Source organism: Gossypium raimondii, chromosome 11 (assembly GCF_025698545.1).
Source record: "Gossypium raimondii isolate GPD5lz chromosome 11, ASM2569854v1, whole genome shotgun sequence".
Classification (NCBI taxonomy): Eukaryota; Viridiplantae; Streptophyta; class Magnoliopsida; order Malvales; family Malvaceae; genus Gossypium; species Gossypium raimondii.
In genome coordinates, this window is record NC_068575.1 from 4,060,539 (window position 1) to 4,182,434 (window position 121,896).

The 121,896-nt window shown below is 31.2% G+C and overlaps 13 protein-coding genes, 3 long non-coding RNA genes and 2 other non-coding genes across 21 annotated transcripts in view; 10 read left to right on the plus strand and 8 right to left on the minus strand.

Moving 5' to 3' along the window:
• Positions 1 to 12,124, plus strand: part of LOC105801318 (probable disease resistance protein At1g58602) — a 17,724-nt gene extending 5,600 nt beyond the window's left edge. Inside the window, exons 3-5 of the mRNA XM_052623511.1 lie at positions 3,476 to 4,370; positions 9,390 to 9,397; positions 11,564 to 12,124. Of these exons, the coding sequence (XP_052479471.1) occupies positions 3,476 to 4,370; positions 9,390 to 9,397; positions 11,564 to 11,818 (1,158 nt within the window). The 3' untranslated portion in view covers positions 11,819 to 12,124. The remainder of the gene's footprint in view (positions 1 to 3,475; positions 4,371 to 9,389; positions 9,398 to 11,563) is intronic.
• LOC128034702 (cell wall / vacuolar inhibitor of fructosidase 2-like) lies at positions 6,796 to 7,397 on the minus strand. The gene has a single exon (XM_052623512.1). It carries the CDS (start codon positions 7,370 to 7,372, stop codon positions 6,833 to 6,835), a length of 540 nt encoding a protein of 179 aa, XP_052479472.1. The 5' UTR covers positions 7,373 to 7,397; the 3' UTR covers positions 6,796 to 6,832.
• A 3,317-nt stretch (positions 12,125 to 15,441) lies between the features above and the next one.
• On the plus strand, positions 15,442 to 17,848 carry LOC105761296 (hypothetical protein). Its single transcript, XM_012579072.2, has 4 exons — positions 15,442 to 15,975; positions 16,086 to 16,298; positions 17,312 to 17,337; positions 17,412 to 17,848. The coding sequence occupies exons 1-4, from the start codon at positions 15,622 to 15,624 to the stop codon at positions 17,635 to 17,637; spliced, it is 819 nt and encodes a 272-aa protein (XP_012434526.1). The 5' UTR covers positions 15,442 to 15,621; the 3' UTR covers positions 17,638 to 17,848.
• A 9,940-nt stretch (positions 17,849 to 27,788) lies between these two features.
• LOC105761301 (hypothetical protein) lies at positions 27,789 to 31,095 on the plus strand. 2 transcript variants are annotated; one of them, XM_012579075.2, is made up of 7 exons: positions 27,789 to 27,942; positions 28,081 to 28,137; positions 28,709 to 29,558; positions 29,738 to 30,102; positions 30,204 to 30,305; positions 30,397 to 30,564; positions 30,689 to 31,095. In XM_012579075.2, exons 3-7 carry the CDS (start codon positions 28,745 to 28,747, stop codon positions 30,833 to 30,835), a joined length of 1,596 nt encoding a protein of 531 aa, XP_012434529.1. In that variant the 5' UTR covers positions 27,789 to 27,942; positions 28,081 to 28,137; positions 28,709 to 28,744; the 3' UTR covers positions 30,836 to 31,095. The 2 variants fall into 2 exon arrangements, with proteins under 2 accessions (XP_012434529.1, XP_012434530.1); XM_012579076.2 differs by having other exon boundaries at positions 28,712 to 29,558.
• A 1,930-nt stretch (positions 31,096 to 33,025) lies between these two features.
• LOC105801639 (basic leucine zipper 34) lies at positions 33,026 to 35,893 on the plus strand. Its single transcript, XM_012632854.2, has 4 exons — positions 33,026 to 33,587; positions 33,742 to 33,832; positions 34,592 to 34,718; positions 35,613 to 35,893. Exons 1-4 carry the CDS (start codon positions 33,124 to 33,126, stop codon positions 35,771 to 35,773), a joined length of 843 nt encoding a protein of 280 aa, XP_012488308.1. The 5' UTR covers positions 33,026 to 33,123; the 3' UTR covers positions 35,774 to 35,893.
• A 4,232-nt stretch (positions 35,894 to 40,125) lies between these two features.
• LOC128034675 (uncharacterized) lies at positions 40,126 to 42,889 on the plus strand. Its single transcript, XR_008190814.1, has 2 exons — positions 40,126 to 40,592; positions 41,410 to 42,889. It is a non-coding gene; the product is annotated as an uncharacterized LOC128034675 (long non-coding RNA).
• A 4,683-nt stretch (positions 42,890 to 47,572) lies between these two features.
• On the plus strand, positions 47,573 to 51,513 carry LOC105761302 (hypothetical protein). The gene is made up of 7 exons (XM_012579079.2): positions 47,573 to 48,050; positions 48,996 to 49,181; positions 49,647 to 49,828; positions 50,010 to 50,155; positions 50,262 to 50,538; positions 50,619 to 50,927; positions 51,008 to 51,513. The coding sequence occupies exons 1-7, from the start codon at positions 47,663 to 47,665 to the stop codon at positions 51,254 to 51,256; spliced, it is 1,737 nt and encodes a 578-aa protein (XP_012434533.1). The 5' UTR covers positions 47,573 to 47,662; the 3' UTR covers positions 51,257 to 51,513.
• Positions 49,950 to 57,159, minus strand: LOC105761304 (uncharacterized). 2 transcript variants are annotated; one of them, XM_012579080.2, is made up of 8 exons: positions 57,077 to 57,159; positions 56,105 to 56,297; positions 54,508 to 55,929; positions 54,063 to 54,218; positions 53,854 to 53,922; positions 53,581 to 53,751; positions 51,860 to 51,950; positions 49,950 to 51,757 (listed from the first exon to the last, which is right to left on the minus strand). In XM_012579080.2, the coding sequence occupies exons 3-8, from the start codon at positions 55,247 to 55,249 to the stop codon at positions 51,727 to 51,729; spliced, it is 1,260 nt and encodes a 419-aa protein (XP_012434534.2). In that variant the 5' UTR covers positions 55,250 to 55,929; positions 56,105 to 56,297; positions 57,077 to 57,159; the 3' UTR covers positions 49,950 to 51,726. The 2 variants fall into 2 exon arrangements, with proteins under 2 accessions (XP_012434534.2, XP_012434536.2); XM_012579082.2 differs by lacking the exon at positions 53,854 to 53,922.
• A 2,051-nt stretch (positions 57,160 to 59,210) lies between these two features.
• Positions 59,211 to 63,243, minus strand: LOC105761305 (cold-responsive protein kinase 1). Of its 2 annotated transcripts, XM_012579085.2 has the most exons (9): positions 63,084 to 63,243; positions 62,674 to 62,740; positions 62,491 to 62,550; positions 61,681 to 61,812; positions 61,338 to 61,453; positions 60,987 to 61,197; positions 60,670 to 60,907; positions 60,365 to 60,515; positions 59,211 to 59,907 (listed from the first exon to the last, which is right to left on the minus strand). In XM_012579085.2, exons 4-9 carry the CDS (start codon positions 61,754 to 61,756, stop codon positions 59,539 to 59,541), a joined length of 1,161 nt encoding a protein of 386 aa, XP_012434539.1. In that variant the 5' UTR covers positions 61,757 to 61,812; positions 62,491 to 62,550; positions 62,674 to 62,740; positions 63,084 to 63,243; the 3' UTR covers positions 59,211 to 59,538. The 2 variants fall into 2 exon arrangements, with proteins under 2 accessions (XP_012434539.1, XP_012434537.1); XM_012579083.2 differs by lacking the exon at positions 62,674 to 62,740.
• Positions 63,244 to 75,368: 12,125 nt separating this feature from the next.
• LOC128034931 (uncharacterized) lies at positions 75,369 to 77,318 on the minus strand. Its single transcript, XR_008191258.1, has 3 exons — positions 77,141 to 77,318; positions 76,971 to 77,033; positions 75,369 to 75,613 (listed from the first exon to the last, which is right to left on the minus strand). It is a non-coding gene; the product is annotated as an uncharacterized LOC128034931 (long non-coding RNA).
• Positions 77,319 to 77,327: 9 nt separating this feature from the next.
• LOC128034932 (uncharacterized) lies at positions 77,328 to 80,479 on the minus strand. The gene is made up of 3 exons (XR_008191259.1): positions 80,444 to 80,479; positions 79,884 to 79,966; positions 77,328 to 79,072 (listed from the first exon to the last, which is right to left on the minus strand). It is a non-coding gene; the product is annotated as an uncharacterized LOC128034932 (long non-coding RNA).
• A 9,003-nt stretch (positions 80,480 to 89,482) lies between these two features.
• LOC105761306 (increased DNA methylation 1) lies at positions 89,483 to 99,247 on the plus strand. The gene is made up of 9 exons (XM_012579088.2): positions 89,483 to 89,839; positions 91,675 to 94,606; positions 95,665 to 95,788; positions 96,313 to 96,395; positions 96,603 to 96,844; positions 97,157 to 97,243; positions 97,845 to 97,944; positions 98,165 to 98,366; positions 98,444 to 99,247. The coding sequence occupies exons 2-9, from the start codon at positions 91,706 to 91,708 to the stop codon at positions 99,130 to 99,132; spliced, it is 4,428 nt and encodes a 1,475-aa protein (XP_012434542.1). The 5' UTR covers positions 89,483 to 89,839; positions 91,675 to 91,705; the 3' UTR covers positions 99,133 to 99,247.
• Positions 99,248 to 100,155: 908 nt separating this feature from the next.
• TRNAL-CAA (transfer RNA leucine (anticodon CAA)) lies at positions 100,156 to 100,239 on the plus strand. The gene has a single exon. It is a non-coding gene; the product is annotated as a tRNA-Leu (tRNA).
• A 1,897-nt stretch (positions 100,240 to 102,136) lies between these two features.
• Positions 102,137 to 102,981, minus strand: LOC105761307 (uncharacterized). The gene has a single exon (XM_012579089.2). The coding sequence runs from the start codon at positions 102,826 to 102,828 to the stop codon at positions 102,394 to 102,396; it is 435 nt and encodes a 144-aa protein (XP_012434543.1). The 5' UTR covers positions 102,829 to 102,981; the 3' UTR covers positions 102,137 to 102,393.
• A 594-nt stretch (positions 102,982 to 103,575) lies between these two features.
• Positions 103,576 to 103,659, plus strand: TRNAL-CAA (transfer RNA leucine (anticodon CAA)). Its single transcript has one exon. It is a non-coding gene; the product is annotated as a tRNA-Leu (tRNA).
• Positions 103,660 to 106,563: 2,904 nt separating this feature from the next.
• On the minus strand, positions 106,564 to 107,420 carry LOC105761308 (uncharacterized). The gene has a single exon (XM_012579090.2). It carries the CDS (start codon positions 107,258 to 107,260, stop codon positions 106,820 to 106,822), a length of 441 nt encoding a protein of 146 aa, XP_012434544.1. The 5' UTR covers positions 107,261 to 107,420; the 3' UTR covers positions 106,564 to 106,819.
• A 1,064-nt stretch (positions 107,421 to 108,484) lies between these two features.
• On the minus strand, positions 108,485 to 111,288 carry LOC105761309 (ubiquitin-conjugating enzyme E2 35). The gene is made up of 8 exons (XM_012579091.2): positions 111,120 to 111,288; positions 110,784 to 110,811; positions 110,526 to 110,612; positions 110,047 to 110,105; positions 109,540 to 109,581; positions 109,373 to 109,446; positions 108,961 to 109,058; positions 108,485 to 108,852 (listed from the first exon to the last, which is right to left on the minus strand). The coding sequence occupies exons 1-8, from the start codon at positions 111,153 to 111,155 to the stop codon at positions 108,815 to 108,817; spliced, it is 462 nt and encodes a 153-aa protein (XP_012434545.1). The 5' UTR covers positions 111,156 to 111,288; the 3' UTR covers positions 108,485 to 108,814.
• A 2,164-nt stretch (positions 111,289 to 113,452) lies between these two features.
• Positions 113,453 to 114,556, plus strand: LOC128034703 (uncharacterized). Its single transcript, XM_052623518.1, has 3 exons — positions 113,453 to 113,476; positions 113,808 to 113,899; positions 114,042 to 114,556. Exons 1-3 carry the CDS (start codon positions 113,453 to 113,455, stop codon positions 114,256 to 114,258), a joined length of 333 nt encoding a protein of 110 aa, XP_052479478.1. The 3' UTR covers positions 114,259 to 114,556.
• Positions 114,557 to 121,896: the final 7,340 nt, after the last annotated feature.

The following is a 121,896-nucleotide window of genomic DNA, read 5'->3' on the forward strand; positions in this document are numbered from 1 at the left end:
GATAGCACTCCTGGATCTTCAGATCTCCTGCTGGGTCGACCGTTCCTTAGTACAGCTAGTACTAAAATTGATGTTCAAGTGGAACTCTCACGATGGAGTTTGATGGGAAATCGTAAAGTTTAATGTCTACGACGCCATTAGCCATCCAAGCGAAATCTTGAGCGTAAATCGTATCGATATAATTGACTCTTTGGTGGAAGAAAATTTTCAGTCAATTTATGGAGATAATTCTGAACTTGATGAAATTGAATTTGTTAATGAGTTATTATCTCCAAATACTAAACTGTTACCTTCTGTTATACAGGAACCAGAGTTGGAGTTAGAACCCACAGGAAAGGCAAGGAAATTAAACATTCAAGAGTTAAAAGAAATTCGCAATGATGCCTACGAGAATGCTCGCATTTATAAAGACAAGACAAAGTTGTTTCACGATAAGAGAATAGCTCAGAAGCATTTTTCGGTAGGACAAAAAGTTTTACTTTATAACTCCGTGTTAAAGTTATTCTCGAGTAAGCTTCGGTCACGATGGCAAGGACATTTTATTGTTACTAAAGTGTTCACACATGGAGCGATTGAAATAGAGAGTGAAGAATCTGGAAAGCGGTTCGTAGTCAATGGCCAGCGGTTGAAGCCATTTTATGAGAATTTTCAAGCCCACACGGTTAAGAAAATCTATTTGGAACCACCATAGAACCAATAACGGCGTCGAGCTAACGACGTTAAACAAGCGCTTGTTGGGAGGCAACCCAATTATTATTATTATTATTTTTCTTTACTTTATTTATTACTTTATTTTATTATTTATTACATATTTGGATATTAATCAATTTTTCTTCTTTTGCTTAGAAAAAAAATGAAGCAAACCGTTAAGCAACACTTAAAGCGCATTAAGGCCTGACTTGAAACCTTTGGCCAGCAACTGACCAAGCTCATTGCCATCATTTGTGATCACATGGGGAGTTTTTCTAAACTTTTCTACCTATTTATTTCTTTTCGTCCACATTGAGGACAATGTGCTTTCGAGAGGGGAGGTACTCTTCGTTATTACTATCATTTTCTCATTGTGATTTTGGTTATTGTTGTTTATTCTTTGTGATTATTTTTGGTGGTGTTTCGCTTGAGGCTTTATTTTGTCCAAATTTATTTTTTTGGAATCTCCGCCTCTTTTCATGCCCAAGATTTTTACCAAGAATTGCCTCTTGTTTGACCTACAAGCATGATTCTTGTTTTCCGAGAAAATTACTAATTTTCATAATTGATGCCATCTCCATTGTTTTATTTTTATTAGAGTAAAAATAATTGTGATTCATAAAGTTAACTTTATCTTGCTTTTCGTAAAATTGATCAAGTTTAAATACAAAGTGGACACTTAATATGTTTGCATGCTAAAATATGTTGATGACTATTAAGGTAATTATCAAACTTATTTTGACACTTGATTATTATTATTTTTCTCTAAAGTCCTCATAAAAAAATTTATTATTAATGTCATTTAATGTTCCGTGGTTATGAGTGCAGCTTAAAAATGTGACTGACTGAGTAACCGGGGTAGGGTGCTTGGGTTGTCATCCTATTTCGCGTCAAAAGGTTGTGTGACGTGTTAGGTAAAACTCCGCTAACCGGAATTAATTTTTAAGAACATGTTGGGCTGAGTAACCGGGGAGGGGTGCTTGGCTGTCATATTTCTTCGCGTCAAAAGGTTTGATGTGTTCTTAAGAAAATTATAATAAATTAGGAGTTTGTTAATGAGTAACCGGGGTGGGGTGCTTGGCTGTCATCTCTCTTCGCGTCAAAAGGTTCAGTATATTCCTAAAGCATAACAAAAAAAACAAAAAAAAGCAAAAAAAAAAAAAAAATAATTTGGGGACTAAAGGAGGAAACAAATAGGGTGTCTTGGTAGGTTTGGTAATTTACCTAATTTTCATTAAATAATTCAAGTTGATTCTAATTTTTGCGTGTATTAATTGGAAATCTTTTTCTGTTTTACTTAAAGCAAGCTTAGGGTTCTCTTTATTTTTCATATGCATTTTTGACTGATTTTTATAAAACTTTGGAGTTGTATTTCTTTTATGGCAGAATCTAACTTTCACAGTAGATAGGAACCATACTTGAGGGCAAGCATGGGCTAAGTAGGGGGGATTTGATAACACTCTAGAATAACGTATTTTTATGTATTAATTATGTATTTATTCTGAGTATGATCCTGCTAATTTGAGCTATTTATGATCTTTTATCTCATAGGGACTAAATTTGAGGCAAAAGTGAAATTAAGGGCCAAAAGCGTGAATTTAGAGATAAAATGGGCCAATGTGCGACACAAGGAAAAGTTGGTGCCAAAAGTGCAAGCATGGAGGACACAAGGGTTGAAATGCAAAAAGAAGAGATTTTATTTTATTAAACTCTATTTTAATTATATTAGGATAATTAATATTGAGATAATTATTAAGGATTATTTTAGGATTTTATTTTATCTTTATATATCTTCAATTAAATGTATTTATCTTTTAGGAATTTAAGTAGAATTAGAATATCTCCCCTAGCACTATAAATAGGGGGTGAAGTGACTCAAAAGGGGATCTCATCTTTTTCTTTTTCTGTAAACACTCTCTCCCCAAAAGTCTAGGCTTTTGTTCTTTTCATATTTTCTTTCAATAAAATCTTTGTTTTTATTTTATTTATTTTCTTTTCTACCACAACCATGAGCCACTAAATCCATCTAGCCGAAGGTTGTCAAAAATCCCCAAAAAGGTTCTTGAGGCTAAGAATCCGTACTTAGCCTTCTCGCTGAATATTCATCGTTTCTCCGCACTACGGGGCTGACGCTTCCGTCCAAGTCCCTTAAGAAGTAAGTTTTTCAACATATGCAAAGGCGGCCGCTTTGTATGTTTTGGGAAGGTTGCACAGTCGGTTCGTTAGCTTACTGCGTCAGAGGTTGGCGAGCCCAAGAGACAAAATGGCGTGGGATTCGCCATTGAGAAGCGTTGATCTAGCATAAGACGATCCCACAGAAGCGATTGTTAGCTAGGGTCAGGTTCCACCAAATCGTAGTCTAAATCATTGGAGCTGGTGGTCGTAGGCGTCCTCTTCCACTATAACTGGCTTATTTGGTTTGGGAAGGATCATCTAAAAGCCGAGGATTGAACCCAAGGCGGAACGAGACAACTGGAGGCTGGAATCTCCCATAAGAATTTTCTTTCTCTTAACTTTATTTTTAATTTTTCGAATTTTCAATTAAATATTCTTAATTCTGTTTTTATTTTATTTTTCGTTTCTAGATCCAACAATTTAATTCTGCTATTGTTTTTATTTTTTTCAGGAACGCAGGTTGTCTTGGGCAAGACTCTGCCTGGGATATCACGGAACAAGATATTTTGCAAGTCCAGTCCCTGAGGATTTGACCCTACTTCCCTTTTACTATTCTTTTCATTATTTATTAGGGATAGGATATTTTTGGTGCTTCCAACGACCGCATCACATCCATTTAAGATTCTTGAGTCTAAGGGATCTTAGCTTCGTAAGATCAAATTTGCCATCGTCTTTGGGTAACTTGAGATGCTTGCAAACCTTGGATTTAAGACTTGACCGTGGATCATGTTCACATTCTAATTCTATTTATGTACCTAATGTGATATGGAGTATGCTGCAACTAAGACATCTATATCTCCCTTCCAAATGTAAAAGCAGAACTAAGTTGAAGTTGGGTACTTTGAGAAAACTCTTAACACTTGTGAACTTCAACACCAAGAATTGTTATCTGAAGGATCTTATCAACATGACAAATCTTAGAGAGTTGGAGATTAATGGGCCCTTCAAGATTGAAGATTTTAATGAGGAGTTGGACAAGAATCCACCCATCATCCAAGCTAACTATCTTCATTCCTTGTCTATTATCAGCAATGAAAAAGATACAAGGCATTTGACCCACCTTCTTTCGTGCTGTGGTAACCTACGTAAATTGAGTTTAGCTGTGGAGATCAGTAAGTTACCAGAGTACCACTACTTGTCTTCAAATCTCGTCTACATAAAGTTGATAAGGTGCAAGCTTGAGGAAGATCCAATGCCAACACTAGAGAAGCTGCCTGACTTAAGGATTCTTGAATTCCATGACAAAGCTTTCAAAGGAAAAGAAATGTTTTGCTCTGCACACGGTTTTCCCAAACTCGAGTCTCTAAGCCTTATGTATCTTGAAAACTTGGAGGAGTTGAAGGTGGATGAAAAAGCCATGCCTTCTCTTCGGGGATTGGAGATTGGTAACTGCCACAATTTGAACATACTTCCAAATGGACTGAGGTTCATTACAACCCTCGAAAAGTTGAAGATTGAATCAATGCCAAAGACATTCATAGCTAAAGTGTTGCAAGGACGAGAGCGTGATCCTTTTATCATAGTTCGAGACTGACATGATCCTTGCTAGGTAATTTCTTAATCTGTCATAGGAAATGTTTATATATTCATAGACATTCTTGCTTTTGTTCTTACACATAATTAAAAAAGAGTTTGTTTTATTGTTGTTTCAGAAGAAGAATGGGGTTTATTGCCTAATGGGAATGGATGGCATGGACAAGGTAATATATTACCACTGTTCTCCAACTGCTTTATATTAATTAAACATGATTCAGACTTCATAGCTGTTGACCTTTTTTTATATGGATTAGTTCTTCAAATATGCTATGTATATATATATATCATTGGGATCTATCACACAATTTCAACTACCTACTCTCTTTTTTAACTAATTAAGAAACAGTGTGGAAGTGTGCAATTTGGTGTGTTATTATATTGTAAAATTGGATATTTGGAATTATCTAATTGACATGAATTCCGTTTGCTTTATTTCCTATTTATAGTGATAATTAATGTTAATAAGATTGTTATATATTGTCATTTTTCTATTAATATATTAGATTATATAAAGGGTTTATTTCACCAGATGTTTTTAAATTATGTGTCAAATTCTAAATTAGGCTTTAAACTTCAAATTTTTTAATTTTGTTAGCCATGGCAATGAATGATAAGTGCAACTAGACTTGTTCACGGGTTTGGTTACCTGTCCAGGCTCAAAAATTTGCTTGAAATTTGGAAGATTTCGGTAAAAATATTAGGCTCAGAAAATGGGCTTGGACAAAAAATTAGACCCGTTTAAAATATGGGCTGAGCTTAGGTTTGAACATTCGAGTCTCGTGCCCAGTCCGACCTGATCCATTTTTAAGTTTATAATATTTTATATTATGTTATTTTTATATATTATGTAATTTGTAACACATTAAAAAAAACATATACTAAATATATAATACTACTCTAATATAAATATTAAATAATGTTAAAATGACTATATAAAAATTTCAATAAATAAAAAATTATTAGTATTAAAATAAAAGTAATATTTTTAAAATTTTATTTAAAATATAATATGGGTGGGCCTAAAATAGGCTTGAATTAATCTTTTGCAAATATAGGTAGGTTTGAGCAAAATTTTAGGCTCAGGATCGGGCCAAGTTTGGGCAAGCATAAAATATTTAATATCATACTAGACCTGTCCATGGGCCGGTTCGGGCCGAGCCCACAAAAAATTTCAACCGGTTTACTAGGCCCGGGCCCGGCCCGGCCCGAAATATGGGCCTGAGATTTTGCCCACCCCGGAGAAAAAAATATGGGGCCCGAGCCCGGCCCGGCACGTTTTAATTAAAATTAAAATTATTTTTTTAATAAAATTAAAACTAATTGTTATTAAAATTAATTGTTAGAAAAATTATCAAATTATTAATTGTTAATTGTATTAATTGTTGTAATAAAATCTAACATTTGATTAGTAAATTTATCAAATTATTAATTGTATTAATTGTATTAATTGTTGTAATAAAATCTAACATTTGATTAGTAAATTTATCAAATTATTAATTGTATTAATTGTATTAATTGTTGTAACAAAATCTAACATTTGATTAGTAAAACAAACTTGATGTTTTATTATTATTATTTTGTAACACTAGTCAAGGAAATGAAAGTAAATAAACTTAAAATAAAAACTATTATATTTTAAAAATAAAAATATATATTAATATTTTTGGTCGGGCAGAGCAGTTCGGGCCAAAAAAATCTTGCTTGAGGTCTGCCCATTTTTAAACGGGCCTAAATTTTTGTCCAAGCCCATATTTCGGGCCTATATTTTTACCCAAACCCTCCCATATTTCGAGCGGGCCGTCGGGCAGGGCCGGGCCGCCCGGCCCATGGACAGGTCTATATCATACTTAAACCCGGCTCAAACCCAACCCAATCTTACCCATGAACACCTCTATGTGCCACTATCTAATTGCAATATATGTTAGTATGTATTCCTTTTATTTCTAAAAATAATAATAATTTATGTTATAAGTAAAGTGGTTTTAATTATAATTTTTATAGATTTTATAAAATGGTTTTTTACTTTATATAAAAATAAATATAGAAAGTAAAACAATAATTTATATACTAAGTTTCTAATAAATAATTCATTAAAATATATTATTATATTTATGTACAATTTTTCTTTTTATGAATAAAATAATTCTGTAAAATGAATTAATTATGAAATATAAAAGTTTTATTTACATACCTAATTAAGAATATTATATTTTAAATGTATTTACTTTTCCTGTAATTACTTATTCTGATGTATTATTTGATCTTCTTCTTAATTTATATGAAATGGTGATTATAGCTTTTATTTAACACCAATTCGTGTGACTCGTCCAAAAAAGATTGGGAAAATGCAGAATCTATATTAAGTCAATATTATTTTTTTATTACAAGCACGTTCAAATCTTGTATTTTGCTGCTCTTTACGGTTTACTACCTAAAAATTACTCAAAATCCCTAATATAATCTGGCAGTCAGTACTAACAACATTCATCTCATCAGTAATATTCTTCGGCACAGCCACTGTTGGGCTCTTCTTGAAAAGGTCCGAGCAATATGTAATCATCGGCATAGCATCCCGAGTAATAGCTAGCTTCGCCGCATCCGACCCTTTATCACTAAGCATCCGTCCCGCGCTGTCAATATTATCCCGTGCCCCCAGAAATCTCCACCAGCAGTTATCGAGAAGGTTATGAAGTGCTGGATCCTTCGTGTTCGTGTACAAATTATCCGTATCGGTGTATAGTTTGTCGGCGTCACGTGTACCGCATGTAATCGATATCGTTGCCAAGCCCTTAACGTCGGCTGTTGCACTTTTCGGATCACTGTGAAGACATGTTTCGCAAAGACTAGGATTAGGTGTTTTGCTGCAGACATTGATTATCATTGCTTCATCAGACATTACATGAAATGGCTGTAATATGAAAGTTAAGGTGATGAGGGGAAGAGTGAAAAGACAAAGCCTGAAATTCGCCATTGTTGAAGTTTCTCAAGCTACAACTTTGCCGCCTTCTTTGTGTTCTGATTTTCTTGTTTGCAATAACATATTTATATTGCTAGGGTTTCCTTACGTGAATGGTTTTTTCTTTTTCTACTATATATCTTCCTTTATGCGTTTAAGTTGCCTTGACAAGCTAAGGTAAATTCTATTGGTAATTACTTAATTATTAATTTCTCTTTTTATTATTTAATCATGAAAAATTATAAAATGATGAGTTAATTATTTGATTTTTTCTTTTTTATCAACAGCCATTAAATTACTAACACAAAGATACTTGACAAGTTTTAAAATTCAAGATAAAAATGTTGATGTGGCATAAAATTATTAGAAAAAGGATAAAAATGACGTAACGTTACTGTCTCATACAATCCTATCTCAATAAATGTTGAGGATTAAAGGAGAACGGATTGTATGAAACTGTGATTCCACGTCATCCTTATCACTTTCCAATAGGAAAATGGCAAATTAGATTTTTCCTCTTGACTTTCAGTATTTTTCTCCTAAAAAAATTTAAATTCAACTAAAAATACTGAAAATCAGGAGAAAAAATCTGATTTGTCATTATCTTATTGGAAAGGGATAAGGATGACGTGGAATCACAGTTTCATACAATCCGTTCTCCTTTAATCCTCAACATTTATTGGGGTAGGATTGTATGAGACAGTAACGTTACGTAAATTGTATCCTTTAATCCTCAACATTTATTGGGGTAGGATTGTATGAGACAGTAACGTTACGTCATTTGTATCATTTTTCTAATAATTTTATGTCACATCAGCATTTTTATCTTGAATACCAACATTTTCATCCTAAAAAAAAACAAATCCAAATTAAAATACTGAAATTTAAGATAAAATTACTGATTTGGCATAAATTATTAGAAAGGGATAATATCCTTGTTTCATACAATTATTAGATGAACAAATAAAATTCTCTCACACTCCAATATACTAACCTAAACAAGTCATCCTATATGCTTGTTAAATTATAATTAATGTGAATATCTAATTTCATAATAGTCTTGAAATAAGTCTTTAATAAAGAATATACTAATATAACTTATTTATTGGCACTTTAATCACATCTTTGTTTAACTTAATTCTTGTTCGAACTATCGTGAGTAATAAAATACTAAAAATCTTCAATTTTGTTCAAAACATACCGGAACAAATCTGATAAATAATATCCAAAAAGCTTTTGAAGCACCTAAAATTGATGAACGACAAAAGGAAGGGAGAAGGGAATTAAAGCATATTATTAGTATTACAACCATGTTCAAATCTTGTATCTTGCTGCTCTCTCCACATGAACCACACTGCCTAAATTTATTCAAAATCCCCAATATAATCTGACAATCAGTACTAACAACATTCGTCTCATCAATTATATATTTCGGCACAGCCACTTCTGGGTTCTTCTTAAAATGATCCGAACAAAATGTAATCATAGGAATAACATTCCGAGTAATAGTTAACTTCGTAGCATTGGACCCTTAATCGCGAAGAACCCGTCCGGCACCGTTTATACCATCTCGTGCGCCTATAAATCTCGTCCAGCAGTTATCGAGAAGGTTATGAAGTGCAGTGTCACTCGTGCTTGTGTACAGGTTATACGTATCGCTGTATAGTTTATCGGCATCGCGTGTACCGCATGTGATCGAAATCATTGCCAAGCCCCTAACGTCGTCTGTTTTACTTTTCGGATCACTATTAAGACATGTCTGGCAAAGACTAGGGTCGGGTGTTTTGTCGCAGACATTGATTATCATTGCTTCATCTGACAGTACATGAAATGGTTGCAATGTGAAGGTTAAGGTAATGGAGGAAATAGTGAAAAGACAAAGCCTGAAATTCACCATTGTTGAAGTTTCCCAAGCTACAACTTTGCCTTTTTCTGTGTGTTCTGATTGAGTGAATGGTGATTTTCTTGGTTGCAACAACTTATATATATTGCTAGGGTTTATTGATTTATATTTTATGCCCTGATAGTGTAGAATTTTATATATTTTCAGTGAATTAAACGCTTGATTTTATTTTTACATAGATAATGTATTATTATTTGATTTACTCACAATATATTAAATATAGTTAATTACATCATACGTCCCTAAATTATAACATTCATTTTAAATTGAGCTCGAGATTGTAAAATATTAAAATTACATATTAAATTATCGATGTTATATCAATAAAAATTTTTATTTCTAAAATTGTTAATTTAATCATTAAATAATATATAAATCTTATTTAAAATGAAAATTATAAAAAAATATTATAAAAATAGATGTTATAAAGAAATTTATGCGATTAAAGTTGCCTTATAACCACAGACATGAACATTAATAGAAATAGCTGTAGATTACTGCCTTAAGTAATAGTACAACTCATATTTTCTAATAATTAACCAAATATATACTATTTACTTTATCTATAATAAGTAGATGACACGTACAATGAATGCATATTTTCAAAATAATAAATATATTTAAACAATAAAATATATAATAACTAGTTTGCAGGGTTTTTACTGGAATAGGTTAAAAAATTATATCTTGAAATAGATTGTCAGATAGATTAATTATCGAAATGGTTTTTTTTTAATGGAGCCAATCTGAAAAGCCCAATGAATATTTTATATTATTTTTTTTGGTTTAAATAAAATATTTTTTTATTTTTATTAAAAATATTTAAATATAAATACTGGTCAAAATACGGTCAACGAGTCAAAATACAAGTAAAAAATGAGTTTTCGGGTGGCGCCTGTCAGATAGGCGCCACTAATTGCGCCTCAGAGGGAGGCGCCAATGACCAATTTTAAAATTTTCATATACTTAATATATTAAATTTTTTAAACATATTAAAAAAATTTTAAGAATAACCAATTTTAAAATTTTAATATATTTTTAATAGGTAAAGACAAAAAAAAGATTTTTTAATATATTTAAAATTTTACAAAGAAAATTTTAAAATTTTAAAATATATTTTAAAAATATATTGAATATATTAAAATTAAAATTGGTTATACTTAACATTTTTAGGGGTTTTGTAATATAAATAACTTCATATTTTAGGGGTTTTGTAATATAAATAACTTCATATTTATGTAATGAATTTTTTGGCATTTTATTTATCAATTTAATTTTTTTGCCTTTGCAATTTAAATAGTCAACTGTGTATTTATATAATGACTTTTTTGCCTTTTTCGTAAATAAAATTTTATGGTTTTTTTTTTATTTTGCAATTTCAAATTAGATTAACTGCAACAAATTGTAAACAAATTTGTGATTCAATTCTCTCAACATGCAACGAACTACATCTCAATTTCTACCCGATTGAGACGATTGTCCAACATGGTAGTTTCGGAGCGGGCATTTACTCCGATTATGACCGGCTAATCTGCATATACCAAACTACCTTATCCTTCTTCTTGTTTTTCTTTCTTTTTTTCTTCTCCCTATCTTCTTACTTCCGTTCTTCTGCTAAAATTTATGTCTGTGTTTCGGGGGTATATATAGGGAAAAAATAAGTAGTTGTGGGCCCCACCATTGGCGTCTCTCAACATGGCACAACTAGTGGCGTCTCTCAAATAGGCTCCACCATTGGCGCCTCTGAGATAGGCGCCACTACTCTTGTATCTATACCCAGGTCATATACTGACTCGGGAAAAAAATTAATGATATTTTATTAAAAGAAAAAAATTAATATAAAAAATTCATTGGCGCCTATCAGATAGGCGCCATTAAAAAAAATTAATATAAAATATTCATTGGCGCCTTTCAGATAGGCTCCATTAAAAAAAATATCATTTCTGTAATTAATCTATCTGACAACCTATTTCAGTATATAATTTTTTTTAATTTATTCCAATAAAAACCCTAGTTTGCATATCCGTACATTGCACGGGTTTATAGTGTTTATTGATATAATTGTTTTAAAAATAATATTTTATTTTAAATTTATTTACTTTTCCTGTAATTACTTATTCTGATGTAATATTTTTTCTTAATTTATATGAAATGGTGATTATAGCTTTTATTTAACACCAATTCGTGTGACTCGTCCAAAAAAAATTGGGAAAATGCAGAATCTATATTGAGTCAATATTATTTATTTATTACAACCACGTTCAAATCTTGTATTTTGCTGCTCTCTACGGTTCACTACCTAAAAATTACTCAAAATCCCTAATATAATCTGGCAATCAGTACTAACAACATTCATCTCATCAATAATATTCTTCGGCACAGCCACTGTTGGGCTCCTCTTGAAAAGGTCCGAGCAATATGTAATCATCGGCATAGCATCCCGACTAATAGCTAGCTTCGCCGCATCCGACCCTTTATCACTAAGCATCCGTCCCGCGCTGTCAATATTATCCCGTGCCCCCAGAAATCTCCACCAGCAGTTATCGAGAAGGTTATGAAGTGCTGGATCCTTCGTGTTCAGGTACAAATTATCCGTATCGGTGTATAGTTTGTCGGCGTCACGTGTACCGCATGTAATCGATATCGTTGCCAAGCCCTTAACGTCGGCTGTTGCACTTTTCGGATCACTGTGAAGACATGTTTCGCAAAGACTAGGATTAGGTGTTTTGCTGCAGACATTGATTATCATTGCTTCATCAGACATTACATGAAATGGCTGTAATATGAAAGTTAAGGTGATGAGGGGAAGAGTGAAAAGACAAAGCCTGAAATTCGCCATTGTTGAAGTTTCTCAAGCTACAACTTTGCCGCCTTCTTTGTGTTCTGATTTTCTTGTTTGCAATAACATATTTATATTGCTAGGGTTTCCTTACGTGAATGGTTTTTTCTTTTTCTACTATATATCTTCTTTTATGCGTTTAAGTTGCCTTGACAAGCTAAGGTAAATTCTATTGGTAATTACTTAATTATTAATTTCTCTTTTTGTTATTTAACCATGAAAAATTATAAAATAATTACTTAATTATTTGATTTTTTTTATCAACAACCATTAAATTACACAAAGATACTTGACAAGTTTTAAAATTGATATAACTGCAACTTTAACTCGAGAATGGATTATATGAAACTGTGATTCCACGTTATCCTATCCCTTTCTAATAAGATAATGACAAATCAAATTTTTCCACCTGATTTTCAGTATCTTTAGTTGGATTTAAATTTTTTCCGGAGAAAAATGCTGAAAATCAGGAGGAAAAATCTAATTTTTCATTATCCTATTGGAAATGGATAGAGATGACGTGGAATCATAGCTTCATACCATCCCTTCTCCTTTAATCCACAACATTTATTAGGATAAGATTGTAGACAGTGACGATACGTCATCTGTATCCTTTTTTCAATAATTTTATGTCACATTAGCATTTTTATCTTGAATACCAGTATTTTCATCCTAAAAAAAAATCAAATCCAAATTAAAATACTAAAATTCAGGCTAAAACTACTGACGTTGCATAAAACTATTAGAAAGGGATAATATCTCTGTTTCATATAATTATTGGTTGAATATCTAATTCTTTAATAAAGAATATACTAATATAACTTATTTATTGGAACTTTAATAACATCTTTGTTTAACTTAATTCTTGTTGGAATTATCCCGAGTAATAAACTACAAAAGGAACAAATCTGATCAATAATATCCAAAAAGCTTTTGAAGCACCTAAAATTGATGAACGACAAAAGGAAGGGAGAAGGGAATTAAAGCATATTATTAGTATTACAACCATGTTCAAATCTTGTATCTTGCTGCTCTCTCCACATGAACCACACTGCCTAAAAGTTATTCAAAATCCCCAATATAATCTGACAATCAGTACTAACAACATTCGTCTCATCAATTATATATTTCGGCACAGCCACTTCTGGGTTCTTCTTAAAAGATCCGAACAAAATGTAATCATCGGAAAAACATTCCGAGTAATAGTTAACTTCGTAGCATTGGACCCTTAATCGCGAAGAACCCGTCCGGCACCGTCTATACCATTTCGTGCGCCTATAAATCTCGTCCAGCAGTTATCGATTAGGTTATGAAGTGCAGTATCATTCCTGCTCGTGTACAGGTTATACGTATCGTTGTATAGTTTATCGGCATCGCGTGTACCGCATGTGATCGAAATCATTGCCAAGCCCCTAAAGTCGGCTGTTTTACTTTTCGGATCACTATTAAGACATGTCTGGCAAAGACTAGGGTCGGGTGTTTTGTTGCAGACATTGATTATCATTGCTTCATCTGACAGTACATGAAATGGTTGCAATGTGAAGGTTAAGGTAATGAAGGAAATAGTGAAAAGACAAAGCCTGAAATTCACCATTGTTGAAGTTTCCCAAGCTACAACTTTGCCTTTTTCTTTGTGTTCTGATTGAGTGAATGGTGATTTTCTTGTTTGCAACAACTTATATATATTGCTATAGGCCTGATAGTGTAGAATTTTATATATTTTCAGTGAATTAAACGCTTGATTTTATTTTTACAAAGATAGTGTATTATTATTTGATTTACTCACAATATATTAAATATCGTTAATTACATTATAACATTCATTTTAAATTGAGCTTGAGATTGTAAAATATTAAAATTACATATTAAATTATCGATGTTATATCAATAAAATTTTTCTATTTTAAAATTGTTAATTTAATCATTAAATAATATATTAAATCTTATTTAAAATGAAAATTATAAAGAAAAGTAAATATTATAAAATAGATGTTGTAAAAAATTTATGCGATTAAAGTTGCCTTATAACCACAGACATGAACATTAATAGAAATAGCTGTAGATTACTGCCTTAAGTAATAGTACAGCTCATATTTTATAATAATTAACCAAATATATACTATTTACTTTATCTATAATAAGTAGATGACACGTACAATGAATGCATATTTTCAAAATAATAAATATATTTTAACAATAAAATATATAATAACTAGTTTGCATATACGTACATTGCACGGGTTAATAGTGTTAATTGATATAATTGTTTTAAAAATAATATAAATTTAATCCTAACATAAAAAATTTAATAATACATATTAATTATATATAATTAATATTTTTATTATGAAATTTGAAATATAATATTAAATAGAGATGCTAATTTTAAATAAATTGAAAATTTTGGATTCTGAATATTATATTAAAATGTTTATAATAAATAGATAGGTCCATGTTTTATTATATAAAATTTGTACTAAAATAAATTAAATTATAAAAATAAATATTTTTTGGTAAAAACAATTATACTTATTAGTAAAATGAATTTTATTATAAAACAATAAAATAAGATTATTTTTTTAAAATATTATAAATTACAATAATATTGTCACATTTAGTACATATACTTTCATAAAATGTTCAATGTGATTAATAAAAAGAAATAAATATTAAATTTACATAAATAAAATGTCATCTTCTCCATTTAAATAAACAATTCTCTTCTTAAAAGAGCTTTCCATTTTAATAATTTTTATTGTTTTAAATATTATTTTGTTATTATCATGAGAGTACACTTAAGTTCACTAAACTATTAATAAATTTATATTTTAATTGTTTAATTTTAAAATTTTACAAAATAGTCACTAAATTATTCAAAAATTTTATTTAAGTCATTGAACTATTCAAAAGTTTTTTATTTAAGTCACTAAGCTATTAAATTTAAAAAATAAAAGTTTAGCTAGCGGCCTTCAAGCGACAATTCAACAATCCGTACGTTGGATTAATACCCATCAATAAGTAGATTCGAGATATTTAAAATTATTTCATGAAATAAAACTAAATTGTTAAAGAGAATGGGAAGGAAAGTTTTTTATTGGTACAAGTGGTGTGAATAGAGAAAACGATACAAGAGAGATTTAATAGCCCAGTGACCATTTTTAAACTTTTTAAAATTAATTAACCAAAACATAAACTCACTAATAATTTAGTGACTTCCGTGGAGTTTACCCTGTTTTTAATATGTAAAATAGATATTTTCTAAAAAAATGCATGTCTGAGAACAGAACACCTTCAAGCTGTTGGGACCTAACAGTGACAACAACCATAACATCCAACAGATATTTTGCAAACTTCAAACCATTCAGATTCATTTCACTTTCAATGCAGTAGAAGAAGGGGGAAATATCCATGAAAGATTTTTGATGACAAACAACTCAAATCAAAACCCATCGAAAAATAAGGAAAAAAGATTCATCCTTTTTCCCTCCTCCTTCTCTGAAACTAAAAAACACTTTCCTGCAAATGCTTCAATCTCTCCTTTCCCTTTCTTCTCCTTCCCCTCTCTCTCTCCCTCCCTTCCATAACCCATCTTGCTCCCCACTCCTCCAAAAACCCACTTTTTTCTCCCCTTTATTTCCCCATTCCAATGTCCATCTTCGCCCATTATTAGCTCTACCTCGAGAAGAACCTTTCACTACCCCCCTAGCTGAAGAAAAAGAACAAGAAGAAGAGGTTCCAATTGAGTTACCACCATCTTATTCTTCCTTTTCTTCTTCTTCTCCTCTCCAAACTGCCACCACCGTTTTGCTCTCCGGTGCCATTGCCGCCTTCTTGTTTCGATCCATTAGACGCCGTGCTAAGCGTGCTAAAGAGTTTGTGAGTATCCTATTTAGCTTGTGTTAAATTGGGGGTTTTTTTTCCCCTTATCTGCTATATTTCAATTTGGTTTCTCTGTTTGTTTTTTTTTTTTTTTTTGGTGTATGTAGAGATTGAGGTCGAAATCATTGAAGGAAAAGTCATTGAATAGGTTGAAAGCAATGGGGTCTGCTTCGATTAAAAACAAAAAATTATCCACACCATCACCTGTTGATGCATTGTTGGGAAGCTTAATTGCTGGTGTTATTGCTGTTTTTCTGTATAAGTTCACTACTACTATTGAGGCTGCTCTTAATCGCCAAACAGTCTCTGATAATTTCTCGGTTTGTTCTTTTTAATTGCCCTGCTTTTAATCATTTCTTGTTACTTTTAGTTGCTTAATTATTTCAGTGATTCATTTGTATTGAACACTCCATGTGTCTATGTTGGTATGTTGATAGAAAAGGGTTTTGGTTGTCCATAGGCATTATGTGGTGTTGTCCCACAACATTCTTTATTGAATGGAAAAGCTATTGGTAAAAGCTACTCAAAAAAGTTCAAATTAGTTATTGTAAGATAGATTAAAGAGTAAATTGGTCTTTCTATTAATGATTTCATCCCGTTTTGCTATTAAAAACTGGTCATTGTACATTAACATAAGGTACACATGACACAAGCATATCTGATTTCTAGTATAAATGCCTCCATGATACTAAAAGACATAGACTTCATGTGGGACAATAAGAATATCTTTAACGTGTAGGGACTAATTTGCCCAATTTTTTAGTAGAGGAAATAAAATGCAATCTAACTTCTAGTATAAACGCCTCCATGATACTAAAAGACGTGGACTTCATGTGGGACAATAAGAATATCTTTAAATCTGTTTGATGTACCTTGTGATCATTGGGAGAAGAGGAAAGGGATGTCAGATTTGAACCTCTGTTAGTTAGGTGCTAAACAAGAGCTTTAACTAATACTCCAAGTTAGTCTTGGCCTTTACAGATGACTATCAGTACCATATATTTACTATATATTTTATATGATAAAGTAAGGTCAAATCATTCACTTTGCCAATTGAGCCTTAACTCGGTTGGCATCATTATTATTACAGCAGTTAAGAAAATGTGGGTTCGAATGTGCTTAAACGTATTTACAATGATATATACAATGGAATGAGCTTATGCTTATCAAATTGTGGAGTGTAAGTTCATAACCATAGCCTATTACCATTTTGATTTTTGACAAAAAAAACCAGAATGGACAATAGAAGACCTCATGTAGTACAGGATGCCATTGTTATTTACTTAAAGCATTGTCATTCTTCTCAAACATTTTTCATCTCCATGCTTTGCAGGTTCGTCAGATAACAATAACTATCAGGTAATTCCTTATTATTACTTCTCTTGTCCGTAAATGAATGTTGTTCTTATCCCTTAAACATGTTTTGTTTGTAGGACAATTGTGAATGGATTGTGCTACCTTGCAACATTTGTTTATGGCTTCAATTCTATTGGCTTATTCCTTTATTCTGGTCAACTTGCCTTAAATCCAATCATGGAAGGTTCCATGATTAGTGCAAATAAGAATAAAGATGAAGAGAATGTAGGGTCAGTAAGTTCAGTGAAACAAAATGCTATAGAAGGGAGTGAATTGAGCAGTAGCAGGGAGAGGGAGGATTAGAGTCGAAATGGTGAGCAAGAATGACTATGTATATTTTCACATATGGTTTATTCGTATTTTACTAGTTTTCTATAGTGTTCAAATTACTAGATCTAAATATAATCAATTGTAAAGTACAGGACATAGGCCTTTGTACCGTAAATCCATTTACACAGCAGAAAATATTCACAATATTTATTGTAATTATGCAATTGACGGTCCATTGTTACAATTTGATTCTCTTCTTAAGGCTTATAAACTATAGTTTTAGTTAATCTCAGAAAGGCAAATGATATAATCCATGTAACGACACTTTTAACTGTTCATGGGTTGAGCAGGTAGGCTCAGTTTGATTTGGACCGGATTTGTATTAAGATTTTTATGTTTCGAATTGGTTCAATCCCAACTCGGCCAAATTTATTTTAAATGATAAAAAAAATATTAATTTTTAAATAGTGAAAGTGAGCCTTTGGGCCGGTTGACCCAAAAAAGGACTTGGGCTTGAAACTTATTAGAATCGAGCAACGGTTCAACCTATGAATAACTTTAACTGAAACTTTTGTTTATAATTTTTAGGGTGTTTTTGGACATCATAAAACAATCGTGAATTTATGTTTGAACGAAAAAAGGGAATATATCATTTGTAATTTTTCCAAATTTCACCCTCTTTTGAGAAATGTCTCAATTGTCCCAATTACAATCACTTCAATGAGAGATGTCATCCTCAAAAAGAAAAATAGAATCCATTAATTACAATAATTATATAATCAATTACACTAAATTTAATCATTAAGTGATCTTCACGTAAACTTAATTTATGCGAATTTATCATTGTGTTATATTTAAATTTGAGATTTTCAAATAAATAATTTTTTAAGGATAAGTACGAGAAAGTTGGTTCTTTTAAGAGGGGGCTTCATATTGTGTCATCTCATGTTCTTGAAGTAATTATATTTTAAGTCATAAATAAAAGCTTGGAAAGGATGTTTTCAAAAAGGAAAGAAAACAAGGTTTAAAACACCAACCCACAGCACTAGGAATTACAACGTAGGTTTTATATAGAATCAAAGTCTCATCGTCTTTGTTTTTTTAAATAGTATGGGTATGTGTTTTATATAAACTCATAACTATTTTACCTTTTGTTTCTAGTCAATGTAAAACTCATTCTGTATGAAAAACATTTTAAACATCTATACGCAAGCTACATTTTATACAATATAAATCACTAACAAAATATATTTTTTTGGGAAATTGGTGTTGATATTCAACATAATGCTTACCATATTAAAGGAATATTAAATTAAATCACATATAAAAATAAATGAAAAGATAAAATATATATAAAGAAGAAGTTGAAGATAATGGTGTAGGGTAGCCTTCAAAATAGACAAAAAGACGGCATAAGCATCCAACCTTATTTTATGGAAGTATAAGAAAGTAAAAAGAAAAAGATTGAAGGGATATTGGATATAATATTGTTAAATATGTTATTCAACCTAAGACACAATATAAAAGTATAAACCCACTAATTAAACCAAAACAAATAAAGAAGGTAAGATTCTCTCAATTATTTTTTATTTTTATTTGATATATTTAGGGTGAAGTTTTTCTATACAAATAACTTTAAAAACATTTATCTTTTTTATTTTTATTTTTAAAAATACTAAGGAAATGTAACCATTTTAATTTTATTTGTGGGGTTAGAAAACACTACTATTATTATATCTAGACCTATTCATAGGCCGAGTCAAGGGCAAAGAGAGAATTTTTTGGGGAGGCCAAATTAAATTGTATATATTTATCTTTATAATTTTTAAATGATTAAATCAATTTTTTATCATTTCAGGGGATAAAGTGCAATTTTATCATTACTAATTTAAAATTTTATAAATTATAAAGAGGCCTCAACGAAAATTTTCTATTTTAAAGGGGCTACAGGGTCGAGCAGCTTATTTAGGCCAATAATTAGGTCGGGTTTAGACAAGAATTTTTGTGGGTCGGACCAACTATTCGAATTTAATTTAAATAATTTAAAATATATTTAAAATAAAAAAATTAATTATAAAATATATTTTTAATATTTTATTAATTTTTTAACAATAATATGTGCTTTGAATTTTTTAAAAAAATTAGAGCCAAACCTCAACCCGATCCAATCTATAAACAACTCTAATTATATAAAATAATTAATTTATAAACCCATGCGATTCTTGGATTTGATTGTATGTATCAATTAAAATATATTATGTGTAATGGCCCAATTCTATCTGGCCCAGAAAAAAACAAAAACAAATAAATAAAAAAAGTCCATTAACAAGAGTCCATTTACAAAACCCTAAATACCCAATACATCCAAAGCCCAAATAGCCCAACTATCCTAAACTAGCAAAAATCCTAATTTCACCCTAAGAGCTTCAACGCCGCTCCTTCACCACATCAGCAGACACATCGCCCAAGGTCTCTCCCCCTCCTTTCACCGAAATGGTAAGGCACGGCTCCCCAATGCTGTTGACCTTGCCACGAGCACCTGCAAAAGAAAGAACAAAAGTGGACAGAGAAAAGAAACAGTAGAAACAGCAAAAAAATGAATACAAAAATGAAAATTATGTAATATATTTGGGTATAAAAGCCATAATAACCACATTTATTATTTGACAACAAAGCAATTGAAACAGAATAAAAAAAAAGATTCAAAAAGGTAGTTCATTTTGTTCGTTATTTATTTTCTCTTCTCAGAAAATATAAAAGAAATATAATAAAAATAGAAAGTTTAAATCTTTTACCTAATTCGTTGTCTCGCCGCTGTAGGTGGGTAAGACCATTGTCCTTAAGGAAGAGCAACCCATTTTCGACGCAAAAGGCCCTTGAGTTCCTTTGAACTTACCTGGGCTTTGCTGGAAAAGTGGGTGCAAGGAGTGTGCATTCAAAAAAGAGCGGCCAAAAGTTTTTTTTTTTTTTTGGATTTTTTAAGTTTAGAAGGTATTGCCTTTAGATCTGGGTCCTAGGGGGCAAAACGAAAAAAAATTTTTAACTCCTACCAGCAGAGGTGACGGTCGTTGTCACCAATGACTAGTGGCCACGACGAATGTCTGCCGTCCTTTATGGTCGAACATAGAGAGAGTGTTGAGGGAAAAACAAGAGAGCAGAAAGTTTTTTTTTTTTAGAAACAAGTAAAATTGATTTATTTTTTTTAGGAATTTTGATTTTTATAGGCCCTTAAAATGGTGTAGTTTTGGGTTTGACCTCAGGCACCCAAAACGGCGTCGTTTTGACGTGACCCAAGGACCCAACCTGAATATCATTAGGATTTGCGTGTTTTCTTAAAAAAGGGTCTAATTTATGTTTTAGTCCTTCCAGTTTTTGGCTTTCTTGCAATTTCTCCCTATATTGTTTTATTTTTATCCATTTTATTTTATTTTCTTATTATTCAATCCCTTGACCTAGCGTTGACTTGACGAGGGAATGACGCATGCTGGGTTTGGGAAAATAACACATTACGTCCCTGAACTTTTTATTTTGTCCTAATTCAGTCCCTTGTCTGTTGTTCTTTATCTTTTTTTAAAAAATTTATACTTTGAATTTCATTTAGGTTTCAATTTAATCCTTTGCATATTTATTATTATTATCATTATTATTTTATTTTTATTTTATTATCATCCTTTTATTATTTCCGACACTTTCATGTCGTTCATATTTACCCTTTAAATTATGTATCTTTTATTTTATTTTTATTTTGAGTTATCATTGTCATTCTCATTATTATTCATCAATGTCATTATCATTATTATTATAGCTGTATTATTAATATTGTACTATTATTGCCATCGCTACTATTATTTTATTTCTTATTATTTATTTGTAATATTATTTTATTTGTACTCATATAGCAATTCTATTTTTGCTAAGCATTGCTCATAATCAAACAATGTTTAAATAAATTAATTGTACATCGTATTAAAAATCATATTCATTTTATTCGACATATAGGAAATAATTAAAATCAAGGCAATATTCATTATTTTTAGAATTTGAGGAGTCGTGCTTCTAACTTATAGGATATAATCTCTTTCTAAAACCGAAGTAATCAAATATCCTATTTAAAAAAATAAAAACGAGATTTAAGTAAGGACTAAATGGTGATTATTCTTGTTTTCGAGGATTCAAAGCATCATGTCCTAAAAGTGATTTTACTTAAAAAGAATATCATGCAAAAAGGGATCGTATTTTAATTTCTCTTCTAATTTTCAACTTCCGACATCAAAATATCAAGTAATCAACTAGGTACCAATTTTGGGCGTTACGAGGGTGCTAATCCTTCCTCATACGTAACTGACTCCCGAACTCATTTTCTTGATTTGTAAGACCAAATATTACCGTTTTAATAAATCTAACGCTTTATTAAAATGACTGAGCCTTGAGGTGATCCAATCGAGCCTAAATAAAAAAAATTGGTGGCGACTCTATTTTCGATTTTTAAAATAAAAGTCGAGCTCAAAAAAAGTTTCGACATTATGTATATTTATTATTGTTTTAAATGATTGAGAAAATAAAAATAATATAATATAAGTGTTTTATACTTGATAACAAAATATCAACCGATTTATTAAATGATTGCATTAAATTTTGAAATGTATGTGCCTTTTTATAGACTATATCTTTATAATTTTTAAATGATTAAATCGAATGTTTATAATTTTAGGGGGCCAAAGTGTAATTTTATATTTATTAATTTATTTTTTAAAATAATGGCCTAAATAGCAATTTTCCATTTTCGACGGGCTGGAGCGCTGCCAGCCCCCTAGATTCACCTCTGTATTTAATCAAAATAACTGTAATTTAATGTTTGGGATAAATCCTAAAATTATACATGAACTATGGTTTAATGTGCAATTATACATGAATTTTAATTTTGTGTAATTTTATATATGAAATTTTGATTTGATCCAATTCTTATAAACTATTAACACAATTATTGATATAACATCATTTTATATTTATATATTGCATACATAAATAATTATATTTATCCAATATAAAAATAAATTGATATGTTTATTTCTTTAATCGCATGATTAAATCAAAATTAAAGTTTCAAGTATACATTTGAATTACAATTAGAGTTTCACGTGTATAATTACACCAAATTAAAGTTCATATATAATTTTGAGATTTATCTCTTAATGTTTAAAGATTAAATTTAAAATTATTACATTTATAAGTATCAAATAATTAGTCATTAATCCAGAGAACCCACCAAATAGTGTGTTATAAATATTAATTAATAATAGTGGTATTTCTAATTTTAGCTTTTATATTTAATCGTTTTGAAAATATTTTATGCAATTTTACAAGTAAATTTAATAATTAATAATTTTAAAAAATATTTAATAATTTAATTAATATAGTTTTAATTTTTAAAATATTTTCACCATCGAAAAATAATTAATTGATATACTTTTAATCAAAAATAGAACCTGGAATGGGTGAGAAATCTCTTAAAAGTAAAATAATAAACATATACAATATCTTCTTGAATGTAATGTGTAGTATTTTCCTTCTTTAGTTTTTTTTATTAATATTAATATTTTGACTGTATTTTGTGAGGTGTGCCTTGTATTTCAATTAAACAGATAGCGACGTCATGACAAGAAGTTTTCCGACGTCGCAAAGATGGACGACATCGTGATGACACGAATGTGGATGTTGCGATGTGTTCCCCACATAAATTGGGTTTCTTCTCCCAATTAAATTTTGATTATTCCAGGAATATTTTTATATGATTAGAGCTCTAATCTAAGGCTATTTGAAGGGACCATTGTATCCCTGTTTTGATATGCCAATGAGCAAGGGCTTTTCTTGATGGCGGCAAGATGTAATCGCATATGAGTTTTTGTGAGAGTTTCATGGTAACTATGTAGAGAATTTTGTTTTGAGGGCGGCAAGATTTAGTCTCATATGAGTTTTTGTGAGAGTTTCATGGTAACTATGTAGAGAATTTTGTTCCCGAGCTAGGGTTTTGTTTTCAAGGTTTGGTATTGTACGTTTAGTACATTTAGGATTATTTTCTCCTTATTATACACTCCTTTGTTTACTCATTTAGTGAAAAGCCGAAGCCTCCTTTATCCGTAATTTTTATCCTCTTTAAAATAGTTCTAGACAATATATCAAAAATAAATTATTATATATAATTATCTTTATTTTGATACATTACTAACCCTCTTAGAAAAGATGAATCATAAACCCTTAAAATAATATTTAGTACATGGGAAATTGGTCAAGTTAGGTAAATATGAAATTATTGAAATTTGATAGACATCTAGGAAGAAAGGTGGAAATGAAATGATGAAGATCATGTATAAACATTTTTCACATCATGTTGAAGTTCTTACTTTCTTTTTAGGAAAGAAAAACATGGCCACTTCATCATTTGCTCAAATGGCCTAACTTTCAACCTTTAAATTAATAATTATTCAACATTCAACAAATATTGAGTAAAGGGCTTCACATAATTAATTTACCAATCTAGTTAGTGTGGTCCAATCATTTTTTCCCTTCCCCCCTCTCTTTTAATGATTTAATGTATTATGACATAAAAGATTACCTATACCATACATATAAAAATTAAGGTGGTCTTTATTGTATTGATAGAGGTAATAGTATTTTTAAAGGATTTTATATCAAGAGTCGAATTGTATTTTATTAAAAAATGATAAATTAGTTATTATATATTAGATCAAAGAGTAATTGATCATTTATGTTAAATATTTTATTCATTTTACGTGTAATATGAACTAATTTTTAACAATAAAATGGATGTAATTTTTAAATGAAGGACCAACTTACTCTTTAATCTAATGTACGGTGATCTATTTACCCATTTTTAGTAAAGAACGTAAATGCAATCCAAACTTCTAATACAAATATCTTTATGATATTTTTACAATTGATAGATGTATTGTTTTTATTGGTATTGATGTGTATTGGTATCAATATCGTTGTTTTCTAAAAATATTTAATATTTATAAAAATGAAATAAATTGTAAATATTTAATATTTAATACACTTTAATGCACTTGAATCTACATCCTCTTGTATTGATAATAATACTCATACCAATCGAGTTAACACTCAATTAGTTATATCAATGAATTTTAAATACTTTTTGTTTTCGATTTACAAATATTTTGACTAATATAAATAATATGGGTATGAAATTAACATCCATGAGAAAATAAATATCCCTTTTTAACTCTTCCTTTGATTTTTATTTTTTATTTTTTTTCTTCTTTTTGTGTGTGTTTGTGCGGCTAGGAATTTGAGGACCCACATACCAAAATCTGTTGAAAACTGCATGCTTTAAGCCCTTTGTTTTGGCATAGGAATGGATGGATAACGCATGTGAAAATTTTAATTCTATTTGAAGAATTGAAAGAGAATTTGAATTTTGAGTTAATTGAATCGAGTTTTTAAAATTTTTTGAGTCAATTCAAATAAGTAATTCGAGTCTCGAGTTCAAGTCGAGTTAAATTTTATAATTAAAATTACTCAAATGATTCAAGAACAAATTTGTGTAAATACCCATTTAATCCTTGTCATTTTGAAAATGATCAAATTAGTCTCTTTCAATTAAAAATTACAAAAAAATTAAAATGTTTATAAAAATTCTAAAATTTACATTTTAAAAAAATTATAAAACAAAAATCCTAAAGAATATATAGAAAGTTAAAAAATTAATTTTTCTAAATTAATAATTTTAGGACCTAAATAATTTCATTAACGATTCAAGCTTATCATACTAAAATACTTTTTTTCTTATTTTGCTTTGAAAAAGTATTTAAATATACATGGTTTCAAATTCATGTGCTCTAACATGAAATTAGTTATATTCTAACAAGATCTTAATTTGACATGCTTAATTTTTTTAAATTTAACTCGAACAATTTTATTGTATTTGACTCGACTCAACTTAAATTTCATTTCACTCAACTCGATACGAAATTTTTTTAAATCGAATTAAAATGATAAAATAAGACTCTTTAGCTCAATTAATTCAAACTTTTTTACTCAATTTGATCGAATACTCGTCCTTACACAATATTAACATTTGATCGCATCCAATATTAAAAACCATTTGTTAGGCCCCCAATTTCTTTGTACCTTCCCTTCACTCTACGCCAATTCTTCCCCCAAACCCAACCCCTTTGGCAGCCAAATCCTAATGGCCAATAGCTTTTGCTTAGGAGTTCGATTTTAGTTAGGTTGGTTATCAGATGTAAGAAGCTGAAAGATGTAGATTCAATCTTAATTTATTTGGCATTATTGCTATCGTAATAAGCACGTTTAAACGTATCTTTTGCTGAAAATGGTGGGGGAATACACCTATGATTACCTAAATTTCCATCACCTTATGTATTGGACGGTCACCCTTGGACATTTGATAAACACTTATTTCTATTCCAAGACTATAATGGTGATCTTAGGCCAATTGATGATACTTTAATGCTTCCTTTTGGGTGAGGGTTTATGGGATGCCGCTGAAATGGCTGACAAAAGATATGCACATCGGAGCTTTTGAGATATCTATGGGTGGCTAAACGAGGTTAGTTGCGCATACAAGTGGAAATTTAAGTCCCCAAACTGCTACTTTGGTGAAGGGGATGATCAAATACAAGCATCTCCCGATCTTTTGTTATTGTTGTGGAATACTCGGACATGCAGAAACGAAGGGCTAGTTCTTGTTGACAAGATAATACTACTTTTAAAAAATGTCGTCGAAAAGTATTGGAAAAAAGCGTGATTTATTAATTTTTAGTGTTTGTTGTTGTAAAAATGTGTGGTTTAAGGTTAAAATATATTGTTTGGACATGATAATGAAAAGTTAAAAATTAAGTAAGTTGTCGATTAAGTCTTAACTCGATTGGCATTAGCATTCTTGTCAGTGCAGGAAAATGTGAATTCGAGTGCACTGAAACGCATTATCCTTCTATTTAAAGGTTGGGGAGGGGTTATGGGTAGTTCTAACCATTGTATCAAGAAGAGCATAAATGTTAAAGATTAACTTATAATGAGATTAATGTTAAAAAAATTAATTAAATTATATGATATTTAAATAATTTAATTTAATGGTACATAAATTGTAAGCTTTAAATACTTTTGAAGTAATTAATATAAATTATTTATAAAATTAATTATACATATTTTAAAAAACTTAAAAATAATAATAAATGATATTTAAATAATTTAATATAATGATACAAAAATATAAATTAATCTAATTTTTTATATTTTTAAATAGTTAATGTAAATAAAGGTATTTTGACAATTTTTTACTTTCAAATACAAAAGTAAAAAACACTTAAATCTCAATTGTTGCGTTTGGGTGGAAAAACACTTTTGAAACCCGAAATGTAACGAAAAACAATGCCAAAATATGGTAATTGAGTGGCAATCCGATGATGAATTCCAAAATGAATTTTTTCAATATTTATTTTTAAAAAAAAAATATGTTTAGTAATCTTATTAAATTTTAATCAATAATTTTTTTTAATAAAAGTGATGAATAAGATAAGTATGTAAAAAGTGAGATATCCAAATTATTATTTTATTATATTTGATTTTTATGAAATATTATTAATAAAAATAAAATAAAATATTTATATGATTAAATTGAAGAAATAAATAATTTTGAAAAACAAATTTAATTTTATCAAATAACATAATATAATTTGTATGTTAAATAATTTTTAATATAAATTTAATATTTGTAACCAATTGAGGTTTAGCTCGTTTGATATTAATATTATTGTCTATAGAAGAAGGCGTGGGTTCAAATGTATTAAAATACATTACCTTTCTATTATTTAAGGGTTAGGATGCACCATAAGTAATTTTAATGGTTATAACAAAACAACAAATAATAAAATTATTATTCCTAACTTAAAACCGAACCAATTTACTTATATAAAAATTAACAAATTACCGCTTTAATTATACATTTTCTAATTTAATGACTTCATAGTTGATTTATTATACAATTAAAATTTCAATAAATTAAAATCATCTTTTCTTTAATCATTTCGTTTTATACCGAAAAGATAAATATATAAAATGATTAATAAAAATAAATTTATTAAAATTCAAAAAAACCATTAAACGAAATTTTATTTAAAAAAAACCGAAAAACTATGGGCTAGATAAAAGTAGGAATGTCTTTCTCTTTTTCTCTCTATTTTCAATATTTTTTCTCTTTGTTTTAAAAAATTTTCAATCTTTTTCAGATCTCTCGATCACATTTCCTCTTCTTTTCCCTAATTTCGCATCAATTAGGTTGGTCTTTCTTTATTTTTCATGAGATTTTAGCGGTTAATCTTTGAATCCTTCGATATACATTGTCTGGATTCTGATTAATCCGTTTCCAAGTAACAGGAAAAAAAAAGTTCATCTTTTTTCTTTGGGTTTTTTCAGGTTGAGAAGCAGGTGTTCTCTTTGTCTCTGGGCTGTGATTTTGTTTATGAATATAAGGTACGGCTGAGATAAAAATGAAACCAAACCATTTTTTTTTCATTTCCCATGCTTTGAATTTGCATGCCTTGATAATTGTTCTATAAATAATGGGTATTTAACAATTTTGGTGAAATTAAGATATACTTTTGAAAAGTTCTTTCCTTTTCAAACTTATTTTTTGTGGGTTCTAACCAAGCTTCATTTGTGTTGGATTCTTTAGGATTGAGGATAATTAGGAATAAAAAGTTGAAATCCTTTTTGGGGTTTTTTTTTTCAATTAAATCAGCATATTTAATATAGTATTACTGCTGGATATTGGAAATTCCCCCCATTGATGTAAGCTTGATATATTCAATTCTGTTGAAGTTTTTAATGATGGGTTTGCCAGTAAAGATGGTTCTTTTAGCTGCTTCTTTTTTCCGAGTGAAAATTAAAGGTTAAATGATGTTTATGGTGTCTTATTGTATGGTTGATGATAAGATAGGAGATGAATGACAGTAATCATATTTATGGGGAATATTAACCTTTAGAAATTTAGAATTGAGATGATCTTAGAAAGAAACTGATAACATGATTTATAATTTTGAAGTAGGGATAAATTGCAACTACAATTTATTGGAACACCATGGGCGAAAGAAATATGCTATGCCCTAGCCAAATGATTGATTTAGAAATGGATCAGCAAGGCCATGGCTATCTCCGTCATGAGCCTTGCACCTTTTTGGGCAATATCACGAACTACCCGCCACCTGATATCCCGATGACAGTGATAGCTCCTGGGAACACAACTAGTCTCGATGCTCATCCCTTGCCTGAGCATTATGAAAATGGTATGTTCTATGGGATGCCCCAGTACCCTGTCCCTGGTGTTCAACATCGTCAACATCCTCCAAACCTTGATATTGGTATCGGAAATGCTTCCAACTTTTATATTTCCTATGTGGCTACCCCTTCTTCCGGTGTTCCTATGAATCATGGACCTTTAGATCAGATGCCATCTTCTCGCAATTACGGTCCCGTTGGAGTTTCTGCTGATGAATATGCTAGGAATTTCCACTTCATGAATAATGTTATAGGCTCGTATAAGAGAAAGACTTCTGAAGGGATTCCAGGAAACTTTCAGCATTTTAATGCCTCATCAAGCTCGAGTTCCTCAGTTACACAGCTAAATACCAGGCATCCTGATGGGGTTGTCCCAGTTGATCCTGCATCCTTCACCATTCCTCAGTATAGGGGGAACGACCCTCCACCAATCAGAGATGCAGGGTCTCAAAGAAGTGTGAGGAACAGATTAGGCGCGACCGCCGTGGATCCTGTTTTGATGCATGGTGCTAACCATTTCTTGCAAGGAAATTACATGGCTCAGCCCTTTCAGCCAGCAATAACAGATGGAGGTGCCTCAGCTTGGACTCAAGCTCCCGCTGTTCCTTATATGCATGGTAGTTTCTCAAACCTTATATTATTTCCTCCAAGGTTATTATATATTTTATTAATTTTTTGTTTGTCATGGATTTCTATTTTCCATTTTTTGCGGCTTCCTTGTACTTGAGGTCTTTTGAGTCTGTTCTTACCTTGAAGCTCATTGCCATGGACACGTTATTAACTTGTATTTATCCAGGTGGTAACATTGGTGGACCTATCGAGACTAGGTATAGAAGTTCCATGAACTTTTCACATTCTTCTTCTCTTGACCTTCGGAACCATAACCACCATCACCCTGCACCACCTATTGAGGGTGTAAGAAGCCACGGATTTAATCTTCACCCACAAGTAGCAGCAGCTCCTTATCGCTTTCCAGCAAATTATGCCTCACAGAGCACCATGAATCCATCACAAGATAATTTGGAGATGGGGCGTAGGAATCGTCGGCCGGTTCCACCTACTGGCTTTATGATATATCATTCTCGCCGAGAAGGTGGGGCTGTACCTGAGACAAGTTTGAGATACCGCAATCTTCCTCATTTGAGAGTTATTCCACCAGATGTAAGTACCAAATTTTCATTTATTAAATGTTATTTCTCATTGTTTTCTGTTTATTTTCACTTCTGAAACTATAGTGATATCTTTTGGTCAATTTGATACAGGGTGTTGCTATGCTGGAGTTCCCAGAATTTTATGACGAACTCGGGAATTTGATCGATCATCATAGGGATATGCGGTTGGATATAGAAGATATGTCTTATGAGGTAAGTCGAAGCTGATTAATGTCATTCTTTTTGCATGGTTTGGTTTTATTTTTACCAACCGTTTTCTGGAAAATTTTCTAAATGGCCACAGGAGCTACTTGCTCTGGGAGAGCGGATTGGCAAAGTTAACACCGGATTATCAGAGGAAACCATTAGAAGTAAATTGAAAACAAGAACTTATTCTACATTTGTAACTAACATTAATCTGGAAGAGGTGGCACCCATCGATCAAGAACCGGATTCTTGCATTATTTGCCAGGTAATTCAGTGTGCTTATAGCTACCATACTATTCTTTCGTTCTTCAAGTTCGAAGCACACATTTTCATCACGCATCACCATTCGCTCCTAACATGTCATTTGCCATTTCTCTTGGAATTCGCAGGAGGATTACAAGAACCAAGAGAAAATTGGAACTCTAGATTGTGGTCACGAGTATCATGCAGGTTGCTTAAGTAAGTGGCTGTTTGTGAAGAACGTGTGCCCCATCTGCAAATCCGAGGCATTAACCACCAAGTCCAAGGATGTCTAAAAGTAATAAATTACATAAAAAGGGTTGATGGCGGAGAAAAACTTTCCCGGAAGTCTTATGACTAATCTGTTTGCTATGAACCAGATTGATAATTTGTCCAAGTATTTTGTACATGAACTTGCAGATATCTAACAGTCAAATCATTTATTTGTTGGCTCTGTAATTATCAAATAATTGTACGGACTCAAATTTTATGCAGTCTCTTATGTAATATTAACTTGCAGGGCTATATAATGGGTTTTCATTGTTCCCTTCTTTAATCTTTATTAATGCAGTCTCATTGTGTAATAGGGATACATGGTAATTGTACTTTCTTTTCTTTTGTACGTAAGTTTGGCTTCGAGGTTCAAATATACCTCGACACCCGAATCTCTGATCCAACTCCCCCTTGAACAAGTAATCGTAGTCGTCATCCGAAATGGGGGTTAGATTATTATGAGTAGAGCTGATAATGGGATATAGTCAACTGTACATGTTCCGAAACTCCGTCCAAAAAATAGATTTAATAAAAAATAATATCCATTATTTGCATAGGTCAATTATCAAGTAGAATTATTTGATGTATTATATTTTTAAATTTTATTTTTATATAAAAAATTATTACAGCTACATTCGAATTTAATGTTTTTAATATAAACTGAGCTTGAACAAAATCTTAAATTTATTTTTTAAATTGGACCTAGAAAACGAATCTAAAATTCTGTATTATTACTTTGAACTAGGCCGGACCTGATTCCAACCCGATTATAATTAAGCCTAATTATGGGTTGGTGGGCCAATTCGATAAAAATATACTAATAGTTAAAGAAATAGTTGGGTAAAACGATTAATTAAGGAAATTCAAACAAAATGTAGATTTGGAACACTATAACATGCAACATATGAATAAAAAAACATGACTCAAAATCAAAGTAATTAATTTCAACTTATATGAACTTTAATAAATTATATAATACAAATTTTTAATTTTTAATTATTAAATTTTATATAAATGTTTGTACCAAAAAAACTTAGCAAATTGCTAAGCACTTTCTGAATGGGCTCATCTATTTTCTTTACTGTCTTAGCAAAGAGAATAATGTCATTCGCAGAGAGGAGATGGGTCAAGTTAGAGCTTCTTTTGGAGATCTTAATCGGTTTTCAATTCTTATTATTACAAGCTCTCTCAATACTTAGAGTGAGATCTTGCATATTGTCGAGTGTTTTAGTACATGTTTAAAATGTGTTGGTGTCTCTATTTATAAGACACGGTTCCTAAATGATATGACGTCGTAGGTAAATTTCTTTACATGTCAACATATACCCTATTTTAGGATTAACAAGTGGTTTTTTCGTGTGAGTTTGTGTGCATGGTAGTTTGAACCCACCCCATGCAAGCTTATGAAAGGATGTGAACACCTTACGTACGAATCTTATATGACATGGTTCATGGATGATGTGACGTCGCAGGTAAGTCCCTATGCATGCCAACACATCATATTTTAGGATTAACATGTATTTTCTACATGTGGATTCACATGCATAGTGATGCGAACCCACCTTGTGTGAGCTCATTAAAAGATGCAAATACCTCACATGCGAACCCTAGATGTGAACCATACAAATTGGGTCAGGACCAATCAGATAATTAGATAACGGATCGAAGATGACGAGCACCATAACACATACAAAGAATGAAAATATACGGCAACAAGGGGCCCTTGTCTAATACCCCTGGAAGGAATAATACTCTCAAGCCCATTCACCAACACCGATAGGGTGGAAGAAAAAATACCATCCATAATACAAGAAATCCAATTTAAGTAAGCACTTCGTGAATGAAACCTCAAACATTGTTATATGCCTTTCCCATATCAAGTTTAATCACCATAGAATCATCTTCCTGTACAATCACAAGTTATCTGATGACCATGCACAAATCTATCCTAGCAAAGGGGAAATGAGCTTCTGAGAGGCCAAATTCTCTGGACCATGATTTTGGTGATGACCTTATAGTTGATGTTTCATAAGCTGATAGGAAGCATGGTTATTTTAATATTAAATAATTGAACAATTAATTAATTTAATATTACATTGAATAAAAGAGTTTTTTTTATAGAAAAAGTTAGTATTAAATTGAATATATGTTTTTTTTAAATATTTATTTATTATTAAAAAATTATTGATTCGACCTTTAATCTAGATATTTATCTTTAACATATACATACATAGAATGGCAAAAATGTACCTCAAAAAATACCCTATTTTATTAACCCAAAATTGGCTTTATTTTCCTCATCAAAAGAAATATGCCCACAATGGCAAACTTCATTTCCTCCTCCACCACCAGCACCATGATGAAAGACTCTAACCATCAACCGTCGTGGGCCGACGAGTTCCTCGACTTCTCGTCGATGCGTCGCGGAGCCAAGCGCCGTTCTATGAGCGACTTCATAGCATTCCTTGACCAACCATTAGAGGAAGAAAATAGGGCCGGTAATGCCATGATGATGGAACCGAACATGTTTGACCGCCTAGACGACGAGCAGCTCAAGTCAATGTTCTCCGACGATGTCTCCTTGACACTGCCGGCTACTACAATGGGTTCTTCGTCATCGACGCCGCTGATGTCTGATCAAAATAGCAACAATGACGAGAAGCCAACACCAGGAGAGGTGGAAAGCTCATATAAATTAAATGAAACACAAGCTTCGGAGCCTCCATCAACCTCCAACGGCGGCGATCCTATCACTGATCCAAAGAGGGTCAAAAGGTAAAACATTAAAAATTAAAACCCATTATAATTAAACAGCTTAAATATTAATCTTTCAACAAATGAGTTGTTTAATCTGCAGGCATTAGATAACAATTCTTTGATTATGTTAATAATAAAATAAATAAATAATTTATTTTGAGTGATAAACCAGAATTCTGGCAAACCGGCAATCAGCTCAAAGATCAAGAGTGAGAAAGCTGCAATATATTTCAGAGCTTGAAAGAAGCGTTACAACATTACAGGTATATATACGTATTAATCAATAAAAAGAGCTGTAATTTTTATTTTTATTTTTCTCCAATTTTTTCTGTTAATTTTTTTTATTGATATCCGTGGACCAAAATTTTTATCGAATACGTAAAACTCATAAAATATTTTTGACTGGACCAGCCCATCAATTGCACCAAATTTTTTAAAAAAATCATTTTATAATTTTATAATTTTTATTTAATTATTGTAGATTAAATCAATTGAATTAAAAAGTGATAATTTGAAAAATTAAACTACCAACCAGCTTATTAAAACATATTTTTCCGTGAAAATAAAAATTCCATTAAGACAAAGTTTCATTATTTAAAATACTATGTAATCCCTAGAAAATTAGAAATTTTGGGTTTATTTTAAAAATAAATTTCAATGTCAATTGTATTATTCTTCGACGAGATTAAAATAATAAGTCGATTGAGTCTTAACTCAATTGGTATGGACATTGTCCCTAATATAGCAGGACACGAGTTTGAGAGAAATTATAGGTAGTTCCAATCATTCTGTTAAAAAGAACAGATATGATCAGAACTAATAATGAGATTGGTCAAAATAATAATAATAAATTGAAGTTTTGATAACATTAATAATACATAATTAATTATATAAATTATACTAATTACTATTTGTAATCTTTAAATTTTTTGGTTACATAGTTTATTTACAACAATATTTTTGTTGTTTTAATTAGTTTTAATTTTAATTTTAATTTGCTTGTATTTGTTGGGAAAATGGAGACTGAAGTATCAACATTATCACCAAGAGTTGCATTTCTGGATCATCAAAGAGTGGTTCTTACTGTTGAAAATAGTGCTTTAAAGCAGAGGATTGCAGCTCTGGCTCAAGACAAGATTTTTAAAGATGGTACGACTCCTTCTTCCTTAATTATTCTTCATTATTATTATTAATTGATGGGTAAATTTTGTATTTAGTCCTTATTCTAATTTTAATTTATTGTACTTTACCAATTTTGAAATTTCAATATTGAAAACTATGTTGGTTAAATGAAAATAAAATATAGAAATACATCTATTATATAGTTTCTCATAATAAAAACATAATAAATAAACTAAAATAAGGCTTACATTTATATGGACTTCAACCTAAACTAGTGATTTAATATTTAAAAGTTGTTGAAAATATATATTTGTGTTTATACGAATTTCAACCAATCAATTTATCAATTAAATTTAAAACTAAAAGTCTTTTTTTAACTTTTCTAATTTTGTAAAATATTTTTAGCAAAAATAATGAATCTTCTATTTTCTATTTTAGCATATTTTTATTTTTCAAAAATCAATTTTAATTTTCCTAGAAAACATTTTTTCTAGAAAGGAATGTAAATAAAAGGTGAAAAATACCTAAGAGATATTTATGTTATAGGGATTATATCAAATTAGTCCCTATACTATTAAAAACTCAAATAATGCCAAATTGGAAAAAGTTAACATTTATTTTTAAAATATATCATTTATTGTTTAATAGAGTTAATTTTTAAAAGTTTTTATGATTTTGTAAATGAAATTTTTATTTAGAATTGAATTGCATTTAAAAAAAAGTCAAAATGTTTTTATACAACAAATTTTAACTCTGTTACAATTCTAGCATATTATTTCATTTTAACATTATAGGGACTAAATTGATATATTTAATAATAGATAGATTAATTTTGATTTAATACCTATCAAACCCACTCTTAAGTTTTTATTTCTCTAGATAGTATACGGACTAAATTGATATGTTTAAAACCTTGATCAGCTCACCAAGAAGCATTGAAGAAGGAAATTGAGAGACTAACACAAGTTTATCAACAACAACAAAGCCTCAAGAATATGAACGACAACCATCCTCCACCACCACCGCAGCAGCAGCAACCATTGCTGCCACCGCCACCGAACGAAGGACAACTTATAAGTTGATTCAAAGAAAGGAGGAGCGAGAGATCAAAGGAAACAGCAATGAAAAGTTATGGCTAAGAAAAAAAAAGGGAAATGTGAAATGCTTTGGATTTTTTTTTTTTTGAAAAAATTGATTAATTAACATTTGTGGGTGTGGTTTATTTTTTTTACAAAGATAATAAAGATCTTTTTGAATTTTGTTATTTTTTTGTAATATATTTTATATAAATTTTATTATGAAATATTAATATAATTGGGTTTAAGATATCTTTTAATATAAATTTAATGGCTTTATATAACATTTGGTACCTGAATTTGATACTTTTTCTAATTTGACACCAAATTAATTTTTATTCACCCAATTCGTGCCTGAAGTTGATACTTTTTCCTAATTTGGTATCTAAATTTTTTGTGCTCAATTTGGTACTGAACTTGACATTTTTTTCTAATTTGTTACCTAAGCTTTTTTTTAGGTTTAATTTGGTACCTAAATTTATTAAATATTATACAAATTATGCAAAACAAGAATTGTTAAAATTTTTTGTTATGCTACAAAAATATTGTCAATATTAGAGGAAACTTATGTTAAAAAATAGGTATTGAGCTATGCTTAATGAATTAATATTAAATAAGAAATTTTTAAAATTCCCAAATTAAAAAATCATTATTTTTAATTCATTAAATAAATAAAATTAAAATTAATTGAACATATAAAATAAAAAATCATATCATTTGTCATATGCGGTCATACATGATTATTTTTGCTACTTCATAAAAAATAACATTATATTAATTTATTGGAGTAATTTGTAAAACGTTTGACAGGTACCAAATCGAATAAAATATCCTTATTTTATCACTATATTTATTTCATCAATAAGTTACGAAATTCGGATCATATAAACTCTAATAAAAATTTTAATTTAAAGATCAATATATATATTGCTCCTTACAAGCTTTGTCGTCTTTGTGAGTTCTAATGTATACACTTTTATAATATTATTATTTTCAACAATTTGATATTAGAGTGAGGTTATTTTTAAAAAACTTTGATGGTAGATTCGTAAAAGTTATGTTGTCGACATAATGATGAACCTACAATCTATCGACTGAATGAAAAAGCTAAACTACTAGTAATACTACAGTAACATGATGGGAAGATACATGCAAAGACAAGATCTATGGGAGATAGTCAACGGTAGCGAGGTGACACAATCGAAAGCAGAAGATAAATTATATAAGCAACAAGGCAATTGTTTTTTTTTTAAGTCGACGGTTGAAAGAGGATGTGCTAGAGCATATTCCAGATGCCACAACCCCGAACATGGCTTGGGAGTTGGGACACACTCGCCATGCTATTTTTGAACAACAATGTTTCTACTCTTAAAAAAGTGAACTCAGTGGCAGGTTTAGTAGAATTTTTAAATTTTTTAGGAATTTAATGAATTTTTGTTAAAAAAAGTCTAATTAATTTTTTTAAATTGTTTATTAGATTAATGAGGATTTATAAAAATATTAAGAGCGCTTAATTAAAAATTAAAAAAAAGCACAATGAGAATTTTTAAAAACTTTGGGCCTTAATTAATATTTTCTAAAACATTCAAGAAAGAAATGAAAATTTTCAAAACTTTTTAGAGGGCAAGACCCTCCTGTACGCCTTTTACGATCCACCTCTAACAGTCGCACCATACTTCCATAAATGTTGAAAAAAATCAATTAAGCTCCTAATTGAAACCACACCCATTTGTCATGTCACAACTTAACAAACCATTAAGGCTTGAATGAAAAAGTTAATTTAAAAGGCTTAGTTGATTGCTAATTTTTTATTTTAAGACCCTAATTGAGTATAATTTGTTTATTAGCGGCTTAATTTTTTTACGAGGATTTCTTTTACATTTAAACATAATTTTTAATTATTATATATATATGTCACGGACTACAGATTAAAATTCATGATCAATGCGCACAAAATCGCCCAACAAGGTCAAATGATTAAATTGAGCTCAGAATTAAGCTGATTCATAGAACAAAGGAAGAAACCCATCTACTTGAAGCATTGGTTGTTCAGTGTAAACACTCCAATAATTTAAAGTGACCGTGATGAATATTTGTAATCCTAAGAGATAAGATTATATAGAGTTTAAATCCCTTAGAATTGTTCTCTTTTAGATAGGTATTAATCCTAGTGACTGATGTAATTTAAATGGTACTATTGGATCTAGGGAACTCAACTATAAATAGAGATATTCTCCTCATTTGTAATCACTGAATTGTATACTTCATTCAAAGTAATTGAATACTTTTAAGAGCATTTATCCAAATATTTTGTGTGCATTGCTTTCTTGTGATATTTTCTATCGTTCATCCGTCCCTTCTTTGCTTGAGAGTTTATTTCCATTAAGTTTCTGTGCGGCTAACTTAAGTGGATTTGAAGCAACGTAATCACCTAAGACAAAGTAATTTATCTGGCTAAAATTCTAACCCCATAACATATGCACATCAAATTATATAATACAAGTGATATTTTTTATTTCAAACTCAATATCATTATTACTTTTAAATTTAGACACATATTTGCCATTAATTTAATTTTAACATTACAATAAATAATCTCTTTAACACCATTATTTTTAATTTCATTATAATTAATTTTATTATCGGATCCTTCGATATCAAGAAACCCTGCATGGATGTGGAATATGAATGAACGATCCCTTCTAGGGTTTACTTACTCTTTTTCTTTTATATATTACTTAGTGAAGGAAACACGGTCTAATTTGCAACTATAATTGCTTCAAACAGCTAAATCTCTCGCCCTGCTCTTTTTTATATAAATTCTTAAAATTATTCATAGCCTCTCTTCAACCCTTAAATAAGAGGATAATAGGCTTCAGCACACTCGAACTCATGTCCTCTTACACTAACAATAATACCAATATCAATCGAACTAATACTCAATCGACAATCTTCATACTATTTTATTTGTTCACCTAAAAGGTTAAAAAAAATAAAAGAGTATATTCAATTTTCATAACACCTCACGTAGTATTATTCTTTGGTAAATTATCAATGAAAAATTATATTTATTCTACGGCCAAGTTTATTGTAAGATAAATAAAACTTAATAAAAAATATTACCATTGAATTTTTATTTTTATTTTTGGATTATGAAATTCCATAATATATAAGATAATCACCAAACCTTGTACTAATGATATATAATAATTAAAACATTGAATTTTAGATATTAACATTTTAGGTGAATCTACTTGAGAGGTCTCTTTATTATAAATTAGTCTCTACTATTAAATGAATCAATTTAGTCACTGTACTATTAAAAAGAATTAAATAATGTCAAATTAGAATATAATTAATATTTATTGTTTAAAAAATCATTTTTTGCTTAACAAAGTTATTTTTTTAAAGATGGTTCTGTAAATGAAATTGAACTAAAATCGAAAAAGATAATTTTCAAGATATCTTTTATATAATAAATGTTATTTTTAATAGTATAAAGATTAAATAAATTCATTTAATAATAGAAGGATTAATTTTATACTTTAACCCAACATTATATTAACATGGAATATAAATTCAGAGAAACTTCAACTTGAGAGCTACACTTGTTTTTTTTTTCTTCAATTTAGCACCAAAAACTGAGAAATTTTGCAAAAACTAGTACTTTTCTTGGTACCAAAAAAAAAATTGAAGAAAAATTAGGGAAAGAAGTTACCTGCCATTAACGTAATTGGAAAGAAGATATGTGGTCACATATAATGATGTGACACGTCAGAACAAATAATTATTTTTTAAATTTTTATAATTAAAATTTGACTTTTGAAGATATTATGTGGTGCCATGTGTCAAAAATAATTATTTTTATTTTATAATTTTAAAATAAAGTACATGTGGCAAGCTTTTATGATGGAATGTGACATTTTGTATGGTGCCATATGTCAATTAAAATAATTATTTAAAAAGAACAAGTGACTTCATAAAATGATGCCATGTGGCACCACTGTATGGTGCCACATTTCAAATAAAAAGTAATTAGTTTGAAATCATAATTTTTTTAAAACAGTTTGACACATGGCACCACAAATGATTAATTTTAAAAAAATGAAAGTGATATGTTAATGATGACATGTGTTACTCTTACTTAAAGATGTTAATAATAGATGATATTTAAGATATCAAAATAAACATTTTTAAAGAATATATATTATAGAAAGATTTGCTATTCTTTAGGGTCATTCGTGCTATTAACCCTATTTAGAATAAATTCAGATATGATCATATATAGATAAGAAGGTGTAGATATCTGACGTTAATATTTTTTTAGAAGATAATTATAGATCAAGTATAAACAAACATTAGAATCATAAATCAAATTTTGACCATCATTCTTCAATCAATCTAGTCAGAGTGTGAGCAATAGTATTTGCCTCCCTCGAGACTTACTGAATTCTCACCTTCCAATCTCTCTTACAAAGTTTTTAAATTCTCATAATCAAATCTCTATTCATCTGTCTTTTGAGCCTATCATTAAGAGCTTCAACAGCTAGAGCATAATCAATTTCGACAATTATATGAGATAGTGTTTTTATTATTGTTATTGTTGTTAGATAGTGTATTCATTATTGAAATAGGCAATCGGAAACAAGTGATAAAGATGGGGATAACTGCATATCAGAACAAGACAGTCCCTTTAAATCCAAATCAGATAGTTGCCAAAGTAATTGAAGATCCTGACACAAGTGGAGACGACTTCATCAATGGGATTTCAAAGTGGCTTAAAACATCTCAAAAAGAAATTCAGCCTCAACATGATTTCTACCAAGTAAGTCCTCATTTTCCTTTTCTAGGTCTAATTTTCTTTCCAAACAAACATAATTTCTCATACTGAGTTACTAAATTCAAGATTTTACTTTCCAATTCCAACCAAACCTTTATCCGGAGAAAATTAACAGAGTCGACATCGTAAGATAGATTTACAACCCCTACTACTTAAGGGTTGAATATACAAAAATTGAAAATTAAAAATGAGCGAGGACAAAAAGGAGTTATATATTTTCTTTCTCTATGCATCAGTAGAACTATATATTAGTCCTGACCCAATTTCAAATTTTATTGTGCACGTATTAATAAAATATTAAAATATACATTTATATTAGTATATATATAGTAATTAAATTCAAATTAAAATATTTGGTTAAAATGGGTTGTTAATCTTTACATTTCAACAAAATTTGTCAACTTAAAATTTTGATTAGGCTGTCCTCATATGATGGATGTAACATATGACCGACAGAAAATAAATATGTTAAATTAACAAATTTTGACAGATAACTATAATAGTTGAGCTAGAATTTTAAATTGGAGAAGTAAGAAGATTTATTTTGAACTATTAAAATATAGAGGCTAAATCTCAAATTCCATCTAAGTTCAAGAACTAACAGTACATTTTAACCAATTTATTTTTATTATTTGAATCGAATTTAGGCCAAGCCAAAGACTAATTAGAATCTAATTGAACCTATCGGACCAAATTGATCATCCAATTCATGGACAGATCTATATCTAAACACAAGCATAGATAACTTAGTTTCTTTTGACTTGACTAATTAAATGCTTATAATTGCTTTATGAAATGCTAGAGAACTTGAGAGGAAACAGATAAATTGGTGGAAGAAGAGAGTAATAGCAATGGAGTTGGTGAGAATGGATCAAAACAGGGATGGATTAAAGCTATAGCGTATATGGTGATTGGGATAATTATATCGGGAGTATTGGCAGAGCCATTGATATTCAGTGTTCAAACCTTCTCAAAGGCAGCAAACATACCATCCTTCTTTATATCATTCATTGTGGTGCCATTGAGGGTTGCGTCTTCAGCTATCTCTGCTGCTTGCCGTAAGAAGTCTAGAACTACTTCCTTGACTTTTTCTAAGGTCTGTTTTTCAGTTTTTCCGACTCATATCTATTCCTAAGATTGTTCTAGTCATCTTGAGAACTAGAGAGAGGTTCTGACTTTGTTAAGGCAACATAAGTTATTTTCTAAGAGAAGTAAATGTTCTTTTAGGGCCACAATAGTTGAGTATCCGAGGTATATCATCTCTAAAGGTAATGTGGCAATGGATCAGTCAAAGGTTCAGTCTATGTTGCATTGGCATACTCCCCAATCTGTCAAAGATTTAAGAGCTTCCTTGGGGTTATCAAGGTATTGCAGACGTTTTGTGAAGCTCTATGGTTTATTAGCCAAACCGCTAACTGACCTTTTGAAGAAGGATCAGTGGCAATGGTCTGATTCTGCTGGAGCAGCTTTTCAACAGTTGAAGCAGGCCTTATGTTCAGCCCCTATTCTGTCTTTACTATTTTTCACTCAAGACTTTGAGGTGGAAATTGATGTTCCTGGTCTGGGGGTGAGTGTCGTGCTGCAACAATGGGGCAGGCCATTGGCCTACTTCAGTAAGGCATCAAGCCTTATCCATCTATGATAAGGAGGTGCTAGTTGTGTTGTTTGTTGTGAAGAAATGGAATCCCTATTTAGCAGGAAAACATTTTAAAATCTACACTGATCATCAGAGTTTGAGATTTCTCACTGCTAATCAGGCTGTAACCCCTTTTCAACAACAGCGGGCTGGTAAAATGCTGGGTTATGACTTTGAGATTTGCTACATGAAAGGTGCTACCAATATGGTGGCTAATGCATTGTCCAGAAGGCCTATTAAGGGTAAGGCTATCTTATCTTCTTTGGTTGTAGTATATAGCTTCTGAATTGGTGCCTCAAATACAAGCTTTTCAGGACACTGATGATAAGCTGAAGAAACTCATTAAAGAGTTCATTAGGAATCGTAGAAGCCATGCTAAATATACATCGGATGGTCATTTTTTGAGGAGAAAGAGGAAGTTTAGTTGCGGGGGCAAATGTGAATCTCAAGAGGGCATTGTTTGGTCATTTTCATAGCAGTGCTTTAGGGGGACATTCTAGGGTTCATGCTACAAATAAGAGGTTGTCAAACCTTGTTTGTGCCCCCTTTATATTCACCTCCAATCATTTTATTGACACATAGATGATGTATTTCTATATTTCATTAATCCTTCTCCTCACAAATAAAGATATGAATTTCATGAAAATTTTAATTTGCACAGTTCTTGACATCAATAAATGTCAAAGATAATCTTAAAAGACATATTTCTTTTAATAAATAAGTTTAAGCAATTTTATAATATTTTAATAAAAACCCCACAATATTGAGAAAATAGTAAATTTAAAAGGATTTTTTTATAGATTTTCGATAAAAACAAAAGAAAATAAGTGAAATATTTAAAGTGGGGAGGTCCCTTGTATTATATGAGTTAGTTCAACCTATTGCCTATTGGGGTCAAGGTATTGTTATTGTATTTTATCGATATTTCTCTTGATAAATAAAAATAAATTTTGTGAAGAATTTAACACATACAAACTTTTTATTTAATTAAAAGAAAGCAATCGAATGCCTTTAATCAATCACTTATTATAAAAAGTATTTTTAAATTTATCGTTTAATAATAATCTCTTGACATGGGAATTAGGAAATTCAATAATTACATTAGTACAAGACAATTTCTAGCTAGCTAATCAACTACCATATTACCTTCTCTTTGTGCATTTTGGAATTTAACCATCCGAAATTGCTTTCTTACTCAATCTTTTAAATTAGGCCATAGAAGGAACGTTCATGGAGATATCCTTGATCAACTCTACAGCAGTCAAACAATCGCTTTCAACAACCACCTTGTTGAAATTCATTCACCTTACCTTCTTTAGACATGATGAATCGTCCACAATTCAGCATTAATCGTAGAACTTCTCCCAATAAATCTTCTGAACCCTACTATCCAATTCTCATGAAAGTCCCGCATAACACCTCCTATCGCAAACCAATACCCAATCCTACTTGAGGCACCATTAATATTAACTTTAATCCAGCTATAGTTGGGTGGTAGCCATTTAATTTGCACATATTATCTACTTTTGCGGAAATCAATCTCCTTATCACATTGCGGATTTTGACATTTATAAATATCAAAATAATCTTAATTTTTTTAAAACATATTTTAAAAAATAAACTTAAATAATTTTTATAAATATTGTAATAAAAAAAATCCACAATAATAGATAAGGAGTAATGAATGAGATTTGAGTTAGGTGGCGAGAAATCCCAAAATTTGATGAAATGAAAATCAAAGTCGTGATAACAACGTGTCGCCGCGTGTAACATCAGTTAGCTAAAAGGCCACGTAATATCCACACAAATAAACTTTGACCACCAGAAATAAAATATTCTAAAATCGAGGAATAAATGGAATTTAATTATTCTTTTATGATGCTAGTCATATAATAATTATTAGTTTGTGTCCTACCTGAGGGGTTTTTTTTTGTCTATTTTATTTTTATTAAATAAATTTACCCTTTACATAATTATTTTATAAAATATCTATCCCTTCAAACTTTCTGTCATTACCTTTTGTTAGTCATTGTAGTAATTATTTTTCATGACAATTATACCAACAATTTTAAGAATTAAATAATTAATTAAATTAATATTTCAATTCAAAATAATTAAAAAGAATTCACATAATCAGTATTACCAACACAATCAAAGTCTCCATCTTCAATTTTTATGGCTTTTACCTTCTTCTTTTTTTCTTTAGGCCAGTTTATGGGCAATTTCTTTAGCAACTCTTCCACTTTTCCTTATTTCATTACATGCCCTTCGAAAACTAAAATAGTTTATTACTAGTACTATTCCTCGCTTCGTGTTGAACTGATTATTCATTTGTGTTAAATTATAGGTTAAAATATTTTTTTTAAGTCTCTATACGTACATCTAGAATTTAGTCTTCTACTTTTATTTTCAAGAATTTAGTCATCTACTTGTCGAATTTAAAATTCATATTCAATTATTATCTCTATTAAAATTATTCTATTAAATTTACTAAAGTAACATTTTAAAATTAAAATAATATTCATTCGGTAGTCATGTAAGAATAAAAATAATGTTGAAATTCCTAAAACACTCGTCCAAATTTATCATAATAATTTTTTTCCGTGTTTTAAAGAAAATCGGTTTCAACGTTGTGATCGAAATAATTAACAATATTAACTATTTAGACTAACTAATGATATTATAAAGTAGAGGACCAAATTATATAAAAAAAACATTAAAGTATATAGATTAACCCTCGAGTTTCAGCATAACATAGGAACCAAAACTAAAATTTGACCATTCTCTTTTAAGTTAAAAATTAAAACATAGAGATTAAATCATAAATTAAGACATAATAAAAAGGCCAAAACTAAAATTTGGCCATGAATCTATAATAAAAGTAACACCACAGCATGAGGTGCCATGTGCCAACAGAGGGAAGGTCCTTTACACCTTCTATATAATTAATTAGTAAATGGAAACTTTTGGGGTAGGTTTATTTTTTTAATGGGATTAGGTTTATTACCATTTAATCATGTTTGCCATAATTGAAAAAAGGATTAATAATTATATTATGTTGAAATTTTAATTTTAGTTTTAATGATCAAATTTTAATTTACAATAATTTTAAATAGTAAAAAATTCTAATTAAAATTTAAAGACAATTCCAAGAAAGTAATTTTTTCTTAAAACAGTGAAAATAAATAAATAAATGGAAGTTGTAATAAATTATCATAGAAGGTATTTAAAAGTTATTAAATTTAATAAATATATAAAAATATATTTAATAAAAATTGATCAAATAAATAAATAAATTTTAGTTAAAATGATAATGTTGAGATATTGAAAATAATGTTATGTTAAGTTCAAATTCTATCATGTATTTAATTTTAGATTTTATATAAAATATAAATAGACATAAACACCCTCGTACTTATACTTTTTATTTTGTAAAAGAATACGTTTTAGTAATTTCACAAATAATTTAAACCTAAATAATGAATGAGATCAACTCAATCAAACGCTTATCATTACAAATTCGAGATAAGTGATATAAGCTCGATATTTGGCGTCCGCATTCAATATTTTTAAATATTCCATAAATCTCTATATTTTTAAATTTTAAAATTTAATTTCTATATTTTTATTTTCAAGAATTTAGTTCTATTGGCACTATTAATTTTTTTAATTACATGTCTATAAAGTGAATATTTCTTCTATTTCAAAATGTCACATTAACAAATTTAACAAAAAGAATCAACAATGTTAAAAATTAGACCTGAATTTTAAAATATGAAAAAGTATTGAATTCTTGAAAATAAAAGAAAATTACTAAGACTAAATTTCAAAATTTTGAAAGAATAGAGGACTTATGGCACAATTTTAACCTTTTAAAAGTACGTATTTCTTGCAGATCGAGAATCTTGGTGGACTAAAAAGTAATAAATTGTGAAGCAACCTAATAAATAAATACATCAGATCTGGATTTAGTTACCAAAACAATATATAAAAATAAATATATTTCCTTTTCTGTTCCCTCTACCCTTTAATTTCACACTCTCCACATGATTTAGCTTTGTTAATTTTGAAAAGAAAAGATTACCTCAAATTAAAATTAAATTTACATATTTACCAAAAAATAAATTTGCATTAATCTACGATGTAAATAAATAATATAAATATTAATTCGAATATATAATATGTTAAAAGTTATATAAAATAAATTATTAAGGAGAGATTCATGAGAATAAAACTAAAATTGTTTTATATTATTTTGGATTTATCAAGTCAATTTCAGTTTTTTTATATAAAAAAATACAATTATCTATTTATACTTTCCTAATATGCTTAATTAAGTTGGGATCTCGATTAAGAAAATTATTTAAAATTTGGTTTTTAATCAAATAATGAATATTATCGATTGAGTCTTAGCTTTGTTGGAATCGTCATTATTGTCAATGTAGGAGGACGTGAATTCGAGTACACTGAAGCGCATTATCCTCCTAGTTAAGGGTTAGAAAGGGAGTATGGATAATTCTAGGCGTTGTATCAAAAAGAACAGATAGTTCTAAAATATGTTTTTGATTAGGGGTGAACAGAGAACTCGATTCGATTCGAAAAAATCGAAAAACATTTCAAATGTCGAGTTGATCAAATCGAGTTATTCAAGTCGACTAGAATAAATAATTCGAGTTTCAAGTTCGATTCGAGTTGAATTTTATAGTTGAAATAATTTGAATAACAAATTGGTGAAAATATCCTTTTGAGCTCTGCCAATTTTGAAAATGAGCAAATTGTCTCTTAACAAAAATTACAAAAAAAAATCAAAATAATTTTAAAAATTCAAAATGTTTATTAAAATTTCCAAAATTTAGATTTAAAAAAATCTAAAAAAGTTAAAATCGTAAAATAATAATTTCGCAATAAGTTAATTAATGATTCAAGATTATCATATTAAAGTATCTTAATTTTTTTTATTTTGCTTTGAAAAAGTTTTCAAATATATATGGTTTCAAAATTATGTACTCTAACACGGAATTAGTTATACTATAATAAGATTTTAATTTAACATGTTTAATTTTTTAATTTAACTCGAATAATTTCACTCGATTCGAAAAAATTTCAAATCGAGTTAGCAATAAAATAAGACTCGTTAACTCGATTAACTCAAAAAATTTCACTCGATTTGACTTGACTCGATTAAACGCTCACCCCTTGTTTTGATAATACAATATAATTATAAAAATATGATCAATTTAATATATTACATTTAACCTGAAGTTGGACCTTTGTCAACTGTGTTAAGTAATAGTATTGGCAATAAGATTGTAACGGTGCCAAGTTGCGTAAGTGCGCGTATACATAGATAAATGCTTCAATCCTACACTTACAGGTCTCAAACTATTTCTCCCATGTCCTAGAATTCCCTCAGAAAGCCATGGCACCACAGCGTTTATTGCTCCTTTTCATCTTCCTCTTTTATTTCTCTTCTTTCCCATCTACTGCCCGTTTTATCACCGGTCCTTCATCCCCCACCGATCTCGTTTCCGATGGAATCTCCACCGTCAAAAACCCACCTTTCCTCTCACTCAAGCCCCTGTTTTCAGCGGAGGAATCGTGTGAACAAACCTATGGGTTCTTACCCTGTACCACCACAGTTCTCGGCAACTTGTTTTTGATCATTGTTTATGGATACCTTATGTTTTTAGCTGCTACTTACTTGTCTAATGGAAGTGAGCTTTTGCTTGAGATCCTCGGTCCTGGTATTGTCGGAGGATTGTTCTTGCCTATTCTTGGAGCACTTCCCGATGCAATGCTTATTCTTGGTAAGTTTGAAGTCTTTTTGTTCTTTTGTTTGAATTGTGTTTTATTCTATTTGTTTGGTTGAGGAGAAAATAGGTGTTACTGCTCTGTATCTTTAGTTTTCATTGGTTGATTGATCAGAAAATGGATCAGGAAAGTCGAAAAATTTTAGATCTTGTCTTTTCCCTAGGAAGAATCTTTGAACACCCCAGATCTTAAATATTCAGATTTTAAGATTCCCGGAACATTAGCAAATTTTGGGTTGAATTTTCTGTTTACTTGTTACCCTCTTTCCTTCTTTTTTTTTTTTTTTTACTTGAAGGGTTATTATTCTAGAAAATTTTATATATAAAATTATGCTTTTGGAACTTATGTTTAAACATTTTCATATGATTCAGAGTGCATAGAATAATTTATTGCTGCCATTGCCAAATGTCTCTTTTCAATAGACCTTTTAGCAACCCCTTTTTGACTCTTTCAAGAATTGGATTTTATCCCCACAATAATAAATAAAAATGGGTTTTTGAAGTGAAAGTAAACTCTATCCAGATTTTTTTTTTCTTTTCCCAGCAAGATTTTAGTCTTACAGAATGAAATATAATTAATAAGCTAATGATATATTATATATAAATATTTTTGTTACAAAGAAAATGGATATTATATGAAGGAGGAAAATAACTTTGTTTTACTTTCCTTTTCCCTTATCAAGCATGCCATTACTACTCACTAAAATGAGCTACAACATACTAACAATCACACTACTAATTTCTATATAAAAACAGTTAAATAAATGAAAAAAATGAAATTAAGAGATAAAAACTCAATGAGGTCCAAAGCATGTTGCTTATATTACTAGTAATTGATTCATAGAGGCAATTAGTTTTAAATGATTATCAGGCCATCATTTGGCCTCACTTACTTAGTAGTTTTACATCTAGTGTGGTTTTAATTTGGTTTGTTCTTGCCAGTATCTGGACTTTCTGGAACAGCAGAAACAGCTCAAGATCAGGTCTCCGTAGGAATGGGGTTGCTAGCAGGGTCAACTGTCATGCTTCTCACTGTGATATGGGGTTCCTGTGTTGTTGTTGGCCGGTGTGATATTCGCGACTCAGTTGCGGTTGATGGAACTATTACTAAAGGATTTCACCTAACAGGTGCACAACTCTGCTTTACATCATTCTTAGATAGTTTACTATGACTGGTTGCGAAGTTATTATCTTCTATACTTGGACTCAGGAGTACTTTAGGGAATCCTACTCCTATACCCATATTTGAATATGTCAAATACAAGTGGCAGACATGGGTACTTTAGAGAAAAAATGAGTTGAAGCAACATAGATTGTTATAGCAAGCATTATACAGTTACCAAGTCTGTTTGACTGAGTTCTATATTACTGACTTGAGTGCAAGTGTTTGGTACGAGTAAATGTCAAATGTGAGTATGCCATATCCCTATAAACATGTATTTATATGTGTCAAATACAAGTAGTTCAAGAAAAAATGAAAAATTGAAGTAACACAAGTCAAAATAACTTCAGAAAATGGGTTGGAAAACTAGGTCCGACTCTAATCTTCAATGGCAGAATATTTGCTAATCTAAAGTGTGTACAATATTGCAGAGACTGGTGTGAGTACCGATATTTGGACTTGCTATGCTGCAAGTATAATGGCTATATCAGTTATCCCCTTTGTTATTGTTCAACTACCCCAACTTCTCAATTCAACTTCAGGAAGACACCTAGCAGTTTTGATTGCACTGATCATATCAGTATCAATGTTGGTTTCTTATTGTGTTTATCAGGTAATAAAACTTTTCAAGAAGGAATTCCATCATCACATGTTTCAATATCTTATTTCGGGTATGCATTAGACACGGTTATTAAATATGAGTGCTTAAAGAAAAATGAAGAGTTAGAGCGACATACCTTCATGACACTTCTACTCTTCTAGTAGTTGTATCTTATGATATATGTAATTTGCAGGTATTTCAGCCATGGATCCAGAGAAGACGACTAGCTTTTGCGAAGCACAAACATGTTATATCGGGGATCTTAAGACACTTGAAAAAGCAAGCTTTTGGAAAGCTTCTTACCGAGGATGGTGAACCTAATACAGAGATCATAAGAAAGTTAGTTTTGAACCTTTTAACATTAAAGCAAAAGCTTCCAATTTCTCCTGGTACTTCCTTCCGGTTACTCTTAACATTTACAAACTTTCTAAACAACATTGGATAGGTTGTTCGAGACAATCGATGAGAACCGTGATGGTCATCTTTCACCTTCCGAGTTGAAAGCATTGATTATAGGGATCAGATTTGAAGAGATAGACTTCGACAAGGATGACGCTGTGATGAAAGTAATGGCAGATTTTGATACCTCCCTCGACTCTTATATTCAAGAAGAAGAGTTTGTAAAAGGAATCACAAAGTGGATTAATGAAGCAAAGCAAACTGGGGGTGCTTATCTCGAACCTAACGCCGGAACGTTTAAGTTTATTGACCAATTTCACCAGGTAAGTCGACCATTGGCAACTTCTCTAGAGATTATAATTAACACAAACTGAATTCTTCGAATTATCGTGCAAATCTGCAGCAAACCAAGAGAGAACATGCTTTGTTGGGGTCAGAGGAACAAAGTGATGAGGTTGTTGAACATGTTGAAAACCCAAGGTGGATCTCCTTCAAAGCAGTACTGATGCTCCTAGTAGGCACCTTGATTGCAGCTGCATTTGCTGATCCACTCGTAGATGCTGTCGATAACTTTTCAACCGCAACAAGTATTCCATCGTTCTTCATCTCATTTATTGCATTGCCATTGGCTACGAACTCTAGTGAAGCCGTATCAGCCATTATCTTCGCTACCCGCAAAAAGCAGAGAACTGCATCATTAACATTTTCCGAGGTTAGTTTCTTGTTACCCCACTTGTCTGATCATCAAGCTGCCGTATAAATAAATCCTAATCTTCGAATTCCTCAATGCAGCTTTACGGAGCAGTAACCATGAATAACGTTCTCTGCCTGTCGGTTTTCTTGGCACTCGTTTACGTCCGGGGATTGACATGGGACTTCTCATCCGAAGTGCTGGTGATTCTCATTGTTTGCATCGTGATGGGCGCGTTCGCTAGTTTCCGAACTACTTTCCCTCTTTGGACATGTTCAATCGCTTACATCCTTTATCCTTTCTCCTTGGCGCTCGTTTATGTTCTCGATTATGTCTTCGGCTGGTCGTAGGATCAATGAATAGAGATGGTAGTTTAGGAGGGTAAAGCCATTTGTTTGTGAGCCTTCATGGTTTTTCCCAATGTATGAACTTGTCAAACTCTTTTTCCCTTTGACATTGGTTTTCAGAGAAGACTATTCCGGATTTGTTGTTATGGTGTTTGTAATTTGGAGCAGTATATACCTCAGTTTATATTAGCTCCATTTATGTCAGTTTTCTGTTTTCTTTTTTGAGCGACAATAATAAAAAAATATTTATTTTTGTGATACTCCGAACTCTCCATTTCCATCTTCTTTAAAGCATTCATAGCTATTCGAAAAATGAATAATTTTTAAATGTTAAAAGGGAGTTTTAGATTCAACCCATCTTAAAGAAGCAAGGTAAAATGAAAACTAAACCCAACCCAGTCTTCCAAAGAGAGCAGCAATGACGGATTTCAGTTGAAAAAGAGAACAGTACCTGGAACATCAATATTGAGATGCTAAGACAGTCGAATTGAAGGCAGCCTCGGCCTGCATGTGATGTAACAAGAAAGAAATTGCAGTCAGACTCTGAGACAATTGCTGTGATGTCGAAAAAGAAGAGCATGCAAGTTTACTGTCAAAAGCTCATACACATATGGGAAGCAAAAGAGGAGTTGATGAAGGTAGCTTAGGCCTAGGGAGTTGAAATGAATTGCAGAGAGAGAAAAGAAGCTGCTGCAGCCTGCAGTGGAAAACATCTGGCTTAGTTATCATCTTAAAAAAGACAGTATAATGTTGACTTGACTTAAAATGCTAGTCTTTGTTTAATCAAACCATTTGGTATCTGATGTAATTCACTATAAATGACTTTGCACTCACTTTCTTCCATCCATTTTAGTCACTTTTCCAGCTGCAGTGTTTGGTACTTTGGTTCCCTAAAGATTTATCCGAGATGGGTTGGGCAGCCAACTCGGTCTGCTCTCATCTCAGCCCGTTTTATTGCTTAAAAATAATTAAAAAATGATTTTAGAGTAATATTAATATATTTTTTATAATTAAATTTAAATATAAATATTTTTATTAATTTGGGAGGGTTTTGAACAAAAATATTAGACTCGAAAAATAGATTAAGGCAAAAATTAGATCCAAAAGATGGACTTAGATAAGAAATTAGGCCGGTTTAAAATATAACCCGGGCTTAGACTTGAATATTCAAGGCCCAAGCCCAACGCAATCCATTTTTAAGTTTGTAATACTTTATATTATGTTATTTTTATGTATCATGTAATTTATAACACATTAGAAAAAATAACATATACTAAATATACAATACTACTCTAATGTAAATACTAAAATAATTAAAATAAAAATTTTAATAAATAAAAATATATTAAAAATTAAATTAAGATAATATAAATATTTTTAAAAATAAAAATAATATGAAGAAGCCTAAAATGAATTTAGATTGTTCTTTTACAAATATGAGTAAGCTTGGACAAGATTTTAGGCACATATTTTGAGTCAAACTTAGATAAACATAAAATATATTAATATCATACTTAAACTTAACCCGAACCTAACCCGACCCATAAACATCAATAATAAATATTAGCTTAAACATAACGATTTTTGTTAGACCTAAGGAACTCATTTTATTATTACTTGAGTTTTTTAGAGCGATTCTTTTTAAGAAAAATTAATCTTTTTTGAGAGCAACCTGACCTTTTAAGAATCCCTTTTAAGAGGGACCAATCTTTATTTTTAAGAAGAATCAATCTTTTTGAGTAAAAATAAGGTGGGATTGGGATTTATTTTTAAACTTTTTTCCTTGTTTTTCAGTTTATTTTTATTTCAAATTTTATTTTTAATAACAAAAAATTACATGATAAATTTTAAGAAGCCTCAAGTAGCAACATCCTATATTAACCAGACCCGAATGAATGCATAGTTAAAAGTGAGTTATCGAACTCATGACTAAGTCCAATTGATTCATACAATCACCCTTAAAAGAAAGTATTTAGCAAGCTCAGGTTCAAATCTCGACACAATGACCATTCCCCTCACCCCAAACTGTGGCCTTTTTGTCTCAAAAAGAGAGCTCTCAAAGCTTAATTATGAAGAAAAACTGGCTCCAGCCCTCTGAATATACATATAAGAAAAATATATACCATCAAGAGTTGAAATGTTGAGCCACTTATGGTAAGGTAAACTACTTGATGTACAAGACAGATTGATTAAACATGCTTATTCACACAAGGTGAAACTTTTGAACATGATTATTCACACTGAAACTCATTCTAATGGCAAAAGCAAAAGGTTCGAGGAAACCCGAGTTTCTTTACTTAGAGGAGTTCCCACTCGGAATCACTTACAACTTCTGTTTGTATATTGTTGCACTCTGATGTCGCCATCGTGCAAGATGGCCGTAGGGTTTGTAAACATTCGTGGTTTAATCCCGTGTCCGTGTCTCCGAACCAAATCGCTAGCTGCTCGTACTCCTTTGCCAACCTCTTTTTTGAAGTTAAAGCATCCTGGATCCTTTTCTATTGAAAGAGAACAACAAAGTAAGCAACTCGAATTAGCAAGATCAATGTTACTCAGACTCGAGATGGTTATCATTTATCAAAGACAACTGTCTGACAGACCGATGCAACAAAGTAGTAGGCAGCTTGTGTACTTGAAGTACTGTGTCTGCACCCATGTTCGACATATACCTATATTATCCGTGTTAGAAACATAGCCATATCCTACATTTCCACCTAAGTCCAACTAACTGTGTGTGTGTGTGTGTGTGTGTGTGAGAGAGAGAGAGAGAGAGAGAGAGAGAGAGAGAGAGAGAGAGTGGGAGAGAAACCTTGTATGATACTGTGCTTTCTTATTATACGAGAGGCGGCATAAAGTGCAGTGCTGTCAACGATTACACAGCTATCCTCAAGCTTCATCTCGTCACGTAATTGAATGGTATCCATGGAAGATATACTCACATCATCAATGGAATCATCTATTGATCCTGTTTATGGTTTTCAAAATTAGAGAGAAGGTAATGAACTAGATAAAGCTTTCAAGTCAGAAGTTCTTTCATTCACTCCAACGAAAAATATCAAAAGCTACTGTAAATTAGAACATTTTATTGTGAGGTTCAAATCAAGTCCTCAAAAAATGTATAACATTAAAGGAAACCATTTATCTTGGGCAAAGATTAGTGACATCAGCTTCTGCCAAATTAATAATGAGATGAAAACCAATTATATAAAGAAACAAAATAAATCTTTATCATTACATAAGAACAGGATACCAACCAAGTGATTCCATGGACAGTTCATTGCTAGACACAATGGATAATGCCCCGGTCAACTTCTTCTCATTCGATAAAAGTGGGGTCAACAAGGAAGATGATGCATCAATGGAGTCATGATAAAGATGTTTGTATGCAGGTAAGTTTTCTGGTGGATTCTGAGGCAAACAGAAGTCCTTAATTCTTGAAGCACAAGAAGAACCAACTCTGACCTCGGCCATATTTTCCTGACAACGTATGGCTGAAGAAGACATTTGCAAAGAAGTAATACCAGATGAAGCATCCGAGACACAGTCAGAGTCATTTGCAAGGTCATTCTTAACCATTCTCGTGTTTTGGTCATTGTGAACTGAAGTTGCATAAGAAACATCAGTGCAAACCACACATGCACTTTTATCATTACAGTCAACAGACTCATGAACCATCAATGCTCCAAAAGATGCTTCCTCGCTAGGAGAGATCAACTCCAAAACATCAGATGCATAGGGCTTTCTCACATTATGAACTGTAGTAGCAGGAGACACCTCAGCTTCAACCTGCCATGGTTCTTTATCATTACAATCAATGAATTCACTCAACAATGAAGCACCACAGAATTCCTTGTCAACAGGAGAGATCAACTGTGACACCTCAGATGCTGAAGACTTTTCCATTGTGGCAGCTTCCATATTCACTTCAGGTTTTGTATCTTTCAAAACATCAACTTGTTTTGAAGTTCTGTGTTCTTTCCCCAAAAGGGAACCCATAGAATTAAAATTACCTGGTTGGTCTACAAGGCAAAGCTCACCAAAAGCACAACAAAGCTGTTTTTGGACCACATCAACTGCGATGCTACCATTAACTGTTCCCTCTTCTTCAGGGGTTAGAAACTCCGTATCATGCACTGAAATAGTATGAAAAAAACTTCACCCACAACCGCACATGTATTTTTATCTTTACAATCAATACATTCATTCACCAAAGCTCCAAAGGATTCTTCCTCGCTAGGATATATCAACTCTACAACATCAGACCCAGATGTTTTTTCCATTAGGCCATTTTTTTCTATGTTTACATCGGAACATGTATTCTTCAAACCATCGCTAGTTTGTCCCGGCATCATGTCTGACTCTGCCCCATCAATAAATGTCGGAGTACAGAGTTGATCTGAAAGGCAAAGTTCATTAGAAGCATGACCAAGCTGCATTTCAATGGGATCTACTGCAACAGCCTCAACATGTGATAGCTTATCAACAGTGTATATGTGATCCTCCTCAATAGCCGCTGTGGATTTAACATGGGTATCGATTGTAGCACTTCTTTTTAAAGCCGCCCTTTCTTTTTCGTGTTTTAAAGGAGGCAATATATCATGTATGACATCAGAATAAAATCTCTTCATGCTTTTACCCACACTCTGTGTCTGATTTTCAACATACTTGACAGAGTCCTGCAGATAAGTTATTTACGAAATTATTAAAGAATTTCAAACCAAGCAATGCAAATTCTTAGGTCATAAAACACTACCAATCACCCATGATTTCATTCAGCCAAGTCAAAACGGCAAGGGTGATGAAGATGGAAGGGAAAGGGGGGAAACAGTTCCCTGGTCAAAGAATTAATACCTGATTCACAATATTATCCACCTCATGGCACAGCGTTTCAAACGTCTGATAAACGTCCCCTACCCAGCCTATGCCTTTATATTTAAAATCCATCACTGAGATATATCAAACTGGCAAAGCCAATATCACATACATCTCAGTAATAGTAAAAAGGTATATGCCATTATTCATGCTTCGGGATCTTTAATTTAGTCTGAAAAGTCCACAAAAATTATAGTGATCACTCAGAGAACTTGAAGAAAAGCAAGCAATCCTAAACAAATGATACCATCAACATCAGAGCTCAAAAAAGCTTCATAGGAGGTAAGCTCAATGCCAATTAAGAAGTGCAAATAGATTGTAAGTAATGAAAATAGCATTTCATCACTTATTCTTCAAATTGACAGTTCAAATTGTAGCATTCAAATTATAACACCTACATGGCTAACAATCTCAGAGAAACAATTTTCAAGAAAACTAATAACTTTTTTTTGGTTATATACTCAATTTATTGAGTTTTTACTTCCCAAAAAACTGTTTCCACATATTTAGCTACCCACAAACATCATCACTCCAAAACCAACAACAACAAAGAGAAAACTGTTTCCCCTTTTATATTGCTTTCAAACATTTCAAAAAAGAAGTAATTTTTCATTTTACTACATTTACTTTCCAGTGGGAAAGGGAGTGATAATGTGCATCACTTTTTCATATACATACATGCATGTATCATGCATATACATAGAATAAACAGCATGAAAATCATCCAAAAACTGAATCTTTTACAGAATTCTCAACTCTTCTTTTTTTATAAACAAAATTTGACTTTACATCAATATATAGGTATAAAAACATAGATAAGCATAGGAAGAGAACCCAAATTCATGAAGAGAAACGATCTTTAGATGAATTTTTACTCATGAAAAACAAGAAGACTGAGGAATGTAAGAAAAACCCAGATAGACAGAAGACAAAGAAGGTACGGTGACATACCGGTGGCCGGAGCAGGTGGTGGACGGCAGATGGCATTGGTTTTCTTTGGCCAACAGAGTTTGGAGTGAGAGAGAGAGAGAGAGATGGTTTTATAGAAAAAGCGGAGGGGTTTTAGTAGTAATTTATTACTTTAAAACGAGTAAAACGGCACCGTTTTTTCCTTCTTTTATTTCTAATTCTAATTTAGGGATAAATATCAAAATTATACATGAACTTTGATTCAATATGCAATTTGATACATTAACTTTAATTTGGTGTATTTATACTCGTAAAACCTTGATTGTAGTTCAAAATATATATGAAACCTTAATTTTGATTTAATCAAGCATATTTAAAGAAATAAATACATTAATTTATTTTTATGTGGAATTAATCTAATGATTTCGGATGCAATATACAAATATAAAATGATGTAATATCAACAATAGTGTTAATAATTTATAAGAATTGAATCAAATAAAAAATTCATGTATATAATTGTACATTAAACCAAAATTTGTATATAATTTTGATATTTATCCCTTTAATTTATCACTTATCAACAAAAACATTTATGTTATAGACATGAGAGTTTGGGTTCGATCCCAAATAACTACATTCTCCTCCCTCGATTATCAAAAAAACTTAATGTCTTTTTGGTATTATACAATAATGTTTTAGCAGAGTTATTTATACTGAATCATTTGCACAATACATCTTTGGCTTAATTTTCACTGCTCCACCAGATTCCATCTTCTATCTCTGGTGCTGCTTTTACCTCCCTCTCTCAGTGCTCCACATCAATTGTCCAAAAAGAAAAAGAGAAGATACCATTAAAAGTTAAGCTTAAAAACAGAGCATCTATTCCACCCACCACCATCACAAACATGTCACACTTTCAACTTTCCTACCCACCAATATTTTATATGTGTGTGTATATATATATTCCATTTAACATCTAAGAGAAGACATTTAAGATTAACAAAAGAATCGAATTGTAAAAGGGTTTCTAAACAATAAATTAAAACCATCATTTGCAACAAGAACCTTCTTTTGGAGGGGTTCTGCCAAAAGGACTTGGACAGGTGCAGATGTCGAAATTGGCGACCGAGCATGTCACACGTTGAACCTATCAAGGCAGGCACCTAAGTTACAATGCATGCAGACCGTACGATCCGTTATTCCACCTTGCACGACAATTATCTACTAACAAAGACAGTCACCAAAGACGGGCAAAGCTACTCGTTTCATGTGTTGCCAATGAAACGGTAAGAGATCACAGCAAGGGCTCATTTGGGCATTATGAAAATCAACACTCAACAACTAGCACCACCACATCAAGAAGCAACCGACCAATCACGGGCACACTAAACGAAATAGTTGCTGCTCCTATACATTGTATTATTTTGCACGAAACTACTCAAAAAATCCTATCTTATGTAGGCATCCACCAAGTTTATACACATTAAGGAAACCGGAAATACCTCCACTGTGAACAAAGGAACATTGTATCAGAAGAATACTGGTAAAACTCCTGCCAACGCAACTACTTTAACACATAATAATGCCAGGTAGAGCAACAGTTGTAACACGAATGCTATAAATAACATCAGATGGAACAATCGAAGATTGAAAAGAAGAATAAGTTTCAAGCAATCAGACAAAGAACAATATCAACAATAAAGCACACAAGCAAGCATAAACACATTCCACCGGGTGGAACTCTTGCTAAAGGGGATGCCCCAGCCCCTTGGTGATGCTGACCAAGAAAAGCAGCTGAAGAATACATGCTATAATGAGTTCTCTCCGGATACCCCATCAGATGGCATCCTGACAGAACTCGGCGGCAACCTATGCAGCACCAGCACCAGTCAACCCACTACCTACACCAGCACCACTCAACCTACCATATCGAGTTGAACCTGGTCCACCATATGGACCACCAAGTCCAGAACCATGCCCACCAGCACCCCCTACATTGCCACCCAAAACACCCACCCCAACTCCTGATGAATTCAAATGATGAGGGTGATTCATTTATAGGAATATTATTTTGTTTTCATTTTCTTTAAGATATTCGTATTAAATATTTATATTTGACGCACAAGACATGAAAAAACATTGATCAATATTTGTATAAGATGAGTCAAAATAGTAAAAGATGAAAAATTTACCAAAGCATTTTTATTCACATGAAGTAACCAAGTATAGCAATGCAATCAGGCTTTGCAGTACATTTTTCTTACTCTTACTCCTTCTAACTTAAGCGAGTTCACAAAAAAAAAATCAAAATTTTAGGGTTCAATTGATTACAATTTACATAAATTTCCAGCATTGCTAATCGAAGAAACCGAAAGGGCGAACAAGGTATGCTTTGGCCAATGATTTCCGGAGGCCTGGGCTTTTACTAAGAAAAAAAGCTAACAAGAAAAAAAAAATCAGAACATTAGCCAAAGAATACCAAAAGATTAATCACGCCAAACCTAATTGCTTCGATCGTATATCGAGTTGAATGTCATTGTAGCGAACGACATGGTAACATTTTCTGTTGATGAATATAAAATCCCTTCTTTGCTTGTGCCTTCTGAAGTCAGGTCGGCCTTCTCTTTGTGAGCTCTTAAATTCATGAATTCTGAAAGTAGGCGAGGTCTTGATATATTCTGTTCATCCACTGGTTCCTCACCGGCTAGCATCTTCACCACTTTGGACATGGATGGTCTTTGCTTTGGCATGTCTTGGGTGCAAAGTAAGCTGATCTTTAGGAACTTCTGAGCTTCTTCCTTGTTATAGTCTCCACCCATTGACAGATCGACTAATTCCGCAAGTTGTTTTTGGTCATGCAAGTCCCATGCCTGCAGTTATAAATCGACTTAGCAACCAAGAAACTGAATTCAAACCTACGAAGCTCAAAATTCACAAAAACACAACACACATTTGGGTTAATGAGGCAAGTGTTGGATATGGGTTTCACAAGTTTTTCCATATTTGAATGATCATACCAGGTACTTGTGTCCGCATATGTGTCAGACATAGGCAATGGTCTCGGATACTTCAAGGAAAATGAAGCAGAGTAACATAAGGAGACACTTCCACATTACACAATTTAACCACACACAAATGTTTCAATGTTTGTTTAAGCCAAAAACTGTAAGATCAATGGAGATTGAATACGAAAGCTCAAAGTGAGAAATTCATATGTTTCTGCATTTAAAGACTACTCGAGCTATGTGTAACGCAGACAATATATTAAGACTCGAATGACACTAGCAAGGAAGGCTACAACGATGAGAACATATGGGAAATTCATACCCTTTCGAGTAGATATTGATCTGACACAGGTAATCTCCTATTCGTGTTGCATCTACCACTCACAATCTCCAATAGCAAAACACCAAAACTGTAAATATCGGCTTTTTTCGTTAGCTGACCTCGTATTGCATACTCGGGTGCTAGATAACCTCTATATAAACCACAAAAAAGATAAAACCAAATTAATAATGCTGAATGGAAGTCCTAGATTAAAGGTACTTATGCATCTAATCTATGTTACTCTAACTCAAATCTAAGCATGAGAGATAGAATAGACAAGCATATACAGCAATTTAAGAACATACGTTGTTCCGGCAACACGTGTACTAATATGAGTCAAGTTGTCAGGGAAAAGCTTAGCCAGACCAAAATCTGAAATTTTGGGCATGAGGTTTTTATCAAGGAGGATATTGCTGGCTTTGATGTCCCTGTGAACAATATAAGGTCGAACTTCCTCGTGAAGAAAAGCAAGCCCCTTCGCAACACCGAGGCAAATGTTACGCCTCATAGACCAGCTGAACTGCATACTGCTATCGCTTCCACCTAAAACGAGAAAAAAAATGCCTTAGCTTACTATTGTTCGAGCAGCTAACAAAGACAAATCCGGAATAGAAGAAATTACCGAGAAGAGTTTGTGCAAGGCTGTTATTCTCGAGATAGCCATATACCAAAATTCTGTGGTTTCCTTCCACGCAACAACCATGCAGCTTAACCAGATTTTCGTGCTCTATGTCAGCGATCACATTTATTTCAGTCAAGAATTCTCGCACCCCTTGCCTTGAGTCTGCTGACAGAACTTTTATAGCAGCCACAGTACCATCTCTAAAAGTTCCCTATTCAAACAAAAACGATTGCTAAGAAGTTAGCATTGGATGTTAAAATAATAAAACAGGCTTAGTTTATTTAAGAATTTATTAAAAAGCCTTCGTTTGAAAAAAAAAAAAAAGGAAAAAAAAACGAACTTTGCAATCACCTTGTAGACAACACCGAAACCTCCCTCTCCGATTTTATTGGAGTAATGAAAATTTCCAGTTGCCATTTTCAGCTCCTTGTAAGGAAAGAGTTTAGTGTTCTGAATACCTGAAACCTCTGTAAAATGTGTATGAATTAGGAACATTTGCAAGCAAATAATACACATGGAAGGAACTTGGAAGCATTTTCCGGGACGGGAGGCGGGTTTCATCTTGCTCGGGGCACAATAATTCTAAAAGAAGTCAAAACCTAATATGTCGAATTCACTTAAACTTCAGTGAATTCAGTATCCTCAGCCAAGCCGGATTTTATAGTCAAGACATTAAAAAAGTTTAGCAGTATACCATCATCAATTTCTGCTGTATGTTCCGCTGAGCAAGCTGTCTTCCTTCGTGAAAATAAGAACGAGCAACAAGTCATCACCAGCTGCTGTTCAGCCTGAATGCCTAAACACAAATGGGAACTCTACCGAGCCACTGTAAAGCACCAAACAAGAGTCATCATCCTCTATGTCCATTATAAAGAGTATAGAATCGCCTTATCATATACTAAATAACTGTTATACCATTCCTATAGGAAAAGAAAAACAATAAATAAAAAGGTCAATCTATCTCTGCGAGTAATGTATGATGATGATCAACATCCTTTTAATATAAGCTCTGTGTTAAGATCAAATATAACTTTTTTCCGTAGATTACACTCGTAGAAGCATCGGGGAAGACAATTTATGCATGCGATACGACATTTTAAGTATCTTAAGCAATAAAAAGGAAAAACTACCTCTTAAAGAACTCGTAAACAAAGACAATAGCAAGAGTACAACATTAGCAAGACTTTGGTGACGGGTGAAAAGTTCGATACAAGACTTGTAAGAGTTCTTCACAATAATATGATCATTGAACAATTTCAAGATAGTATTACAAATGTGTACATCATTAGTATATGAAAGAAAATATGATGGAACTGAATGAAGGATCAAATAGTAAAGGTGTTAATTTAAGTTCAAACAAAAGGAACTCAAAAGAAATCCTGAATAACTCAACGAATAAACCGATAAAAATTCCTACTCGAAAATCGGTTCAGGCGAATCTAAAGAGGATTTTGAGCACAATTACATTAACAAAATCACTAATTGAATTATTTTAGAAACATACCAAATTTGCTTGAAAGTTGAAAGGTATATAAGACCTAAAAGAGACTCCAGGAAAGCCCCCCTGTGAGATCAAAATCCAAAAACAGGTCAAATTTTGAGCTAACAAGAAATTATAACCTGATCTAAAATCATTATAACTACAAATAAAAACATATTTTGAAAAGGCATAAAAAAGATGGCTAACCATTGTAAAATCTTCCATTACACAAACTTGAAGAACTTGTAAAAGTCCTTTTCACTAGAAATCAAAGCTAAAAACACTATAACATTAGCCCAAAATAACAAAAAAAAAAGAAAACCAACATTCATATTTTTTGTGTTTTGTTAAGAACATACAGAAAAATTGAATCTCGAATTTCTGCTTTTTGAGTAACAAAGAATCCAAGAAAGGAAAACAAAAACAAACACCCTCGAAGACCAAGCATCAGAATTTTGCCAAGTAAGCTACTTTTTTTAGCATAATCAAGTAAACCAACCAAAGATGAAGAGATTAAACTCTTAAAATGACATTTTTTTAGGATAAATGATTGTAAGAAGCATAAGCATAACCCAGATTTTCTTGGACACCAAACAAAACCCAGAAAGGAAACTCACCTTAGATACTCTTGCAAAAGCTACACCAATGATTTAGACAAGCTTAGCATCATGTAATAAACTAAACAATATAGTTTTTGCAGTCAATCCTGGTCCATTTCTCAAGTTGGCATTAATGAATAAAATTGGACGAGGCATATGATATAAGTACAAGCGCAAAATTCTGAGACAACCCCAAAAGTTTTACAGAAAAACCCAATTTCGTCCCTGAAACTTCTTGGAAACAATCAATTCTCATGATTTATGACGCTATTTTATATGATTTGTAAAAATAAAAAAATTTAAGAAAAGTAAGTTACTATCTCCATGTGAAAATCTTTTTCGTATCCGAGAAATTCTGATTTTGAAAAGTCAAATCCGCCTTATCTCTCCTTTGATAAGACTTGCTTGTAAAGATGATTTGTTATTTTATATATGAATACGTTTTTGAATGATTTGAGTACATTATACAAAATTTCACTAATACTAATAATATAAGGTATCTATAATTAATGATATATTTCTTGACGTATCATAAATATCTGTCTATAATCTATAAACAAGTTTTCACTAATCACTATCCCCCATCTTTTTTCTTTTTTCTTTCTTTTGCATTATAGGAAAGTGGTAAATTTCAGTTTTGGTCCATTTATTATGATTAAAATTAAGATTTAATATTTAATATTATGATTTGTAACAATTTTGGTTTGATATTAAGTGAAGTCAGAATTTTTTTAAGGGGTCGAAATTAAATTGTAATTTTACGATGGTAAAATATAATTTCACTATTTTAATAGCCTATATATTTATAATTTTTAAAGTATTAAATCAATTTTTTATCATTTCTAAGGTACAAAGTGTAATTTTATCTTGACAAATTTTAAATTTTTATTTTTTTTAAAAGGCCTAAATAAAAAAAAATTTATTTTAGGGGGCCGAAGCCCCTGCCAGCCCTCCTAGCTATGCCTCTAATCAGTTGTAAACCAAGTTATTTGTTTCAATAATATTTCGATTATCAGAGTTGGAACCAAGTCAAAATCAAAACTTTGTTAGTGTTGAGAAGGTGAAATGGTTCGAAACCTTTCAAATTCTTGGAAGATGAATGTGAACTTAGGGGTCATTATTTGATGCTTAAGTTAGCAAGCAATGTACATCATGAATAGTGCAAAGAGGTTGGGCTAGTAAAGACTATGAAGGTAATGAAAGAGTCTCTTGACCGAGTAATACCTATGAATATATCTTTGGTCCAACAATTACCCCCTTTTTTTTTTTTATTGGGGCCTGACAAAATAGATTGATTTTACATTAGGGGTCGATATCTCCTTTTAACAAAATAAAAATACTAAGACCCAGTTGGATAAAATGTTAAAATATTAATCAATTGAAAATTAATATTTTAATAAATTAATTTTTAAACACGTTTGATAACCTAAAATAAAATTACTAGATAGAATTTTTGTAAAAATTATAAATAGATTATAACCTACTTATCACTTAATAGAGAGTAAATTTAATTATTTTTATTTTATTTTATTTCATTTCATTTAAGATTATATTATCATTTATCAAATAATCTAATTATATTCACTATTTAATTTTAAATAATATATCAAAAATATTTTATAACTTAAATTATAATACTTAATTTTTCAATATTTTTTTCTATACTTAATTTTAACACATTGCCAAGATCCATTAATATAGCATTTAGAGCAACGCTCTAGGTATGATCTGGATTTAAGTCGCGCTAATCGCATTGCTGTTCGAGCTTTGTTCTCCTCTTATAATTCACCAAAAATATACTATTTAGAATTAACATATTCATCATTTGTAACAATATTGGGTGATATTATAATCTCATAACTAACCTTAAAATAATCCTTTTGAAGTACATGTTAACAATATTTTTAATCAATTCTCAAAAATAAAAATTAATCAAATTACAATTCTATCCTCCTTAAACTTTTTTCTTTTTGTCTTTTCAACTGAAACCTAACCTTTTGAATTGTCATAAATTTAATTTAATTATTTATTTTGTAAGAATGACTTTTCCATAAATGTTTTGTAATCAAATATTAAACAAGAAAATAAGATGCATAAAAAAATTAGAAGAATGATGATGAAATTGACTTTTAAGTTGTAATTTATTAATGTCATGGTCATTTTAAAAAAATTGAAGGACAAAATTTAGAATTAATCCTTGATACTTCTCTAAATTTTAATATTAGTACTTCATATGGTTTTTATTGCAATCAATTAAAACCTTAATTGATAAATATTGCATCCTGTGGCAGAAAAGAAGTGACAAAATTATTATCATTGGAATTTATTATGTGTTAAATAAAATATAAGTATAAATAAAATGCAATTCTCCAAGTAAATTAAATTATTTTAATCATTTTTCATTCGAACGAAGTTTAACATACATAGATAACATGCAAATATTCGATCAACAATTTCGTTAAAAGAATATGTTATTGAACCGAACTCGCCATTATGTTATTATTTACTCGAATGAATTTATGCTTTTTGATTATTATTTGGTAAATTTTAAATTATTTTTAAAATATTTCTAAAATAAATTTCCAAATAAATAAAATAATCAATAACTTATATATATTTAAATTATATAAAACTTTTAAAATATTCTTTTGTTATTTTTAATATAAAATATTTATTTTAACATCATACAAAATAAAAATAGTATTATGTTTGAGTAACCATGGTTTTGTAATTTGTACTTCACAAACTATCCAAACACTTTAATTTCGATCAATTTTAGTTTCTCGACTTTTCTTAGTCGATTTTAATATAACAACAAAAGCAATAATACAAGGTTGAAGTTGACATACATAGAAAAAGGAAGGCCAAATTGATTGAGTTTGCATAATTCGAAGACTAAATCTATATTTATACAAAAATGTGTTAAAATTATTTTTAAAATGATAATTTTTGCATCCAAAACATGTCTAGAAATACCATAAGATAAAATTGAATCTATATTTCATATAAATATTAATCTGATTATTATTATTTATATAATGTCTAAAACTATCTTAATTTCTCTCAATCCTTAAATAAGAGAATAAATATGTTTTAACGCGTTTAAGCTCACGTTTTCCTTACCAATCGAGCAAAGACTCGATCGATTTAATCTGATTAATATTTTCATTAAACTAATAATATATTTGGATAGTATGAGTATAAATAAAAATACAATAGCTTATATAATAAATTTGATTAAATTAATATTCCTATCTAAACTATATAATGTTAGGCTTAGCTTTCACATTATGCCCAACCTTAAATTTTTCTTATCGACTTCATGGGAGAAGAAAAAAAAAGGGTAGTTTACAGTGTGTGAACACATGTCGGCCCAGCGATTGGACGTCAATGACTTTGAAATTTCTAGTCAACATTATAAAAAACAAATTATTCAATTAAAATTCAAATATTAATTAATGTTTTTATAAAATAAAAAGGACAACATTATGCTCACAGTCCGTAAGTCTTAATAACCCACATGCATTCTTCACCAAAAAGAAAAGAAGACCCACAGGCATTTTTTCTTTCCTTTTTTTCTATTTTGTTTAAGATAATGGTGATATTTTTTCATTATTGAAGAGGGTGTTTTTCGAGTAGTAAAAGTGAAAACGCATTTTACAGAGTGTACTTTTAGTCACATTAGTTGAAAACGCGTTTTTTTCATTGAAATTTAACAATATAGTTCTTTTGATTAGATGGTTAAATGTTAGTATTTTTGTCTAACTTTGAGTTATGGATTCAATTTCTCTTCTACTCACATTTGTATTTTTTATTTCATATTGTTTTAAGTTTTTTATTTTTAATTAATATTTTTAATACATTAGTTTTTTTTGTCGATGGTTAGATAATTGTGATTTCATCTTTGAATCTTAGATTCAATTCTTCTTACAAACATTTTAATATGTTTTTTATTTCACATTGTTTTAAACTTTTTTATTTTTAATTAATGTTTATAATTAATAAATATATTTTTATTATTTTTAATTCATCATTTTAATTAATAACCATTTTATTTGTAAAATCAAATAATTATTGCAAATATCATTATTTTTATATGTGTAATATTTATTTTTCATCTATATTAGAAATCACCATACCCATAATATATGCGGAGAAATTAAAATTTTGACATATGAATATTATATATAAAATATATATAAGAATTTGATGATGTTTTTAAAAATAATTACATATTTGTTATTTGATTTTATAAATAAAAGAGTTATTAATTAAAATAAAATAAAATAACTTGAAAATAATATATTTATTAATTATAAACATTAATTAAAAAACAGTTTGAAACAACATGAAATAAAAATATATATTAAAAGCTTATAAAAGGAATTGAACTTGAGACTTAAAAGATGAAATCACAATTATCTAACTATCTAACCAAAAAAACAAACATGTTAAAAATATTAATTAAAAAAAACTTGAAACAACATGAAATAAAAAATACAATGTGAGTAGGAGAGGGATCGAACCCGGAACTCAAAGACAAAAATACTAACATTGAACCATCTAACCAAAAGAAATAAATTACTATTTTTTAGTGAAAACACATTCTATAGTGCGCGTTTTTAGCTGACGTGTTCACTTTCTCTATCCAAAAATGGCATATACTAATAAATTAAAAAAAACATAATTTCTTAAATTTTATAAAAAAACTACATATTTCTTCAATTTACACGTGTTTTTCACTTATAAGTTACATATTTTATTATTAAGTTTTAAATCTTATGTTGTAAACCTCTAAATCTTAAACCAAAATCATAAATTTATATATTTAAAGAATTTAAAAATATATATTTTAAAAAATGAAGGGTGCAGATTTATTCGAGTCAAAAGGAACTCATGGACTATGAGTTAACCTTTTCCAAGAAAAAGAAATAAAATTATATAAAAATCAAAGTCAAAATTAAGAAGCTTTTTCTACTTCGTTAATTATTACTTAAAATTAACCTTAAAATTGTTATTTTTCATCCAGTGAAGTTTTTGTGGATAGAAATTAGCCAATGTGCAATTTTGTCATATCAAGAGTACAAAGTTCAATTTAGTGAAATCATAAGTTTTAATGAAATTTGCTCATTTTTTTATATTTATTTAGAATATCATCTATTTTGCGCAATTGGATCAAATTAATTTGTTTTATTTGAGAAAAGAATTTTGTGAGTAAATAACAAACTTAAAAGATAAATAGAATATGGAGCCAGAACCAAAAGTAATTAATTTCAAATTTAAATTATGAAGATCCATTTGAATGGGAAGATGCTAATTAAATTGTATTTTATTGACTAATAATAGATATTTCTATAAGAAAAGTAAAAGTCCAATCTATACTAATTTACTCATGCAGTACCAGTAAATGGTTGAATACAATCGTAAAAAAATTATATTTTTGAAAAAGTACATAAATTTAAATTTTAAAAATGACATTATTAAAAGAAATAATCACAAAATTTAAATATCTCTGTAAAGTCGTAAAGACCATGTATGGGGGTTGACACCTACCCAGTGCCGGAAGGTCAAGAAAGTTGGTGACTTGATGGCAGAGGAGTCGGCGACCGAAGCCCCGGTGAACGGCGGCCGTAACTATAACGGTCCTAAGGTAGCAAAATTTCTTGTCAAGTAAGTTCTGACCCGCACAAAAGGCGTAACGATCTGGGCACTGTCTCGGAGAGAGGCTCAGTGAAATAGACATGTATGTGAAGATGTGGACTACTCGTACCTGGACATTAAGACCTTATGAAGCTTCACTGTTCCTTGGGATTGGCTTTGGGCTTTTCCTGGGCAGCTTAGGTGGAAGGCGAAGAAGGCCTCCTTTCGGGGGCCCCAAGCCATCAGTGGGATACCACTCTGGAAGAGCTAGAATTCTAACCTTGTGTCAAAGACCTATGGACCAAGGGACTGTCTCAGGTAGACAGTTTCTATGGGGGTAGGCCTCCCAAAAGGTAACAAAGGCATGCAAAGGTTTCCTCGGGCCAGACGGAGATTGACCCTCCAATGCAAAGACAAAGGGAGCTTGACTGCAAGACCCACCCGTTGAGCAGGGACGTAAAAATTTGCGTTCATTAATGTTCCCGCCAATCACCATCACTTGTGAGAAAAAAGAAAAAGAAAGTGCATGGAAGTAGTTGAGGAATCCTTTAATAGTTGCGTAATGAATTTTTATGGGATAAAAAGACCACAATTGATGAATCACTTGTACTAACAATTCATGCCTTTTTCGAGGTTGACTAGGTAGATAACAAAGTTGACCACACATTCATCGATCCTTATATGACCTATATTGGCCGTACTCTAATCTCATGTAGTTCCAAAGAAGCAGATAGTCATGGTTCATCCCTCCACTAAAACGGAATACCAACTTCGTTGCTTCCATTGTTACCGAGCTGTATTGGACCAATAATCTCTCATGTGAACTTTTAATAGTCTCTCTTTTTGAGATCCTGTCATTTGTTGCGACTCGATCATCTACTGTGATAGTTTTTGTACAACTTACCTTTATGTCGATCCTTACTTTCATTTTTGCATGAAACATGTCAAAACATTGTTGAATTTATATAACATCGTAAAGTTTTAGTAAATTATTGAATTTCTTACAACATAAATTACTAAAATTATTATTGAATTCTCAATCTCTTACAAAATTATTAAATTTCTTACAAATTTGTAATGCTTACCTTGTAAATCACTAAATATCTTATAGCATTGTAATGTTTTTAGTAAATTATTGAATTCCTTACTATAAATATTATTGGAATCCTTACAAATTACTGCACATCTTAAAATTATTGAATCACTTACAAAATTACTGAATTTCTTTCAAAATTACTAATGTTTACCTAGTTTGTTATAACATTGTAAATTTTGAATCTCTTACAAAATTTTGAATTTCTTATAAAATTACTAATACTTACTTAATTTCTTATAATTTTGTAAATTATTGAATCTCTTACCAAATTACTGAAAAATTTACATCTTTGTAATGTTTATCTAGCTTCTTACAACTTTGTAAATAATTGAATTTCTTACAAAATTATTAAATCTCTTATAAAACTACTAAACCTATCATAAAATTATTGAAAATTTACAACATTACTAATGTTTACTTTGTAAACAAATTTACCAAATTTTTACAAAGTTACTGAAGTTTTATACCTTTGTAATGTTTAACTAACTTCTTAAAATTTATTATTTTCTTTAACAAAATTATTATCTCTTATAAAGTAACTAAATTTTATTGAGTTAACCAAGAAAGCGGTTATTTAGTGAAGCATTGATATTGTTGGACTTTTGCATATCCAAATTTGAGTGTTATTATATGTATTTACTTATATATGAGTTCTCAATCTAGATTTTATAGAATGTATTCCAATCATTTAGGTAATTAGTTAGTCTATCCGTTTGTACTTTTAGTAAAGCATTGTTTGTATTTACGCATGTGTGAATTCTCAATCTAGATTTTATTTTGGATTTAAGTCCCACTACATGTAAATCGCATCCAAATTTATTTTAGTCCAGACTGAATATATTTTAATAATCTGTTAGGTAGTCCATCCGCTTGTACTTTTTAATACTTCGATTCTAATTGTAATTATATAATGTATTGAATTAATTGATTCCTATTATTGTCATACATATGCACTATTTGTGATTATGAATTGTAATTCTAACTTAAGAAAAAGTAGGTTGGTTTGAATTATAAGTTAATTTTTTTAGGGTAAATTACACCAGCAGTCACTCAACTTTGGGGTAGCTGACAAAACAGTCACCCAGGTTTCAATTCAGTCACTCAACTTTCGAAAAATAACAAAATAGTCACCACTAACCATTTTCCATTACAGACTTAATGGAGCTGTCTTCTATCACTGCTCTCCCATCGCTCTCCCTCTTTTCCCCACTATCCCTCCCCCTACTGTAACAGCCTAATTTTCAGTGGCGTCGAAAACAGTGATTCGAGATCACTAAATCTGACCAGTGAGTCTTAAAATTTAATAAACTAATAATTATAGGTCAAATGTGAATTTAGAAGAATTTTTGAATTAGTGAATTTTGTGATTTATTGAATTTTGTGATTTAAAAAGAATTTAATAGGTAAATTGGGTCTAAAACGAGGTTTTGAGACCTCGAATTCATAAGCCGAGCCATAAATATTTTTATAAATATTTATGGAGTGTCATTGAGTTAGTATAGAAGTTTTGTTATAAAATTTTAACGTTTGGATAGTCAATTAATTAAAAAGGACTAAATTGAAAATAGTGTAAAATTTGTTAACTTGTGATTAAATAGCTTAAGTAACTAACAAGGAGGGATTTAAAAGACAATTAGGCCTAAAGTATATGGGCTGGACGGTTGGGTAAGAAAAATCAGCAAGAAAGTAAGGAGAAACAAAGGCAAAATTGGAAACTTTGCAAATTAAACATAAAAAATAAAGACAAAAGTGAAAAATCTAGAGATCTCTTCATAATTTATCAGCAAAAACGCCATAGGAGGTCTGAAACAAGCTGGTTTCTCATATTTTTATACCATGTGAGTTCAATTCTTGCTTTTTCCTTGAAATTTTTATGTTTTGTGACATTTACAACTAGGTCCAATTATTGAATTCATTAGTTTTTTATTCCATGGGTGATTTTGTAAGTTACCATGAATAAGTTCTGGAATTTTATGGTGAATTATTATAGATTTTTAAGTTTTAATTTCATTATATTATGATCTTATTAAGTGATTTTAGTAGAAAATAGTTTTTAGGACATAATTGTGAAAAAGTTAGGAATTGGGGTTTTGTACCGAAATTATGAATATAAAAGGCTGTTTATTAGTCTAAAATGGTTGGATAAGGTGTTAATTGAGAAAAATTAGATCAATTGAAGGGTTAATTGAGTAGGGACCAAATTGTAAAATTGTAAATTTTTGGGGGTAAAGTGTAATTTCGAAAATTGAAAGGTATAAATTGTGAAGTAAATTAGTATTGAATTAGATGCTAATGAATGGAAAAATTTATATTATAGATCGGGAATCCGAAGATAAACGCGAAAAAGAGAAAGTATCGAACTAGTTTCTGAACTTTTACAACTCCTGCAAATTGGCCCAGGTAAGTTCATATGGCTGAATTTTTATGATTAATTGTTAATGTGGAAATGATATAATGTATCAATCTGTATATTGTTGTTGAATTATGATTATGGTAAAAATGAGAATGAAATGAGATTGTTAGTTCAAATTAAGGGATATGCGGGATTGAGTACATACGTTCGGTAACCAGTGATGAATTGACGGATAAGTCCATGGTGGATCCATGGCAAAGTGTGAAAAGTAGGTATGATATTTCGATAAGGAAAACCATACTGAGTTGTGAAAAGTAGGTATGGTATTTCGATAAAGAAAACCATACTGAGTTGTGAAAAGTAGGTATGGTGTTTCAGTGAAGAAAGCCATACTGAGTTGGGAAAAGTAGGTATGGTATTCCCGTGAAGAAAACCATACCGAGTTATAGCAATGTGAAATATTCAAGCAAATCATGGGATCGGGCAAATGTTGTACTCAAATCCGTAAGACGATCCTTAATTTTACAGGTATTTGTAAGTGCAATTGAAGCTAAATGTCGGAATATAAGTTGACATCTGACATCGAGCTCAATTGGATAGATTCACTTTTTTCAGATTGTGGTTGGCGGGAAAGGTTGAATTTTAGGCCACTATTAATATTGTTGTGAACTTATTAAGATTTTAATGAGCCTATGAACTTACTAAGCTTAGAAAGATTTTTATTTCTATTTTTCTTGCTTCTTTGATATATATACTTCTTCCATCTTCGGATCGATCAACGATAGACTAACAAATTCTCAAATTTTGTTAAACAATCATCATTCTAATCTCATCATTTAACCCTTCTTTGTAAATCTAATACAATGAGTAGCAAGTTTCTTCTTCAATCTATAGGAATGTGTTTTGGTGTTGTGTGTGGTGAAATGATAGTTAATGAAAAGAAATGCAACATCTCGAGATATTTACTAAGGTATACAAAATGAATTAGATATTCATGGAATTAAAGCTTGCTCGATTTCGCCGCAGTTAAGAAATTCTATTCCTCTTGTCAAGATATCTATTACCAAGATATTTCTTTTTAAACTCACTGAAAAATTCAAGTAAGCTTTTTGAGTTCGATACTATCGCCCACGCTTCCCACCAATTATATGCTTCTTCTTTAACAAAGACACATCACATCTCGATAACCATCCGAGAATAAGCCATTTGTTTAAAAACTCTTACCGACTTTTGTAGTCAATACTCGCCTTTTACTGGTTATCATCCGATCTACCTCGAAATTCTTCAACTCCAAACTTCCTAAGCTTTTCAATCGAGAACGCTTACTAGATTCAGCTTGTCAAGGAGGTGGAGGAGCAACCTAAAAGCAAGGTGGTGCAAGAGGGGAGGAGGTTGTTGAGTTTGAGTTCTTCCTTGCATTACATCGGTAAACCACTGATTCATCACTCCATATATCATATTTTTAAGATCTTGTTCTTGAACCAGAGAGATTGGAACATTACTGCTTGTTCCTTGTTCGTAGGTCTCAGATTTCATCGTTAGCTTTTTCCTGTTTAGCACGTTCAGGTCTATTTGACATCTTTATAATCTATAAAAATAACAAAAATCAGATCGGATCATACACATCACACTATCACATATTTATATGGCATGTCTTTTTGAACACTTTACTCATTACATTCATTCTGAGAATCAGCTAAACCTAAGCTCTGATACCAAAAAAATGTAACACCCCTTACCCCAGACCTTTCCTGGAGTCGAGCACGAGGCATTACTTAGCTTATCTTACTAATTCGGAGCATAAAAATTTACTGTGAAAATTAATTTTACTATTTACAGCAAATCTGTCCAATCGCACAGCAGTTACTAAATTAATTATAACTCGAGCTACAAAATTCAAAATTTAATTCCGTAAATTCTCCCTAAAACTAGACTCATATATCCTCCTACCATAAAATTTTTAGAATTTTTGGTTCAGCCAATTAGTACAGTTTATTAGTTAAAGTCTCCCATGTTTCACCATTCGATTGTTCTAACCTCTTTTACTAAAAATAAAATTTCTCATTCTAGGATTTTCATATTATGTTCTCACTTGTTTCTACAGAAAATAGACTCCTTAAGGAATCTAATAATGTAAGATACAGCTCAAAACTATTTTTGTACAATTTTTAATGATTTTCTAAACTCAAAACAGGGGACTCCAAAAATAGATCTGACCCTGTCTCACTAAAATTCACATATCTTAAAATATATATTTCCTTTTGCTACATTGTTATTTTTATAAAAATAGATTCAACAAGCTTTAATTCCATATATCATTCACCTCTAATTCATTTTACACTATCCTAGGTGATTTTTCAAAATCACATCACTGCTGCTGTAAAAAACTATTTCATTGCAAAATTTTACTCTTTATCATTTCTTTTCATTAACTATCATTTAAGCACACACAACACCAAAACACATTCCTATATAGCCATTTCAATAAGTAATCATTATCGAATATTTACTTGCTACTCATTAGTTATATCATAAGATTACATACAAACTGACCAACTCCTTATACATGCCATATAAATCAAAAAGTTGTGTAACAAAATCTACCAGAGTAAATCTGGATAGTGTGATCGTTGATGTAGATCCGATCCTCCGAACGTATATGTATATATTAATCTACAAGAAACAATAGACACACACAAGTAAGCTTACGGAAGCTTAGTAAGTTCATAGGCTCATAATAAAATCTTACCACAATTTCACTAACAATATTAATAGACAAATAAAAATTCAACATTTCCTGCCAACCACAATCTCAAACAGTGAATCTATCCAATCGAGCTCGATGTCAGATGTCAACTTATATTCCGACATTTAGCTTCAATTGCACTTACAAATACCTGTCAAATTAAGGATCGCCTTACGGATTTGAGTACATCGCTTGTCTTGCCACGATTTGCTTGAATATTTCACATTGTTATAACTCGGTATGGTTTTCTTCACGGGAATACCATACCTACTTTTCACAACTCAGTATGGCTTTCTTTACTGAAACACCATACCTACTTTTCATAACTCAGTATGGTTTTCTTTATCGAAATACCATACCTACTTTTCACAACTCAGTATGGTTTTCCTTATCGAAATACCATACCTACTTTTCACACTTTGCCATGGATCCACCATGGACTTATCCGCCAATTCATCACTGGTTACTGAACGTATGTACTCAATCTCGCGTATCCCTTAATTTGAACTAACAATCTCATTTCATTCTCATTTTTACCATAATCATAATTCAACAACAATATACAGATTGATACATTATATCATTTCCACATTAACAATTAATCATAAAAATTCAGCCATATGAACTTACCTGGGCCAATTTGCAGGAGTTGTAAAAGTTCAGAAACTAGTTCGATACTTTCTCTTTTCCGCGTTTATCTTCGGATTCCCGATCTATAATATAAATTTTTCCATTCATTAGCATCTAATTCAATACTAATTTACTTCACAATTTATGCCTTTCAATTTTCGAAATTACACTTTACCCCTAAAATTTACAATTTTACAATTTGGTCCCTACTCAATTAACCCTTCAATTGATCTAATTTTTCTCAATTAACACCTTATCCAACCATTTTAGACTAATAATCAGCCTTTGATATTCATAATTTCAGTGCAAAACCCCAATTCCTAACTTTTTTCACAATTAGGTCCTAAAAATCATTTTCTAGTAAAATCACTTAATAAGATCATAATATAATGAAATTAAAACTTAAAATCTATAATAATTAATCATAAAATTCCAGAACTTATTCATGGTAACTTACAAAATCACCTATGGAATAAAAAACTAATGAATTCAATAATTGGACCTAGTTGTAAAAGTCACAAAACATAAAAATTTCAAGGAAAAAACAAGAATTGAACTCACATGGTATAAAAATATGAGAAACCAGCTTGTTTCAGACCTCCTATGGTGTTTTTGCTGATAAATTATGAAGAGATCTCTAGACTTTTCACTTTTGTCTTTATTTTTTTATGTTTAATTTGCAAAGTTTCCAATTTTACCCTTGTTTCTCCTTACTTTCTTGCTGATTTTTCTTACCCAACCGTCCAGCCCATATACTTTAGGCCTAATTACTTTTTAAATCCCTCCTTGTTAGTTACTTAAGCTATTTAATCATAAGTTAACAAATTTTGCACTGTTTTCAATTTAGCCCTTTTTAATTAATTGACTATCCAAACGTTAAAATTTTCTAACGAAACTTTTATACTAACTCAATGACACTCCATAAATATTTATAAAATATTTATGGCTCAGCCTATGAATTCGAGGTCTCAAAACCTCGTTTTAGACCCAATTTACCTATTAAATTCTTTTTAAATCACAAAATTCACTAATTCAAAAATTTTTCTAAATTCACACATGACCCATAATTATTAATTTGTTAAATTTTAAGACTCACTGGTCGGATTTAGTGATCTCGAATCACTGTTTCCGACACCACTGAAAATTAGGCTATTACACCTACTCTGATTCTCTCTCCCTCTCCCCCCTCTTCCCTACCATCCCTCCTCCTACTATGATTCTTTCCCTCTCCCCCACGATCCCAAAACTAAAAATGGTGCGTTGAAGTTGCTCTTTGTTCTGTTATGTTATTGTTTTCTTTTTATGTCAGTTTTTTTTCATTACTGAACTAAATTCACACTCAGATTTTCTAAAATTTCACCCCTCACTAAACTTAAGTAATTAACTCAAAAATCACTAAATTCATACTCAAATTAAATTGCCTAACTAATAAACTCATACCGGTTCTCTGAACTTTCGTGAAAACTTTGATTTCAAAACCATTGGAAAACCTTCATCCCTTGCCTTCATCAACCAATTCAAAAAAAAAACCAAAAAAAAAAGTTAGCGAGCTAAATTCGAAGAATCAACATACAATAAAATGATGATTCTATTAAAAACTCGAGACTCACAAGTGAGAACAATAGCTTTAACATTGTTTTGCCTCGTCGCCTCAGCAAATTTCTCCTTCAATCCATCAATTACTACAAAATTCAAAAAAAAAATATTAAATCACAGAATCATAAATAAAAAATAAAGAAATTAAAAAAAGGTAAATCAAAAGTTTTACTTGGAATAGCTAAAGCTTAACAAGAGGATTGGAGATGGTGATGACTGCAACGCCGTCGTTTCCAACCTCCATCGTCACTTTACTTTGCGACATTGTTCTTTTTAGCTTTTCTTTTGTGTGTGTGTGTGTGTGTGTTTTGCTATTAAAATAATAATAGAACAGAACAAAGAGCAACTTTAATGCAACATTTTCAATTTTGGGACTGTGGAAGAGACGGGAAGAATCAAAGTAGGAGGAGGGATGGTGAGAAAAAGGGGGAGAGGGAGAGAGAATCAGAGTAGGGGGAGGGATGGTGGGGAAAAGGGAGAAGGATGGAAAATGGCAGCTCCGTTAAGTTTGTAACGGAAAATGGTAGCTCTGCTACGTTTATAATGGAAAATGGTTAGTGGTGACTGTTTTTGTTATTTTTTGAAAGTTGAGTGACTAAATTAAAACCCAAATGACTGTTTTGTCAACTGCCCTAAAGTTGAGTGATTGTTGGTGTAATTTACCCTCTTTTTTTTTTGAAAGGTTCAAATCACATTACTTACTTTTTAATCTAATGGTACATATTCTTTTAGCCTCAATATGCACTTATTAGAATTTTCCAATAACATTTCCTTGTTTGAAGGTCTTAGGCTCTTGGCATGCTATGGGACAGAACTTTCAAACACTCTATTTATAGAACTAAAAGAATATGTCATTAATATAGGGGTAACCTCAAAACTATACATGAATTTTGGTTTAATATGTAATTGTATACACGAATTTTGTGTAACACCTCTTACCCGAGACCGTTTCCGGAGTCGAGCATGAGGCATTACTTGACTTAACTTAAAAGTTTAGAGCATAAAAATTTACTTTCAAAATTAATTTTACCATTCACAACAAAGCTGTCCACCTGCGCAGCAGTCACTAAATCAATTTTAACTCAAGCTAAAAAACTCAAAATTTATATCCGTAAATTTTCCCTGAAACTAGACTCATATATATTTTTACCATAAAATTTTTAGAATTTTTGGTTCAGCCAATTAGTACAGTTTATTAGTTAAAGTCTCCCCTGTTTCACTGATTGACTATCTTGACCTCCTGTCACTAAAATTAAATTATCTCTTTGTACATACTTCATATGATGCTTCCACTTATTTCTACTGAAAATAGACTCATTGAGGAATCTATACATATAAATTATAACAAATAATTCCTTCTGTACAATTTTTAATGAATTTCTAAAGTCAGAACAGGGACTTCAAAAACATTCTTGCCCTGTTTCACTAAAATTCAAATATCTAAAAGTATATAATTCTTTTGCTTACTCTACTTCTTTCATGTGAAAGTAGACTCATTCAGCTTTAATTTCATATCTCATTCAACTTCTAATTCTATTTCCACCATTTTTAGTGATTTTTCAAAGTTACATCAATGCTGCTGTCCAAAAACTATTCCATTGAAATTTTTTTTTAAAAATTCAATATAACCCCTTTATAATTACCTAACCTTCCCTGCAATTTCAAATCACAACCAATTTCAGTATTTCAACTACTTCACTTGAATACTAATGAAGTTCAACCAATCAACCATTTCAAACTAAAAACATGTATTTTTCAATGTCTAACACAACCATCACATTCAAAGTTACTTTGCATACTTAGTTATTCATTCAATTACTTTTTACTTCAATTCCCTATACATGTCATATAAATCCAAAAAGTTGTTTAACATAATCTACCGGAGTATATCTGGATAGTGTGATTCTGATGTAGATCCGATCCTCTGAATATATAAATACGTCAATCTACAAGAAACAATAAACACATACAAGTAAGCTTATAGAAAAGCTTAGTAAGTTCATAGGCATAAAACATAAATCTTACCAAACATTTGTACACTTATACAATATACACCATTACTAAGTTTACCTGTCAACCACAATCTTTGGTGAGTTCCTTGGTATAAACTCACTACTACTTATTCTTTTACCATAATTCCTTTGGACCCATTTGTCACTTACCATCCTTGATCAAAATTAAGGAACGGTTACGGAAAATTGAGTACTTCACTTTCACTTTGCCATAGTATAACTATGGTCTTACGTATGATCACTTATCATTTGTCCCTAATCAGATAAGTGTAGCTAAGCTACCACTTATCACTTTGTCACCTGATCAGATAAGTATAGCACTTATCACTTTTTCACTTGATCAGATAAGTATAACACTTATCACTTTTTCACTTGATCAGATAAGTGTAGCTAAAGCTACCACTTATCACTTTGTCACTTGATCAGATAAGTATAGCACTTATCACTTTTTCACTTGATCAGATAAGTGTAGCTAAAGCTACCACTTATCACTTTGTCACTTGATCAGATAAGTGTAGCACTTATCACTTTTTCACTTGATCACATAAGTGTAGCTAAAGCTACCACTTATCACTTTGTCTCTTGATCAGAAGTACTCAAATCCGGCGTCCCGCTTAATTTGATTATTTATTCGGTTTTCGCATTCTTATTTTATTCCCATTTCAACAATAAATTTATTTCATCATACATTATATAATTCATGAAATTAACATTTAATCATTAAAATTCAGCCATATGAACTTACCTGGGTCGATTTGCAGAATTTGTAAAAGTTCAGGGACTAATCAACTACTTTTTCTTTTCCTCGGCTTGCTTCGGGATCTCGATCTAAAATACAAATTTATTCATTCATCAGCATATAATTTAATTCTAATTCATTTCACAATTTATGCCCTTAAATTTTCGAAATTACACTTTTACCTCAAACTTTACAATTTTTACAATTTGGTCCCTACTCAATTAACCCCTCAATTGATCTAATTATTCTCAATTAACACATTTTCCAACTATTTTAGACTACTACATAGCCTTTCATATTCAAAACCGCAACATCAAACCTTAATTCCCAACTTTTCCACAATTAGGTCCCTAAAATCAATTTCTATCAAAATTACTTAATAAAATCATCATATAACAAAATTAAAGCTTTAATTCCATGTTTATTCATCATATAATTCCAGCATGTATTCATATAAACTTTCAAAATCAGCCATGAAATAAAAACTAATGAAATAATTAGTTGGACCTAATTGTAAAAGTATCAAAATCACAAAAATACAAGAATTAATCAAGAATTAAACTTACATGATTCAAATATATGAAAAACCAGCTTGTTTCAGACCTCCTATGGCGTTTTTGCTGATAAATTGTGAAGAGATCTCTAGATTTTTCACTTTTGTCTTTGTTTTATATGTTTAATTTGTTAAGTTTCCAATTTTGCCCCTATTTCTACTTACATTCTGCTGATTTTTCTTAACCAACCGTCCAGCCCATATAATTTGGGCCTAATTGCCTTTTAAATCCCTCCTCATTAGTCACTTAAGCTATCTAATCACAATTTAACAAATTTTACACTATTTTCAATTTAGTCCTTTTTAATTAATTGACCACCCAAACGTTAAAATTTTCTAACGAAACTTAAATACCAACTCAATGACTCTCTATAAATATTTCTAAAAATATTTATGGCTCGGTTTAAAATCTTTGAGGTCTCGATACCTCATTTTTGGTTTTAATTATTTTATTATCTATTCCTAGTACATTACTCACTATTTCAATTTTTTTTAACTTCACATTTAACTTATACTTACTAAATTAATAATATTTTCTATTCATTTGTCAGATTTGGTGATCTCGAATCACCATTAAACACCACTAAAAATTCGAGCCATTACATTTTGATTTTGTGCAATTTTGTACATGAATTTTAATTTAATCAAATTTTCACAAACTATTGATATAACATCATTTTATATTTATATATTGCATAAAAATAATAATATATATCCACTATAAAAACAAATTAAAGTATTTGTTTCTTTAAATGTATATGATTGAATCAAAGCTAAAGTTCATTGCATACATTTGAGCCACAATCAAAATTTCATGTATATAATTGCACCAAATTAAAGTTCATGCATACAATTCCACATTAAACCAGAATTCATGTCTAATTTTGAGATTTAACCCTATTAATATACTAAATACTATCCATTAGTAAATTATTAACTAGTAGATCTTGACAATTAATTTTGTAATTGTTCACACCTTCATATTCCTATTATATCAGGTTTTCCATCATATTATATTCTGTTTAAAATTTGTAATACTAATTTCCTTTCATTTTGTCATAATTGAAAAACTAAACCAATTTTCATACTTTAAAAAAAAAGGATTGAATTTTAGTTTTCAAAATATTTAAAATCAACCAATAGAAAAGGGCTTCTAGAAAAATTGTACTTTTTTTATAAACATAATAAAAGAAAAAATATATAATCTCCAAATTTTATTAACCACATAAATTAAAGATTATCTTAAAATATTCTATTAAAAGAGACTCAATCCACAAAATACATAATTTTCAAGTATTAATAAAATAGTATTATTATACACTTATTTATATATGATATCTTTTTAACTTATTGTAACTTTAAGGTAGTTTAAATCCATTAAAACTTTTATAAAAAAGTTTTTATAATGTTTTAATTTTTTAATTTTTATTTTAAATTTAATCATCAACCATTTTTAATTCTTTTAATTTTAGGTAGTCAAATTTTTTTCTTTTTCTATTTTAACATTATTTAATTTTTAATCAAATATTAAAATTTGATAACACCAGCAATGGTAGTTATAATTTTTCAATTTTCAATTTTTGCTAAAGGTTTTTTTTTAGTTTTTCTTAAATTCTTTTTAGTTGTTGATTTCAATTTTTGCTTATGATTTTTACCAATTTTTATTTTTAATTATTGATTTCAGGATTTTCAAATTTTAATTGTTTTGCTCACCATTTTTCTTGCATATTAGTTTCAATGTGTCTGTCTTTTATAAAAAATTAATTATTTTAAAATAATTTAATTAAAATTAAAAATATATAACTTAATATATGAATAAATGTATAATCATATTTATGTATCTTTAAAATTGATGATATCCCACTATTTTATTGATGCTTAATATAAATTATTCCATAAAACTAAAATATAAGTAATATATTTACGTACACCTAACTGAAAAGACCCTGAAATCCATTCTAACCTGGCAAACCAGCCTGGTAGGCTGGTATTGACTTCAATTAATTTAATTTTAAAAGTTAAAAGATCCAGATGGATCTAAAATCGTACATCTTTCCCAATAAAAATGGTCAAAAGCAGTGGTGGAGCAGGCTGGGGTAGGTAATAAATTTGTACATGGGTTGAGTAGGGTATTGACAAAATTTTAGGTATGTTCAATAAGTTTCGATTCGGTATGATTCAAAAAACGGGTTTAAAATTTTACTCAAATTTAATTCGGATAAAAATGTTAAAATTTAGATCTAATTCGATTTGATTATACTAAATTTTTATATATATATTTTTTAAAATATAATACATTAAAAACACTAAAATATTAAAATAAATGTTTCTAAACAAATTAAAATAAATTTTAAAAAATCTTTATACTTAAATAACACTTAACATATGTGCAACATAACAAGTAAATGACTCTAAAATAGTATAAAATTAGCAATAAAATAAGAATAATACGATATCTAAATAATAACAATAAAATAGTAGCAACATAATAGTGAAATGACAACAAAAACACTTAGAAAATAGAAAGAAAACAACAATTTTTTTCTTTTTGTAAATTTGGGTCGGGCCGAGCCTGGTCAAAAAAAGTCTTACCTGAGGTCTGACCCGTTTTCTAAACGGGTATTATTTTTTTGTCCAAACCTATTTTTCGAACTTATATTTTTACCTAAACTCTCCCATTTTTCGGACAACCTAACACATGGACAGGTCTATTAGGTATCCAATTTCCCTAAAATAAAAAGTTTTCATTCGGACCTCTTTATAATTTATAAAATTTTAAATTAATAATAATAAAATTACATTTTGACCCTTCTAAAAATGATAAATTTTTAACTTGTTCTTTTAAAATAATAAAATTATATTTTTACTATCATAAAAATATATAATTTAATTTCGACTTTTCAAAAATTTCTCTGACTTCGACCTAGATCAAAAGTGGTGTTTGGAATATTATTATTCATTGTGGTGTGCTTTATTAGGTAAAATTAGTTAATCTCGAGCAGTTAACCAATTAAGTATTTATTTTCGAAGGAGCGTGAAATATTTGTAATAAAAAAAGAGTTTGTTTTGGGTATTTAATAAATTTTTTTTTAAATTAAGATATCCTATATCTATATGCCTTTATATGAGGTCAAAGGACCTTGCTTCTCTGCCACGCCGCAAGCTCATGGCCCTTTTTTTTCCTTTTTTTTCAGTTTTTGCATTTTATAAAAATGGTTAAATATCAGATTTGGTCCCTCCAATATACTTAATTTTGAGATTTAATCTATGTACTTTAATTTTTAACATTATTTGATATCTATACTTTTATAATGTTTTAATTAGTCCAAATGATTAATATCATTAACTATTCGGTTAAAACATTATGTGGTTATATACAACTTGAATATCGTACTAGTTTTAAAGATTGACACGTGGCTTTCCATTTCTTTTAGGTTTGCACCACTTTTTTTTATATTATAAGACAATGGTCAAATTTTAGTTTTGACCTTTAATGATGGTAAAACTTGAGATTTAATCTTTATAATTTAATTTTGACATAAATTTGTCCATATACTTTTATAATGTCATTAGTTAGTCTGAATAATTAATATTGTTAACTATTTCAATCAAAATGTTGAGGTCAATTTTTCTCAAGAACACTATTTGTAATGACTCTATAGTCAGGGGTGTCGGAAAGTATATTCCTGGGACTCGGTTTCCATAAATCAAATTCGTAGATATTTTTAATAAATATTTACAAAGTTAGTTGTGTAGTTAATTAGGTTTCGATTAAGTGAATTTACTTGAATTAAAAGTAATTAGGTATAATGACTAAATCACATTAGAGTTAAAAGTTGAATTATAGATTAAAATTTAAATTAAAGGCTAATATAGTAATTATACCTATATAAATATGCATAGTCGACGGCATATGTTATAAAAATATATTATAATAATAAGAAATCTTAACTATTAAGTTAAATGTATATATGTATTATTATATCATAATAATTAGTATAATAAAAGGAAATAGAAATTAAATTAAATTAAAAGAAAGTGGCATGCAAAATTAAAGTAAAAGAAGAAAGAATAAGTCACGCATTGCCTTGGATTCACAAGCGTTTAATTGGTTAGTTAATTTAGTTTTTTTATTGTAATTTTTATATTTTGAAATCTTAGTATTTAGGGCTACCCGACTCATGTCGAAATTTTAGCAATTATTAAGATTTTAAATGTTGTTAATGTTGAATAGTTTTAGTATTAGGGATTAAATTGATAGATTTTAAGCTAGAAATGAAAAAGGATTAAATTGTAAATTTTGAGTAATATGGACTAAATTATGAAAAAATTAAAATTTAGGGTTTAAGTGAAAATAGGATTTAAATTATTTTAAAGTGAAATTTGTATGAAAATATAGAATTAAATGTAAAGAATAAAAATTAGTCCCGATTAAGGGACTGAATTGAAATTTAGGTTAACATTGAGTAAAAATTGAAATATTCAATATGAAATTGAATTGTGTTGTATTGATGAATTTTAATTGTTTTAATTATGTAGCTAACGTTGTACCGGAATCCTTAACTAAAAAGGGGAGGATAAAATCGACGTCGAATAGCTCGGAATTCACAGTTTGTATTTCTATAATCCGAACCTAGTTACTAATTGTTGTATTTTGATTTAATGCACGTGGTAAGTGATTGAGGTGAGTATTTGGAACTTTTGATATTGAATTGAATTAAAGTTGATTGAAATGGATTGAATTGGTATATATATTATGAATGTACTGATTATTTGAATTGAAATGAATATATATATATATATATATATATATATATATATGTGATAATGTGCAAATATGATAATTAGATATTGGTTGTATTTGGAAAGTGAATTGGAACCCTATTAACTATATCGGGCTGAGTCTGAAATAGATGGCATGCCATAGGATAAAAAGAGTTCAGAGATTTCTTCGACTTCGAGTCAATGAGGCACTGGGTGCCAATTTACTTCGGTTTAATCGATGAGACACTGAGTGTCAATTTATATAGCGCTGAGCGCAGTTGCTACTTCAGATTTATTCGACAAGGCACTGAGTGCCAAACTGGTATGTTGGTTGGATTCATGTATCCATCTGAGTTCGAGTCGTGTTAATAGGGGTAAATAAATAATAAAGTTCTATAATTGATATTGAAATGACATGGTATGAGAAATGGAAGTGATATAGTGAATTGAAAATGGGATCTGAAATATGCTGTAAACACATGAAAAAATTATTTTATCATGACGATTTCAAATGGATGTTTTAAGAAAAATATAATAAGTATTTTAAACAATATTTTTATTGTTATATGACTATCAAGTAAATATTTTTAAAAAATCTAATGGTGGTAACAACTGCACTTTTAAATTCAAAAGTAGAAACTATATTTTTAAAATAAAAGTAATTGACTAAATTTCAAATGTAAAATGTATATAAAATTTAAAACATTTTTAACCTTCAAAATTTTACTTTATAATTTGACATAAATAAATAATCAACCTAACATAAGTTGTGATGTAAATAATTGTTCTCCATCTGCCATGTGTCTTCCGTGGCTTTCTCTTTCTCTTTACAATATAAATAAATTGTTAAATTTTAGTTTTGGTCTCCTGGTGTGTTTAATTTTTACACTTTTATTTATAATATAAATTGATCTCTATATTTTTATAATGTTATTAATTAGTTTAAATAATTAATATCATTAATCTTTTATTAAAATATATTATGTGATTATATATAATTTAAATGTTTTACGATCCTTAGTGACATGTGGCTTCCTATTAATCAAATTTCAAAATTTTGCGTCTAAATTATCTTTGAAACTTGATATTTAATCTATATATTTCTAATTTTTCTTTTACATAAAATGGTCCTCTACTTTTATAATGTCATTAGTAAATCTAAATAGTTAATATTGATAAATATTTCAATCAAAATGGTAACGTCGATTTTCTTTGATAACACTATTTTAATAAAAAAGTTTATTATGATGAGTTCAAATGAGTATTTTTAAGAAAATACTAATAATCATTTTCACACTAAAAAGTTAATAGAAGAATACAACAACGAATTGAACTTTTAAAATCCAATAAATAGCGTGACGATGTTGTTTTCTTCTTTTCTTTGCTTTATAGAAAAATAGTTAAATTTCAGTTTTGGTTTCTCTATTGTGCTTAAATTTGAGATATCATCGTTGCACTTTAATTTCTAACATAATTTGGTTTCTATATTTTATAATATTATTAATTAGTCTAAATAGTTAACAAGTTAATTTTCCTATTAAAATGTTATGTGGTTATTTATAATTTAAAAGTAGAATTTTAGATCCAAAAAAGTAGAGGACCGATTTTTTGAGAAAAAAAGTAGGGGACTAAGTTCCAGATGTAAGAAGTGTATAGAGATTTAGAGTACACTCTTTTTTTTTGGCCAAAAATTTAGAGTGTACTTTAATCTTCAATTTTTACCCTGTAATTTGACACAAACAAATAATCAATCTACCGAGAAACTTAGGTGAACCATACTAGTTTATATTAAATATATGTACATAGTGGACTGGTCTAAAATGAATAATTAATATATCTTGTTGCTATATTGGTTTGTATATAGCGGTGGTTAAAATTCTTTCCAGACGCTCGTTTGATACGAATTCAAATAGTGTGACCCCAATAAAAAAAGTAACTTGTTACCATGGAGAGTGAGGATTTAGAAAGGATTCTTTTGTACTGATATGTTGTTTTTAGTCATGAAAACGATTTGCCCAGGTTATTGGATGAATTTCCATTGCTTTTAAGTGTGAACTCGAATTTGATTCAATGATTGTTGAGTCATGCTCGAGCTCGGGTAACAAACAAATCTAATTAAGCTTTTCTATTTATAATAGGATAGATGCTCAAATTGGATCAAACTTTTTTAGATTACTCACTTAAAGATCAAACCTTTTAAATTAGTAAAAAAAAAAGACCAAATATTTTTAAATGGGCTCAAATAAATGCTTTTCAAAGTATATTAAATTCCAAATTATGTCTTCATTTTGTCCTTTTTCTTAGGAGTAATATATGGCTCACTTGTTATATATTTTATTCTAATCAGTCTACATTCATCTATTTATGTATTTTAAGCTAGGTTGAAGTGCATCTAAAACCTTTATTTAAGTCATTTAAAAAACCAGCTCTTATTATGTACAAATTTAAAACGTTTTTGGTCAAAATCAGAGTATTCACATCCACAGTAGTGATTAAATCCCTTGCTACGGGAGCTCCTTAAAGAGGTAAATGGTTAGCCATGAAATGTACTCTATTTCATGAGTAGTGATTGAACCTCTGACTATATATGATTAAAGGACGAGGTGAATAACCAATATGCCACACTTTATGTTTAAACATTTTTAAAATGTTTGATCTCAATTTGAGCATTTGACTTTTATATTGTATATTTCAATATGAAATCACGATTTTACTACAATATATACACATCCTTAAAAGCACTTTCTTTATAATTGGATCCTATGGTATCAGTATGAAATAAAGAGTTGGTTCGGCTGACATGCGAATCGGTTGAATCTAGCAGCCGAACATTACCAATCTGATTATGAAAACCTTACTTTAAAACCCTTAAAATTTACTTTTTAAACCTCTTCGCTCTTTTCTCAACTTTTTTTTACTATTTTTTGTCTATTGATGTTAGCAACATAATGGGTTATCGATAGCTGAATTATATTTTGAATTTCAAATTCAAATTAAATATCAAAAATCAAATTTTGAATTAAGTTAAAGCTCAGCTCGACTCGATTCATCCACTATAAGTGTTAAAGGGATGGGGGAATTGTCTCCTTGCTTCCTGGCCCTTGTGGCAGTGGATCTAGGTCTGCTTGCTGTGTTAGGCCCTTTATTTATGGATTGTATTTCTCTTCTTCAATCAATGATGTTTTTCTTTCAATAAGAACACAATTGGAAAAAAAAGAAAGTATTAAAGAAATAAATATAAAATTATGTTAATTCTTTCATGTTTATTACAACTAATTCTTAGTACTATATGTGTTTATTGTGATTTTACTGTGTTTATTTTCTTAATTTATTAAATAATATATTTTAATTTATATAATTCATATATTATTCGAATACTAATAAAAGTGTAACCGAAACAAAACAAAACAATTTAAATTATAAAATATAATTTAATATAAATATAAATATAATAAAAATATATTATTTTTGTATGAATTTAATATTTTATGTGTCCAACTTGTAAAATAATAAAAGCTAGTTGTATTTCCAGAACTTTCATGACTTTTCTATCCTGCTGAAATCCTGATGCAACAGCTGTTAGCAAAATAATAATAAGGTTAAAATATGCCATTAGTCCCTGTATTTCTACATAATTTGATATTTAGTCTTTATACTTTAAAAGATAAAATTTCAATCTTTTACTTTTTCAATTTGAAAATTATAGTCCAATCATTTTCGGTTTTAGGAATTTCTGACAGAATTTGTCAGTTTGACATGTCTATTTTTGTCAATCATATACATTGTTATATGTGAACAATTTGTGGATTCATTAGGGGCCAAATAAAATTTTAAAAATTTGAAGGGCCAAAATTAAAAAATTATTTAAAGGGTTTAAATTATATACTTCATAAATAAAAGAGACTAAAATAGATATCATATCTCTTAGTTACGAGCGACCTTGATGATAATTTAATTCATATACTGCATTGACAAAATAAAAAATAAATATTAAATTAAAAATTAATAACTTTTAAATACAAAATTAAATCTCAAAATTTATCCACTAATAATTGAATATTTAAGTAATAATAACTTGTCAAATCATGTCTTTGTTTTTATTTATCAAAGCATGTCTTTTTTAATCTTTTGATCGAAGAAAAGATTATGTTTGGATACAAAGTGTATATTTTATAATTAGATCTGTCATTTCCTTTTAAAATTACTGTTTTATTATCCTATTGAGGATTTTATTTAAGTGCTTTGAATAAAACAATACAGCTACAACAAGTAAAAAAAAAAAAAAAAGTAAGTGAGAAAAGCGAAGTGGAGAGAGAGAGAGAGAGATGTACATATACCATGACATATACAACACTCTCGTGGATCTGTTATACTGTGGAGCACTATTTGGGTTTTGTTAAAGGCTTTCAGTTTCAAAACTGCGGCTTTGGTTCTTTGTATCTTAAGCTGATGAAGGCAAAGCAAAAAGATAGAAGAAAAACCCTATTTTTCTGCCATTTTTGAAGCTTTATATTAAGATTCATCTATATTTTATTTTATTTTATTTTTGAGATGAACCCATTTCAGTTTTTCAGCTCTTGAACCCTAAAGTAAAGTTTGTTCCTTGATCTACTTTTGCATGTTGATCAGAACATGCATTGTAAAGGTTAGCTCTTTTTTATTTTATGTTTTTGGATAAAGTTTTGAATGTTTGGGTGTTTGGTATTGGATGGATGTATCGCTTTTCTCTCTGATTTTGATTTCTGGGTTTTGATCTGCATCTGGTTTGGTGTTTTTTAGGTCCTAAAATATTTTGGGTTTTGGTTTCTTTTACCATTTCTAGTGAATTTTTTAGCTGAACTCTTTTTTTTTTCCTTGAATTTTCAGGATTTTTCTTTGAATTCAGGTTACTGAAAGTTGAAACATGATAAATTGGTGATGAAAAGACTGTGAACAAAAAAAATTGAAGTTTACAACTACTGTTTCTTTAACTGGTGCATGATTGAGTTTTACAATTCCTGTTAATGGCATAGTTATATATAAGTATATATTTCCATCTTTTGGGGATTGGGGTAAACCGGGAAGAGTTCAGTGTGTGGTTTGTAGGATAGATGGTCGTAGTTTTTAGTAAAAGGAAAGCATACTGAAGATGTGGACTTGAGAAAGACCTGGTTGTGCAGTTTATAGTGTGCAAGTGCAGTTCTATATTGATTGTGCTCCGAATTTGGATCTTTGTTGCGTTTAGAGTACTAGTTTTTCTATTTTCTTTGCTCTCTATTTTTTTTTTGTGAAGTACAACAGCTTTTTTCTTTTTGCATGAGCAGAAAGTAGGTTAGTTGTTGAATTGTTTCTTTTGAAATATAGGCTAATATACTAATTTCACAGCTCCAGCCATAGTGATGGCAACATGGATTCGACATATCTGTTATACCTTGCTAGCAAAAGTGTACTAAAGGAAAAGACATCTAAGTAAAAGTTTTGCAATTGATCTTTTCGTATCAATGGAATACTGGGCATTTTTGGCAGCAACATTGTCTTTAAAAGAAGTATTGTCACTTTATCACTGTTTTTTATCCGACTTTGTGAGAAGAAAGAAAAAGGGATGCATGTTAATATTAGGTTAATATGCAGTTACATTTTTGGAAGTCTTTATGCATGAAAGTAGCTTATTAATAGAACATGTATGATTCAGGAAAGAAGTTTAAGAATCCTTCTATAGAATGATTTGCGTATTTTAAGATGTTATTTAATGGTTGTACCAGATGTTTGTCCTATATAACATGGAGCATGTGATGGTAGGCATTTGGAGATGTATATTGACAAACAAAGGTGTTGCTACATGGCGTATTAGATAAAAATTTCATTATAGGAAATTAAATACAGTGGTATTGTTTAAGTGTTACCATCATTTGTACAAACCAACTATAGTGCCGCATCGGTTAGGGTTTTTCTTTCTTTTCATTTGTTTAAACCCACTATAATGCCCTGCTGAAGTGAGTTAAAGATGCGGATTTTGTGTTTCTCCTCTTTCTCCCAAATTCACAATGAGTGCTTTAATTGATATTTTGTAACCGTATTTGGATATTTTTTCTTCTTACTTCCATTTTTGCTGCTTGGTTCCTTCGTTTCTTGTATGCATTAAATGGGAAACTGTTGCTGTTTTGTTATAACTGAACTATATATGTGATGAAATTTCCTTCTACCAATTAAATAAATTGATTGATGTTAATCCAGTTAGTTTCTTGATTTTACGGTGTTATATCATGTGCATGTCAGTTGCGTATCTTGCATGTAATGTAACTTAGGATGGTACGAGTCATTGCTGTTATAAAGTTAATTCAGGCTTAAGGTTTATAGTTAAATAATAATTAATTATGTATCGATTGTCTTCTTTATAGATCTTTTTTTTACTCTTTTGCTACCAATTAATAGATGGCTTGAATCTAAAGCATTTATTATGGAGGGATATGTCTAACATCTTTTCTTATTGGTGGCATATAGATTGTGCAAAGCAGGTTTGCCTTTAGCAGAGATGTCGTTTAGTGCAGATACGGAAGATCTGCATGATGATGGTTTTGAGGGGTCACATGACGAGCATGGCATTTTTTCGAAGGTTTTCTTTGAAAATGGTGTTGGCAGCACAAGTAAAAGATGTCCTGTTGCTGGTGTAGATAATTTTGAATGTAAGCATAGCAAGAAATTAGATGCATCATTGTGTTCAAATAGTGCAAATTCAGCTGTAACAAGCTGGTCTTGCTCGAAAAATTTATGCCAGGAGGATACTAACGCAGTAATTGAGAGTTATGGTGGAGTTTGTGCATTGGGTAGCTTTCTTGACAGAAATGCTCTGGCTGAGAGAGATGACCTGGATGCAAGTGTCAAGCGAATTAAGTTTTCTGCAGCTGAAGTTTCTAGGGATAAAGCGGAAAGGAGAATGGTTTTGCATGCACCATTGCAGCAGAACGAAATTGTTAGTGGATTGTACTCGAAATCTCTGGGTTCTGTTTATCAGAAAGTTACACCTGATTTAATTGAATCATCTGCTCAGGGGTTTACATCTAGTGGCCATCTGTTGAAGCAGTATGTGAAAGGGGGCAGAGGTACTAAAACGAAAGATAAGGATATTACCAAGTCTAGGATACAAGACTTAGATGCAAGTGACAGAAAAGCAGTGATAGGTAAAGCTATAGCTTCACCAGTTTCACAGGAGAGCTTTGCATCAAAGCTTGTGGTTTCTAGTCCTGCCGCTGTTGTGGAGAAGTTCGAGTCTCCTTTTAGTGTGGAGGAACAACTTAGTGGATTTCAATCATCTGGAGTGGGCAGTTCTGATATATCTGGGGTAATAGACTCTAAGAAGGATCCTCGTCCTCTTCTTCAGACCCATGTTTTTCGCATACTAAGAAGTGCAGGCTGGTCTATTGAGAGACGTAAACGATCCTGTAGGACTTATGTTGAAACAGTTTATAGATCACCTGAGGGGAGGCTATTTCGTGAATTCCCTAATGTTTGGAGGTATTTTGGGCAGGTTTTGTTTTCTGATAGCTGCAACTTCGTGCTGGATAATGATGGTAAGAAATGGACTGATATGAGCCAGTTCTGGTCTGATCTATTAGATACATTGGCGAATATTGAGAAAGAACTTAACCAACCTAATGTTTCTTATACATTGGCTCATTATTGGGCTATATTAGATCCCTTTGTGAATGTTATATTTGTTAATAGGAAGATTGGTTCATTAAGAAAGGGAGCTGAGGTTAAAGCAGGGAGCAGTTTAGCTACTCAAATTAACAAGAAAAATGGTGTTGTTTTAGCACGGAGAAAAAATGTTACTAAGGAAAAGTTCTGTTCTCAGGGACATATGTCAACTCAGCTTCATGATTCTTCTCTGGCTGCTGAAAGCTCGTTGACAGCTTCTGAGAGGAGTTACAACACCTGTAATGGCCTATCCGGCAGTGGAAGTTTGTCAAGGGCAGTGAGACGTCTGAAAGGTGTACGTGTTCCTCAGGCAGACCAAGTAAGTATGTGTTTGGAAGATACTGCCAACAGGCCAGAAACTTTTGATTGCAAGGTCAAAGGTCAGCGTATTGCTTCATCATATGCTTGTGGGTCAGATAGCACCCATGGCCTGCTAGGCAATTTTAAGTATATTGATTGTGTTGCATCTGGGGATGTTTCCGACATACTTCAGGGTTCTGTATCTGCTGCCCCTTACCAATATAGCAACATAAGTTCTCCAAGTTCTAACAAACAAAGATCTGAATGTAACGTAAAAACTCCTTCTGAACTTCCAGGAGATTTATCATTCGAGTCTCTGGAGGAAAATGATAAATCATCTGGAGCTCAAGATACTGGCAAGGTTGGAAAGCTTCCACAGCATTTACTGTATGACCATCCAAGTTACCTTAGTGATGGCCTTCTGCAGTCTGGGTGTGATGAGTACCAGTTTGATAAGCTCACTGATGCTCTGAAGTTTGAAACAAAGGATGAAGGTTCTGCCCTGGGTGTTATTTTGAAAAAGAAGGCTTGCAGGAGATCTAGAAAGATATCTGAAATTAGATTAACCGCATTAAACCAAAGTGGTTTTTTATGGTCTTATCCTCCTGGTATGAATGATCATCGTGATACTAACATATGCCAGGCTGAGTTAAATTCAAAAGAGGCCCAAGAATCCTTTGTAACCAAAGGAAACCTACAGAAGTCCTCATCTCTTGGCTCTTGCCTACATCAAGTGAAGAAAAAAGGTTCGAAGTTTAAGAGGAGTTTTGGCACTCGTGATGGTTCTAAATACAGACAAAAGAAATCAACTGAATGCCAAATTCAAGACGATGACCTGTTGGTTTCTGCAATAATAAGAAACAAAGACTTAGGCTTGGGTGCTACCAGGTCTAAATTGAAGGGCCCCAAGAAAAGACCTCGGACCAAGTTCAAGAGCAAGAAGAGCCGCTGCAAGTTGCTTCCTCGAAGCATTGGTAAAGGAGGGAAGCATATTACTGAAATTAAATTGTATAATATCGGATCCAGGACTGTGCTCTCGTGGTTGATCTTAGCTGGGGTTATTTCTCTGAATGATGTCATTCAATATCGGGACCCCGAGGATGATTCTATCGTGAAAGATGGTCTTGTTTCCTGGGATGGAATAGTGTGCAATTGTTGCAATAGGGTGCTATCAGTTTCTGAGTTTAAGACTCATGCTGGATTCAAATTCAATCGTCCCTGCATGAATCTTTTCATGGAATCTGGTAAACCTTTCACTTTATGTCAGCTGCAGGCATGGTCTGCTGAATACAAGACCAGGAAAAATGGGATCCAGAAGGTGGAAGCAGATGACAATGATCAAAATGATGATTCTTGTGGTCTATGTGGGGATGTTGGTGAACTGATTTGTTGTGACAACTGCCCTTCTACTTTTCATCTGTCTTGCCTGTTTATGAAGGTTCCTTCTTTACTCGCTCTTGCCCTTTTTTTTGCATTGACCTGCATGTTGTTCTCACAACTGATCTTTATTCTTAATTATTCTCCTTATTTCTTTTCCTTTTTGTTGCAGCTTCACTAAATTTACTTATGTTGAATATATTTGGCCTAGTCTCACTTATTAATCTTGCAAGTTCCTTTTGCAGTTACCAAAAGCTATTCTTGGTAAAATTTCGTTTTTGGTTGCAAATGTTCCATATGGTAAATTAGCTTCTGAGCTTGTAATAAGACAAATAGCATAAGTAGGGATGATTAATTTGCCTCAATGACCAAAAACCTGTGAGACTTTAAACTATGTGTGCTTTTCCATTTGCATGGTTATATATCTGCAAATGAATGCTGAGCTTAGTAACAATTAAATATTGTTTCTTATAGACACCAACATAATGAGCTTTAAAAGTGTCAAGATAGACATGTTAGAATCATGTAGGTGGTGTGCTTTCTATGTAATAGATTTCATTGATGATCTTTTTAATGGAGCTTAAGTTAAGGAGTCCAGTAGCAGGTGCCTTGTATTTTGTACTAAGATTGAGAACAACAAAAAGAGCCACAACTTTGATGCTTATACATTGTGCATAAAACATATCGGTTGAGTTTCTCTCCCCTATATACTTAACTTTGTTTTATATATGTCACCAAAAAAGTGTGTATTTATATGTACATGTCTCTTGACTGCTCTGATTCAAGTTAAACCATTCGAGATGGTCTTCTTTTCCTCTGTATACTTCTATCTTGTAAATGTTGGTAAAAACTTTCTTGTCTTCTTTGTTTTCATTTTCTATCTAAAATGTTTTCTTTGGTTTTAAAAACATATTTTAACTACTAGTGAACAATGATTTTTCACCCTTTCATTTTTTTCCAAAATTTTCCTCTATATATATGACTTGGTTCTACTTCTGTGTTCTATGGTGCATGGAAATTACTCTAATTTCTTTCCTTTTCAAGTGCATGGCTTTACTATTTTCATCCTTTTTTTTTTAATTACTAATGACTTCACATGCTTTACTTTGTTGCTTCCAGGAACTACCAGAGGGCAATTGGTATTGCTCAAATTGCACTTGTCCGATATGTGGCAACTTTGTTAATGATAAAGATGCTTCGAGTTCATTTGATTCATTCAAATGTTCGCAGTGCGAGCACAAATGTAATTCTTCCCCCTCGGCATGACATTTCTCTGAAAAAAATTATATTATTTATTAGGACAGCATTGAGTTTCTTGAAATATGGTTTGGACCAATAATCTTTAGTTTAATGTAGGATAGCCTACTAGTTACCGTTTTAAAGAACATTTTTCTTTTATTTGTTTCTTGATTTAGCTTTCTCAGAGAGGAAAAAGAAAGAAGATGGAATTGTTATATCTATTGTAAAGCATAACATTGAAAATCTTCGTAAAGCCTTTCTCTTAGCATATTTTCTTTTAAGAAATTGAGATTTTTATTCAGCATCCGGAATCAGTTGTATCGTGCTACATGGAGAAAGGTAGGCTAAAAGTATGACAACAGAGAATATGATACAATAAACTACTGAATTGTGCTCATTTGAATGTTCTTGGTTTTCTTTAGGCTTTTTGTTGAAATTGCTCTTTTACCATTATAATGCGAGTGTTTCATGATACTTCTCTGTGATTTGTGTTTCTAATTTTTTAGCTTATCCACTGTTTGTAAACAGATCATAAGGCATGCCTGAATGATAAAAGTGAGCTTGAAGAAAAGGTTTCTGATACTTTGTTTTGTGGAGGAAGCTGCAAGGAGGTACTTTTGTGATTCAAACTTCTTGAATCTTATTATGCTGCAAAGAATCTGTTGGATTTACCTTATTAAATAGTTTTGTATTCTGGGCATAAGTTCAAGTCTTTGCCTTCGTAATTTTATTTAGCTACATGCCTTGCCTTCTGTAGCTTGGTATATTCCACATTATCCGCTTTCTATGTTCTGATGCAAGTTCACTGGTATTTGCAGCTGCACTTGGGTCTTAGTTCTCGTCTCGGGATGATTAATCACCTCTCTAATGGCTTTTCTTGGACACTTCTTAGATGTATTCATGAAGATCAGAAAATTCATTCTGCTCAAAGGTTGGCCCTGAAGGCAGAATGCAACTCAAAACTGGCTGTTGCTCTGTCTATCATGGAAGAATGCTTTCTGTCTATGGTTGATCCGAGAACAGGTGTTGACATGAGGCCCCATCTCATGTACAATTGGGGGTGAGACACCTGTTTCTTTTTTTTCTTTTTTTCTTTTTTGTATTAATTCCCTATTTGTTATTATCTTCAATGTTCTGGGTCTGGCTTTTACATTTAGAGACAAATATTTTCTCATTCTCCTTGAATATTAATTATTTTTATTCGCTTTATGCTGCGTTATTATGATCATATATTTTGTAGAAAAATAGTAATTTGGGTTAATTTCTTTTCAATGTCATCTAGTTCTTGATCTGTTTCTTGCTCATAAATCTTTCCATTTTCTGATTTGAAGACTGCTTATGATTCACATGCTTCTGTTTTTAAAATGATCAGGTCAGAATTTGCACGCTTGAATTTTTCCGGATTTTACTCTCTTGTCTTGGAGAAGGAAGATGTGGTTATTTGTGTGGCATCAATCAGGTAGTATAGTAGGTATATCATATTAGATCATTTTATACCACATTTTCCATTGTTTCTTTCTGAATGTAATAAGATCAAGTTTTAACAATAATTCTTCTTTTTTTAAGTATGAGATATAATCGAGTTGTTTTCATGTTTATAAGTTCATTCCAACCATACCAAATAGGAAGATGGCTATATATACATTCTCATTACGAGAAGGGGTCATTCGAGCATATCTAAATAAATACTATGTTTACATAAGGCACCTATGTCCTTGCATTCCATTTACAGAAGGGATGGGAGTACTTGGGCCTTCATATAAAACTTCTGGGGATTATTCATCTTTGTCATGTTCAATATAAAGATATCAATTTGCCACATGTATAGTATTATCTACATCTAATATATTTTGCTTATTGTCACTTTAGAAGTGATCATTCTGATATCTGCAAATTTGATTCGGGCTCCAATTATTCGACATTGCATTTAATTCCTCCTAGTTAATTAAGCAAATATGTCTTAGACTTTCCGATTTATAATGATGTTCTAAGCCATTTTGAACCTTCTATGTCATTGGCATTTTGATTTACTTTTGGTTTTTCTGTGTTATTTGGGGTAGGATACATGGTGTAACAGTTGCGGAGATGCCTCTTATTGCAACTTGCAGCAAGTACCGTCGTCAAGGAATGTGTCGATCTCTTGTAAACGTCATTGAAGAGGTGTGTTCTCTTCTCCATAATCGATATGCTTTGATACACTCTTTGTAGCACTAGTTCAAATATTATATGCACAAGTTGTTTACCATAGGAATTTAACATTGTAAAATCCTCATAGTTGATAGATATTATTGCTTACGTTTTTTATTTTTTGCAACTGTTGTGTTTGAAACTTAATTTTATTTGTTTTATTCACCCTTGTGGACCGATGTTTCCTCTATAGCTGCTGATCTCATTCAAGGTGGAAAAGCTTGTGATAACTGCCATTCCGAATGTTGTGGAAACATGGACCAAGGGTTTCGGTTTCAAGCTGGTGGAGGAAGAGGAAAGAAAAGCACTTAATAAGATCAACTTGATGGTGTTTCCAGGAACAGTATTGCTGTCAAAGCCCTTGTATCAATCCCAAAAAACAGATGGGCAATCAGGTAACTTCCACCCACTTTTTAAAGTTCATCGTTCTTCAAGTTCAAAGAAACAAAATTTGATCTTCGTGGTTATACAGAAACCGGCAATACATCATGTTTGCAACAAGATAACTCAATTGAACATTTGAGACGCGAAGAACTAACCAACGTAGGCATTCAAGCTGTAGGAGATCAATTAGCCGATTCATTACAGCATACCATTTATGCAAAAGAAGCTTGTGCAAAAATAGTAACCGAGTTTGTTGGAGACAAGACTCTGCAAGAATCGGAAATCAATGGTACAAAGGAAATAGCCAATGCCGGTGGAGAGGAGCTGTGTGATAACTTGGCCTTACGAGTTATAGAAGAAACTACTAGACTAGTTATCTGTACGAAGGGAAAGTCGGCAGACGAATCTGTACAATGCGCTGATTGTAATTTTTTGTCTGAAGAAGTTAGGATCAAGCTGGAGGAGCGGCCTAAGGTCAGGAGTTGTCAAGAATATCCTGCTGGAGAAACCAACTCCGTGTCCCAAACTGATGGTTGCTGTGGAGACAATGAAGCTGACACTGTAATGAAAGTGGAGTCTGTGCAGCAGTCGGATCCTGTTTGTGTCGATAACCATAGTGCTAAAATCGATGAAGGGGTAGTTGTGACGCCAGAACAGTTTTTGGAGGTGTCCTGTGAAGAACAAGAAATGGCATTAGCTTCTTCTAGTGTTAAGGAATCATGTATTTGTAATGGAACACAGGTGTCTGTAGGGGAAACAGCTGCTGAAAGACTGTGAATTGGATGTATAAGTAACAATGTAACTGTAAATTTTAGAAAATCCCTTTTCATGTGCTATTTTTCCCTGTTTTGGGTACAATTCTATGTTATCATAAATGATCTATCTTTTTGAAGTGATTTGTTTTTAATTTAAATTAAGTATATATATATATATATATTTAAATATAATAAAATAATACATATAAATTAGATTTTAATTTGTTATGATTTATAATTTGTAAATTATAATTATCATTGGCTTATTGATACCAAATATGTGATTTCAACTTAAATCATATAATAGCAAAAATCTCATTGGTTTCTGCTGAACTCGCAAATTTTAAATTAAATTATGTTATTAAGGAAATAGAAATATAAAATTTAAATTAAATAAATGTTTTAAAAGGAAAGATGTAATTTATTAATAAAGTTTTTAAAAATATAGCGAATTATCATGAAAAATAAACATCTTACACATATATATATATTTTAAGTTTAACTAATACGAGCGCAAACGCGAAATTCAACCAATTCAAATTATTGTGAATAAAGAATTGGATAAAGTCAAACCAATTCAAAAAAAAAATTTAAGTAGAATATACACGAGCTAAATTCACGAAACTCAAACTTGATATCCAATGTTAAAACTTTTGCCTTAACCAATAATCTAAGTACTCATTACCATCTTACCCATCTAGTCTTATTGTCCTCTCTAGAGGAGCGTAGTTTATTAACAACAATTTTTATAAATTGTTAATTTCATAAATATTAAATAAATTGCAATTTTTATCACACATTTATAGATTTTAAAATAATGTTTATTGCAATTATTCTCTCTTCACTGTAATTTAACTTATAGTCATTACTGCTATTTAATCTCACTATGTCGATACAAATATTTTAACTGCGACTCATTGGGAGGCAATATCACAAGGGAGCCTGGATTACCAAAACAAACTTACTTCGCCCAATTGATGGCATATAACATTTTATTTAATTTATTAAATAATATGCTTAACATTTAACAAGCAAAAGACATTCAGTCAGGGTGGCCGAGTGGTCTAAGGCGCCAGACTCAAGTTCTGGTCCTCGTGAGAGGGCGTGGGTTCAAATCCCACTTCTGACATTTCTAATATTTTATTTATTTATTTTTGATAATTTTATTTTTCATGCCATCCTATTTTACTTTTATATCAACCACTTTCTCCATTTTTATAACCATTTCTCTATTTTATTTCATATTGTTTTCACTATTTCATTTTCATATTTTCCTCGGATTAACCAATATTTATCCCATCAGATAAACATAGGCATTAGGTTCTACTCTTCATATATGTATCTGTAATAAAATACTTCAAACAAATATTGAAACCTAAGTTTGAAAAAGAAAATAATGAAAAGAACTCTACCAAAGTTTTTCCATATCAAGTTTTAGAATGATGAACTTCTATTAAAACCTATCATATATTCACATGTAATCTCCACAATGAGAGAAAAGGGTATACCATTCAAGTACCAATCCCTAATTTTTGTATACAATTAAATATGTATAGTTTGGTGTATATAAATAATTAGCTTGGTAATCCCAAATATATATACACTTGCTTTGTAATATTGAGATGAGTGCATGTAAAGAGCTGGCATAACATGAGGCAATGGCTAAATAAAATGACTCGCCATTTTTTTTATGATAAGGAGAAACAAGTGCAGATGTTGAGCTACTAGATGGGTGTGAACTTGTGCCGAAAGATCAAATCTCGGTTTTGTTCATAATATTCACCATCAACAAATACTTGACCCTTGACACAAGAAATTAGGTGCTAATGGTACCATTCATAAACATAGTCATGGCCAAGAGGCTCTACATTGGCAAGCAAGAAATATAAAATGAACCAAAAACAAGAGGCACATAGTAAAATGCAAAATGCAAAAAACAACAATCAAATTGGGACTAGATCTTCCGAAACTGGAAAAATTACCATGCCTACTTCACATATGTGATGGTCTAGTTGCAATTACAGCACGAACAATGCCCTCAGTCCAGCCATTCCGGTTAATTTTCGTAAGGCATGAAAGAACCAAGTAAACCAAGAAAGGTTGCAAATGTACGAGGATGCCGAAAAGTAACTTGAAACTTTGAGCATATTCATATTGGATGCATACTTGTATCCAATAATCACCTTTGAAAGTACAACTCCTAGTAATAATTCTTCCCATACAAAATAAAAAAACATAACACATTCGAAAGATAGGCTCTTTTCCTCAGGGGTAGCCTACTCTTAAGACCACTCAATTTCTAAAGTTTCAGCTGAGATGATTGGTTAAAAACAAATGTAAGGTCCTCTAACGTAATTTCACAATTCATTCAAACAATTAAAGGATGCAAGTTCAACTAGACGCAACTAAGTAGACTCAATACAACCGATGACTAATCGGCAATGCCAAGGATCATTCTAAAATCAATAACCATAAATTCAAGTAACTACTTGAATTGAATTGCATCTAATAATCCAAAGACAAATTAAGGATACAAGTAGGCACTAGTAAGCAAATACAACCAATGACTAATCAGCAATACCAAGGATCATTCTATAATGAATAATCATAGAGTCAAGTCACTACTTGGATTGAATAACATCTCCCAACATTAACGATCAGCATACCCAAAAAAAAAAAAAACCGGAAAAAAAAATCCAAAATCAAAACAAGGATACAAGTAAACACTAGTAAGTCACTACTAGAATTGAATGAGTCTCCCAACATTAAGGATCAACACACAAGAGAAAATCCAAAAGCAATTTAAGGATACAAGTAGACAGTAGTAAGGAAATTCAGTAGCAATACCAAGGATCGTTCTAAGATCAACAATCATAGATTCAACACAACTAGAATTGAATGACACCTATCAAGATTAAGGATCAAGTGATCAAACATACAAAAACAATCCAAAAGTTACCCATATAGAAAGAATTGCCATTGTAAAAAGCTTAACCATCCATTCACTAATATGAAAGAACAGACTCTTGTCAAATAAACCATAAGTTAGAACTTGAAATTCCATTTCGAAGGTCTGAAGTTCAAATCTTTGGAATAAAGAACTATCCAAATTGTGTAAGCTAACACTCCATTAGTTCCAATATGTATGAAAATTTATTCTAGTCTCTGATGACCCTATTTCCATCATCCATAAAACAATGACATTTAGTATAAAAAGTATTTGAATTTCGTTCAATTTCTAAAAATTGACTAAGTTAAAACCCTCAATTATGCCCAAAACTCACTAACCATCTGATTTCTTCTGCAAATCCTTGGAATCTTCCTGAGCACCCAAACTCTCCTCTTCCTTTTCTTTCTCCAATTCAATAATTGCCTGTTCCTCGGCCCTCTTCTCGGCTCGTAAAATGGGTTCATAGTAATCAGCGTGGGCTTCCATACACTTCTGCAAAACTGACATTGCTTCAAAGCATTTTTCCGCAATATGTTCCTTGTTTTCTTCAGATTCTTGGATGCAATTTTCCCACCCAACAAAGCTTTCTTTGCATCCTCCTGCTTTCATGAACAAGCAAAACCCACACTCACCTTCTTCTTCTTCTTCCTCTTCTCCTTCTACTTTGGGTTCTTGATTTGGGGGTTCTTCCGAGGGTTGCTTGGATTCTGGGTCTTTCAGGGTTTTGGGATCAGGGGATTGTTCGGGTTCTGGGTTCTGAGAAGACATTTCTTTGGGAGGTTTGGGCGAGCTGGAATCGGTGAGTCAGAGAGCTTGGTCAAGGTTTCTACAGGTGTTTGCGGAGTTGGCTGACGTCAAGTACAGAACTTTCCTCCATTGCTGGCTTGCCCTGCTTAAAACCTCCTAAAACCCCCCATTGGTTTTCCTTTTTTTTTCTTAAAATTTAATTTTTTTCTCCAACTATTTTATTGGGCTGAAAATTTGACATCAAAGACCTTTTTTCTTGTGGGCCTCAACCTATTCTTTAGGTTTCTTGGAGGCCCTTTTTCTAATTTTTTCTTCTAATTATTTTATTGGGCTTAAAATCAATATAATAGCATTATCATCTATCTTAATTAATTTTTAATTATTTAGTATTGAAATTGTTATATGACATAAATATTATTTTAATAAATTTTGGTTATTTATTAATTTCATAAATATAGAAAATTTATAATTTTTAATATAGGTTTTGGATTTTAAAATAATATTCATTATGGTCATTTTCTCTCCTCAATATAATGCAACTCATCATCACTGTTACGATTGAATCTGAATATATGCATTTTAATCTCATTGTTACATTACTCAATTTCGCTATTACAATAATTAATCTTACTACTATCATTACTTTTAATCTAATTAAAGACAGTCTTACTAGTGATCCGAAGGGAGCCTAAACCAAGTGGATTAGATTATCCAAAACCAACTTGCTCAATTGATTGATACATATGCAACATTTGAGTTAACCATTCAGTCAGGGTGGCCGAGTGGTCTAAGGCGCCAGACTCAAGTTCTGGTCCTCGTGAGAGGGCGTGGGTTCAAATCCCACTTCTAACATTTGCTCTATTTTATTTATTTAGATAATTTTATTTTCCAAATCAACCATATCTCTATTTTATTTTTCAAATCAACCATTTCTCTTCTTTCTCCCCTATTTTATTTTCCATATCAACCATTTCTCTAATTTATTTTTCATATTTTCCCCTAATTTATTTTTCATATTGTTTTTTTCCCGTATTTTATTTTTCATATCAACTGTTTTTCTATTTTATTTTCCACATTCTTTGAAACATAAATCTATTTTTTACCATTTCTCTATTTTATTTTAATAATTTCTAAATATTTTAATAAGCTCAATATTTTATTTCGTTAAAAAATATTTTCTAATATTGTTTTGAAATACCAACCATTTCTCTATTTTGTTTTCAATATTGTTTGAAACATATTTAGTTATAAATATAAAAATATGAATTTTCAAATATATGAAAAATAGAAAAAAAGTACACTAGTGTTGGATTAACCGATATTTATCCCCTCAGATAAACATAGGCATTAGGTTCTACTCTTCATATATGTATGTGTAATAAAATACTTGAACAAATATTGAAACCCAAGTTTAAAAAGAAAAGAACGAAAAGAACTCTACAAAGACACCAAGTTTTTCCATATCAAGTTTTAAAATGATGAACTTCTATTAAAACCTATCATATTTTCACATGTAACCTCAACAATGAGAAAAAAGGGTATTCCATTCAAATACCATCCCTAATTTTTGTATACAATTAAATACATATAGTTTGGTGTAAATAAATAATTAGCTTGGTAATGCCAAATATATATACACTTGCTTTGTAATATTGAGATGAGTGCATGTAAAAAGCTCACATAACAGGAGGCAATGGAGAAATAAAATGACCCGACAGGTTTTTTTTTTATGATAAGGAGAAACAATTGCAGATGTTGAGATTCCAACCTCAAATCTACTAGATGCGACTAATAAAAAGGTTACGAGGTGTGAACTTGTGCCAAAACATCACTTCTCGGTTTTGTTCACAATATTCACTATCAACTAATACTTGAGCCTTGACACAAGAAATTAGGTGCTAATGGTACCATTCATAAACATAGTCATGGCCAAGAGGCCCTACATTGGCAAGCAAGAAATATAAAATGAACCAAAAACAAGAGGGACATAGTAAAATGCAAAAAACAACAATCAATTTGAGCCTAGATCTTTCAAAACTGGAAAATTACCATGCCTACTTCACCGATGTGATGGTCTCGTTGCAATCACAGCACGAACAATGCCCTCAGTCCAGCCATTCCGATTAATTTTTGTAAGGTATGAAAGAACCAAGTAAACCAAGAAAGGTTGCAAATGTATGAGGATGCCGAGGAGTAAATGACGAAGGCAAATGTACGTTATGTGATTTAACTACTCATTCAAACAATTAAGGATAAAAGTTGAGGCAATAAGTGAACCAAAAACAACTAAGTTTTAACTAAGCAACCCAAAATGTGTTCTATATAATCGTGGATTCAAGTCACTACTTAAATGATATCCACTAATAATAAGGAAGCTATAAAAATAGTTTAGAAGGCATAAAAATGCAATGAAAACAAGGGGATTCTGATCATTTATGACCTTTTTCTAGAATCCTATGAAGCAACACAGTACTTGACTACTTGATCATATTACTGTACACGTATCATGAAACATCATTTAAATAATACAAATATCTTAGCTTATTAATGGGTGACATCATGTGGTTCATTGATGTTGTAGAGATTTATAAACTAATAGTACATCCAATGCGAATCCTTCATGATTTAGCCTTTTGAAGAATACTAAAGTGATCTTTACACTACAACAGTAGTGGTAATATGACCTAATGTACCCAAACTCTTCATTTTCCATAAAGTACTGTTTTTGACACTAGTGTCCAACGCGTTTTCAAACATATCCAAATATAAGGAATAACTTGAAACTTTGAGCATATTCATATTGGATGCATACTTGTATCCAATAATCACCTTTGAAAGTACAACTCCTAGTAATAATTCTTTCCATACAAAGGAAAAAAATATGGCCATTTGCTGTGGACATCATAACACATTCGAAAGATAGGCTCTTTTGCTCAGGGGTAGCCTACTCTAAGACCACTCAATTTCTAAAGTTTCAGCTGAGGTAATTGGTTAAAAACAAATTTAAGGTCCTCTTATGTGATTTCACAATTCATTCAAACAATTAAAGGATGCAAGCTCAACTAGACGCTACTAAGTAGACTCAATACAACAAATGACTAATCGGCAATGCCAAGGATCATTCTAAAATCAATAATCATAAATTCAAGTAACTACTTGAATTGAATTGCATCTAATAATCCAAAGACAAATTAAGGATACAAGTAGGCACTAGTAAGCAAATACAATCAATGACTAATCAGCAATACCAAGGATCATTCTATAATGAATAATCATATAGTCAAGTCACTACTTGAATTGAATGACATCTACCAACATTAAGGGTCAGCATACCAACGAAAAGGAGAAAAAAAATCCAAAATCAAATCAAGGATACAAGTAGACACTAGTAAGTAAACTTGATATAAATGACGACTAATCAGCAATGTCAAGGATCGTTCTAAGATGAATAATCATATAATCAAGTCACTTCTTGAATTGAATGAATCTCCCAACATTAAGGATCAACATACAAAAGAAAATCCAAAAGCAATTTAAGGATACAAGTAGACACTAGTAAGGAAATTCAGTAGCAATGCCAAGGATCGTTCTAAGATCTACAATCATAGATTCAACACTACTAGAATTGAATGACGCTTATCAAGATTAAGGATCAAGTGATCAAACATACAAAAGCAATCCAAAAGTTATCCATAAAGAAAGAATTGCCATTGTAAAAAGCTTAACATCCATTCACTAATATGAAAGGAAAGACTCTTGTCAAATAAACCATACAGTTAGAACTTGAAATTCCAATTCAAGGTCTGAAGTTCAAATCTTTGGAAAAGAACTATCCAAAATGTGTAATCTAACACTCCATTGGTTCCAATATGAATGAAAAATTTATTCTAGTCTCTGATGGCCATATTTCCATCATCCATAAAACAATAACATTTAGTATTAAAAATATTTCAATTTCGTTGAATTTCTAAAAATTCACTAAGTTAAAATACTCAATTATGCCCAAAACTCACTAACCATCTGATTTCTTCTGCAAATCCTTGGAATCTTCCTGAGGACTCAAACCCTCCTCTTCCTTTTCTTTCTCCAACTCAATAATTGCCTGTTCCTCAGCCTTCTTCTCGGCTCGTAAAATGGGTTCATAGTAATCAGCGTGGGCTTCCATGCACTTCTTCAAAGCTGAGGTTGCTTCAAAGCATTTTTCCACGATATCTTCCTTGTTTTCTTCAGCTTCTCGGATGCAATTTTCCCACCCAACAAAGCTTTCTTTGCATCCTCCTGCTTTCATGAACAAGCAAAACCCACACTCACCTTCTTCTTCTTCTTCCTCTTCTCCTTCTCCTTCTACTTTGGATTCTTGATTTGGGGGTTCTTCGGAGGGTTGCTTGGGTTCTGGGTCTTTCAGGGCTTTGGGATCAGGGGATTGTTCGGGTTCTGGGTTTTGAGAAGACATTTCTTTGGGAGATTTGGGCGAGTTGAAATCGGTGGGTCAGAGAGCTGGGTCAAGGTTTCTATAGGTGTTTGCGGTGTTGGTTGACGACAAGTACAAAACTTTCCTCCATTGCCGGCTTGCCCTGCCTAAAACCTCCTAAAACCCCCCATTTGCCTTTTTTTTTTTTCTTAAAAATTATTTTTTTTCTAATTATTTTATTGGGCTGAAAATTTGACATCGAAGGCCTTTTTTCTTCTAGGCCTCAACCTATTCTCTTTTTTCGGCTGATGGCCTCAACCTATTCAATGATTTAAAAATATATCATTTCATACCTGACAAATTTTTTTTAAAGGTGATACTTGTGTTATTTTCTTATCCAATTTGATATATGTATTTAAAAACTGATATATTTTGGTATTCAAAGGTAACAATACTAAATATTTATTGTCTAATTCAGATTTTAGAATTGATTTGATAAAAATTAATTGTTATTATTATTAGGTTTTATTTTTTATGATTTTGTTAATAGAATAAACTTAGTGTTGATTGTGAATTTGTTTAATTTTGTGTTTAATTTGTCAAGTACAGCCCAATGGAATACTTAATTTGAGTTTTAGAATTGATTTGATGAAAGTTAATTAATAATATTATTAATTAATTATTATTATTCATCAAATCAATTTTAAAACCCAATTAAACACTAAAAAGTTAAAATTGTTACATCTGGGGACCAAAATATTTAACTTGATTAAATATAAGTACTAGATTGGGCAAAAAAATAACACAGATATCTAGTACCAAATTATGTATTAAGATTTACATAACGAAATAAATTTTTTTAATTTTTTATCATGTGTCACAATCACAACATAACATGTGGTGGATACTTGAGAAAAAAACTATGAATAACAGAATAATTTTATCATTTTTATAATTGTTTATAATTTTCTTCCTTTTAGATTTAACTACATCTTAAGTTATTCACATTTCAAAACTAAATTAGTTTAGATTTGCTTTTTAAATTTAATAGAGAATAATGAATAACAAAAACATTTTTAAAAAAAAAAGAAGTCTTTAAATCTTGATTTATTGTAAAATTAGAGCTATAAAATCTGTATTATGAAAATATCATAACCAAACCTATACTACCAGAATATATTGGTGAACTTAGCATAACATTAAAACAAGTTAAAAATGTTATAGGTTTCAACGGTCCAAGAACAATACACAACCCAAGCCTCAAAATTTAATCAATCCATTCTTTCATTTCCAGTTGATAGATTCATTACACACACACAGATAACCAGAATCTGAAATCACCATATTTGAGAATAATCCCATAGTTGAAGCCTTTGGGAGTTTTAGAGAACCATGTGTATTATCATACAAGCTTAGAGATTGCTTCCGACCGAATTACAATTAAAAGGGTAGCACCTGGAAGCTTTTTTTTTTTTTTTTGCAAATATCAAACTCTTTCAAACTGTCATTCGTCCAGATTTCCATATGAAATTGACATTGAATAGCTTACATTGCATAAAAATGTTATTTTATGAGAGCAAACGGTTCCACTGGTCTTCATGCACCGCTTGCATATAAACGCGTCCATTCCTTTGCTGCAAATAGTCAATCAAGAACAGTTGATCAGTGAATCAATATAATCCTTGATTTTAGTAGAGACTTAAGCAATCTCGATGATCTATGATTACAACTATGGATTTTACCTGTCTCAACAGCTTCAGCCTCGTTTGATTTCCAGTGCTTAGCAATATTCTCGGAGAGTGGATCATCTGGATTTGGAGCACTCAAGAGTGCCTGGATGCTGAAATAAAGATACTAATGTCAGTGTGGAATTGTGCTACTCAAGATAATGCAGAAATAAGGATAAATGAGTCCATTTCCACAGTTTTAGTATAATTTAGTGCTAGAAATAGCAGAGAAGTCTTTCTAGCAAAACAAAAACTACGTAAATAGGCAGCGATGGAAACATTCAACTTCCGTTTTTACTTATAATACCTAATTTTCCAGGAAAAAATAATATAGCACCATGAAATATGGTTCTTAGGAATTTTTTCAGGCAATTGTAAGCCATACCAATTTACAACAATAGATTACATCTACATAAACTTATAATACCTTAAAAGTACAGTTCGTATCTGCAGAGCTGGACTCCATTTGTCCTTGAGAATATCGAGGCATATTCTCCCAAGCTGCAAGAATGCTCAACCCTTAAGAGCCCCCCAAAACAAAAAAAACATCTTTCACATCATATAATAAGGACAAAAGAATGAACAGGTGCCAACCTTATCAATGTTAGGATGATATATCTTTGTAAGAAATCGAACCTGTTACATCAAAGTGGTTATGGTGGACAGAAATACAAAACATACCCAAAAAAGGATGATGCTAATGGTTGATAGAAAATTTTTGAGAATAGAGAACAATAAATTGATGCTGAATGGCCAACCAATATACTAAACTCATGAATCACAAGTGCAAGAGAACCAAATAGAAAGTTCCAATTCGTTGAGTAAATATTTTAAATACGAAAATGGAGCAAAACATAACAAGTCAAAGGAGACCAACTATATGCCAGAATCACCAAGGGGGAGTGATGAAAACCAGAAGCACTAACAGTAAAAGATAAACAAACTACATCATTTTAAATCATATTAAGATCCCCATAAGAAACATTTTTTAGATGAAGCCAAGTATTACTGTATATCCAAGGATCAGCAATCCAACTAACAAACAACAGATACAGAAACAGGAAGGTCATGCTACTTTACAAAAGACTCAAAGTCGAGTACCTTGGGAGCAGCCATGGGATATTCTTCAGGCAAAAATAGTTCCAACTTGAAAACCCCTCCTAAAATCTCAAACAAGAAAAGGCATCATAACCTATACATAAGCGCAAAACTAATTACATAATGCAACAAAGAAAAGGAGATATTACCAAAAACAATATTCAATAACCAGACATAAGACTGAAAAAAGCTAATTTGGCCAAAGTTTTCAACAATGAGAACACCAGACTGATTTTGTCTTTAAAAAAGATGGAAAACCAACAAAAAATATTAAGTAAACTAGAAACTGGGGAAACCATTTTATCAAAAACTTTCCAAGTTTAACCATACAGAAATCAGCATTGGTGATTGATGATTGGCAATGGTGCCCCACTTTATGATTTAAATTAGCCCATCCTCAACCATTATACAATCAAATGTAAAATTTGCAGTTCTAACACAAAGCAAAAATATTTGCAACAATTAGATGAACAAATAACTACCTTCATATGGAGACTGTGTGGGACCAAGGATCATCACATTGAAATATCGCATATTATCCTCTGATGGTGAAGCACTAATTCCCGGAGCTATCATAATAAAAAGAAACAAAAACAATACTCTCTTATTAAAAAAACCCAAAAAATTCAAATTTGTTCAGCTAATAATTAAAAAAAAAAAGGAGAAATGAATAACAACACCAGTACCAACATGAATTTCTATAATTTTTTTTAAAAGAGCGAAAAATAAAAAGTGCTTACCAGGTTCACTGAGGAGACGCTGAGTTTCCTGCTTAGATCAAAGATTAAGAAACCAAAATTAAAGCATGAAAAATACACAATTCAAACAAAGGAGAAAAAGAGGTAATGCTTTCTTCAATATCAGAAGACGATCATAAAATAAATAGCTGAGGATTTTGATTCATCAAAGGAAGAAAAACTTGAGTTACTAAACTAAACTTTAGGAACGAAGAAAATGAAAAACAAAAGTAAAAAATGAAAAACAAAAGTAAAAGAACTAAGATTTTATTTAGGAATCTCGGGAAACAAACAAAGCGGGAAAATTGAGAAGGATCAGAGGAAGATCGAGAGAGGAACCTTGATGATTCTTCGAGGAAGATTACTGTTGGCCATTGGCAAGCTTCGATTGCTGAATCAAAATGGGAAATAAAAAAAATATAATTAGGGTTTTGAGAAGTGGGAGATGAAGAGAGAATCCGAGAATAAGAAAATCAGAGGAAAGAAGAAAGGTCCCTTTCCCTTAACTTGCTTTAGGTATATATTATTTTTAGGTCCTTATACTATACCTTTCTTTTTAGGCATAATGATTTATTTGGCCCTCCAACTATACAAAAAAGTCATTTCAGCCCTCTATTTTTTTTGCCCTTTTAGCCTTTAAACTTACATTTATTATCAAATCACCCCAAATGGATGGAAAAATTAACATTTTTTTAACTTTACGTACGTGGCATACATGTGGATGAGATGTTTGCATTTAATTAATTTTAAAAATTCAAAAATTATAATTTTTTTATTTTTAAAAAAAATAATTAAATACTGACATGTCATCCACATGTATGCCATGTCAGAAAAGTTAACAATCGTTAACTTTTTCATCCATTTTGGGGCGGTTTGACAAAAAAATGTGATTTTAAGGGCTAAAAGAAACAAAAATTAAATGGATGGCTAAAATAACTTGTTTGTAAAGATGGAGGGCCAAAAAAGCTATTATGCCTTCTTTTTATGAATTTTCTTATGGTATAATGATAAATTTAGACCTTCATGTTTACATTTCCTGTCAATTTGGCTCTCATTCTTTTTTTGAGGGCTAAATTTGACAAAATACTAACTAAAACATTACATTTTTAAACATGACAACACTATGGCAATCCCCGTGCATTTTATGCATTTAAAAAAAAGATCTTTTATACTTTATTTTATATATGTTCTTAATTTTTTTGAATATTTTTATAATTTTTATTTTTTGACATTGCATATAAGACAAATAATGTCACGTCAAGATAAAGTATATGTGGACTATCACATGAGTTGTTATACCAACATTGTTAAATAATAAATGTTTTAGTAAGCATTTATATTAAAAGAAGTGATTTGACTTTTTTGAAAGATTGAATGTCAAATTTAGCTAAAAAGAATAAGGATCAAATTAAAAGAATATAAAAATTGAGGCTAAATTTATCATTATATATACTCAGACAAATTTTTTTTTTAAAAACATTGAATCTTAAAACTGTATTGATACTTTTGTGAAAGGTACTGATACTTTGTTAAGGGTATTCGAGCTGGGCAAAAAAAAACTTACACGAGGCCTGGTTTGTTTAGGAAACGAGCATTATTCTTTTATCCAACTCCATTTTTCGAGGTTATATTTTTGCCAAAACCCATTCACTTTTTGAGCGAGCTTTCGAGCTGGGCCAGGTGGCCAAATTTATAGACAAGTCTAATCTAAGTGAAGTAGCTAAATAATTTGAGAAGTGAGTTGATCTTTACAATATGTTTGGTTTACTAAAATGAAATAAAATAGGAATTGAATAGTTTATTTTACGAGGATGGAATAGAAATGTAGTAGTATTACTTGAATAAAGTAATAATAGTATTATTTGGTTATATGAGATAATGTTGTTGAATTGAAAAGTGATAGTCGTAAAAGATTATTTTATCCTTAGTATAAAATTATTAAGTAAAATTTAAAATTAATTTCTTAATATCATAAAACTATATTATTTAATATATTATTCATATTAAATATTATATTATTTTAATTTATATACTTCTAAATAAAATATTTGTTAATATTATATTTAAAATATTTATTGATTAAAATATAATAATTAACTATTTTAATATTAGTTTAAGGGTGCAAAAAGTCTTCAAACTTTTTCAAAAAAAGCAATTAAGCCTTTGTTTTTTTTTTTACACTCATTTGGGTACTTAAACTTTCAAAATACATCAAAAAGGCCCTCAAGCCTTTTCAAAAAAAGCAATTAAGCCCCTATTTTTTTTGCACTCAATTGGGTACTTGAACTTTCAAAATGCATCAAAAAGCCCTCAAACTTTTTCAAAAAAGCAATTAAGCCCCTGTTTTTATTAAAAATTAAGAAAAATTATAAAAAATAAAATCAATATAGGCTATAAATATTATTAAATTTTAATAAAATATAAAATCTTAAAAATATTAAAATATTTTAACATTTTATAAAGATCGTAAAAATTATAATATATATAAATATAAAAATATAAAATTTTATAAATTTGTAAGAAAATTATAGAAAATGTAAAGAAATATAAATTTCAGAAATTTTTTATAAAATTATCGTACCAAAAGAAATATTTTATAATTTTTCTATTGTTACATGTGTCTTGTCATGTAGTTTGCTATTAACACATATTATGTGCATAAAAATCAGTTAATGGATTTAACAGTTGTTGTTTATGTGAAAACTGAAATTTCAAAATTCGAAAAGTATAGTGACTAAAATGATCGAATTGGAGAACATAAACTAAATTCATAACTTTACACGTCTTATAAGACTAATAACAAAATTTACACAAATGAATTTATCTACTATCATTTGAGTTAGGAATAAAATTTCAAAATTCAAAAGTATAGTGATTAAAAAGGACCAATTTAAAAAGTATAGTGACTAAAAACAATCACCTTAAATTATAGAGATTTGGCCAAAAAATATTATAGAGATTAAATCCAAGACATGCACAAAATATAGGGACTAATACCCGAATTTAACCAAAGTACAACCTTGCCAGGCAAGTAAAGTGATTATACTCGGTTTCCAGTCTTTTTCAGTCTTCTTTGATTGTGAGGTAAAGAGGGCTGCAGGTCTCTGGCTTATTGATGAGTAAGTTCAAATATTGATTTAGTTGGTTTGAAATTTCAATTGTTTAAGATTATAACAGCAATTTATCCAGAATTTCAACTCAAATTTCACTTCTGTGTTTATGAGATGAATTTGATGCAATTTTGTTGTTTCCATCCTACAGGGCTGACAAAGGCGAAGAGGAAGCTACACTGCTGGGGTTTTGCAGGAAACCTCCATATCCTTTTCAAGTTCCAAAATTCAAGGAAATAACGCTAGTGTGCATTTTGGTCTACACAAGCACCCTCGGAAATTGCGGGTTAGTGTGGACTTTGATGGCCAATCATCCGGGAAGCTTTTGCAGCATAACATTGTTGCTCTTGGTGTTTAATCTTCTGTGACAGATTTTTAGGGCATCCTCAACTGGCGGATCAAAACAAAATTAACCCAAGATTTTAGTTATAGAAACTCTCCATGGAATTACCCAAAGGACGGGAAATTTGCAGATTGTGAACCAGATGATCCACTCTTTAATCTCAATTCAAAGAAATCACTCAATAGGTTGGTAACATATACTCTGATCATACCAATTAATGACATGAAACGTCATTGGCTAATAGCGAAACATCATTTGGATTAGAGACATTTTGATAAAATGTAATATTATTTTATATGAAATATAAATAATACTTATCAATATAATGGATATTATTTACTAATTTAGGTATGTATATATTTGATTTAAAGTTTTCATTAATAAAACTGTATGAAATTTTATAGTTTTGTTTTCCGCAAATATGTAACGAAAGTGTATGATCAATCAAGACTACAAAAGGATGGTATTTGTTGAAGTTTGGCTTGCATGCAGACAAGAAGGAGAGAAGTTGCCTGAGCCATGCAGTTGCAGCTTGTTAAGATTTGGAAAATACGTACTGATTCTTATTGATTTTCTCATATCATAAGCATACTTACAACTGGGTATTTAATACACAAATTTATTAACTGCTAACCATAACAGCTAACTGATGCTAACTGATACTAACTGACTAACTGCTTTGAACTAACTGATTCTTATCCTTAACATGGCTCCTGCTTCTTGATGTTCCTTGCTTTTGCATAATATCCTTTGCTCTAAACTTGTCAAATAACCCTACAGCCAAAGGTTTTGTCAGCATGTCAGCAACTTGATCTTGCCCAGAAACATGACCAACTTGCAGCGAACCATCTACCACTTTTTCTCTTACAAAGAACAAGTCTAGTTCTACATGTTTAAACTTGGAATGCATGACTGGATTGTTTGCTACAGCAATGGCAGCTGAGCTATCACACCAAACTAGATCTTTACTGGGAAGTGTCACCCCTAGTTCTGTCAACAGCGATCAAATCCAAGTTATTTCAGCAGTGACATGAGCCAAGCTTCGATACTCAGCTTCCACAATCGACCTTGAGACCACTTGTTGCTTCTTGGAGCTCCAAGAAACTAGGTTCCCGCCAAGAAAAACACAAAAACCAGAGGTAGACCGATGATCGTCAACATTGGAACCCCAGCTTGCATCTGAATATGCCTCAAGAACAAGTTTTGAGTGACGCGTAAACTGTAGTCCGTAATCAAGTGTCCCTTGTAGGTACCTTAGAATGCGTTTGACAGCCTTGAAATGAACATTTAAGGGTTTATGTATATATTGGCACACCTTGTTAACCGAGAAAGCAATGTCTGGTCTAGTTATGACCACATATTGTAAGGCACCGACAATGCTCCTAAACAAGTGTTCATCTTCCATCGGAGTCCCTTCATGAGCAGACATTCTACAAGTGGTCATCATTGGAGTAGGAGAAGCCTTGGACTTGTCCATGGAAGCTTTCTGAAGTAACTCCAAGATGTATTTCTTCTGACTCAAAGAGACACCATGCAATGTTGACGTAACTTCGATACCAAGAAAATAATTCAGTCGTCCCAAATCTTTCAAGGAAAAGTGAATATCCAGATCTTTGACAAACCTATCAATAGCAACAGAGTCAGTACCCGTGATGATAATATCATCAACATAGACTAGTACATAGAGAAGGTGCCCTCCCGATCGTCGAATAAAGAGAGAGCTGTCAGCTTTAGAAGGAACAAAAGTTGCAGCTAGCAAGAACTCCCTTAGCTTATGAAACCAAGCACGAGGGGCTTGTTTGAGGCCATACAACGCCTTTCGCAACCGACAGACAAGGGAACGACCATCCTTGGACTGTTCCTCAAAACCAGGCGGTTGCGTCATGTAAATTTCTTCCTACAAATCCCCATTTAAAAAGGCATTATTGATGTCCACCTGTCGAAGAGACCAGCCACGTGATACCGCAAGAGATAAGACAATTCGGATCGTTGTTGGCTTAACCACAGGGCTGAAAGTCTGCCAAAAATCAACACCAGCCTCTTGTAAATACCCTTTAACGACTAGCCGTCCCTTGTAGCGAGCTATGTCTCCGTTTGCATGTCTCTTAACTTTAAAAATCCATTTACACCCAACGGCCCGACGACCTTCAGGTAACTCAACAAGATCCCACGTATTGTTAGCTATCAATGCATCATATTCAGCCTATGCAGCTGCAGTCCAAGCCGGACTCTGAAACGCCTCTATAATACTGGACGGTTCTTTGTCGGCCAATATCGTGGTGAAAAGTTTTGGCTTAAAAATTCTATTTTTTGAGCGAGTACACATTGGGTGGCGGTTAACAGGAGATACCTGTGCACTAGCAACTGGTACATTTGAAGCTGATAAGGGAGCCCCAGGAATTAACTCCTCTGAAGAGAAACCGAGAACAAAATGCGGACTATGCAAGGGCAGTGTAGACTCGGCTTCAGGATGGTCTGTAGGGGACTCAAACCTATTAGACCCAATGTGAGCAGGAGAGTCAACATTAGGATGAGGGTCAACAACGTGAGCAGGAGAGTCAACATTGAGATGAGAATCAACTATCGGTAAGGAAGATTGTTGATGACAGAATCGATCCTGAGGTATCACTGTTGACCGAGGAAACCCATGTTGAAATGGAAACCGTGTCTCATCAAATGAGACATGTCTTGACACAAAAACTTTACCATCAACAGCCAGACATTTGTAGCCCTTACGATTAGAACACACTCCAAGAAATACACACTGTTGAGAATGGAACTGAAGTTTATGCTGCTGAAAAACTCTCAAGTGTGGATAGCAGGCACTCCCAAACACTTTAAGTTGAGAACAATCAGGTTGAGTTTTGTACAGCCTCTCATATGGAGTTTGTCGTTGTAACAAGGGAGTTGGTAATCTGTTGATAAGATGCACAGCATGAGAAAAGGCCGATGACCAATGTTCTAAAGGCATGGATGCTCGAGCGAGTAGTGTGAGCCCCATTTCAACTACATGGCGATGTTTCCGTTCAACAACCCCGTTCTGCTCCGAAGTGTAGAGACATGTGATGCGATGTTGAATTCCCAGTTGAGAGAAAGCTTTTGACAGTGAGCGATATTCACCTCCCCAATCGGTCTGTACCATTTTAATAGATACTCCAAATTGAACTTGCACCATATTGTGAAAATTAAGAAAGCAATGAAACACATCCGATTTTGATTTAAGAAAATATAGCCATGTATATCTGCTATACATATCTACAAATGAAACATAGTAGGAAAAACCATTGGAAGACACTTGAGAAGGTCCCCACACATCAGATGTGACTAACTCAAATGGAGATGTGTATACAGTTTGTGAACTCTTGAAGGGCAGCTTGTGAGACTTGCCAAGCTTACAAGAACTACATAGAACCTGCAAATTGTCACATTTGAACAAAACACCACACGACTTCAGGACACAAGCAAGAGTAGCAGAACATGGATGGCCAAGCCGGTCGTGCCAAAGTGAAACAGAAACAGAAGGCTGCACATTGTAAAGAAGAGAAGAGCCAGAACTTCGAGGAGAAGAATCCATTTTGGAAGTGGGTCTAGAAAAGTCAAACCGATATAGACCATCATGCATGCGGCCCTCCAGAAGAATCCTCCCTGTCCGAATGTCCTTCACAAAACACAAAAGAGGATGAAATTCAAAATAAACCGCATTATCACGAGCAAATTGCGCTACTGAGATCAAATTTTTACATACAGTTGGAACATGTAGAACATTTCGGAGGTGTAACAAACTTGAACCAGTCACCAATGTGGAATGGCCTACATTAGAAATGGAAACAGACTCACCATTACCCATGGAGACTTTATTGGTACCTGTGTAAGTAGAAGTGTTCTGAAGTCCTGCCATGGTTGGTGTAACATGGTTAGTGGCCCCAGAATCGGGGTACCACGTTTGAGTACTTCCAGAGGATGACGAATGCGAGTTACAGCAATTTTGTGATGAACAACATGACAAAGATGCATCACCGCAACTATGATAGTTGACTGAGACAGAAGAATCCGAACTAGGACCGGAATAATCTTCATTAAACCGATGATAACACGTCTGCACCAGATGTCCTATCTTTCCACATAATTGACACTGGGGTTTTGAGCGAGACCACCCTCGACCTGAGCCACAAGTGCGTCCACGAGACCACCCACGACCCCTTTGTCCACGACTAGTACCATTTCGAGAGTTAGCAGAATTATCATACTGCAAACTAGATACTACATTAGCTTGCAAAGGTGCATCAGTTAACAAAGCCAACTGCCGTGCTTCAAAATCAAGAAGCATTTCAGTAACCATCTCCAAGCTCACAGGTGTGGCAGAAGCAAAAATACGAATAGACTCAAACTCAATAGGGAGACCAGCCACGATCACACTAACCTGTTCTTGATCAGAAACAAAACTCCCAGCCGCTGTCAAACTGTCACTTAGACTTTTGACTTTGGAAAGATAATCTTTAACAGAAAGATCTGCTTTCTTGATCGAATACAACGCATGTCTGACGCTGGAAAGTTTGGCACTCGATTTGGCACCAAGGCGTTTGTCAACAACCATCCAAATTTCAGAACTGGTCTTAGCTGCTGTTAAATGAACTAAAACTTCATCAGAGATTGTGGACAAAAGCCAGGAAGCAAGAAACTTATCCTGCTTGTTATGAACCATAAATGCTGAATTTGCTACCAGTTGGCCATTAGAATCGGTTATGAACGTCGGAGGAGGAAGTGTGGTGCCCAAGACAAAACCTTCAAGGCCATACCCTTCCAAGATTAACATCAACTGATGTTTCCACAAAAGAAAACTCTTTTCAGTAAGTTTAATTGTATCATGTTTGGAGAAGTAATGAACTCCAGATGACAGAAGACCTCCAGAATCTGATGGATGTACTGCAGCACCAGAATTGCTGGAATGTTGAGGAGTGTCAGAACCATCGGTGGCCATGAACAACAGCAAGAAGAGAAAGAACGAGAGAGAAGAGAAGAAAAAAAAACTTTAGACCATGGCTCTTGATACCATGTTAAGATTTGGAAAATACGTACTGATTCTTATTGATTTTCTCATATCATAAGCATACTTACAACTGGGTATTTAATACACAAATTTATTAACTGCTAACCATAACAGCTAACTGATACTAACTGATACTAACTGACTAACTGCTTTGAACTAACTGATTCTTATCCTTAACACAGCTGAAGTTTATGCTGCTGTTTTGTTTAGTTTTGTTTAGTTTTGTTACTTCAATTGATGTTTTGTAACTTAGTTGGATTAAAACTAAGTTGTTAATGTACTTGTTGTAATTAGTTGAAGTTTGAGCTGATAAATCAGCTTTACCATGTGTGCAAGTCATGTTTTTAACAAGTTACAATGTTATTAGTGGGGTTAGGTGATGTTTAGGTGATTTCTCATTTTGACTAGCTGAAAAGCTTGGTATATGTAATGGCCTAGTGCCTTCATTCATTGTTAATGAAATTATCAGAATTCTTCTTCATTTTTCTGGTTTTTACTCAAACATTTTGTCCAAAAGCCTTAGCAGCTGATTCTGTCTGTTTGCTCAGCAAGTTTCGAGCCTTCAAGCTCAAGTTTCTATCAAATTTCTTCAAACTGTTTTCTTAGTTCCAACAGTATTGGAAGATAAGATTAGTGGATTGCCAGATGATATGCTTGTAATAATTTTATCACTGCTGACATTGAAAGAATCAATTGCCACCAGCATCATCTCTCGAAGATGGCAATATTTATGGAGATCCCTCTATAACCTCAACTTTAGATATTAAGAAATCTTACATCGTAATGATTCTTACACGGGATATAATTGGGATCGTAAAATATATGGAGCTGATTACACGCATACATATATACAAGTGGTTAACCAAGTGTTGAGGCTTCATAAAGGTCTAAAACTGCATGAGTTTGGCATTCATTATCCATTAGATGCAAGCTCTGGTTGTCATATTGATCTTTGGGTTGCTTTTGCAATCACATTTAGGGTTTCTAAGCTTGAATTAAACTTCTCACCGTGTCCAGTCTCATATTGGGCATTCGACACCAAGAACTACTCTATCCCACTTACCCTCTTCGATAGATCGAGGGGGATTGAGCCTTATTTGGTACAATTGGATCGTGTTTTATCCATTCGTACACCGCTTTTGAATGATCGTTTCGAGTGTCTTAAAGAGCTCTTCTTGAAATCCGTAGAACTTACGAACCAACAGTTTGAAACCATTTTATCTAGCTGCACATCTCTTGAGTGCTTACGTTTGCTTGACAGCCCTGGGCTAGAGAATATAAAGCATACAGTTCCTCACATGAAGTTGAATTGCTTGGAGATATACCATTGTTCTGGTTTGAAGAATATTGGAATCTTTGCTCCAAATCTTGTTTCCTTTAAGTATTTAGGGCCTAGGACTTATACTTTGGTTAAGGATGCTAAACAGCTCATTAATGTTTGCATGTCTCCTTCTTGGAGATATGGGGAATACCTAATTACAAATTCTTTGGATTTACCTTATAGCAAAGCAAAGATTTTGGTTTTGACCTATTTGCTGCTTACTTTCCCCAGTTGGTATTTGATGATGGATGTTAAGTCTTATAAGGTGAGTGGAAAGCATCTCCAAAGACGTTGTAGTTTTCTCTTTAATTTCTCTCTCTTATATTTGGTTTAATTTTACAGGTACAAAAAGTATTTAAAAAGGTCCCTTTACTTTGCAATTTAAAACATCATTGAGCACTGGGAATTCTTCCCTTGATCTCTATGGGATTCTACATTGCTACAAAATGGTTAGTTGCTTTGTCAAGGCATCACCATTCTTGCATCGGCTCGAGTTACATGTAAGTACTCTTGTTCAATCGAACATAAACTTTATCGAGAGACACGTATCTGTATCTAACAATTACTTTCGAAAATCCAAATAACAGTTTGAGCTACCTGTCGATAAAAACCAAGCATGAGAACAATTTCTATATCTCCACACCGATATCTAAAGCAGGTTTCGGTTTCTGGTTTTTTTGGCAATAAGATCGTTGTGGATTTCATCATGGCTGTTTTCGATTTTGCCATTGAACTCGAAAAGATTGAGATAACAGCAGTTTATTTAGGTGATCTTAGCAACTGCTTTAACTCGTTTAGACATTCGGAGATTGATCTTAATCTTGTCAGGGAAAGTATTCAACAGCTCCATGAAAGAATGCCTGCAAAAGTTCAGTTGTATTTTCTTGATGATCTTTGATGGTTATTTGATTTTACCCTATTTGGAGTGTGGTTTTCACTTGTTGATGGCATTTAATCCTACACATTAAAATTGATAATTTTATGTTACATTTTACTTTTTTCTGTCGATTTTAGTATGAAATGTGAGTATACGCTTGATGTAAGTATGCTCAATTCTATATTATTATATATTTTAACAATTTACCGCAATTTGTAGTTGAATATGCATCAAATATAGATGCAAACATGATAAAATAGAATCCCCATCTAGTATTCTATCTATATTAATTTATATCTAAGATTTTGACAAATTTATCAGTTTGTGTAGTATTTGTATTTGATAAAATAAGTTTTTAATTAAATAAATTTAATTTGAACTATCATGTAGGGTATTCAAGTTGGCTTTTAAAATCTAT

Bases quoted from the DNA above. Each gene is read 5' to 3' on its own strand.
- LOC128034702 (XM_052623512.1), bottom strand. From the start codon at position 7,372: ATGGCGAATTTCAGGCTTTGTCTTTTCACTCTTCCCCTCATCACCTTA.
- LOC105761296 (XM_012579072.2), top strand. From the start codon at position 15,622: ATGCTTCAATCTCTCCTTTCCCTTTCTTCTCCTTCCCCTCTCTCTCTC. The intron at 15,976-16,085 runs GTGAGTATCCTA...TGGTGTATGTAG, and splicing joins CTAAGCGTGCTAAAGAGTTT to AGATTGAGGTCGAAATCATT. The intron at 17,338-17,411 runs GTAATTCCTTAT...TTTTGTTTGTAG, and splicing joins CAGATAACAATAACTATCAG to GACAATTGTGAATGGATTGT.
- LOC105761301 (XM_012579075.2), top strand. From the start codon at position 28,745: ATGGGCGAAAGAAATATGCTATGCCCTAGCCAAATGATTGATTTAGAA. The intron at 30,103-30,203 runs GTAAGTACCAAA...AATTTGATACAG, and splicing joins TGAGAGTTATTCCACCAGAT to GGTGTTGCTATGCTGGAGTT. The intron at 30,565-30,688 runs GTAATTCAGTGT...TGGAATTCGCAG, and splicing joins ATTCTTGCATTATTTGCCAG to GAGGATTACAAGAACCAAGA.
- LOC105801639 (XM_012632854.2), top strand. From the start codon at position 33,124: ATGCCCACAATGGCAAACTTCATTTCCTCCTCCACCACCAGCACCATG. The intron at 33,588-33,741 runs GTAAAACATTAA...GTGATAAACCAG, and splicing joins GATCCAAAGAGGGTCAAAAG to AATTCTGGCAAACCGGCAAT. The intron at 34,719-35,612 runs GTACGACTCCTT...AACCTTGATCAG, and splicing joins AGACAAGATTTTTAAAGATG to CTCACCAAGAAGCATTGAAG.
- LOC105761302 (XM_012579079.2), top strand. From the start codon at position 47,663: ATGGCACCACAGCGTTTATTGCTCCTTTTCATCTTCCTCTTTTATTTC. The intron at 49,182-49,646 runs GTGCACAACTCT...ACAATATTGCAG, and splicing joins TAAAGGATTTCACCTAACAG to AGACTGGTGTGAGTACCGAT. The intron at 50,928-51,007 runs GTTAGTTTCTTG...TCCTCAATGCAG, and splicing joins CATCATTAACATTTTCCGAG to CTTTACGGAGCAGTAACCAT.
- LOC105761304 (XM_012579080.2), bottom strand. From the start codon at position 55,249: ATGGGTTCCCTTTTGGGGAAAGAACACAGAACTTCAAAACAAGTTGAT. The intron at 53,923-54,062 runs GTTTCTCTCCCA...CGGATAATATAG, and splicing joins AAAGCACAGTATCATACAAG to GTATATGTCGAACATGGGTG. The intron at 51,951-53,580 runs GTAAGTGATTCC...TTTCCACTGCAG, and splicing joins ACAATATACAAACAGAAGTT to GCTGCAGCAGCTTCTTTTCT.
- LOC105761305 (XM_012579083.2), bottom strand. From the start codon at position 61,756: ATGACTTGTTGCTCGTTCTTATTTTCACGAAGGAAGACAGCTTGCTCA. The intron at 60,908-60,986 runs GTAATTTCTTCT...TTCTCGTTTTAG, and splicing joins CCTTGCACAAACTCTTCTCG to GTGGAAGCGATAGCAGTATG. The intron at 60,516-60,669 runs GTATGTTCTTAA...TGGTTTATATAG, and splicing joins ACACGTGTTGCCGGAACAAC to AGGTTATCTAGCACCCGAGT.
- LOC105761306 (XM_012579088.2), top strand. From the start codon at position 91,706: ATGTCGTTTAGTGCAGATACGGAAGATCTGCATGATGATGGTTTTGAG. The intron at 96,396-96,602 runs GTACTTTTGTGA...TGGTATTTGCAG, and splicing joins GTGGAGGAAGCTGCAAGGAG to CTGCACTTGGGTCTTAGTTC. The intron at 97,945-98,164 runs GTGTGTTCTCTT...TTTCCTCTATAG, and splicing joins TTGTAAACGTCATTGAAGAG to CTGCTGATCTCATTCAAGGT.
- LOC105761307 (XM_012579089.2), bottom strand. From the start codon at position 102,828: ATGTCTTCTCAGAACCCAGAACCCGAACAATCCCCTGATCCCAAAACC.
- LOC105761308 (XM_012579090.2), bottom strand. From the start codon at position 107,260: ATGTCTTCTCAAAACCCAGAACCCGAACAATCCCCTGATCCCAAAGCC.
- LOC105761309 (XM_012579091.2), bottom strand. From the start codon at position 111,155: ATGGCCAACAGTAATCTTCCTCGAAGAATCATCAAG. The intron at 109,447-109,539 runs GTTGGCACCTGT...GCATTCTTGCAG, and splicing joins ATCATCCTAACATTGATAAG to CTTGGGAGAATATGCCTCGA. The intron at 109,059-109,372 runs GTATTATAAGTT...TCTTTATTTCAG, and splicing joins ATACGAACTGTACTTTTAAG to CATCCAGGCACTCTTGAGTG.
- LOC128034703 (XM_052623518.1), top strand. From the start codon at position 113,453: ATGGATTTAACAGTTGTTGTTTAT. The intron at 113,477-113,807 runs GTGAAAACTGAA...CAACCTTGCCAG, and splicing joins ATTTAACAGTTGTTGTTTAT to GCAAGTAAAGTGATTATACT. The intron at 113,900-114,041 runs GTAAGTTCAAAT...TCCATCCTACAG, and splicing joins GGTCTCTGGCTTATTGATGA to GGCTGACAAAGGCGAAGAGG.